A 144179-nucleotide genomic window follows, 5' to 3' on the forward strand; every position below is an offset into this window, starting at 1 on the left:
CCGAGCACACCTTGTATAGGAAGCTTGCTCGAGCAAGGTATATACCTTGCTCGAGGTCTGAAACACTTGTATTAGATTTATCTTTCATTATGTAATGTCTAGGACGTATACATGGAATGTTAGGGTCTATATATAGACATCCTAGGGTACGACTAGGGACGGGGTTTTTGGCACGCATACTGACAATCTTTGCAGACGAATATCAAAAGCCGCTGTCACACAAAACCCTAGACATTCCATTCACTGTATCATTGACGTATCATTTAATATAGCGAATCTTTGTCGTTGAAATAGTCTTTACCGATTATCATTTATTGTTTTGTGTTTGATAATTCTCCACAAGCTTTCATTCTCAATCATTGAATATCCTGATTCCGTCGGGATACTCAATCGGTCTTTGAGTAATTAAGTCGGTGTGTTCTTGTCAAACCTTTGCTAAGGTTGCACCCGATAAACGGTCCTGACAAGTGGTATCAGAGCTTGAGTAAGCTCACTGAAGACCACGGGACTGAAGGTTTGTGAGGAAAAGTGAAGATTAACTGTGCATTGCTATTAATAACATCAGATCTGATAAAATGGAAGATCAAGAAGTTTCAACCAACAAGATTCCAAGATTACTTGGACAAGAGAACTTCATAAAGTGGAAGGTGTTGTTTGAGGCTGCTATGAACTACAACGATCCAGAACTTTGGATGGCTTTTACTGAAGGGAATTACACTCCTTCAGCCGCTCCAAATAACAGTGCTGCGGTAGATCTAAGAATGAAAAAGAGGGATGAAAAAGCACTGTCCATGCTGAAGTTGGGACTTTCATGGGAGATTCTAACCACTGTAAATCATCATAAGAATGCTAAGGATATATATGATGCAGTGATTGAAATGTTTGAAGGTAATACTGAGTTAAGAGACATAAAGAAAGATCGACTGAAGCAGCAGTTGGACAGGTTCAAGTTTAAGGAAGGAGAAAGTCTAAAGTCAGTGTTACAAAGGTTCATGACCATTGTAAATGAAATAAGGACCACTGATTTGCAGATTTCCGACTTTGAGCTTAACAAGAAGCTTTTATCATCTCTATCTGGGAAATGGTATATTGCAAGCAAGTTCATAAAGGAAAAGGCAAGTTTTCCTACCTTCAAACTAGATGATGTGATTGCCTTCCTCAAGGCTGCTGAACATGAAATGATAGAGAATCACATGATTCGAAAGGACAAGCCAAGCTTCCAAATGAACAATGCACCTGTGGCACCCATGGGCAACCTCTCTGTCAAGAATCAACAGCCTATTGTTGAGGAACCATCAGATGCACACTCCTCATGTAACAATCAGTCAAGATTCAATGTGCAACTGATTGAAGATGACCATTCATCTACTGGAAATGGGCAATCAAATTTTGCATATCACAACCAGACTCAAGGAACAGACTATCAGGCCTTGTTCTCAATGTTCACTGAGTCTTATCATGCCTTTGTGGCTAAGAATCTGATAAACACAAGCATCGTGCAAGAAGACTTAGAACAAGCTGATGATTTAGAAGATATGGACATCAAATGGCAAGCGGCCATGTTGGCAGTAAGAAGTAAAAGGTTGTATAACAGAACTGGCAGAAGTAGTTTCAATGGACCAAATGAAAGAATTGGATTTGACAAATCCAAGGCCATCTGTTATAACTGTCAACAACCTGGACACTTTGCAAGAGAGTGCAACATGCCAAGACAGTTTGGAAATCAACTCAATCAAAGTCAGTTCTATCAGAATCAGAACTTTCAACAGCAAAGGACTCAAATGCCCAATCAAAATCCCTATCAAAATCATAATAGAACCCAGCAACAAACATTTCAACCTCAGAGAACTAATCAAATGCAGGTTCATACAAATCAAAGCAGACCATCTCAACATTGGTGTGAACCAGCAAAGAGATCAAGGGAATGTGGCCGTTGCAAGGGTGGCTCAGGATGGAGAGTTTGACTGGAGTAATCATGCTGCTGAGATGGAAAGAGCAAATGTTGCATTCATGGCCAAAATTAATGAGAAGGCTGAATCTTCAAACACTCAGGTACATTCTGATACTTCTATTTCTGATCTTCTTGCTAAAATTGAAGAATTAAATCAGGAGGTTGGAAAATGGAAAACTGAATGTGGTAGGAAGGATGTCTTTCTAAATGTGTATGCTGAAAGTGAGGCTACATATGAAAGTCAAATCAAAGGTTTGGAGGATGATTGCATGGTAGCATATCAAGCTCAATCCAGAATGAGAATTGAGATAGAAGGACTGAAGAAAATGTTTGCTGAAGAGAAACTCAAGAATGCTGATTTGTTTATTGAAATTGAGTTTTTAAAAAACCTAGTCTCTGCTAAAAACATTGTTGGGCATGTTGAAAAGATGACTGAAGAAGAGAAGTACAAGAAGGTTCCACCCCCGTTCTGTGATAGTTACCCATTGAAAGTTGATAAAGAGAACAGAAATGAGTATCTCAAACAGTTCAAAAATGTGTTTGATGATAAGCCAGAATTTATCAAGCAATATGATGATGTGATGGTAGATCAGAATGGAGAATTTGTAATGAAAAAGGCTGACAAGCAAGAAACTGTGGTGGATGAACAGCTTCAAGGAGAGAAAAAGAAGTGGAGTGAATACTCCAGTGAAGAAAGCAATTGTAGCTGTGGAAGCTCTCAGTCATCAAAGAGGAAGAAGAAGAAGAAAGGAGCAAAGAAGAAGAAAGGTGACAAAATTCCTCGTCTGCCACCTATGACATCAAAGGTGAGAGAGCATCATGAGAAAATGAGAAGAGAGCATGTTCCATTTGATATATGTGCTAGATCATCACCAGCCATCAAGAAGAGAACAGAAACACAAAGCAAATTCTCTTATGATCAAAGTCGTCCACCTATCTACCCAGTTTTCTCTAATCATGAATTATTTGATGTGGGTGATGTGGACTATGCTCCAAGAAGAAGATGTTCAAAAGAACAAGAGGAAAGTACTTCACAATTGCCATCTAAGCTGAAGAAGATTGTTTTTGTTAAAGAAAAATGTTCCCAACCAATTGATCTCAGCAAGCCAATCAAGGTGGACTTTTCCAACACTTTGTACTCAAAAACATCTTTAGGGTTTGATTTCCCTAAACCAAGTGTCAAGATCAAGGACAAGAAACTTCTTGAGGATTTGGGAAACTTTGCTAAAGTGTTCTGCACAAAATGTGATGCATTTGGGCATCAAACTGACTCTTGCTGGATTCTTGAGGATAGTTTTGAAATTCCAGATGTGGTTAGTGGCTATGATATGAAAAGCTACAAAGATATGTATGAGAGATACTTGAAGGGAATAAAAAATCCATTTGAAGAGAAGAACTATCAGTCTATGTTGGACCAAAGACTCAAAGCAAATTTGAAGCTTAAAGAAGATGATAGAATCTTGAAAACAGCAGACAAGAACAGAAGATCTCCAAATGAAGAAAAGGCTAAGAAGAGATCAGGTGTTCTTAATGGTGATGAGAAGTTTCTGTTAAAACAAGGATTTGAACCAAGAGGATTTCAGTGGAAAGTAAAGAAGGAAGTAGAAGGTGGGAAGGATAAGGTGATGGAGGAAGTTGTTAGAAGCTCTACAGTGTCTGCAGTGCACATTGGATCAGAATTAGACACTGATGATGAGTGTGAAGTTGTGTATGAAGATCCACCACCAGTTCCAATTCCAACTTCTGATACATCCTCCACTTTCTCTGAATTACAAACTGATGGAGTTTGTAACTCAGAATCAAACTGATTTCTTGTGTGTGTGTGCAGGATCAGTCCATGAGCAAAAATGATTTATGGTATATGGACAGTGGATGTTCAAGGAACATGACATGTGACAAGTCTGCATTAATAGATTATGTGAAGAAGTATGAGGGACCAATTGCATTTGGGAGTGATGAAAATGGAGGAAAAATTGTTGGCAAGGGAACACTCACGAATGGCAAAGTATCATTTGAGAATGTTCTACATGTTGAAGGACTACAGTACAATCTGCTGAGCATTTCTCAAGTTTGTGACAAAGGATATAAGGTTGCCTTTAATGATGAACATTGCCTGATTTTGAAGCCAGAGTTTGTGATACCAACAGAAATGATTATGATGATGGCTCCAAGAAATGGCAATCTCTATGAACTGAGAATGAATACTGCAACTTCAAGAGGTGGTTCATGCTTTGTATCAAAGGCAACTGAGAATGAATCTGTTTTATGGCATAGGAAGATGTGTCATGTAAATTTGAAGAACATGAACAAGCTAGTGAAAGGTGAACATGTTGTTGGTCTCCCCACAAGAGAGTTCAAGCTGGAAGACAAATGCACATCTTACCTTAAAGGAAAACAACACAAATCCTCACACAAGAGCAAACTGCTGAACACAATTGATGAGGTGTTGGAACTACTTCACATGGACTTGTTTGGTCCAGTGAGTGTTCCAAGTGTTGGAAAGAAGAGATACTGCCTAGTAATAACTGATGATTTTTCAAGGTTTACATGGGTCTTTTTCATGGGAAGCAAGGATGAGACTCCAGAGTTACTCAAGGCTTATGTTTTGAAGATGGAAAATCAACTTGAGAAGAGAGTGAAAGTGATTAGAAGTGATAATGGGTTAGAATTCAAGAATGAGACTATGAGTGAATTCTGCACTTCTAAGGGTATTTTCCAGCAGTATAGTGCTCCTAGAACCCCTGAACAAAATGGTGTTGCAGAAAGGAGAAATAGAACTTTAATTGAAGCCGCAAGGACCATGATTGCTGATGCCAACCTGCCTGTTACTTTCTGGGCAGAAGCAATAAACACTGCATGTTATGTGCAGAACAGGGTTCTACTCAACAAGACTCAAAACAAGACACCATATGAAATTCTCTACAAGAGAAAACCTTATGTGAAGTTCTTGAAGCCTTTTGGATGCAAATGCTCACTCTTGAACACAAAGGATTACTTGAATAAATTTCAGTCCAAATCACGGGAATGTTTCCTTGTGGGCTACTCATCTCACTCAAAAGCTTATAGAGTCTATGTGAAAGAGCACATGGTGGTGATTGAATCATCTGGCATTATCTTCAATGAAAACCAGTTCAACAATACTGATGGTCCTAAATGGTTATTTGATATTGAGAAAATGATCAAATCATTTAAAATCTACAGTGAAGACATGCATGATAGTATGTACAGACCCAGCTTTGAAGAAAAAGGAAAAGAAAAGCAAGTTGATCTGGACAAACTATGGACCTCAGTTGCGTCAGAAGCAAATGGATTTACCTTTGGAGGTACTATCCAAGGAGAAGATGATCTAGAGAGAGTTGGACAAGAGGCTGAAGTTGAAATCTCAAATGAAGGTCCAAGTGTTATTGAAAGTGAACCCATCCAAAGTCAACAACCTTTTCAAACTGAAGAAATGTGTCAGTTACAATCCCTGTTTGACTCATTGCAGCTAGGAGGAAATGAGGCATCTACATCAGAACTCAATCTTGTTCAAACTTCTACTGAGACTCAAGTCACATCTGAAGATGAATCTGTTGAGTTAAATTTGTCAAATCTAGAAGCAGAAGTGTGTGTACCTCCAGTTGTACAAAGTACCTCAAAGGAAAGAAATCATCCTGCAGAGAACATTATTGGAGATCTACATGAAAGAGTTACCAGAAGTGCATCTGAAAAAGAAAATATCTGCATGTATGCCTGTTTCCTATCCCAAGTTGAACCAAAGAACATCAATCAAGCTTTGAAGGACAATAGCTGGGTGGAAGCTATGCAGAAGGAATTAGCTCAGTTCAGAGACTTACATGTGTGGGACTTGGTGGACAAGCCCAGAGGAAGGTATGTAATTGGTACAAAATGGGTCTTCAGAAACAAGAAGGATGAAAGGGGGATAGTGATAAAGAACAAAGCTAGATTGGTAGCTCTAGGATGTTTACAAGAAGAAGGAGTAGATTTTGAAGAGGTATTTGCTCCTGTTGCAAGACTAGAGGCTATTAGAATTTTTCTGGCATATGCAGCATCAATGAACATTAAAGTCTATCAGCTTGATGTAAAATCTGCATTTCTGAATGGAAAGATAGATGCAGAAGTGTATGTCACTCAACCTCCTGGATTTGAAGATCCAATTCATCCAAACAAAGTCTACAAGCTTAGCAAGGCATTGTATGGATTACATCAGGCACCAAGAGCCTGGTATGATGAGCTGTCTAACCATATGTTAGAACATGGTTTCTGTAGAGGAGCCATAGACAAGACTTTGTTTTACAAAAGGAGAGGAAAGGATCTGCTGCTGCTGCAAGTATATGTGGATGATATCATTTTTAGGTCAACAAATGAAAAAATGTGCAAAGAATTTGAGCAAGTGATGAAGTCCAAATACCAAATGAGTTCAATGGGAGAAATGAATTTCTTCCTTGGATTGCAAGTGCAACAGAAGCCAGATGGAATTTTCATTAATCAATCAAAATATGTTCAAGAGATTCTCACCAAGTTCAAGTGTCAAGACTTCAAGACAGTGTCAACACCAATGGACACACATGAGAAAATGGTACCTGATGAAACGGGGGAGCCAGTTGATCAGCATGAATATAGGGCCAAGATAGGATCATTGATGTATCTTACAGCATCTAGGCCAGATATTATGTTTGCTGTGTGTGTTTGTGCAAGGTTTCAAGCTAATCCAAAGGTGTCACATATGCTAGCAGTGAAAAGAATATTCAGATACTTGAGAGGAAAACCAGACCTGGGAATTTGGTATCCAAAGAACTCTTCCTTCGATTTGATGGCTTACACTGACAGTGATTATGATGGATGCAACATGAGTCGAAAATCAACCTCAGGAGGATGTCAGTTTCTTGGAAACAGATTGGTGTCATGGCAATGCAAGAAGCAAACCACAGTGTCAATCTCTACTGCTGAAGCGGAGTACATTGCTGCATCTGCCTGCTGTGCACAGGTTCTGTGGATTCAAAACCAACTGCTGGATTATGGTCTGAATTTCTTACTCACACCTATTTTAATTGATAATACGGCTGCTATGTTCATTGTTAAGAATCCAGTTCAACATTCTAAAACTAAGCACATTGAAATTAGACATCATTTCATTAGGGATTGTCAGGAAAAAGGGCTTATAGAAATGAAGAGGGTAGATACATCTGATAATTTGGCTGATTTGTTCACCAAACCTTTAGATAAGACCAGATTTCATTTTCTATTAAAATGTCTAGGAATGATTAATGCTGATGAAGTATGATTTAGGATGTGTGCTTAAGTGAGGTGCTTACTGATGATCCATGTTTCTCACTGTGAATGTTTGCATGATTGATAGTTGTGCTAATCTGAATTTTCTGTTTGCCTTCATCATGTGTGTGACTGTTCTGGGTGTCATAATCATGTTTGTGAATGTGTGTATGTCGAATTTCTGTTAAATCTGATATTTACAGCTGTTAGTACTTTGATCTGTGCTTGCATGATAAATTTTTATGATTCTAAGTACTTTGAACATGAATCTGTGCTCGATGTTATGCTTATTGCTCTTCGAGCACAAGTATAGGCTTAAAGACAATTCTAACTCATTCGAGCACAGATGTCAGTTGCTCGAGCACAGACTTGCTTTGGAAAACTTTTCTAAGTATTCTGAGCATGGTTCTGTACTTATGGTGTGTCTGTTGTTCTGCGAGCACAAACAAACCATATTTCGAGCACAAATGATATGTTTTGATGTTCGAGCATGGACATGTACTATGGAAAACTTTCTAAGTATTCCTAGCACAAGTTTCTTGCTCGAGCACAATGTACAACTCTGTCGAGCACAAACTCTGTAATGATACATCTTAAGGTTGCTATAGACTGTATTGTGTGCTTTGCTGATTGAAAAGTGTGATGTGAGTATTATGTGTGTGACACTTGTGAAGTGTCTGCTTGTCAAATGTGACTACAAGACTATACTATTTTCAGAATCTAACCTTAAAAATGACCTTTCAAATAAATGGTTTTGAAAATGTAACATGTTTTATGATAAGCAACACTGTTTTGGTGATCAAACAAGAGAGATGATAATATTATCCAAGTTCATTTTAAGAAATGAATATTGTTATTCAGGTAGAGATTGAATCCAACTAATGTGGGAAATGATAGTATATTGTCTAATCACCTAACTCATGGATTATAGGCTTAAAAGGTTTCTGTTCAGTAAATTGACAATTTGTGTAGCTTCTTCTCAAGAGTGCAGTGAACTATGTGATACAAATACTATAATCATGCTAAGTTTGATGTGGTGATTCATTTGAAAACTAAGGTATGTTTCTTTGCACATCTCTCCGAATGATAAGCAGAAAGGAAATTATCCAATCAAACACGAGCCTGTTGATGTTTTGGTCTACCAAAAACAGTTTATCAAATTATGAGCAGCTACTAAATAGCTATATATATATATATATATATGAAAGTTCATAAAAAGAAAATGAAGCAAATGAAAAAGAGTGAAAAAGAAAATGAAATATGCTTCAAAAATCATTAATGATAAATAAATATATCATGACCTAAAGGGGCACTAAACGAACTACAAGAGTGGGGCATCCAAATAAGTTCTAAACACTCTGAATGAAAGGCATGTAAGTCCGGATGGCTTGTAAGTCCAACGTTCAACCTTATGGTCTGATAACTAAGTATCTTATTATTCAATAAACTGCTCGAAAAATTAAAATTTTTGACCAACGCATCAGGGGGTCGAAGTCAATTCGGGGTGATTAGGAGAAAGCTAAATAAGCTTTGAGAAGATATAAGGAACAACTAAAGTCTAAAGTGTGACCATTCTAACTCAAGCAACTAATTGAACCTTAAGAATATCACAAAAATTCATAAGAATCATGCTAAGAACCTACACCTAGTGTCAGCCTGACTTAACTCATAATACGGCTGAGAATGAAGTGGTGTGATAGTTATTGGACAATCTGATCCCATGTTGAGATCTTTATAATGAATTGACATAACTTTTGAACTGGATTTTGATCTCTTGTTCACCTCAAACCCAAGCTTGAGCAAACGGAATGATTTCATTAACTTGTAATCGTAATTATTGCAAAGTTTGAGTGTGATTTTTGTCTTAACTTCTAGGCAAATGATTTTGATTTCACCACTGTTATCTGTGTTTGTTCTAAGTATTTTCGAGTATGATCTAGGAATTAGACTGTACTTTGAGCTTGTTTTTTTGATGTGTTTTGTTATCTTTGATCTTCGAGCACGAAGATATACTTTGTTATTTTACTAAGTATCTTCGAGCATGATTGCATGAGTAACTATGATTTCATGTCTACGAGCATGACAACTGAATGATAGGAAACATCTAAGTGTTACGAGCAAGGTCTGTGCTTGGTGTCTTAGTGAGCGTGTAGAGATGATTGAGTTAAAATTTCGAGATGAGTAAAGATGACTTTATTGCTACAAAATTTTCGAGTACACTAGGGTACCAATTTCTGTGTTCGAGTGCGGGATTAGGAAAGATTTTAAGGCTTTCGAGCACACTGTACTTCAAGCACACAGGAATGCATCTCGAGCATAAGAAATTGATATGATATATTTCTAAGTATGCTCGAGCAAGCATTGTACCATGTCCTTGTGTACAGGGGGAGCAAGTTTTTATTTTGGCTATATACTCGAGCAAGGGAGGTACATGTAAAATTGAAATTAAATGACAACTGTCGTGTGCTGGACGACAAACCAAGGTACTGTACCACCAAATCGTTAGGTATAAAAGGGGACTTAGAAAGTTTTCTCACATTACTCTCTAATTAAACCTAAACGAATGCCCTCTTGCTCGTGCTATCTCCCCCTTGCTCGCTATTTAAATTACTTGTTAATTTCACTTCGATTATAGCCATTAGCTCTGTTTCGACTTCGGTAAGACATCGCAGTCTGATAATCGTCGCACCGTTTTTGAAATTAGGGTTTCCAATTGAACAAAATGACTAATTGTTTACTTGTTTTGCAGGTACGCATATTACTACGGAACAGAACTGATGGCATTCAAATTCGAAAAACGGCATAATATGTGTGCTCGATTGGCGATAGACGATGACAACCGTGAGTTGGAGCCAATGATAAAATTTCTGAGAAACTCCAATCTGAGGGTGGCGTTAACTACCGACCCCACAATATACAGAAATCACATATCGGATTTTTGGGGGTCTGCAACACATGTCAATGACATCAATGGGGACAGAATTCAGGCATCGATACTAAATCATGACATTGAGATAACAGAAGCCTCAATCAGAGCTGCTCTGGAACTTAATGACAATCTTGAGGATCAGCCGTCCTACTCCGTCCCAAGGTTACTGAGAGTTTTTCAAGATACTATGGGATATCAAGGAGGAGTAAAGGAGGGACAGTTTCAAAAGGGGAGTTTTCCGTTAATCTACAAATTTTTAATTCATCACGTTATTCAGTCTCTATCTCCACGACGAGGGACCTGGACTCTGTTGAGCAGAGAGCTTGGGACTCTCACTGTCGCCATCCTTTATCAGCAACCCTTCAACATTTCACAACTTATTTTTCAAGGGATGATCTCAAATGCAGAGAAGCATATTACTCAACAATTTTTGATGTATCCAAGGTTTCTCCAAATCTTAATAAACAGAGCCTTACCAGACATTCAAAGGACAGGGCAGATTTTGAAGTTGCAAGACTCAAACATATGCAAACTTATGAAGGATGCTCAGAGTAACTTCATTGAGTCTGATGACTGGGATGTACTCCCTTGGTTACTTGTTCCTGCACTGGGTGCCGTTGATGTACCGAGGACCCCTGGCAACAATGATGAGGAAGTTGATGATGGTGATGATAATGATAATGATGATGATGATGATGATGATGATGGTGCCGATGGAGGAGATGCGATGGTTGTTGATAATGCTGCTGATGCACAGGTTGTAATTGGAGAGACTGTGTATGAAATTGGTCAACAACCTCATGAGCCAACTGATCATGCTGACATTCGTATTTCCCCTGCCACAACTGAGCCAACTGAACAAGACATACCAATCCATCCTTCACCTACTACAGCACCAACTGAACCTACTCTCCCAACCCAAGTCCCAGAACCATACACCGTTCAATCCCCTGAGACCGCAGAATCTGAACCATTTTCGGACCCAGCTCCAAAACCTACTGCTGAAACTCCACAATCAAGTCCAAACCTTTATGATGTGGTGTGTGAAAATGCCAAACTGGAGTTTGAGAACATCATGCTAAGAGAGAAAAATGCCATTTTGGCTACGAAGAACTCAGCTTTGGAAGCTGCACTGAAGGAGGCGTTATTGAAAATTCAAACTCTTGAGGGGCAATATGAGGTTGAGAAGACCTCAGATGCACCAAAACAGGGGGAGAATATCAGTGTTGAAGAGGAGGTTGGACCATCTGATGCTTTAAACATGCTAAACCAAGCATATGATGATGGAGAATCAGAGGATGAGAAGGAAGATAAAGAAGAAGATGAAACTGAAAAAGAAAATCTAAAGAGGAAAGAAAAGGGCAAGGGGGTTGCACTTACAGACGATGACTTACACCCCTGCCTCAACACACAACTCAGTCTGATGACATTTTGTTCAAAGAAAATGTAGTTGATCAAGACATGGCTGAGGCTGAATCTGTGAAAACAGTTATAGAACTGATGAATGAAGAGTTGGAGGCCTTTGAGAGAGAACAAATGATTGAAGAGGAGGAGGAGATTCCTCAGGAAGTCATAGAGGCTTTAATTGATATGAAGGAGAAGGAAGATGAAGAGAACAGGAAATTAACAGAAGCTGATGAAGCTATCAAGGCAACAATTGATGCTCTTAAACAGAATGTAAATGATGATACACAAGAGAATATATCAGCTGAACAACATGTGGTTGAGCCTGAAGTGGCTGAAGAGCCTGCAAGAAAAGAACAACAAACAGATGCAGAGCCAATGATAGTTGAACTGGAAGAGGGTGAAGAAAATCAGAATGAACTGGGAATGGAACCAGTGATTCATGAAGAAGAGGAAGCCATTGAAATCTCTGCAAGCAATTGTTAAATTGATTATAATGAAGGATCTCACAATGAACCTAAATAATCCAGAAAGACATCATCCTGAGATAGTCATGGCAGCAAGGAAGGCTCAAAAAGATTTCATAAATCTGAGCAAAGAAGGAACAGAACCCGAAACTGTTGAACTAACTGAGCCGATTATTCAAGAAGTCACTGATAATTCTGAAGAGATACAGATTGATGATCCTGTTACTGAAAAGTCAGAATCAGTTGATGAGGAGATTATAATGGAGGGGCCAGAAGGTGAAGTAGCTCAACAGAGTTCTCCCACTCAGTCCAAATCAAACGTGAAAAGGAAAGATATATCTGAAATTGAAACACCAAAACACAAAAGACAAAAATCTGTGAAGAAGATGGTGTACAAGTTAAGGATGGAAAAGCTTGAAAAGAAGAGAAGAGCTTAATCCACACAAAATGATGAACCAATGATTGAGGCTCTTCACAATCTTGATGAAGTAGTTGATTTGGATGAAGATGAAGAAATGATGAAGAAAGATGAAATTGAGGTAGAGGTGAAGGAAACTGAAAGGAGTCACAAAGATGGAGGATATTATGAATCATTGAAAGCAAAACACAAAGATATCAAATTTCTTCAACTATATGAATACAACTACAACTTCTTGATAGATCTGTCTCATGGAGAATTGAAAAGAAGAATTGAACAGATCAAAGTCTCTCACAAAGACCAAGAAAGTCGTGAAAGATATGAAAGAGAGCAAAAGTTGAAAATAAGATTACAGAGGGAAAGGGATGAAGCTGAAAGAAAAAATCAAGAATTGAAGAAGTGGTTTGAGGACCCTCAGAGGGTAGACATGTTAAAAAGAATTGTGATGGAGAAAGGAATGACTGAAGAACAATTTCAGAACATGCCTCTTGTTGAACTAATGGAAATATATAACAGAGAGCAGAGGATGTATCTGGAAACACAAAGAAAAATACAGGAAGATAGGAGGAGGGCAGAACAAGAAGTTCATGCAGAAATGATAAATGCCCTCCACAAAAAGGGAGTAAAAATGTCAAGACTGTTAATGCAAACTGAAGATACAATAAAGAGATGGTATGTTGAAGAGGGTCTTGATAAGATTAAGAAAGTTGAAATGGGGGGCTCAAGCATAACCCATAGGTCAGAGAGTGTGAGGCCTGTGCAGCCAAGAAACTTGAATTTGCCCACACATCTCTATTTTGACAGAAGATCGAAGACCTTGAGGGTTGTGACTGAAGATGAAGCAGAACATCTCATCATCTTCAGAGATGATTTGAGAAACTTTACAACAGAACAACTGACCAAGATGGCTGAGCTGACTTTATATGACAATCAAATAAGAAGTCAACCATCTGGTCAACTGAGGAATGATCTCTCAAAGTTTTTAAAGGATCAAGCAGAAAAGGGATTCCCATTTCTGCAGTAAAAGAAGAGAGAGATCAGGAGCCAAGCAGAAAAAGAGAAGAGGAAGAAGAGAATAAGTGAAGTTCACATATCCGAGCTTTCCCTCTCTGAATCAAAGAAACAAAGAACTCTAGCAAGCAGCTCTCATCAGAAAAGGAAGACCTTAAAAGAGTGTTTGGCTACGAGAGAAGTGATGAAGGAACCCAACTCAAGAGTGCAACAATTTGGAAGAATCACATACATAACGTACAATCAAAATGATGATTCGACCACTTTGAGAAATGAGTCAGGGATACCTATTGCAGTCATAAGGGAGGATGGTGATCTGCATTATATGCATCCACAAGATTTACAAGATTTGATTAATGCAAGATTCCAAAGTGATGCCTCTGACTCCTCTGAACTTGACATGCTGAAGCAAAGAGCTGCATATGTGAAGAAACTGAAAGAAAGGGCTGAAGCCAAGAACAGAGGAAGAAGATAACAGAATGGAGCTAATGGATGATTGATTTTTATTTCTGTTTATCTTTGTATTTTGTTTGAGTTGTAAAAATTTAGTTTTTTTTAATGCCCATGTGGCAGAATTCCAATTATGTAATGAAATGACATGTTATTAAATGATTTATCTAGAAATCTGATACATGTGTTACTCTATGCAGGTATGTTTTGGTGCATCTGAGCTTGTTCCAATCTAGGGGGAGATTGTTGGGTCGGATTTCTTAATAAGGAAGATTAGAATCTTCTCAACCTTCTCAGAAACGGCTAAGTATGGCATACGAGAAAGCCCAGACGATCAAGCATGGTTTTTACTACTTCGAGCAAGGTTCTGAATCTTAAATGGTTGATTCTTCTAAGTGTTGAAGGCTTCCAGCAAGCTACACTTCAACGAACAAGGGTATTCTTCTATCGAGCATGGATTGCCAATCGAGCAAACAGCTTGATCATACAAGTTCCAGCCAGGTGTTACGAGCACAGGATGATCGAGCACATGGGGACGAGCATGGATGCAATAAGAGGATGTCACGTGAATCAAAGCAAAGACTTCGAGCACAGTTCAGTTACCGAGCAAGATTTACATCCGAGCATGATAAAGATTGCTGAATAAGAAAAGCTGAAGACATCAAGAAGAATGAGCTTGCTCGATGGACTTATTCGAGCAAAGTTTGAACAAGTCAAGAGGAATGAAGCTTACTCGAAGAGAATATGTATTCTCCGAAAGAGAATATATTCTAAGTAAAATATGCTCGAGGACACTCTCCGAGCACACCTTGTATAGGAAGCTTGCTCGAGCAAGGTATATACCTTGCTCGAGGTCTGAAACACTTGTATTAGATTTATCTTTCATTATGTAATGTCTAGGACGTATACATGGAAGTTAGAGTCTATATATAGACATCCTAGGGTACGACTAGGGACGGGGTTTTTGGCATGCATACTGACAATCTTTGTAGACGAATATCAAAAGCCGCCGTCACACAAAACCCTAGACATTCCATTCACTGTATCATTGACGTATCATTTAATATAGCGAATCTTTGTCGTTGAAATAGTCTTTACCGATTATCATTTATTGTTTTGTGTTTGATAATTCTCCACAAGCTTTCATTCTCAATCATTGAATATCCTGATTCCGCCGGGATACTCAATCGGTCTTTGAGTAATTAAGTCGGTGTGTTCTTGTCAAACCTTTGCTAAGGTTGCACCCGATAGACGGTCCTGACATTTTTCTTTATTATGATATTTTATAAAATTTGAATATAATGTTTACATGAAGAAAATAGATAAATATATATATAAAAAAGAAAAGATCTTAAAACAATATATAAAATGCATAGCTAAAACCTTGTATAATCCGTAGCTAAGTCGTGTGAATTTGTGTAGCTACATTTGTAGCAAAAATTAGTTAAAATTCGTAACTAAATTCATAGCAAAAACCATACCAAATTTTGGTAGCTAGATGGTAGCAATATCTTTAGAAAAAATTCGTAGCCAAAGTTGTAGCTAAAATTCGGTAGCAAACTCTGTTGCTAAAAAAATCGTAGCAAAATTACATAGTTATAAAATCGTAGCAAAATTCTGTAGCTAAAAGTCCGTAGCTAAAAAAACATAGCAAAATTTCGTAACTAATAATTCATAGCTAAAAATTCGTAGCAAAAATTTCTGTAGCAAAATTTGTAGCTAACATAGCTAAAATGACGATGTTTCTTTTGGTAGCTAAGTTCGTAGCAACATTCTGATTCTGTAGCAAAAATACGTAGCAAATAAGTTAGTTATGAGACTTGTAACTACGGACCAAATCCGTAGCAAACACCTGGTTTGCTACGGATTAGCTACAGATTTGGCCGTACCAAATACCTATTTATGTAGTAGTGTCAATGGAGAAATCATATTAATGTGAGAAGTTGGAGAAATCCTTTAAACCAATCAGATTTTTTTTTCTTTCTCATTTATTTAAATACATGGGCATATTACTAAATTTCATAATTTCTTTTATATGGTAGGTATTAATGGTTTTTGAATTTTCAAATTATCATAACAATTATTTTATATCCTATATTTTTGTTACTTTAAAACTTAAATCAAGACCGATTATTGAGTCGATTATGCCTATTTTTGCTTTACGTAACATGCCATGATTCGACAACATAACGAAGACATGATCAGGTTATTTATAGAATCTCAGTTGCAGTTTTGTGTCGCAATAGTTTCATATATTCCCCCTACACTTACCTACACGAGTTCATATTTATACAATACTTGGTAGAAAAACATGCCATGATACTTTTATACCACACACTTTACATATACAAACCCTACACTACACTACACAATAACTTACTAACCACATACATTACCCTACATTGACCTCCACATGTAACATCCGTAGCATACATGGTTGGAAAACACAAGTCACCAGACTTTTTAATTTAGCCTACGCTGACCTACACACCTTCGCACAGATGATATCTTCTCACAAACTGAGACGATTTGTAAGAATCACGTGAATACTTTTGTGGATTTGATAGATTATCTCTTAATTTGGAAGATATCGCACGATAAAGGGTGAACATAATTGATATTACGAATCTTGTGCAAATTTGGAAGATAGAAAGTCAATGAGGGTTTGATTATAACAAGAAAGTTTCCAAACAACTAGCTTAGTTTCTTATTTTGATTGTATCACAAGATTACTATTGTACTCTTTTCATTAAAAAATAAATCTTAAACCTGCATAATTAATTACCAAAACTGTCACAATAAATGTAGGTGTTTGATCAATATATCTAATGGTTAGGATTCACTTCTCCAACTTCTCACTCTAATTTCATTTTTTTACTGAACCATCCCTTATATATATATATTACAAAACATAGAAAGGCTTAACTTAAATAAATTTGTTGATTTAAACTTCTGCCTAAAGGTGATATATTGCATCTAACATATCATTCAAGTCTAAATATAAGCTGTGTTAGTTTAGCCTAACATGATTTAAATGTATCATTTCTGCCCAAAGATGATGTGCTACATTTATATCAACAAAACAAACTCGTTCGTTATTAAAATAGTTGTTTCACTTCTGCCCAAAGGTGATGTGTTACAATTGTTTTGCACATATACTTAATTAAAATTTAATTCTGTCCAAAGGTGATTTATTTTTTATTTAAGTAGAAATTTTAATTAAAGTAATCTATTAGTTTGATGTTAATAATAGACATTTATTATTACAGCTTCATAATTTAAAAATGGTCCTTATCTATGCCTGCCTTAGTTTAATTGATCACTCTAAGTTTCTTCTGGTTTGGTATCTTAATATTCTCGTCTAATTTCAATTAACAGATCCGAATTGTGGAATTATACCATTAACTGGAAATAACTTTGTTGCCTGGAAGGAATCTCGTACGCTTAATCTCTCATTTCTAGATTTCGACTATGCTCTAATCGAGGATGAACCTCCAACAGTAACCGCTGATAGCACTTCTGCTCAGCATTTATTATTCAGAAAATGGAAGAGATGTAACCGCATGTCTCTAATGCTTATGAAAAACTCTATTAGCATGCCAATAACGTGATCCATTCCAGACTCTGAATATGCTAAAATCTATCTAGCTTATGTGGAGGAGCAATTCAAAGGAACGTATAAGGCGCATGCTAGCACTCTCATTCTCAAGCTGGTGACTACTGAGTATGATGAGTGGCATTCGTGGGCACATTATGATGATGAACGACATGGCCCATAAGCTGAAGGGATTAGAAATGGAGATCAGTGATGGTTTTGTGGTGCACTTCATCATGACTTCTTTTCCAGCTGCCTATGAAGCTTTCAAGATCAATTACAACACCCAGAAGGAGAAATGGACTATGAGTGAGCTGATTGCTATGTGCGTGCAAGAGAAAGAGCGCATGAAGATGGATAAACCTGAAGTTGCTTACCTTTCCACCAGTTCCAAGAAGAGGAAGAACATTCATCCAAGAAAGGAGTTTGCTAAAGTTTAGAAGACTAATACAAGTGCTTCATCCAGTTCTCAAAACTCCACTGGAAAGCCTTTCTGCAAGTTCTGTAAGAAGTACATGTTAGAAAATTATAGCAAGAAAAATATATAAATATATTCGGTGGGATCAGCCTCCATCATCTCCCAATATAAAAGTTTTTTCATCAACTAATTGACATCAAGATTAGACCGTTAGTATTTATTTGTTTTTTTATTAAGGGATTCACTTTCCTTTTGTTTTTTTTATTTCCTTGAAATGGTCAAACATCTTTAGTATTTATTTGTCTTCCATTGTACCTTGGTAAGACATACAGAAACACACAGATCACATTCAATAAAAAAAAAAATTCTCTTTGAATATTCATTTGAAACATGGTATCAAAGCGGTGTTCTTGGTTCTAGGACCAACCTGCTCATCATGTACCAATACCCGACCCAACCATTTTATTCCTTGTTCGATTTCCAAACCGAGAGGGCAGCCATGTCCGAGGACGGTAACCCAGGTTCGAATATATCGATCAAACTTGCCAATATATTTAAGAATGACCTTGATTTTCAACCTCAAAATGCAAAACTTTATGCCAACCAAACCAACGAACAAGATACCTGGAAGGTAACTGCCACCGTCGGCGGAACTACTTCCACCATCATTGGCAGCAAGAATCAAACATCGACAAATCCGCCGCCACTGCCGATGGAACAGACAAAGCCGTCGCCGCCAATGGAACAGACAAAGCCGCCGCCGCCGATGGAGCAGACAAAGCCACCGCCGCCGCATTAGACCTAGAAAGTGACACCATAGGCAACAACGTCTTCGACACCGTAGGAAGTAATAACACCATCGACAACAACGATGACCAGATTGGTGGAGGTTTCAGAGGCATTGTCGCCGGAAATCAGGGGAGTATTGCGCCGATAGGTAACAGGTTTGGGGAAAACTCCTCGAACCTTCTGTTAAAGCACCATATTTTTAATTTAGACCTTGAAGAAATAAATGGGTCACAAACTGGTACATTCACTTGTTTTATAAAAGAAATTTTCAATAAGTGCAATACCATCCTTGAACATAATGGAAAGGCAAATATGGCTCGAACTTTTAATGGAAAACAAGATAAGTCATGGATTTTCGATTGCGGTGCAACCGACACCATGACTTACAACTATCGGATCTTATCTCATCATTAAAACCAGCAAAAACTTATATAAAAACAGGCAAATGTCGCGATAATGGATGTGGAAAAAGGGGGCATAATTGAGATTTCATCAACCTTAAAACTCTCAAATTGCCTCTATGTTTCGTCATTGTCACATAAATTATTATCCATTAGCCATGTAACAAAAGAACTAAATTGTACAGTTCTAATGCACCCTACGTTTTGTATTTTACAAGACATCAGGACGGGAGTGATTATTGGACGTAGCACTGAGCGCCAAGGATTGTACTACGTAGATGAAGTGACTCAAGGAGGTACTGTGATGCTGGCTCACGGAACTACTAACAGGGAAGCTTGGTTGTGGCATAGGCGTTTGGGACACCCATCTATCGGTTATTTACATCTTTTATTTCCTAAACTCTATCCTACAAATAAAATGTTTACGTGTGATGTTTGTGCCTTGGCTAAAAGCCATAGACATACTTTTAGCCCAAGTAACACGAAAGTCGATTCACCCTTTTTAATGATCCATTCAGATTTTTGGGGACTCGCAGAGATCATTGGGGGGCAAAACTTTCGTTTCTTTTTGCTCTTTGTTGATGATTGCACACGTATGACATGGATTTACTTCTTAAAACACAAGTCTGAAGTTTTCGATAAATTTAAAATGTTTTATACCTTGATTCAAACTCAATTTCAAAAGAATATCCAGATCTTTCGGTCTGATAATGGGGGTGAATTTGTTAATACTTCAATGAAAGAATTTTGTCAAGAAAAAGGATTAATCCATCAAACTTCATGTTCACATACGCCTGAAAAAAATGGCACTGTCGAGCGGAAAAATCGTATTCTCTAATAAATAACTCGTGCCCTTCTAATTGAATCTCAAGTTCCTACATCTTTTTGGCCTGAAGCCGTTGCTACCAGCTACTTACCTTATTAACCGTTTACCAACCAAAGCCCTTAACCTAAAAACCCCTCTTCAAGCCTTATCTGAATTCACTAAACTACCTACTTCTCTCACCTTACAACCACGGATTTTTGGTTGCTCTATTTTCGTTCACAAACCTAAAACTAATCAAACTAAACTAGAACCATGTGCTGAAAAATGTGTTTTTGTGGGATATGGAATCAATCAGAAAGGCTACAGATGTTACAGTCCAAAAAGGCGTCATATGTATACCACCATGAATTGTGACTTTCTTGAAACCGAATTTTTCTACAACTCTCAACACAGTGGTCAGGGGGAGAAAGAGTATGACCCACTGAATTGGTTACAATGGGTTCCATCATCAAAAGATCAAGTTGATCAAAGTACCTTCCAAGAGTCACCAATCTCACACCAATCTGGTGGACCAAGTGCTACAATCCAAAATCCTCCCGATCTAACATCTAAAGTAAGTAATTCTCAAACATATGAAAATATAACAAATGAAGGATCTCAAGATGCTCATGAAAATACAACAAATGAAGGATCTCAAGATACTCATGAAAATATAACTAACAACCATGAGATAGAATTAGAACAAACAATGCAGGAGGAACAAGGAGAACTACTACAAGAAGAGAATAGGCGAGAATCAATACAAGAAGACATTAGACAACAAGAAACCATCGAGAGATATGTCCTTCCTCCAAGAGTCAACAGGGGTATTCCAGCAAAGCGGTACTCTCCAGAAAAACAACCTAAATCTTCTAGGTATCCTATAGCAAACATTGCCGAAGGGAACCTGTCGAAAGAAGCCAAAGCCTTTAACTCCTCACTTTACACCGAACAAACTCCAAATACCATGGAACAAGCCCTGGAATCAAAGAATTGGAAGGATGCGATGGACACAGAGATGAAAGCATTAATGAAAAACAACACGTGGGAGAAATATGACCTTCCGGTGGAGAAGAAACCAGTGGGTTGTCGCTGGGTCTTTACAATCAAACACAAACCAGATGGAAGTATAAACATTCTCCCCAGTAGCCAAGTTTAACACAATCCGAGTTCTTTTTTCATTGCTGCAAATGAAGGATGGCCTCTTCATCAATTTGATGTTAAGAATGCCTTCCTACACGGAGAATTAGATGAAGAAGTTTACATGGAAGCTCCTCCCGGGTTCACAAAAACCTTCAAAGAAAAAGAAGTCTGTCGATTAAAAAAATCTCTGTACGAGCTTAAACAATCCCCACGGGCATGGTTCGGCAGATTCACTCTAGCAATGAGGACATATGGTTATCAACAAAGCAACTCTGATCATACGTTGTTTCTTAAACGAAGAGGTAAACTCGTTACTTGTTTAATTATATATGTTGATGACATGAATATTACAGGGAATGATGAAGAAGAAATGAAGAAGTTGAAGAAAAACTTGTTCCTGGAATTTGAAATGAAGGATTTGGGAAGGCTTAAATATTTTCTTGGAATTAAGGTACTGAGATCAAAAAGGGGGATCTTTATATGCCAGAAGAAATACATTCTTGATCTGCTAGCCGAAACAGGAATAATTGACTGTAAGCCAGATGACACACCAATGCGGGTGAACCATCAACTCCGTATGGAAGAAGGAGCAGAATTAACAAACAAAGAAAGATATCAACGCTTGGTAGGTAAACTAATATATCTCTCACATACTCGTCCTGATATTGCATATGCAGTTGGAGTGGTTAGCAAATTTATGCACCAACCTCAAGTTACCCACATGGAGGCAGTATTAAGGATTATAAGATATCTCAAAGGAACAGTGGGCCATGGAGTTCTTTTTCAGCAAAACAAGCATTTGAAAGTGCAGCTGTATACTGATGCAGACTGGGCAGGAGATCAAGACGATCGTAGATCTACATCAGGATACTTCACTCTGGTTGGCGGTAACTTGGTAACCTGGAAAAGCAAGAAACAAAAGGTTGTAGCCTTATCCAGTGCTGAAGCCGAATACCGAGGGATTGCATGAGGACTGGCAGAAATTATATGGATCCGTAAACTCCTGACTGAGATAGGGTTCCCTCCAACCAAAGCAAGCAAGATTATGTGTGATAATAAAGCAGCTATACAAATATCAGAGAATCCCATTCAACATGATCGTACAAAGCACATAGAAGTCGACCGAAATATCATCAAAGAAAAGCTCGAAGCGGAATTATAGAACTACCATTTGTACGATCCGAAGATCAATTAGCAGATATACTAACAAAGGCAGTTAATGGTAAAATATTTAGCTATTGTCTTGGCAAGTTGAGCATTGGAAATCCCACTACTCAACTTGAGGGGGAGTGTTAGAAAATTACAGCAAGAAAAATATATAAATATATTCGGTGGGATCAGCCTCCATCATCTCCCAATATAAAAGTTTTTTCATCAACCAATTGACATCAAGATTGGACCGTTAGAGCTGCAATTAAGGGATTCACTTTCCTTTTGTTTTTTTATTTCCTTGTAATGGTCAAACATCTTTAGTATTTATTTGTCTTCCATTGTACCTTGGTAAGATATACAGAAACACACAGATCACATTTAATAAAAAAATTCTCTTTGAATATCCATTTGAAACAGTACATTCAAAAGCAGAAAGACTGCCTAGACTTTAAGGAGTGGCTGGTTAAGAAAAGTAATGACCTCTTTATGATACTTGAATCCGATAATTTAATTGTTCCTGCTAATGCATGGTGGTTTGATTCTGGTTCTATGGTTCATATGACCAATTCTACTCAGGGATTCATTTCAATCCGGAAGCTGGAAAGAAACCAAAGAACACTAAAACTACCCGTTTATTTAATTAAACCCTTTGATTTTGATCTCCTCTATAACTACCTGTTGAATCATCCGTACCTCTCTTAATGTTCTTTGAGCTTACTCGCCTATGAATACAGTATCGCTTATAATTTACAAAAACCGCATTTTGTCTTTGACTCCTAATTTAGGATAATAATAGTTGGGATGATAGTGTTGAAGCCCACATAATATAAGTATAATGATTACAAAGGACGGGGAAAGTGTGTTTATTTTATGGCAAAGCTTTTGCACATCTCATCATGTCCTATGCAATACAATGCCTAGAGAAAAAGTGAAAGTGAGTTAAATCACACGTCAAATTAACTCCTGTTCTTGTTCTTTTCTTTTGGTAGTGGGGGGATGACCGGGGACATCAACCTCTCTTCAATCTTTTTCTTGTGGTGGCCCAAATATTCTCTTTATTTCTAAAGTGATTTTAAGTGCGATAATACAACAGGAAGTGGGTTTCAGTTGGGGTAATTGTTTTTGCCTTTTGTTTTGTTTTTGTTTTTGTTTCTGTTTTTGTTAATTCACTTTTTATATTAATCTTTTATTTGATTACAAAAACACATTCACCCCATCACAATTTCGATCCTGTAATGGATAAAAGGTTAAAAAAGGATTCCGTTACATGCATTTGATATATCTTTCCACTCTTCATTAAAAAAATAAATAAATAAATAAAAAATCCTAAAAGTTGGGATAAAATAGACGATATCTCAAAAGTTGGGACTAAATATGAAAATTTTGCTTCCCATATAGACCACTATTGTAATTTACTCTAATTAAATAAGTTTTTATTATTATGACTTCTCAACGACTATGCACTTGTATTAAGGCAATCTCTAATATTCTAAGCACACTAAGAGTAAAATATAGTTGTCGATGCTCTTTAATACCTAGCATCACAAGACTTGATCTTATCTTTAATACCAGTAAGGTCTTTTAGTTTATATATTAGCCTACTACTAAGCAGAGGGACACTAAAACGAATTCTCCAATACATCAGAGGAACACCATCATAGGGTCACCAATCACCATCACATGGCATTATTTATACGACAGGTATCTCATCTTTCAGTAGTTCTAAGCTTCATTCACATTATTAGTTTACGGGGATGTAACAAGTATAAATAAGTCATGCTCATGTTTAGATCTATAAAACTTTAAGATTTCCATGTGTCTTAAAACCATGCAACATTGACTATACATATAATGTTCTTAAAAAAATTAAATATACATTTTGACACAAAATGTTATCTAAAATAGGCATAGAAATTTTACTTCTAACTAATAAATGAAAAAAAAAATTGACCAATTACATTAAGACATGTAAGTTGGTTAGGTTTTATTAGGCATCACTTGCACCGTTACTGAAAAATATGGAAAAAAAATAGGATAGAGTGCTTAGGCTTTATAGGTGCCTGAGTATCAGCATCTAGACTCAAAGAATGTCAAACGCGTCTTTTAGGTTGAATATGGTAGTGTGTTTATGCTCCACATATACCTAATCATCAGTGCCTTGACTCAATTCTAGCTTAAGCAAAGTTGGCTCAAGCCTAGCCCTATTATTTCCTTTAAGCTTCTATGTGGCATGTTTGGAACACATGTTAAAAAAAAGATTCAAACACGCTAGCTTTTTATTGTTTCTAGTGCCACCCCAATTTGTGTTTAATGAACCCAAACCATCTTATGTGTGTTAACGTGACTGGCTTCTTTTCTTCATCGACTAGTTTTGAAAAGTAAAATTTTCACACCTATTTCAAAACTTTTTTAGTCCACACGTATATATTATTAGAAATTTCCTCTCCTTTTAGTACAATGCGTATTTAGCATGCATTATAGGTTTGTCTTTTTTGAAAGGCCAAATTTAAATAAAACCAAGAAAGGCAATCTTACAAGTAGCTAGAAGAAATAAAACAAAAACCAAGGAACAAAACAATACAAAACTACAACAAGAAGTTCACGATTTTAAATTTGCATCAAGACTCCCAATCTAATCTCGCTATTTTTTATTGTGGTTTTGATCCAAATGATCGAGAATGCTTTAACATCATTCATAAAGTGATAAACAACTATATTTCATAAATCAGAAGGGTGGTTATATACAAACACCAACTCCATGGTGTGTTAATAAAGCTATACGGCTTGTATAGGTCTCACTTATTGACATGCGTACGGAGGTAACAGTGTGACAGCTTTTTACAATCTATACGAGCCGTATAGAAACTATACGACTCATATAGACAGCATGTCAGCCTGTACTTTGACCAGAGATTTATAATTATTTCATGGTCTATACGAGCCATATAGATGGTATACGACCCGTACAACCTAGGTATCAGCTTTTCTTGCTCAAACCGTGTAAGATTTGTATGTTGCTTTATAATTCGTCACCCAACAACTTCTATTTCATTCATAAATCTATAAGGCATTGAACTAATATAATTTTATAAAGGCTATATTTCAAAAGTTGAGTTAACACGAGTCAAAACATCTATATTAACAAAAGAAATTATTTTTATAGCAATTATATTCCAAAAGCTTGGATAACTCATATGGGTGTCAACCAAAATGGATTGCATGACCACATCTAAAAAGTCGTTACCCAGAAACGCTCATGTTGTTCGTAAGTTGTTGTGTATGATGCAAAATATTTTCTTTTAAATTACGTGTTTCTATTTTATAACCAACTCGGATATTATTTTTAATATTTTGTAATTAAAAAAAATATATATCTATATAAGTCATATAGACCCTATACGATTCGTATAGCTATCCTCGTGTTTGAGAAGGAGTATTTATAACCAAGCTATTCAGAAATGCAAATTGATTTTATAACCTCACAAAAAAAAAACACAAACCCTTGCGTCATTTTAAAAGAATGTCTCAATAGCCGGTATGCGAGATCTGATCACGGCGCACTTGAAATTTCAAACCAACAGCCACTATATCTTCAATCGTCAGTGCCTCTCACTTTGAAACCCTAATTCGAGTTCAAGATAAACAAGGAGGCTGCTCTTCCCGATTGGTACTTGCTTTATTTTCTATGTTATTATCTATCCCCTGTAGACTGTGTCACTTCTGTTTTATTGTGGATGATGAAGCTTCCACCATATCTATTGAGATAAGAAACTTGTTAGCATTATAATACCATATTGTCTGGATCAGTTTATGATGAATATATTTAAGTATTGAAAATATTACAGCATTATTTAATTTAATAGTTTAATATCAGATTTAGGCAGAACATAAAGTCCCTCTCCTTGATCCGTTAGATCCCTAACTGAAAGTTGTTTAACTTGATTTTAAAAGTTAAACTTCTAGATTAGGCTCTTTATATATATTATACAGATCATAAGTTGTTTATGCTCTTAGCATAAAGAAGTACATCTTCGTTTGTTCGTTTTGTATTTCTTCTCGATTTTTGTTATCTTATAAGTTTCATATATCATATAATATTCTCTCTTGATTACCGAATGGGTTTACATTATGTCTCTATTTAGAGAACCACACATAGATACCTTCTAGATACGATAAGTCGATAACTACATATAGCTAGGTACATTCTTCATCACAGAGGGATAAAAACCTGCCAAACTTTAATGTCAGAATCCAAACCACCACTGTAGATAAGATAAGAAGTTGATGCATTAGATGAACGGCTGTGATCGGTTTCTGAAGTCAAACACTTTACCGGACCACTGTGACCCTCCAGTACCGCTAAACAAAAATAACATTTCTCAACTCCTTTCCAAATTCTTATGGTTTCATCTGCAGAACCACTACATAACAAATCCAATACAACACTCAAACACAATATGGACTTAACATGCCCCCTGAGAGCACCCACTCCTGCCATGTCATCCTCATCACTCTTCTCCCAAGCCATGATCAACCTATCACTCCCTCCAGAATACAAAACATTCTCATTGGTACTTAATGCTAATGCATTGATACCGGATTTATGTTTCTTTAATGTAGCACTTAACAAGTGTTTCTCACCTTCTGGTGATTTTAACTTCCTCCAAATTTTTATTGTTTTATCAGTGGATCCGGTATAAACATCACCATTGCATGATACCACTACTGCGTTGATTGCGTCATCGTGTGCATTACAAACCGATTCTAAACATTTGAAGTCGGTTGCATGCCAAATCTTGAGTGTTCTGTCCCACGAGACCGAGTAAATGACTAAACCGTCCCTGGACACAGCTAGTGCTGATACTGTATCATTATGATGGACCCGTGTGGACCTCTTGTGTCTCGACACTTGTACATGATTCTTTGGTAATAGAACATTAAGGGTCCGGTCAATAAACGTTGGGAGCGTGGCTAAGTGTGTTAACTTATGCTGTTGCAACTCGTTTTCATCAACTCTCCATACACGGATTTTGTGATCTTGATGCGCGCTGAATATTTTGTCAGTAGAAACCACTAGTGACTTTACTGCACCATTTCCTGTGAGTAAAACTGAGTTAACGAAGCCGAAGCGATATAACCGAACCTAATCAAAACTGACGGGTCTTTTTTTGTTGAAAATCGAAATTAGTGGTTCGGTTTTGGTTATCTGTACTTCCATAACCGACAAAAATGACCTGAACCGAGTTTTAGTAAATCCACGGTTAACGAATAGATATAATCGAATGATACAAATGTCAAATGGTAAAACTCAAACTATTCAAGCTCAAATGTGTAACAATAATTTAGTGGTTAAAAAATCTCAAGCACAGTTACACTATTTTGGGCCATTTTAGTCAAACCCAAACATTTCAAGACCAAATCTAATTCACAGTTACAGGACCAGCCTGTAAAACCGATTAACCATAACTGACTTAACCGCAAGTTTGGTTATGGCTACGGTGTTGAGCCAAATCCGACCCATGCACACCCCTACCTGTGATTATCATGCAGTCACTCAGTTTTTCATGATCAAATTCTGCTTGTAAGCTGTCACGTTTCAACACTCGTATCACTTTATTAGAAGAGCCTGTGTATAGAAACTTCCTACCAATGACGAGAGACGAGATGTATGTGTTATCGCCTTTGATCGTAGAGATGCACTGATGAGTAGCGGGTAGGTGGTAATTACAAGACTGCCAATGTGAGTCAGAAATTTGAAGATGTGACATCTTTTAGTGTGAACTGAGTTTGAAGATGATTAAGTGATAGTTTGGAAAGAAGTGTTCCCAGGTTCTAAGGTATTTAACTTAAAAAATATGAACACAGTTTTCAACATATGTAACATCGATGGGCCAGGATGTACTTTAATATTAATCGGAGGATTGATTGTCCATACAAATTTATGTCTCTTTAGGTTTCTGTTTTAGTTGACCCTATTATAGACTGCCTAACTTATCCCTTTTTTTAAAGGCATACCGCATATATTTATGTATACCATTGAATCTAATTCTCGTGCTACTTTACGAAGTTACCATGTAGATACTTAAAAGATGTTTCAACATTCGAGTATGGGATTTAGAGGTGGTAATGGGTCAAATGGGCCTGAAGTCGGTCAAAGTGTGGCTGCACATATTTTTTATGTATAAGAATTCTATGTTATTTTCTTCACATATGAAGTACCGTTAGGCACCATGTCATACATGCTTTGTTGAGTCGGAGTCATTGGCCTAACTGATTGACTTTATTGGTTTTTTGAAGTCTATTTAGTTTAAAATATGGAAACATTACCTTTATGCCAACCCTATTTGAGTTACAAATTTAGAAATCTGATCTGTTTCTAGATCCAAAGCAATACCATGGCCAAACAATTTGGTGTTTGAATTTTATACCTAACTCTTATTATATTAATCCAAATACTTTATTTCTTTTGCCTATGCCATGTTGTATAAAAGTGCACCTGAGGCATTTGTGTGCATTTGTAGTCTTCTTTCTGTGCATGTTTTGGATATTTGCTGGCCTATCTAACATATTACACTTAGTGCTGCATGACTGCACTTACACACATTATGTGTTTGGAGGTTGGTTAGTGTGTTGATATTGGAGGTTCCATTTCTGTAAAGAAACACCATCAGTGCCTAAAGCTCTTTTAATGATTTATAGTGTTTTCTTTTTCTTGGAGTACAATTAGGCGGTGTAAGTGGGGTGCTTGATTAATGTTGACCCAACACTAAAAAGCAAACAAGAAGGTCTGTTATACATTAATAACTATAAGAGTTGTAGGGTAGTGCTTGTAATCTTTAATCTTCCCTTCCTGATATAGTGATGTTAATTTCAAAGTGGCCTAGATGATTTAGACACATGATATGTGCAACTTGTTAAGCTAGGCTATTAGACATTGAAATCAGGTAATTGCGTCAATGGGCCAGGATAGACTGAGATTAGTTTGAGTACTATCCACTTGAGTTCATCTTTCTTTAGGTTTCTGTTTAAGATAAGCCTACTTTACATGTCCTATATGGTCCTTTTTCTTTTAAAAAAGGCATACATGAGTGCCTTTGATCTTTTGGGCTTCTCAGCCATTGAATATAGTTCTGTATTATTTGATGAAGTTACTGTAAAGATACTTGAAACTCGTTTCGTGTATGAGCTTCATTAGAGGTGAATCATTTACTTATGAATGAGTTCTTAGGGTTGTGTTTTATCCCTGTATCTCTAGAGGGTCAAATGGGCAAGGTCAAAATAATTAGCTTAAAAGGAAACGGGTCGAAAGTTCCTCCATGAGTATTTTCTATGCTTAAGACATTCAAATAATATATATTTATGTCATGGTATATGTCCCGCTAGTTATTTCAAGAAAAATTTGGAAAAGAAGTGAATCACACCAGTCCAACCAGACCCAACTCAACTCGTTTCCACCCGAACCCATTTAAACATGTTAGTGCACCTTTCACCTGGTGAGTTCACAATCATGGTGAAGCTGTTATGCAGTACTGTAAGTAATGCAAAAATAGAAATTTAGAAACTGAACAAAAACATCACCATAGCCTAAAAGTTTGGTGTTTATACCTAACTCTGTTATGATAACTAGTGGGAGTCCTGATTCTATGTTGTATCCACTGGTTTGCATTTTAATGCTTGATATATGACATTTGGTAATAATGACTTGTTTTCATGTCAGATTACTAGGTGATTATGATTTCTCACTTACATTTGCCCTGTCTTTTCTTCCATTTTATTTGAACAGTTAACATGCACCTCTAATCTACTCTAAATATATACATTTGTCCGCCATGGGACTTGAACTCTCAACCACATAGGGTGGGACATTGGACAAAGAATGAATGCAAACAGAGGAACTAATTTCCTTGTTCATGTTGTTCGTTAAGAAAATAATCATGCACGTGTTCATTTATGTCCCTTCAATAATATTCTAAACATAATCAGCATCAATGCGGAAAAGATCTTGGGAGTAATTAAAGCTAAACAACAATATCGGTCGAACTCAGCGATGGTTTTGAAATGGGCTAGACTTTCACAGAGTAAATAACGAACATGATGTGTGTTCATGTTTGTTCGTTTGATTAAACAAACATCTTTTTTGTTTATGTTCGTTTATTAAATAAAAGAACATAAACGTTCAGTAAAGGCTGTTGATGATTACATGTAAACAACAATTAAGTGATCCAAGTAGGATGGTTGGTTATTATCTTGACCCAGCATGATACCCACCTGTTTAGATTTTAGACCCATATATATTCCTCGCAACAATACGGTAGCTAGCAACGGTACCTGGCAAAATGACAGGTCAGGCTGGACGGGGGTAATGTGTAAGAACGAGTTTGGGTCAAGGTGGGCTGCTTTAAAAAATGTTCATTTTCATTCATGTCAGAATGGGTTCGTGATGAAGTGAATGATCATTGTGTTGGCATTCTGTTAACCATGATTGTAGCTGATATTGTTGCCAAAGTTCTTAAGAAGGCTAGTGAAAAAGAAGATGATGTTATGTCAGTAGATGGTGATGATTATGATAGTGGTGATGGTGATGATGGCGGAGATAGAGAAGACAAAGATGATGATAATGAAAAATGCTGACAAAGAGACAACTGATGATGTTGATGATATGTCTAAAGCTTTGGTTTGGATCAGGACGGGCCACTTTAAAAAACGGTTATTTTAGCTCAGACTGGTTTATTCCAACTTGGCTGCCAATGTTTTAGAGCAGCATATTCATTCCCACACAATTAACAGCAGTGGTTCTGAAGGTGCTAACAGCGATTATCATTCATATACTCATCAGTATAGACAAGATGCCAAGATGCACCAATTTTTGAACACTTATAACCGACAGCAGCTAATCACATGTGTATAGACCTCCAAGATTAGAACACATAAAGATATCGCACAATTTGACACAAAAGAAATTGGCCAACAGCACATAAGCAGCCCTGATGATCAACTAGCATATACAGGCCATTATTATCTACTCTTTGAAATTTGTTGACCTCTACATCATCCAATACAGACGTAGCTGTACAACTGCAGCCCTGATTATCCTACCCAATTTTGTGTCTTGCCATATACAACGGCACCAATGTATAAGCTTTGTCCTTCTGCAAGGATTTCATCAGTTGAAGATTGTGAGGCCCAAGGCTTCTGTAGTTCTCACATCTAGTTTGTGGTGCTTCAACTATTTGTATATCATGAGCTTTAATGACTTGTAAGCTATCTATATTTTTTAATTATATTATTTTGGATTTAGTCTGGCCATTCTTACCCACTTTTTCAGCCTACGCATGTTGTGGGTGTTAAACTCACCAGCATCAAAGCCACATCATCACCTTTAGGCGCCAAATACCAAAAACGAGCATGTTAAGGTTGGGCATCAAAATGGGAGGCACTAACCCATTAACGCCCGTAAGAAACCAATGTGATGGGGTTCACGTACCTCAAATCAACCAAAAACACTTATTTTTTAATTTAGTGTTTAGTTAAACCACCACATAATATTTAAAAGACGGATTAGTTAAAGTCTATTGCCTACGTGACAAGACGTTGCGCACTTTGTATTTAACCCATAAAACCGAGTTGCAATATTTGTTTTGGCCCAAAAAAGTCCTAAGCTGTCATTTTAAAAGACCCATGGTGACCCAAAAGCCAAAATGAGAAAATTGATTTATTTTCAAAGTCTAGTTAGAAATTAAAATTTTCAAAGATGTATAGATTTAATGTAATGAAGCATCTAGAAGCAACAGGTATAGGTGAACCAAACCATTTTCTAGTCAATTTTAACTCGTAATTGATTAGGTGAGCTATCACGAACTTATTATTAACGTAATATAAATATGTTCCAGAAGCATGTTATTCGTCCGTCAAATCAAATAAGTTGGCCTGTCACGCAGCGAAAGTTGAAATTCAACATCATATTTACATATATATATAAACAGCCAATCTGTGACATAACATAATATTATTGTTGGATCAAAATGGATGAAAATTACAGAAGGAACTACGTGTGGGCGGATGAGTCTGATGCGAAGCAGGTGCACGTGTATCCAGCAGAGGTCAACCGAAGCAAGTTTCAAGATGGGTTGGACAAGACCAAAGCAGTGGCTGCAACTGGTTTCAGGAAGGTCAAACAGGGGTCAACGGCAGGATTCAATTGGATCAAAAACAAGTACCAGAAAACTACCCACAAACAATCTTTTTATTGATACTACGATGAGTGAATAAATGATGATTGATATTTTGTATAAATCTAACAGTTTGGATATGTTATTTGTTGATAAAAATATATAATTTAAGATATATTTGATAAATCTTTTTGTTCTTGTATGTTACCCAATGAGTTAGTTATGTAAGAATTAAAAACACTTCTGGGGGTGTAGCTCATATGGTAGAGCGCTCGCTTCGCATGCGAGAGGCACGGGGTTCGATTTGTTGTACATTTTTAAGTTTCTACGTTGAGGCTTCCATGTGGGCTTCTCTGCGTTTTAGTGGACTGGACTCATTTAAATCACTTAATGGGTGGAGACTCGTCTACATGACTACAGAGATGGATTTTGCAAAGGCCCAATGTGCTTAACTAACAAACGCATGTTCTGGCTGTAGACTTTTTTTTATGTGGAACGCCATGTTTTCCATATTATCGGTACTCTATTGGTATGGTACCGGTACCCGTTTACAAAAAAATATTGTATATTTGTACTTTATGTCATCGATGTTGTACCGGTACCGAAAATGCTGATATCGGATTTCCGGAAAAGTGGGAAACCCGAAATAATTTTTTTTTTGAACAAGCCAAAACTTTTATTCCAAACCAAACAAGACACCAAAACAGAGCCCAGCAAGGGGCCGAGTCCCAACACCAAATAGAGTAACAAAGAAATAAAAGCAACAGACTACAACTCTAACTCTACATCATGATCACTACCCAAAAGAAACTCTATCCACTTTCTTCATTCTTCAGTAGTGATTAATGAGCATGCTCAAAGACCAAATGAATCACTTCCCTTTACAACAAAGACATGACAATATTTATCGTGAATATAATGCACATGGACCCCACGAAAATAACAATTTAGGAGACAATATATAGAGAATTATACCTAGATATAACATTATGTAGCTCATGCATGTATTGTTTAATTTGTGTGATGTTTACTTAATGCAAGTTTTTCATTTGAGTTTATGCAACGTTTAGTTTTTTAATTAATAGGATGTTTTAACAAAACTAAAAAGTTATATTATACTAAATGGTTTATGGTAAAGAAAATAAATATAAAAAGTAGTAGTTATGTTCAATATAAGAATGTAATATCGAAGAGAAAATTAGTATTTATAAAAGTTAAGTGAAAATGAAAACGTTATGTGGCAGGTGCATGTTTATAGTGATTAATAATATTGTGGTTGGTCTTTGGTCTATTAGAAATTTAGAATTTGTGATTGTTTCAAACCCAAGCAATGCTAGAAATTTAATAGTCTATGTTTATCTTTTAGTTTATGTGTTCGGTCATCACCAATATAAATTAATATCAGATTAATATCATAAGTACAATTTTGTTACGGAATAAATTAATTATCTATATATAATAAAAGAAACTTTTGGTGCCACAACATTGAAATAGGTTCCAGAAGTTACATATATGTTAGAGATTTGTGTAAGTAAAACAACTAAATTTCTGGTCCATTGGCTTTGGTTATGGTGTGAAATTCGGTTTCCTTGATGTTGTCCCGCGTTCAAGTTTTGGCTTAAGAGGGCAAATAATTTCTATAGTTTCTTTTTTCATTATATATTATATAGATAAAAATTGCATTATTCAGTTGATGCTCACACAAAGATCTAGGGTGAGCAAGTTAAGGGTCAGACCCTTGAAACCCTTTTATCTGACTCGTAAAACCCTTAATTAGACCCGAATATATAATATGAGCCTGGTAAAAGGTATTTAAATTTCCCCTTAAAGGGTAAAAAGGTTTCAAGGGTCCGACCCTTTTTCAAACCCTTGACCCGTTTACTAGTTTCTAGATAGATATACATCAGATTCGCGATTAATCTGAAATGTAGGAGAAGTTTGTATTTTATATATGATTCATCGTAAATTTCTCAACTACTAGAAAAATAAAAGAAAAGGCCATACTACTTATTGGAAACAGATATATGAAAATCACCGAATTGTTCTCTACATATAATTTGTGAATGTGAATATTATTTGCATCAGTTCAAATGGTTGATAAAATTTCGAAGTTAGAGTTGACTTTGTTATTAAATGAAAGTATAATTGTTTTAGGATTCATATATTAAAGTCATATATGAGATATGCAACTAGTAAATGCAGAAAATGAGTTGTGATTACTGTTTTAAAGGGTAAAGGGTTGGACCCTTTTGTTGTTTAGAGGATAGGGTCTCGGGTCCACATTTCTTCCTAAAATGGTAAAGGGTCTGGGCAGGGTATTAGGTAAAATGGTAGAGTCTTACCCTTTGAACAGTCCTACAAAGATCTATATGTGGCTTGATGGCTTGTGTTGTGACTCTTTAATCTTGATTTCTTTTTGTGTGTATGTTCAAATCTCGTCTCGTAATATGCCCATTTTTATTTGCTTTCATTTCTCATGGGTCCAGTTTTACTTTTAGGCCGTTCTCAAGAATTTTTTTGGAATATTGTAATAAATTTTATTTCTCTTTTGTTGCTTTTAATATGTAACTTTTTTAGTTATAGTACCATAACGAATGTAACCAAAACCGATTGAATTCGCCATGCCCAAGTTTTACATACCGAATAAACGTAGTTTGAAATGTGTTGTAATTGAGACCGATTGAATTGAATTCGTGTTTAGCTACCACCGCGCCGCAACGCTCAGGTTTTACCGACCGAATAAACTTCGTTTGAAATGTGTGATAACCAAGACCAACCGAATTCATGTCCAGTCGCCACCGCAACTTCTAGGTTTTACCGACCGTATAAATGCCATTTTAAACATATTATTTTTTGTATCATAAGCTAGAGTTTTTAAGTTCTGGTACTGTGATGAACATAACCGAAACCGACCAAATTCGCGATGGATACATAACCAAATCCCAGTTGCCCCGGCGCGTTAACTAGTTCATAGTAAATGTGCATAGACTTTTTAACGCTAGTAAGATAAGGCCATGGGCTATACTTAACCGTTAACCCCAACATAAATTAAGATGACATGCAACTTTAAATATATATTAAACTACTCCCAACTAATGTTATATTTGTTAAAAATGAGCCATGGATTATGTTTTTCACGGGTTAAAAAACAAAGAACAATATATTAAATTAATAATTAATAGGGGTGAAATGGAGTTAAAATGGTTAAACCATTTTCTTTATGTGAGATGGAGTGCAAGAAAAAAAAATGAGTGATGTCATGTTAATGTGGAGTTAAGAAAGTTTAGAATATACCCCATGACCTAAGCAAAGGTATTAAAACTAGAACATTATGTTGGATGTGACATTTGATAAATTTGAATCAAGGCCTAAATTTGAATTTACCATCTGGAACATTCGTGTAGTTAATGCTTAATTAATATTATTAGTTTTACACTTTTACCTATCGTTGACTGTGAAGTTCTCTTGACGTCAATAACAAAAACGTATGAATCATATTGATAATGGTTTAGAATAGTGAAGACCGAGGAATGAAGTATACGGGTGTTGTAAAAATCCCGATTGTGCGTCGATTAATCGTTAGTCTCCACTTCACTGATTAATTTTGGGCTAATCGGCCAGTTAATCGGTCAATGGTCAAATCCAGCTAAAATCAGGATTAATCATACTTAATCAACTTTTTCTGTTAAGGTTCTAGCCAAAATCGGCGGTTTTCGGCGATCTTTTAATCAAAATCAGCGGTTTCCAGCGAGATTCCAGCCAGTTTTTGGCCAAAATGTGTTTGTGTATGCATAAAAACTGAAAATTATACATAAAAATATGTGTGTGTATATATAATCCGATCAAAGTTTTATCTAATTTACTATAAAACGATTACAATAAAGTGGCAGGCAAGTAATCGCTAGTTCCCATCTATCACCCGGCATTTTTACACCACCGTGTATACCGAATAACGTTAAGATCATTAAAAAAAAAGGTTTTACTCAAGTTACCGTCATTCCTCCCAAGATATATTTTAGAGGCACATAAAAGATATGGTGGGCTGGGAACGATCCTTGTAATTAAGGTTTCCCCTGAATTAGCAGACCAATTTGGTGAGCTGGTAGCTGATCCTGATACAAACGAATTGCTGCATTATACTGAGAAACCTGAAACGTTTGTATGTGCCTGAAGCTTGAATAAAGTCAATTATTAACCATGTTATACATATTTAAGTCATTACTTTCATCAAATTATTTATCTTTTGGTCTAAAATATTGTCTGGTACTCTGGTCTACAGGTTAGTGACCGAATTAATTGTGGTGTTTATGTATTTACACCAGAGATTTTTACCGCTATTCAAGGTGTTTCTGCACAGCGAAAAGACAGAGGTTAGTTATATGTTTTATCTTCAAGTTGTAATTTGCACAGGTACTGTCCTTTCTTTATATAACTATATTACAAGTTACATTCATGTAACTTGTTTAACTGATTCTGGAAAAAAAAACATTTTTTTTAGGTGTCATTTCATAATTGTGGTATTATGCAACCTTAAAATCGGTCTTCTTTGATTCTCGTGCAGCTAATCTAAGACGCTTATCCAGCTTTGAAGCCCAAAGATCAGAGTCAGCAACAAGGTACCAATGTAGTGACTTAAACTTCCCTATTTATGGGTTAATGACATAACTGAGTATATAAAACTTATGTTTCTAAAAATTAATAACAATAAATGTTCCAACATTGACAGGAGTATTCCTGCAGATCTTGTAAGATTGGATCAAGATATATTATCACCATTTGCAGGAAAGAAACAGTTGTACACATAAGAAACTATGGATTTTTGGGAACAAATAAAAACACCTGGGTAAGCAAATTTATGCAGAATGTCCTTAAAATGCTCTGGCTTGTATCTTTCTCTATTTCGGTACACCTCACCACATCTTTTGACCCAAGGGGACGGTACAAAAAGTGCCACCATAATTGGTGATGTTTATATTCACCTGTCTGCAAAAGTTCATCCAACTGCAAAGGTAAGCGGCCCTCCCCTTTACGGGTTCGTTTATGCTATTGTTTAAATATGTTAAATCGTCTCAATTTGCACATATTGGTCCTAACGTCTCCATATCTGCCAATGCACGTTTAGGAGCTGGTGCACGGTTGATTAATTGTATTATTCTTGATGATGTTGAAATTAAGGTACATGATTCTAGTCAAAATAATATTTCAGCATTTTTTATTAATATTATCATTATGTGGTTTCAGGAAAATGCAATGGTTATTCATTCAATTGTTGGTTGGAAATGTTCAATCAGGTGGTGGTCACGTGTTCAGGCTGAAGGAGATCACAAGGCAAAACTTGGAGTCACAATTCTTGGTAAGCGATAGTTTGAACCGTTTCATTTGTCCCTCATTTTCTGCATGTGACCCATTGTCGATAAAATACTTATTTGGATTGTCTTGTTTCTTAAATACAGGTGAAGCGGTTAATGTTGAAGATGAAGTGGTGGTAATTAATTGCACTGTTCTTCCTAACAAGACTCTTAATGTTAGTGTTCAACAAGAAATTATCTTATAAAAACGAAAGATTCGACACCATTTATAATGCCAAAACGTTAACCGCGCTCGTGCTTTCATCCATTCATCTTCTTCAAACAAATAATGTATTGGCTCCAGCGTCCCGTTAAGTTAGCGATTGTAATAGCATAATGAAGTTAATATGGTTGTTTTATTCTTTATAGAGTGTGTAAGTTTGATAATAAAATGAGCATTTGTATAAGTTCTTTTCTTGTGTATTCTTTGAAATGCGTGGTGAATTGGCGTCACTCGATAGCTAGATGAGTATGTTACACATGAAATACGAGTATCTGATACTAGATAACTCAAAAAAATCATTAAATGTCACTAGGTCTGCTATTCTGACCAATGTCTTTTTGCTTTCACGAGGCCGTTTAACCGTTCACTAAAAACACCATTCCAATTTCCAACAGAACAATCAAGATTGGGCAAGAAAATAATGTATGTTAAGGTAGATGATTATGTATATACATATATATTTAACGAAGATGAAAACAACAATAATAACATGCTTTTTAAATGTTATATTGCAAATTATAATGATGAGTGTCAACTGTCATAGACTCATAGTATCCCACGCCTGAGCCCAATCGTCTTCGATTCATTGGGCCTCAGCCCACAGTATACTTGGCCCATTGGTGGGAGTGTTAATAAATTACAAAGTAAGTTTAAGGGCGCTTATGCTATCCTATCTTTCTTAAAAGTCTGACTTCTTATATATTAAATTAAAATACTCTAAGATACACTTTTAAAGGCTCTTGTGTCCTTAAATTGTTTTTTTATTGCTAGTTTTAGCTTTAAAAAGGTTCTTTATGCTAAGCAAGGGCCATCGTGATAAGTAGACTTGTTTAGTTTTTCATATGCAATAAAATATTTGACAAAAGTCAATACATCTTTACTTCATATATTAACATTGTATCTTACTCTTGATTTTAGTCTCCGGAAACAATATATAAAAAGTAATCGTATCTCTCATTGATGTTTGAAATCTTAATGTTCTAAATTATTTGACCTTGACAATGTGTTTAATATAATTGTTCATGATTCAGGTTTTGTATATCATCTTGTGTTCTTGTAGGATCTTTTAATGGACGAAAGAAAGGATGAATATATATATTGTGCCACCAAAAGGTCAATGGATTTAATATGATACTTAACCATATCATAAATTACTAAAGTTTTAATACAAGGCTTTGACCACATCACATACTACTAACTGTAGACATTCTGTCATATTGTGCATAAATGCATTAGGATCTATACTTTATATTGTTTTTTTTTTTACCTAAACCAAACTGAAAATGTTTTTTAAATTAACTTGCTTTGATTCAAATCCAATATGACTCTCATCCGACCTACCTTGTCTATTTCACCAGGAGTATAAGAATATTAGGATTACCGATACTTCCTTTCCATAACCAATACCGGGACCAAAATCAAAGACTAGTTTTCTTAATATTTTTATATTTTTTGTTTTGGTTGCACAACCAATAAATTCATTAGTATGCCAAAGTAATGATTTCGATTTCACTAAATTCGACTCTTCGAATAATTTAGCATTATAATAGAAAACGTTACAATCATTTCTGCATAAGGGTTTATTTTTTTAGGAAAGCCTAAATTTCTATCATAAATTTTATAAAAGTATTTATTTTTATTAATACAAACTCCAGCAAAGACATCTTTAAAAACACAGGAACACATGTCATGTGGTATGTCTCACTTGTCACAACACACTAAAACCAAGCAACATAAATAGACCCAATCAACCTTCACCATCAATCAAAATAATATACAAGTTGAAAAGGAACAAGCAATGCAATCCAATAACTTTGATGTTTGCATGTTTATCACAATTAAATGGCTATAATTTATATGTATAAAGTGATTATTTCTTTATGTATAGATTTTAGAGAAGAAATGATGAAAAGAAGTCCAAATTTGGTCAATAGACGATAGTGAAACTTATAAATGCCAAAATAGCGTTAGCGGAAAACACTACATGAGTGTAAACTCGCCTTTTTGGCCTAATAAATTTCTAAATAGAAGGAAGGGTCGACCGTTCATCGTTAACTTTCCCAACAAAAAACCGCATGTGTTTATCTTAGAGGGGACGGTCAGAGGAAAAGAAGATAGGGTGAGATTTTGGAGAAGTTGTAAATTGGAATTAGGGTAGGTTAAAAAAACGAAAAGTTATGAGTGTAGTGTGTGCAAATACATGATATGTGGTGAGATAGATTTAAAGAAAAGCGAAACTGCAAGCGAATATTCAAAATGAATACAGAAGTAAGCGTTTGAAAACGAGAAGTGGTTGTTCTTTAATAATTATAAGTGTTTATTATACTAAGTGTTTTCATTATTTCAAGAAACCTAAGAGCACATGGCAAAAACGTGTATGTTAAGTCCAACATAGCCAACCTCAAACATATAGATCAATCATAATAAAAAGTAACTTTAAGCCATGCTTCAAACTTTTTAAATTGATATTTGATTGAACTCTAGTCATGTTTTGAGCTTCAAGTTTTAAGGTTGCTTAAAACTCGTGCTTGGCTTTATAACGACTCAACTCAGCCTCATTATGTCTTACCCCAATGTCATACAAGATTTAAGAAATCACCCCCAAGCTTTTTATTTGATCTCAAAAAGTATTGATAGATAAAGAAAGAGGATCCTCCCAATATAGTATAGGAGGCTGATTAGGAATTTGTGGGTAACGTGTTTGTTCCCACCACACGTAAAAGAATAAATCAATAAATGAATAAATAAATAGAAAGCATGATATCACTCGTAGGATCTCAAATCACTACCCAGTTACATTCCTTCTAACCCACGCATTATAATTTTATATATCTCCTTTATTTTGTGGTCACTAAATATTATAAAATAATAGCAAGATTGCTTAAATGATAAATAGAAATTAGTATTAGTTCAAATTTTAAATTAACTGATAAATGTTTGATGGCTTAACTCACGTACATATCAAACATGTTGTAACATTAGATTTCCAATACCATATCGGTTATGTCAGTTACTTTAATCTAGTGGAAGTTCACGTATCTGATTTTTGTTGTCGATTTGATTTTTCAGTGTACAAACCATGTTTATTTCTCATACATGTTTCGAATTGGATCAACAAAAGCCATAAACGGCTTTACCTGAAGTGGTTTTGGTTCCAAACCAGTTTCCAAGTTAAAGGGGATCGGTTCCAGTTTTTACCGTCTTTTTACTATTTTGTTTTAGTTTTACCATGTCCCAAACCGGTTTCAATGGAGGAATTGTCAACCCGATTACAAATCGACGATTTCAATTTAATTCTTAACTAGTTTTTGCCAAACCAGTTTCAATACCAATTCCGGATTTTTCCTATTTTCAAACCAGTTTTTTTTACACCTCTAGATTGATATTTATAGAATGCCACTCAATTTGGATTTACTTCCATCAAAAACAATCTGAATAAAATAATAAAATTTGTAGCATCTCCAGAGTTTTGTGAGGATTTTATTTGGTAATCAGGTGTACCGTACGATCTCAATATCAACCCAACTTCGGTGATTGAATCTTTCTTGGCCAGTGGACCCCTCCACCGCCACCGTATCTTTGATTTTATAAATATTTTAATGAGATTTCGTAAGATTAAATTAGTCCTAGTTGGTGTAATTCGTCTTTTAGTAAGATAAGAATATCATTACATTGTCATATTTTAATTGTTCGTTGTTTTAAGGTGTTTAGTTTAGGCGTAGGTTACGTACACACCCATTGACTTATTCAAACACCTTTTGACTTCGTACGATCGTATAGACCTTATACTATCGTATAAGGTTCAGAATTTTGTCAGATTTTGTCGACTGTCGACTGCACAGGGACTGGTGATATTATATTCCATACGATAGTATAGAATCCATACGATCGTATGGGTTTTTTTTACTTCATTTTATGGGTAATAGGTTTACGATTGTATAGCTTCCCCCCCCCCCCCCCCAAATCTCCCTACTTCAGTCTCGTTTCTATTTTTTTACGCGAATAAGTTTCAACTATTTTTTGTTAAGATTGCAATTTTTTGTGGAAATTACGATCCTAGTTGTCAAAAAAACTAGACTTTTTAATTTTTATGATTTCTTTCTAACATTTTTTATAAGAATTTATAATACGATAAGTAATTATGGAATTCGTTATTATAGACTTGATCGATTGAAAACACTGATATATTATTATATAATTTGTTATCGACATCGCTCATGTTGTTTTAGTAATTAACGAATGAGAAAAAAAAACTTTTGTTGATGTTTGTATAATATATTCGGTAGAGTCTTGTGTCGAATCAAATAATTGACAGAATTTTATATTGTGTCAAATAATACACATAATATTATATCGCATCCGGAATATGGTATCACGTCATTGCTTAAACCGAGGGAAAGGATGAACAAGTGAGAATATGTTTTTTTAAATTCTAGACTTTATAAGATCGTATAGAGGTCATACTGGCATATTCCATATGATCGTATAGCATTCATACTATCGTATGACTTCTAGTCAAATTCGTACAGACTGCCTAGTGTCAAATGCTTTTGTACTAGCATTCCATACGATCATATAGGTCTTATACGATCATATAAGAGGTGCGTGAATTATTGTAGTGGGTGTATTAATATCATATCCCTTAGTTTAAAGGAGTACGGTTATGTATGTTTTTATCTTTTATGTTATTCGTTTTATAATATAAAAGAAAACTCGTGACAAGATATAAATAGCTTGTTTTTTGTTTTCTAATGTTCATAATACTGAAAATAATTAAATATTACTATTGTTAGGGACATGGGTCTTATCCGAAGAGAAAATCAATACCTAAGTCACATCATCCTCCCGCATCCCATCCGGGAGGGTGAGATGGAATTCCCGCATCATATCATATCATCCTCCCGCTTATTTATAACCCTTGTAGAATCATGTATCAATAGGCACATTGTTGTATGATGTGTTTCGGGCATTTCAAACTAATAACATCTTGTAGTATGTAGCTCCAGGAAGCCGATATGAAGGAGAGAGACCAAGCATGCCGTTTCCAAAGTAGTCTTTGGAGGAGATAAGGAGTTTATGTGAGAGAGATACAAAGGTCTCTCACTTGTTGAATAAATGGTTTTTTTAAACAGCGGTGAAAATACAGTAGAAACTCTATAAAATAATACACTTGGGACCACCAAAATTTATTAATTAAAAGAGTTATTAATTAATTGATAAATTAATAATTATTAATTTATATATTAATTAATATTTTATTAATTTATAGTAGAATGTTCCGACTCACCTAGAAGAAAATGTAGTTGCACAGTTGTTGACTGATGAAGAAATCATTGAAAGCGTTATTGGAATTAATAAAGATGATATCGATGAAGAAGATGATGAAAGTTCTACAATGGAGCCCCCTTCGCGAAACGAAGCTATTAAAGCGGCAATCACATTGAACAATTTCTTGTTGAGCTATGAGAAAACAACACCAGAAGTTCTTACCATGCTAAGGAAAATTAGAAACGAGATTCAAGAGGAAATTGATTTCAACAAAAAACAAAAGACAATTGAGTCATTTTTCAAGAAACCTTCATAAATCATTCATGTAATATGTTATATATAAGGAATTATTAATTTATATTTTATATGGGGTCTAAAGAAATTATCAAAAATGTATTATCTTATAATTTTAGCAAATTATTAATTTAGCACCCTATCCTCGAGTCGGGACCGGCAAAAAATATTATCTTAGAGAGTTTATAAAATAATTGAGTATTAATTTATCGAGTTTCTACTGTACTCTCAATACATGAGTGATTTTTTCTAAGATGAGATATGATGTGAACCGTATATACTGCATTTGACGACTCCAGGCCTGACTCACCCAGAAACATCATCAATGAGAAAACTCATCACTGCGTGAAAACCCCATTAAGTCAGGTTTTGAACCTGTGACCTACTGACCTAAGATCCCAATATTAGCCATCGCCCCCATGCAATTGGACGAGGAGGATACCAAACAAATCTACAACCCTAACAGCCTTACAACCGAGTGACATGCAGGCCGACTAATCAAGTTAGTTGACTCGGTTGGTTGTGAGTGAAAGAGAGTGACAAATTTTGTCGCATGAAAATTAATTTTTGCTTCTTAATTTTTTTTATCGTTTTCTTGTAAGTGTTTTTATAGTTTCATAAAGAAAATAGAATAAGGTATGTTAAATAAATAAAAAGTAATTTCTGAAGTAACATAAAGTGGCCGTTGGTGGTTGTTGGGAGGCAATTGAGTGAATAAATGCGTGCATACGAAATAGTAGCATATCTTTCACCAGAGACGGAGGGAAAAGTCACCGTTGCCATTGTTGACGTTGGCGTTGTATGGTATGAGAAGGCTGGCGGTGGCATATTTAATTTCCAAGGCGTGAAAAGGTAGCCAGTCAACTCAATGTTATTTACCTCTTCCACCCCATAAATGGCTTTCATATCCATAATATAAAACTCATTAACCTTATAGTAATAGAATGAATTTGGGAAGGATATTGGTTACATGACTATCGTTTTCATTTCTTGTTATGAAGTGAATTTTTTTATCCAGCCGACCAACCTTGCATATGTTTGGTAGTTATACGTCGTGTATTTGGTATACTTGTTAGTTTGTTTATAATTATTTGTTGGGATTTATACGTATATTTTACTATTAAAATTTATATATACTTTAATTACTCAAGTAAATTGGGAATATAAAAACTAAATGTTAACAAATTAGTAGATTATTGTATTATAAACAGGTATGTGTATCTTGGGTAATTGGATCGATTATCATCTAATATCATGCGCATCTTATACGTGAGAAAAACTATATAATTAAGCCAATACCCAGTCCTGAAATTTTCAAGTTTGCATGTTGAGTTATGGTTCGTTTGCCCTAGAAGTTTTCAAGTTTGCATGTTGAGTTATGGTTCGTTTGCGCTACTTACCAGTCACGCTTTTGGTATTGCAATCATTCTTTCTATAGCGCTAGCCTATTGTTATGTTATATATTACTTCATAATTAATTGGGAGTAAGCCTTGTAAAATTGGTGTGTTGGTTTGGATCTTGTAACGGTCAAAACGATTTTGGGTTAAAGTATGTGACCAATGAGTTTAGGTAGAAATGGTTTTAAGAGAATATCAACTGACGCAAGTCAAAACTAGTTTTTGACCAACTTGATTACCTTGAAGTTGGTCGTTTTAGAAAGAACAAAAATACCAAAATAGTTTACATGTTGTATTTGCGTTTACGAGGGGTAGTGGCGACACATGGTAATGTTGTTGGATATGATAATCGCGTCGAAGTAGCAGCTAAGGCTGTGGAGGTGATGGCTGTGGGTAGTGGGTACAGTGGCAACGAAGACAGTGAAAGATGAGGTTAAAGTGTGGTATGGGGTGGTGGAGGTAGAAACGTGCAACAATCTTTTGCAAGTTTGCAAGCTACATATGCTTGGTATCAAATTAATTTATCTGTTGAAAAATTCGTCACCACCCTCCACGCATAACCAACCGAGTCAACTAACTCGACCGGTCAACCTGTAATGTCACTTGGGTGTGAGGCTATTAGGGTCTTAGATTTGAAAGTTACTGTTGACTATTTATAATTTTATAATATTTTTTAAAATGATTATTAGTAGAGAAAAGAGAAAAAATAAGATAAATGTATAAAAAAATATCATCTAATTGAAAAAAAAGAGATAACATATAGTGTTTTTTAGTGTAATTTTGAATTTTGAGATAGGGGAAGGGATACGAACGCTCTTATGTCAAATTAGCTATGAACTAACTAGTATACTCAAGTCAATATGAACTAATAAACTAGTAGTAAATAGCGAGAATATATGAGCAAGAATAAATAAATCAAAATGCTGCATTAACAAGAACCCGGAGAAAATCTTTGAAGACATAAACACAAGTTGGTTACTTGAAAGAATTAGTGAACTTTGATTTTCGGGTGTAAATATGTACTCTTATAATATATTTGTTTGCAGTTCAAAGAAAAATAACAATTGAATGCATATTGTTTTTCACCGGACTATGAATGTTATGTATTAGTTCATATGACGGTGTATGCATGAGTGATGCTAGCAATAAATTTAATTATTTTAATTTTGTGTTTAATATGAAATCAATTACACACTAACTTACCTAACTTAGTTTCCAATCAAAATAATCTTTTTAGTTGAACAACTTTTGCAAGTGTGGTATGGGGGTGGTGGAATTAGAAACGTGTAACGATCTTTTGCAAGTTTGCAACCCGCATATGCTTGGTATCAAATTAATTTATCCGTCGAAAAAATTCGTCACCGTCCACGCACAACCAACCGAGTCAACTAACTTGATCGGTCAACCCACAATGTCGCTTGGGTGTGAGGCTATTAGGGTCGTAGATTTGAAAAGTTAATGTTGACCCTTTATAATTTTATAATATTTTTTAAAGTGGTTATTAGTGGAGGAAAGAGAAAAAAATAGTAATAAATATATAAAAGAATATCATTTAAAGAGAGAAAATATAGTTTTTTTAGTGTAATTTTAGATTTTGAGATAGGGCAAGGGTTACAAATACTCTTATGTCAAATTAACAATGAGATAACTAGTATACTCAAGTCAATATGAACTAATAAACTAGTGGCAAATAGCGAGAATATATGAGCAATAATATATAAATCAAAATGCTACATTCACTATGACTCAAAAAAAATATTTGAAGACATAAACACAAGTTAGTTACTTGGAAGAATTGGTGTACTTTGATTTTCAGGTTTAAATATGTACTCTTGTAGTATATTTGCTTGCCGCTCAAAGAAAATAACAATTGAATGCATATTGTTTTTCACCGAACCATGAATATTATTGTATTAGTTCATATGAATCAAGCTACCAATAATATCACGGGCATGAGTAATGCTAGCAATAAATTTAATTATTAATATTGTATTTAATATGAAATTGATTACACTAACTTAACTTAGTTTCTAATCAAAATAATCTTTTTAGTTGAACATCTAAATTTGTAAATCTAAAACCAAGTATACAATAATTTTGCATAAAAACAAATACATGTGTATAGTTTAGGAAAGAACATGAATGAATGGTGGTTCCCTTGATGGCAGGGAGGTTCCATGTTTGAAGATTTTGGTGGGTCAGAGGAACAAGATCTTATTTAAATAATGATGAGATTCTGAAAACTCTTTCATATCTCCTGTCCCAATCAGTATTCCGATCAGGTTTAAACATGTGGTAGTATTAATATATTCACAAAAAATATTATAATAAAAAGAGAAAATCATAACAAGTGGTGTTTATATAATAAGTGATCTATGTGAATAAACTTTTACGTATTTTATGTATCACCACTAAAACATATTATTTTGGGTCTTTTATATACCTTTTAAGAAATAAAGTAAACATGAAATAAATAAAACAGTTATAAAATTTCATGTATATATTTGTAAGCTTTTTGAAATGATGCATAAACATAAAACAACCATGAAATAAATATTTTCCCGCCGTTCTAAGAATTACAGGGGCAAAATATTATCAAACAAAACATTATTTAAATATATACTATAAAATTATTATTGTTGTGATTTGTTTGGTCATTTCGTTTTGATTTATGATGTATTTGGATACGATAAAGTAAATAATTAAATAAAAAGGGGATATATCTTCCAAAAGAAAGAAGAATCATACTCGTTTGTCTCTTTGATTTGTTGTATTGACTTATGGACCACACAAAATTATTTAAATGCACCTTTTGACTTTGAATTTCTGATCGTTGCATTGTTTTTTCAACATCACGCCAAAAGTTACCGATGTAAAAACTAAAAAGTAACATTAAATATATATACTATTTTCTTCCTTTTCTGTTTTTTTTATAAATAAATATTATATAAAGTAAGGTGTTTCATGTTTGTGTCAAAATACAAACCACAAAATAATTAAGAATAATATTATTCATGTTTCAGTATTAATATAAAAACTATCGCTATTTAGCTTAGTTTTCCAGGATCCAGTGCCATGCACCCATTTAAAAGCAAGGAAACTTCTTTCAATTCCACCCTTGACTATTAAGGAGGGCACGAGAGTTCATATCCTGATATAGGTTAATACGAGTAAATGATGCATCATCTGTCGTTTAAATTTTTTTTTTAAATAATATTTTTAATCTACTCACTTCATTTCACGATAGTTTTTAAAACTATGATTTATATCTTCAATATATTAGTCATAAATACTACTTACCGGGTGGAGTGTGTGTATGGGGGGGCTGTTTTACTACTAATGTGTTTGAAGTTTAAAATAGTTTAGCTTGAACCTTTTTTAAAATGTTCGGGGTTTAAAAGGTTGTCTTCTCTTTAGTCGAATATGTTAGTCTTTGTAGTTTCAGTGGAGGAAGTCAGGTTGTTAGGTCATATGGTTCTCATAAATCCTTGAGGACAAATGGGTTTGCTTTTGGGTTAGTTAAGAAGTATTGGAAGTTCTTTCTTTTCTACTTCAGCATTTCCTAAAGGTTGTAATTTCCAAACTCATAGTTTGTTGTTGATTTTTGAAGAGATTCTAAGTTTGCTAATCTTATTACATGGAAGGTATCTGAATGGATGGTAAACATGCTTTCTGTTGGGGGAAGGTACACATTATTAAAATATGGTCTCGATGCTTTGGGTATATATTATATCTTTGCTGGGTATATTCTCTAAATTATTGGAAGAACAACAATAACAAAAGTGATGAAGGAATAACACGTTAAAAATAAACAAAATTAACTCAAGAAAACAATATGTATACATAAATGTAATAAGACAATCAAACGTAAAGTCATATAAAGTGTAGGAAAATTTAATTCTCTAGAACATGTACGTATTATCTCTTAAAAGTTGTTAACTTTAATCTTACGTTTCTACGAACTCATATGTTGAACAAAAAGTATATATTTTAGTCTATAAGTAGTAAATTAGAGTAACCTCAAACGAGGTAATTTAACGTATTTATATAAAAGGGTGTTGCTAGACGTATCTCTCTCTGCTTGTACTAAACGTATAACCTCCTTAAAGGTTTACATTAATACGATTTGAATATTTTTTGTTTTTTCTTTACCATTTTGTTATCTTTTATTATCATTATTATTTAAAAATAATTTTTTTATACTTTAAAGAGTTTTTCTTTTCCTTTTTCATATTATAAAACAATTTTTTTGTTATTAAAAATAAACAAAATACTCCTTCAGTCCCGATCAAAGTGTCTTAGTTTGAAAAACACAAAGTTAATGGATTGAATGATTACCTTTTTTGATAACAAAATGACAATAATGCCCTTGAAAAATGGGTCCACAATATTTTTTATTAATGCTAGTTGTGTGTGCTTAAGTGTAAACTTGGAAATTGACTAATAAATTTTGAAAGTGACATTTGTAATGGGACAAATAAAAAAAGAAATATGGACACTTTTAATGGGACGGAGGGAGCAATTGTTTTTGCAAAAAAAAAAACGTTTCTTTAATTAAAAAGATATTTTTCTTTATGTGTTTTGGTACTTTTAGAGTTTTTAAAAAATAATTTTTAGAGATAGCTTACCTTTTTTTTAAATAAAAAATCACATTTTTAATCAATAAACGAGATTAAACAACATACGAATTAATCAGTAAGTTGATTCTTTTCACATGTTATGTGACATTTATCTTATGCACCCAAACCTAACAAAATTCAAATGATTTTTTTTGTCCGTGAAACACATATGATAAGATAAAAACATACAAAACATTTTATTGATTTTATAAAGACGTTATATCATTATTCTTTAAATGCATTTTCTAATGCATTTAATAATAAATATTATTATTATGATAAAGAATAATAAACATAAAAAGAGAGAAAATGAAAAAAGATAAAATAAAATGTAAGGATTTTTATTTGATATTTTAAAGGGAGACTTGAAATGAAAAAAAATATTAGAGGGTAGCAATATGTCAAATAAAATTGCAAAATAAATTGAAAGTCTAGGGGAGGGGTATGAAGTACACAAAGGGATGCGTTTAGCCTACCCCTTATATAAAACTGATTGCGGTTTCGTATGTATTTAGTGGTGTAAAAATTTGACCAGTGTATTTGATTACAACAGACTAGGTCAACAACGCTTGAAATATGCACTTTATGATTAAAGTGATCTGTGGTTTCAAAAAAAATATTTAAAATTTTACTGAGAGTGCATAACGGTTATGATACAAAGTATAAAAACGATAATGCGGAGAGGGCACGACCTTTTCAATCAAAATTACAATAAAATAATTTATAGTGAAAAATGAAAGAAAGACTTGTTTATCCGACAAAAACTATCTTGGTTAAGTTATTATTTTTCTATAAAGATTTGAATATAATCAAATGTGTTTATTACGTAAAAGATGTTCAAGATAAGATATGGCGTCGTAGTCTTTAAAGTTTAAAGTAAATTATGCATTTCATTGTAGTTCTGATGCGTTGACTTACATTTAATAAGCTTAATAAAGTTAAAAAAATATATGTATTCACTTAAAAAATGGCAATGACATTAAAAGTTTGCTACATTTACCCTTCTCAAGTGAATCGGGCTTTGGGTAATAAAGTTTCAAAGTTTGGATGCTTTTTACCATAGACAAAGTAACTTTGGGATCCTTTTTTGTAAAAATTTCCGACTTTTCATGGGCCAATTTTAGTTATGGTGTTTCACCTTTTACTATTGCATTTGCATCAAATACATCAACATGATGAAATAGATTCCCAGGTTTTCAAGAGAAAAGTTGTCAAATTCTAACTAGTGGCTCGCACTACGTGTCCCAGTCAAAACTCAAAAATATGTCCATCAGATCTTAACGAACTTAATCATATAAACTATTTTTTTAAACAACGATTAAAGTTATAACAATAATAATAATAACAATTAGCAAAACCATGGTATTAGAATGAACTTATCATGACAATTGACTTATAAGTTCAAGTATTCAAGAAATATATATCTAAGAATATGCGTTGGGCAAGCGAGCGACCGGCTTCAGCGAGTGGCGCGAGCCACGTCGGCCACGAACACCACAATACCCTCACTTCGCCGCGAGCGGCGTGCTCACTTGGGCTAAATGAAGAAAATTGGTGGGCTGGCTCGCGAATGGTTGAATTCAACGGGCGCAAACGACAATAGGGTGAATTCACCGGTGGCGCGACCGACAAGGGTTGAAAGGTTGTGTCCAGTCAACGCTACGTGTAACAATATGATTGGATGAATTCACATGCCGGCTTTAACGATAACACGTAGTCCAATATCAAGAATTTTTAAACGTTTGTCCAACCAGACACCCACATTGCCCCCCTTGTGACCGACCGCCTCTAGCGGCTGACTTTGTTATAAAAGATGCTATAAAAGTCTAGCTGTGCTATACCGTATGTTTTACCTTAAAATGCATAACCGTTAAAAAAGAGTGATATACAATATTTTCGAATTTATTATTATTATTTAATGAGTTGAATAATAAATTTAAAAAAGATGTGGAGTGAATAGGAATAGGGCGGTGGGTCAGAGGCTGACAAAGGAGACATGTGTGATTATGCCATCCAGATTTCTCAAGATCTCACAGTCTCCTCACGATCTTCTTCCTCTCTCCACTCATATATATTCATTCATTCACATTTACTTACCCTTCAACATATTCATTCAATCTCATCAAAATGGAGACCATCAATGCTTCTTCCTGCTGCGATCAAATCCCATCCTCCAAATCCAAAGAGCTTCACGTTCTCGCCGTTGATGACAGCAACATCGACCGCAAAGTCATCGAACGCCTCCTCAAAGTCTCATCCTTCAAAGTTACCGTTGTTGATAGTGGAAGCAGAGCCTTAGAATATTTAGGCTTAGAGGATGACGCCAATACGACTCATTTCGATGTAAGTTATAATATTATGCTCTGATTACAATATATAAAGATAAATGATAGATTGTTTTTGTTTGTGATGCCAGGATTTGAAGGTGAACTTGATCATCACCGATTATTCAATGCCTGGGATGACAGGATTTGAGCTTTTGAAGAAAATTAAGGTTTGTAATAATATCTATCTTTGTTTTGAAGTATTTCAATTATATGTAATTTTTGTGTTTAAATTTCATAATTTGCACATAAATTTGTTTGCTAATAGCGGTATGGTTTTTAATCATTTGCAGAATTCTTCAACATTGAAGCAGATTCCTGTTGTCATCATGTCTTCTGAGAACATTGTTACTCGCATCGATCGGTAAGATATAAGATTAAGAATCCTTGTACCGTAATTACATTTAGACATACTAGTTCCACTCCACACATAGAATTATTAATATTAGGGCCAACTAATTCAAGAATCAATTTATGTAACTAAACACTAAAACACACATAATATGACTTAAAAACTTGTCTCTAGTGATAAAGCCTTAATCCGGTACCATCTATTTATAATGTTAACTTTGACTTAGGTGACAAATTTACCAACCCATTTTAATTATTGGGCTTGGTATTTTTCTCGGGCCAAACAGCAATTGAGCCAAGAGTAATTTCTTGTGAATAAACACTCATCATTATTTTATTATCTATTTATTGATTGTCTCAAAATGCTGATCTTGTATTATATTTGTATGTGATGAAAACAGATGTTTAGAGGAAGGGGCTGAGGACTACCTTCTGAAACCGGTAAAGCTATCAGACGTCACACGCTTGAAAGATTCGATTTTCAAAACCGAAAAAACGGGAATCAATCAATCGCAGTCCAACCAGAGAAAGAGAAAGAGAAACGATGACAAGCTGCCATCGACACTTTCCGTATCTCCACCATCTTCACCGAAGGTTGCTAAATTGTAGACGTATGTAGCCGATCATTCTTTTGCCCGCCACTTCTTTTATTAACAAGTGGAAAAATGAATTCGTCGGTTTTCATGCCCTATATGTCCCGGCAACTTTTGGCATCAGACGACACTTGCTTTTGTGGATGAACATGAACCACCATGGGTGGCCATTGCAGTTAGGGCTGGTCTGTTTGACCCTCCGATGAAATTTCTGATCAAAATTTGTACTGGTAGAGGTGTTCAAAGAGTCGTTTTTTGACCTCTAGTCGGTATGTTTTTTGAAGCGAATGTAAAAATGAATTATATTGTGACACATTGGTAAATTATAATGATTGTTGTGATTACAAATTTTAATGGCAATGTAACTTTGGCGCGTGCCTCTACCAAATTGGCTAGACCTATATTGGCATTGTGATTGCAATACCTTTCATGTTTATGCTTGTTAATCAGGTTTTATTTTGTCGAAGCTATTTGATTCCGTTTGTTTTTGATAAAAATTATGGGTCGGATTATTAGTTATTGTTTTAGAAAACAACGATTCAAAGCAACCGGGTTTGGTGGGTCAGCTGTACCAGCTGAATTTTACAGCTTCGCGGTTTAAACTAGATTATTTTTACTGTTCTTTTTTTCAAATTCATTAGTTTGCGTAAAGGTGATAAATAGGCACACAGTGACCTTTTTTTAGGGAGGTTGTCGGTTCGAGCGTTGTCTGTAACAAAAAATTGTTATGTGCATGAGCCAGGGGTTTTATCACAGTGGATTTTGGGCGGTGGGTTTCCTAGGGAATTTGGTGGCGAGCTGGTTCGCTAGTACTTTCTGCGATTGACGACGTGGCCGCGTAGGCGACCTTTTACCAATAGGTGTAGCCGGGTGGCTGTAGTTTGTTGGTCGTTTGAAAAAATGTTGGTGGAAAATTTAATAAAATTAAACAGCAGGTAGTTTATGCGGCTGGTTTTAAAGTTTGAAACGGTTAGTTAAACCATATAAAGTGACATAAACTAACTTGTTTAAGTTTAGAGCCTTTGCATGATTTTCGACAAACACCTATAGTTTAAACTGTGTACTTTTAATAAAGTTATTATAAAAAAGATTAGATGCCATGAATTCTCTTTTGTAAGCAGAGATTTTAAATTCTATAAAATCATACACCAAATCAAATATGCTTTTCATAAGTGTATAATATTAACTTACTGAAACAGACATAAAGACTAGAGTTGGGTGTTGCGTCGAAGAATCCTAGGCTAGAAATCAAATGGACCCCTCGTATCGTATCATATCTCGTTGATGTATATGTTTGGAAGTTAAGTGGAAGTAACGTGGGATTATTTTAAAAGCAGTCAAGGTCAGTATCCCTCAAAAGTCAACAAATGTCCACACCCCTTGTCAATGTTCAAAGTCATACAATGGATTTGAAGTTAAATCAATTTGACAAAGTCACAAGATATTTCATGTTACCAAATAAATGTTTGTTTTAAAGATAATAAATGAATATGCAAATCGAGCTTGAAAAAACAAATTATAATCCAAGTGAATTTAAGTTTCTTCGAGTTGGCTTAGAGTCACATTTGCATTTAGAATTCGTTATTATTGAAATCGAGTTACATGTTTGTAAGTTTTGAACCAAATGAGTGCCCTAATTTTAAATAAATACATTTTATTTTTTATGTGTACAAGTTGGTTATTTGTTCGACTCTATACGTGCATGGACGCACTAAAATCGATTTTTCTAGTTTAAAAAATTCTATAGCAGGAAACTGATTCGAACTAAAAGCAAATTTGACGAATACTCCCTAGTTATAGTTAAAAGATGGAATGAAAAACTTTTTCTTATTGAACGGGCAAATTTATACTATAGGAGACTTAAACTCAAGACATCTAGGGTTGTTCATGAGACAGCCAAGTGCGAGTCGAGCTAGGGTGGGTTCGACATCGAGCTAGAAATTAAATGAGGCAGCCCGGCTCGGCTTGAGCTCGAATTTGAAGTTGAACGAGGAGCCTACGATCGAGCCAACGAGCCGAGCCTTGGACATGAAAACACTATAATGTGACTGAACATAAAACGTGTATTTCATGTCATTAGACTTTGGTAATAATGGTAAGTAGGACTCCTGGACTCTAGTTTAACAAATAGTACGAGAGAGTGGTCGGTCTCAAAAGAGGCCTAAAGCGAGTGATTTCTGTGATTGAGGCTTTAAAACTTTTACCAACATTACTCGATGTTAAATTCACGTTTCTAACCTTTTTTTTTCATTCAAATCTTTAATAAAAAAGTTACAACTCATTTCTAAATTGTTAAAAGGCTAGCCAATTATCCCTTAAAGACTTGGGCTCTCTAGTGGAAACCCAAGTTCGATCCACATTTGTGTCACTTTGAGTGGATATTGACAATAATGAATTTGAGCTGGGCCTTGTACAAGGTTGTCAGATCGGATTCCGAGCCCACCCGGGTTTTCGTCCCACCGTGTGTTATGACAGAGAGTTCTGCTCTTGTGGCGGCACGACTGTCTAGTGGCAGCCGACGTTATGGTTTCCTAAAGGAACGCCCAAGCCAAACTCTGAAGCCAACGTGAGTCCGTTAACACAACATAATCTAACCAAAGTGGGGCATCAAGACCCTCTAAATTTTGAAAATTCGTAGTCTAAATACAAGAAATTCGTTAAAAACAATGCTAGCCATTTATATTTCTGGTAACATTGTTGACTCTTCTTAAACTCTTTAATAAAAAAATTATTACTCAATTTAATATTTCGTTAAAAGTTAACGTTATAAGAATGAAATATTAATTTATATCCAGCATACAATTTTAATATTCCACGGAAGCAAACCCTACACACTTTATTGATGATAATAATTGGACTTTCATTCGAAGTACCTATTATTAGTCATAGAGGTAACGGAATAGTTAAGATGAATATTTGGATGATTTCATGCGTAACGCGTGGTAGGCTTAAAATTTGTGTCGTACATAATAAAACTTGAGTCACAATGTTTTTTATTGCCCCACGGTCCACGCTAGTAGATGAAACTCTACTTTTGATATGTTGTATTGTAAATAAGAGCTATTAAACGTGATTTGGGAAATGAGGTTCTAATCCGTATAGGTTCACATTATATAAATATAAAGATTAAAGAAAGATTACTTACTTATTTGAAATATTTCAATACGAGGTTGTCAATCGTTTTTTTTTCCAGTTTATGAATATTAATGCGGTTTTTCGTAAGTTGAATTTATTTTATTTTTCTAACAGCTACACACACTTATATATTTCTAATCCTAAATGGCTAAATTACTAAAAAGATAAAATATATATATGCGAAGCTTTAAACCCTGGTCTTCACTCTCAAAGAAAAAAAGGCCTTTATCATCAAGGCTTGGAAGGCTTCTTAATAAATATGACTTTTATTAGAGCATTATGACAACTTCAATTCAATAATAGAAAACTAGGGGTAAGTATCGGGAGACGAAAAGAAAGCAATTATGTTGATGCGTTTTGTTCTTATCTTAGACCACTTTGTGTTATTAAGTTTAATAATGCATGCACACGATGGATAAAAATTTATAGACGTGGTCAAAGGGGCAATAGATTCATTCATATTTATGTACCACACTACAAGTTTAAATGGTTTTTCTTTTAAGTGATGGCAACAGTTTCTTAAGTGAGATGATTTTCTTGATCATATGATGGAATTAAACACGTTTGAGAAGATGATAGAATTACAAAAATACCTTAAAGATGGCTGAAAACCGGAAAAAAAAAAGTGACGGTTTGAATCATAGAACAATAGTAGAAACATAATTTGATTTGAGGTTACCATTTGTACTATTATTTATTTTCAACACTCTAAACATGATTAATAAGATTCTTGTAATCATATTTTATTTAAGATAATTTGGTCACTGTAAAGTCGACTTTTAGTGCATGTTAAAGAGTTTTGGGCTCGAATAGAACTTATTAGTCACCCATCAATCATCATCATTGAAGCAAATTGCAAACAAATTGGATGCGAAAGTTACAAGAAGAAATAAAGCTAAACAACGATTTAGTTAACCATGACGAAAACGATATATAGTTATATACTTCGAGTGCTTTTAATTTAATCATTTTTGTTTTGTCCTAAACATTTTTGAAAAGTTAAGGAAATTCTCCGCAGCTAGAGACATAATATGATCAAACCAGCTCTTTTGTCTCTCTTAAATAAAGTTTGGAAATTACGATGTTTTCTTAGGAAAAAGAAGATACAATGCTTTTAATGTGTAACCACCTCAATTTCTACTTTCTAGTACAAATACATGAAATTCGAATATATTTTCAGTTACTTGTACAAGTAAAATGAAAGTCTGTTTGACAAAAAACGATCAATACATTAATAAAATTCAAAAACATATAGGCTGACACCCTTCCACATAGATGACAAAAACCCATGCTAGGGTGTTCAACACAATTCCGAAGTTATGCAATCAAACATGCCAGAAACATTCGTACTTAGAGCATTCATTCTCTAAAATTATGTGAGGAGGATTTGTAAATTATATTGTATGATTATAAGTGGTTGTGAGTAGAGGGGAGAGAAAATTTATATAGGAAATTTAAATTTAAGGTTTTATTGTAGATATTGTATAATTTTTTAATATTTTTATAAAATGGTTGTGAGTAAAATAGAGAGAAAATATGATACAAAATATAGTTGAATAGCTATACGATTACCGAACTTTCTTATGTATCATGTAAAATATATTGCTAAACTCAAAATATAAAGACAACTACAAAATAAACAAAACTCGACATAAAGGGACACCCATGTACGCTAATCTAATACATGACATTTTTTTAAGTGGACTGATAATATCATAAACATATGATATTTTTTTCAGATGACGTGGAAGAGAGAGAAATGGGATTAATGGATTATGTCTTATGTATCATTCTATAACTACAGTTAAGTAATTGATACGTATTGTTTTTCAAGGTAGCATCCTGAACATCCCACCTAGAGGTGGGCAATTAAACCGGTTAACCGAACTGACCTGAAAACTTAACCGAAACCGAACCGGTTTGAAACCGATTTTATAGAAACCGGTTTGGAACCGATTGAAACCGTAGGTTCGGAACTGGTTTGTAGTTTTCTCCACCAAAACTGGTTCCAAACCGGTTAACCGAACCGAAACCGGCCAAAACCGACCAAAAATCGGCCAAAACCTGAACCGAAACCGATCAAAACCCAAACCGGTCATAAACCGGTTTTGACTTTTGTTGACCAAACCGAACCGGTTTTAACCCAAACCGGTTTTGACTTTTGTTGACCAAACCGAACCGGTTTTAACCTAAACCGGTTTTGAGTTTTAAACTGGTTTGTGCACCTCTAATCCCACCACGTCAATATATACAAAACTAGTTCAATGCGTAAAAAAAGATGAAAGCATGGGGTACATAATATGAAAACCCACAGTACAAGTCATAAAAGGTTTTAGAGTTCCAACTTTCAATCCAGATCAGAAAACCAACAAAACAAGACCAACCGGACTGACCGAACCAAAACCATCTATTGTCTTAACATATATCAAAATAGCAGTTCAGTCAGCTTTCTTCACATGGCTGGCTGTTATTCACTACTCGGTCCTTTAACCAAGCATGGCACATGATTAGCTGCACAACTGCCCAACACTTGGTATTCTATTTGCAAGACCATACGAGTTCTAGCTGATCTAAATGCTTTTTCTTAACGGGTAAACTACATACTTGCATTCAACAACAAAATCAAGAAAAAGTAAGCATATAACACTTAGCAAAGTGTACAAACTACAAACCAAGTCCTACTCTGTACTCCAAAATTCATTATGTTCCGTTAAACTACCAACTGATGCAGTTAGAGCCCAATGCAACAGATATGGCTGATAAGAGTATATTAAGTTAATAACATGTTAACAATGGGTTCCAACACTATCTAAGAGATGATACATGCATATGATAGCATGCCTTATAAGTCATATCCAACTGCACCAGATCAGGAAACTACAAATTTAAACCAAATATGGCGAACAAAATTGCCGTTATTAAACGTGTTCATTCCTGATGACAAATAAACAAAAAAGACATAATTTGCATTCGATTCGAAAAGGATGTATTCAATTTCTATACCACCTTATGTATTCACATACCAACTAGCCCTCTACAAAAGTATATTGCTATATATTAAGCTCATAAGAGAACCATCATAACTCCCAAACACTAAAGTAGTAATACCGTCTATATTGACAAACCTAGCACTAGTGCCGGTGTCTAAGACTAACCACCAAAACAAGAAACACAGTGAAAGAAAAAGAAGACACACCATGAACCATACCATCAACAAACCATTGACTACTTTCTAATGCCTTGGGTTCGCACTGTAACAACGAGCCAGCTTGAAAGGTGCTGCTTTGTGGTCAATCTGGTCAATCTTCTCCATCTGGCCATACTGCTTCCTGCAACCAGGGCACCGACCGTTCTCTTCAAGAATCCTCTTGTGGCAAAACAGACACAGCCGGTAACCACACGGGCACGGAAGAAAACTTGAATCCGTCATGTCTAAATCCTCACAACATATAGGACAAGACGAAGGAGTCATACTAGCAAACCTGACACCATGGTGCAACCCTGATTGCATCGGAAAACTGTTCTGTTTTAGCAAATTCGGCAGACTTTGAGGACGAGAAGCGTCATCGGGCCTCCACGCCCGATGAGCCCCTTGACCCGTCCTCTTGGTTAGTACCGAGTCCGGCTCCGGTGCAGGTACATGCACCGGTGACTCCACGCTAGGTTCGTCATTATCATTCTTTAGAATGTCATCGGCTGCTAAAGCATCGGCCATCGTTTCCCAGTCATCCAAACAATCATCATCAACATCATCGTTATGATTATCATTACCGTTATTATCATTATCATCATGATCACCATCATCTTCATCCGTCACACTTATTGAAAAACAACCGCCACCGCTGCTAGTGCTGCTTCTGCTACTGCTGCTACCGGTGAAATTGGTAGGACTGTTGGAAGGCGATTCCGAATCACTGTAATGATTCTCCTCACCACCAACACTAACTTCCAATTTCACCATAGAAAGATCCTTCTCATCCACTGCATGTGTCTCCACGGCACCCAATTTCACTTTTGCTTCTTCCTTAAACCCTAATCCCCTGTTCTTCACTGTAAACCAACCAATTATACAGCCAAAATTAAAAACTGAAACATGCAGACAAATAATAATACAATAATGATGTAAGAATTACCTTGAGAAAGCCACTGTTCTCGACGAACATCAAGCTTGCTCTGCTTCAGTTTAGCAGTCCTGTTCACCTTCACACCAAACATAACAAAACCCACAAATTCAATATCAATAGAAGTTTAATCAATCAATCTTTAATTAAAGAAAGAAAGATAAGAAATTGACACATACCCTCTTCTTCTTCTTCCCAAAGTCTTTGGTGTTGGACGCAGCGGTAGGGATCGAAGCGTTAACTGAATCGTAAACCATGGCTGCTGACAGAACCCTAATCGGATTGAATCGGAAGGATGGATTGATTAGAATGGTTTGGTGAATAGATAGATAAAACTCATAGGAAGAATGTGGAATGACTCATGTGCCCTTGGTTTCGGGATTAATTTCGGGGGTTGCCACTGCTGTAGATTGCTGATTAACTAACAGTTGGAAGCTAGGTGTCAAGATAAGGTAAATGCGTATATAAGTTGAATATTATAACTAGACTAATTATGTCTGTCACATAAATGCCTAATTGCGTATTTAACTAGAAAATAATAACTACATAGCTTAGAGGTGGCAATTGTGTCTATTCTTCAAATTTATTTTCCACATTATTTTTTAGATTTTTTTTGTATAACTAATGAATAGGGCTGGCATATCATGTATACCCGTACACGATAAGACACGAACACGAAATGTGTATACCTGTACACGACACGAAAACTTATCGTGTACCTGTTTCCCAAACACGAACACGAACCTGTTAATACCTGGTATACACGATAAGACGATAAGTGCTGAAATCGATCCTACGATAGTCAAATTATTCGTATTAACCTAATTATGAATGTCGTGAGAATGTGACGGCTGAGAAAAAGTGAGAATGTTTTAGGAATTTAGGGTTTAGGATAACTTATAAATATATATATATATGTGTGTGTGTGTGTGTGTATAATTATAAAAAATCAAATCAGGTACTTAACATGTACTTAACAGGTAAACGGGTATTTTACCTGTTTAGACACGAAAATTAACAGGTGAATTCGTGTCTACCTGTTTAGTACACGAAACCTGTTAAGGCCTTACCCGGTACTTGTTAAAGTCGTGTAGATACGTGTCGTGTATTCGTGTATCGGGTATAAATTGCCAACCCTAATAATGAACATACACACCATGACCAAATTTATATATTTTTTAAAGAGTCTATTTTGATCTAAACCAATTTTAACTCAAGTTTGTTTTTAACCTCTCAACCTAACCGGCCAAGTTTAACATGCTTAAGTTATTGTAATATACCGCTTTTTATAATAGCAAGCGAACACATGATAATCTCATAATCTCACTCGTACAGGTAGTTATTTGTAGGATCTAAAGAGGGTGTGATAGGCGCAAACATTATTTCTATCTTAAGGAATAAACATGTTATTCCCGTTGGAACCCCCGACTCCAAAACCTTTTTTTACGTGTATATATACAGTACAGTATATCACAATAGAATAGCATAGCAAAATAGCTAATAGCTAAGAGAACCATAACATGCGGTTAACTAGAGAGAATGATGGAAGTTGTAAATTACAGCAAACATATGGTGATAAAAGATTATCATTGTATGTTACTTTTTAGTTATAATAGGAAGGGTTGGTTTAAGTCACTCATGTTCTAGTTATATACTTGGTTTCTCCTACAAGATGGCCAGATGGGACAGCCCACAACCAACTTTTGTCGTCACAGCCACTATCGTTGTTGCCACCATTGTTGTAATTGCCACCGTACCACTAGCCATTATAAAAACAAATATAGTTGGTGAACCTAATTTGAACTTCGGGTATACATATATATTTTTTTTATTAAACAACTCGTTTCAACCCAATCCTATATTGGCCAGAACCATTTCGATCCCAAGTTATTCCCAACTTAATTGATACAAACAACCTCTTTTGATCTGATAGTCAAAAGTCCTTTTGACTTTCATTATACATATCCTGTCAAACTCATCATCTGTGATCTGTGGATGGTAAAACTCCACATCGATGTAACTGTCATGATTGTGTGTCATCTAATAAGTTGTCAACTAGAACATACTCTCATAAACCTCAACTATAACTCCCTCATAGCTGAAATGTGCATGTTTGCAGTTCACTCCAGCATGAAAGTTGTTTTTGTTTGAACATTATAACCTCTTCTTCACATCCAGCATGCAAATTGCAACATAAAAGTTTTACAATAAAGGCTTGTAATCCAACAGAAAAGTTCGTAAGAAGAAACTTACATTCTGTGTCGTTTTCAAAAGCAACAATAAAAAGAATGCATAAAATTTACAATGGTTTGAATCATGTTCTTTGGCATCTGGTTACAGCTTGACTGTAACATAAATCCTAAGATTGTGAAATTTTTCTAAAAGTTAAGAAGAAACTTGGTTTAGCTTCATCTCATTTTGATGGTATAAAAGCTTCATCTATGCCAGCTGCTACCTAGATGTCAACATAAGAACCTTACATAAGTGGCAAATTTATCTTTTTCCATAAACATGCAAGGTAAATAAACAAGCCTTTATGGATTCATCAAGCATCACAAACGGTCATATCTAATCCGATCTTCCTCATTTTGGTATAAACATACAACAATATTGTGTAATGGTACATTTCTAAGGGGTAAATGAGCTAATACGTGCACAATTTGAAGAGGAAAATGAGCTACACAACACTTATTTTGATTTGCTAAAATGTTGATAATATGAAACAAATATAACAAAATAACAAATTAAAAGAGTATAGATGGTAGTTTATTATATCCTCTTGAGCCTTAATGTATATCCTTCTTGAAGGGACCATAAAATGGTAAAAGAAGCTCATATAATTTGGGACAAAGGTCTTGTTGAAAAGCTTACTCAAATCAGATGGCAATAATATATTTGAAATATGGGTATTCAAGAGATCACCAGGGTTTCCACGTGAAACCATCAACACCTCTCAGACTGAACGCTATGGGGCGCGGAGGGGGGGAGGAGGGGCACGGTGGGCTTCAAACGTCGCCGGGGGGCGCGGAGGGGGGAGCGGTGGAGGGGAAGCTAGGCGCGGAAGGGGGTGAGGTGGGGGGGCCCACCACCAATGGCTATAATACCGTTTAAAAAAAAATTGATAATATAAAATACATACATATATATATATAACCATTCACCCAATCTCTCCAAACATCCCATTCTCCTATTTAAACTTTATAAAACTTTCTCCCCAAATATGTCTTCTGACTCATCTTTCACATCCGACTTCCAGCCGATATCGACGATATTTTCAATTCGGATTCAGAGGATGAAGTGATATTTAGTGCCGTTCTACAGGCTGCCCAACTCGAAGTCCAACATTGTGAAAGCTCACAACCACTAAAAAGACGGCTTCATCTTCAACGGGATCGCGTAGGTGCGCATGACCGGTTGATGAAAGATTATTTTTTCGCCGGACGCGACTTTTGATTCGGAACGATTTCGGCGCCGTTTTCGGATGAGTCGCCAACTATTTTTACGAATAGTTGGTGATTTAGAAAGCGTTTATGCATTCTTCCAACAACGGGCGGACGCGAGAGGTAAACTGGGATATTCAACAATGCAAAAATGCACGGCGGCAATTCGACAACTAGCGTACAGGACTGCGAGCGACGCCATGGAAGAGTACTTACAGATGTCGGAGACAGTGGCTCGTGAAGCGCTTCACACATTCTGCGAATGTGAGTATTAATATTCTAATTATTTATTTCAAAATCGTAACATTTTAAGCATGAATTTCATAAAATTTGTTAAACTTAGGTATTCCACAACTATATCATAAAAAATATTTGAGGAAGCGGACTCAAAGCGACGTACAAAAAATATACGAGGTGCATCATCAAAGTTACGGTTTTCCCGGGATGCTTGGTAGCCTCGATTGCATGCATTGGGAATGGGAAGCCTGTCTTGTTGCTTGGCAAGGTCAATATCATCGGGGTGATCATGATGGCCCAATAGTTATTCTTGAGGCGGCTGCATCATTTGATCTTTGGATTTGGCATGCGTTTTTTGGGATGCCCGGTGCAAACAATGATGTAGCTGTGATTAATGCGTCTCCTATTTTTGACCGCCTCACAGATGGAGTCTCACCCGACATCTCATTTTCCACGAACGATGTCAACTACAAATACGGATATTATCTAGTCGATGGTATTTATCCGGAGTTGGCCACGTTGATTCTTAGCTTTGTGTGCCCGACTGACGAAAAACGTCAGTATTTCAAAAAAAAACACGAGTCGGCAAGAAAAGACATCGAAAAGGCATTCGGTGTATTAAAGAAACGTTGGTCTATCATTAGACAACCGACTCGTTTTCTACAAATGGATAAGTTAAGAAACATAATGTACACTTACATTATCTTGCATAATATGATATTGGAGGACTTGGGTAGAGCAATTTGCCAAGGCGAGTACAACGATGAGCCAGAGACGATCTGTACACTAAACGAAGATGAGAAACTTGCTAATTTATTAAAAACACGAAAAAAGGAAACGAATTTCAGCATTCGATCTGATTTGGTTGAACATCTTTGGAGTAATAAGCAAGATGACGGCGAGGACGACGACTAAAAATAGCTTTAATTTTTTTATATGTTTTTTATTTAATTTTTTTTGTATTATAGTATTATTTATTATTGTATTGGTTTTTTGTTTTATAAATAAAAAAAAAGGTTGGGCTTCGATGCCCCCAGTGCCCACGTGACGCTGACGTGGCACTGTGAATGAGCTTTGAAGCCCCCACCATAGCATAGCACGCAGCCTCAAAGGCTCAAAGGTAACACAATCTCTACATGAGTTATGTTGTACACTTACTTGAGATGGCCTCGTATCATGCCTTTATTGGTTTGATGTGTTATGTACACATACTAGGATGGGAAGCACAAGCACTAACTACTTTGTTTTTTTTAGATAAAAAAACTATATTGGTATCATTGTGGTTTTGGTATTTTAATTTTATTAAAATAAAGGATAATATTAATATATGTTTTATTATATATATATATATATATATATAATTTAAAAGAGGGAACTATATTTAATATTTAATAATAATAAAAGAGAGAAGCCGGAGAAAATGATAAGAAGAGATATAAAGTAAATACATGGCATGAGAGATCCTATTTTATAAAAGGACATAGGTGGATTGCATGAACAGTTAATTGGTTAATTAATGCATCTTATATGCGTGATATTGTCTATTATTATATACTATATAAAAACTGATAGTCGGTATTGTCACATACGAATTGGATTCATTTGCAAAATGGGATGTTGGTAAGTTGAAGTGTGATTTGGATTAAATGTTTACTTTGCAACTAAATTTGAAAACAAATTAACTCGCTATTATGTAAATTAAAGGACCGAATTGCTAAAATTATTGGTATAAAATCAACGAGAAGAATTTGATGTGTGCATTCTGCAACATAGAATTTGACAATTTGTGTACTGTGCCAGTCCAGAAAAGAAGAAAAATCAAATGAGCCAACTCTTATGCAATTGGGCTTGGGCTTGGGCTTTGACTTGGGAAAACGTAAAAGAAAAACAGAAGAAAACGTGAAAGTGTGAGACTGCGACTTTGTGACTTGTGAGGCCTTAATTGAAACTTAAAACACTTTAAAAGGGGAAGTTGGCCGGAACTTTGTAACGTACTAACGTGTTAGTTATTCGGTTTTGATTATAGAGTCACAGTATGATATTACAAGTAATTTTGGTGTTAAATTACATGGTTAGTACTTTTTTGGGCCTAATGGTCTTATCAACTGTTAGTGAGTGAGTTGTTTTAGGCTACACAAAGTGACATTAGATTATAATAATTATTTTTGGTGTTAAAAGGCATTTACATATATCACAAACAAACCACAAATATTTTTTGTGCTATATTTTTCATTTACACATACTCGACGTAAAATGCAAATGCTCTTGACAAAACTCACTAACGTGTATGGTAATTACTTCATATCTAGACTAGGGGTGTGAATTTCATACACTACATGAACCTAATACGAAATTCACGGGTTTGAGTTTGGTATAAAGGTTAGTGTTAGTTTCGGGTTGAAACAATGAACCCGTTTAACTAAACGGGTCGAGTTCGGGTCAACTCGACGGTTTTTACGGGTTGACCTGTTTAACCCATTTATTTTTTATTTTAATTTGTAATGTGTATTTTATGTAATAAATTAGATTGGTTGGGTATTTTATGTAAAAGATTTAAACCAAAAAAAATAGAAATTAACATAATATTTATAAATAAAATTCAGTTGTTTTATATAAATTTGAATTTTTTTGTTGTAAAAATGAAATTTAATGTATTAATATGTGAAAAAAATAAATAATTTTCAGGTTAATCGGTCGTGTTCAGGTCAACCTGTGAATATGCGGGTCATGTTCGGGTTCATGTGTCTTAAACGATTTTTGGGTTCGGGTTAAATTGTGGGGTTCGGGTCGTTGAAACTGCCAACCCGTGAACACTACCCATTTAACACCCCTAATATACACCGATATACCCACTCATGACCATGCAAGTAAAATATGTCTATAAGACCATGACAATGTAATCTTGAAAACGTGACTGACACATTACCATGTCCGTTTCTTTGCGTGTGGACATCTTTTGGACACATAGGTAGTCTAGACCCAGATTACATTTGATCGATCTTAATTCGTAGACCATCAATACCATAATACTAATTCCCACTAAATAACCAAAGACAAAAGAGTCAAAGAGGATGTATACATGTGACAAACATGGAGGTTTGCAACGTCAAATTAAATCAGTTGTAGTTAAAGATTTTAAATGGAAACGAATATCCCATTTTTTCTGTTTGGATTGGTTGGCGACCATTATAAAAACGTTTGTAAGATTTTATTGCAAATTATAGGCATATTAATGACGGATTACAAACGATTATGCATGTTGCCATCTATTCTCACCGAAAAACAGTCGAAAAGTCTAGGTATTAATTATCTTATCTTTAGTACGACCGACGATACAGCCGCCACAACCTTGTATAATATGCAAATGATAAAAAGGCCTTGGTGAAAATCCTACCCTAAGTATCACCGACGATAACCAATGGATAATACGTCACTAAGCAGTTTCCACGATAACAACCAAATTTGGATTGATTTACGTCTATGACCCGTCTGTAATATGAAAGTTATGGTATTTGTTGATGATTATAAGATTACTTTCTTTTTCAATTTTCCGTTTTTAGGGTTTTTTGTTGTGATTCTCAATTGAGTGCCGACATTCTCATGCGTAGATGAAAGACTCGACTTTCAAGTAGCCTCGTAACCATACTAAACCGAAATAACTCAATCATAAACGCATGCCTTATCTCCTTTGTGGCAACCAAATGTCGTTTCTCCTTTAATAAGCTCTAAAATAATAAAAGTATATTCTAGTCGAAAACAGCAAACAAAAATTACGTTTGCTTCAATACATTTGGTTGAACAATCTTCTAAATAAGCTTTTATATAAGTGATTTACTTTTTTTTTTAAATAAGCTTTATATAAGTTATTTACTTTTTTTTAAACTAAGCGGTTGTTGAACAATCTTATGCTGAGTCATTAAGATGTATGAATAATTAAAAGGGAGCTTCTGAATCATACAACATGTCTCTCAAATTTAATTATTAAGAGGTTTCATTAAATCATTATTAACCATTAAATTTAATTATTAAGAGGTTTCATTAAATCATTATTAACCATTAATAGGTGTCTGTTTAGTAAATCAAACATACTCAATCTTTTATTAATAGGTCTCTTGTTTAGAGAGTTTTTGAAGATTAAAAGATTGTAAAGAACGTTTGTTCTTGAACCTTTCGGTTCGTTTCTAACCTTTCGATTAGATGAAGTCTATGAATTAATCAATTGTGTTTGAGCCAATAATTAATTGTTATTTCTTTGGTTATTATGATGGAATAAATCAAATACGGAATTTCCAAGAAGAAAATTAATTGAGCCGACAATCAAGGGAGCTGCATGTTGATTCATCTTTTTCAAAATTCAGATTTTAAAATAAATTATACTAATAGGTTGGTTATTATAGAGTGGAATTTTAAATTGACCGTTGAATCAAGATTTGTTCTCAGTAAGAGCAGTAACTCCTTTAACTCACGTGTTCCTTCTCCTTAATAACACAACTACAACTGTAGATACAAAACCGTTCCTTCTTCCTCAATTGGATTCTACAAAACCGTTGATATGAACGACAACACAATCTGAGCCCCCCTGATTTGATTTCGCTTACTTCACACAAACCTTCAATTCAATCAAGCAATCCTTCTACAGTTGTTGATCGGTATTTTAAATTTGTAGCCATGGTATGTTCAATTTCTGTTTCATATTCAGTTTTATATCCATAATTTACTCGATTTTTAGTTGATAATTGGAACCATAGCGACGTTATTGGTTTAATCGAGGATTTTTGTGTTTCGGTACTATTAGTGTTAGGTTATGTATAGACTTATTATAAGAATTAAATTAGTAATTTTGCGAGTGTTTGATTTTATGCTTCAATGAGACCTACCAAGTTTAATGGTAAATCAAGTATTTGTTTTTGGGATATAAGTAGTTTTGCAGACTTAGGGATATTGCTTTTGGATATTCGTTTGGTATTATGGGAAATTAGTAAATTTTGTTAGGGATATTTGTTTGATGTTATGGGAAATTAGTAATTTTGTAAATTTTGGTTATGAGAATTTAAGTATTTGTTTTTGGGATATTAGTGATTATATGTTTGTTGAGTAATGAGAACAAAATAACCAACTGTTGTAAAATAGGTGTCTAGGGGATGGGCTTTGTATTTAAGTTGTAAAATAATCATCTTTATCATGCTTAGTGCTTAATGGTTTTTTATTACTAGTTTATAGTAGTAATACAAGTCAGCTCGTTGATAAACCTAATGCTTAGAACTCTAAATCATTTTTCATGAAAACTTTGTTGTGTGTCGTCTACTTAAACAACTCACTACTGATAAACATATTTGGATGCAGGTTTATCGTTGCCCAACGAGTTGACCACCTCAAAATGTTCTTCATAAATTTCCCAGCTGTTGTTGTATTCAAATTGTAGGTGACGCTTTACCTATTATCCTACTTTTATTGTTCATAATTATGCTAATTTTTCATTCTAATTGCTTTATATATATTTGTGTATGGTAGGTTCTTCTTCCTAGATTGCATTAGCGGGATTGGAATCATATATCTTTGGGAGGTAAATGTTGTTTTATTATTTATTTTTTACATTTTGAAGAATTTTTGTTTTGTGTAATAAGTTTATTTTTGTAAATAGTTTTATCAGTGGCCCCATGGTTGGAGGACATGCAGGATTTACCAATTCTGCCCCTACTTTCACAAGTAAAGGAGAGCAACATGGGCTGGGTTAGGAAACGAATCAGACGTGCATGGGTCAAAATGGGTTGCTTGACTTTCATCAAATTTGCAGGTCAAACCACCTTGCTCATTCACTAAAGAAGAAACCAAATACTTGACAAAACGCACTCAAGATGGTTTGACTGAAGTTGTTAAGGTGAGGCAGATTACTTGTCTTTAGAGATGACAAAATGGGCTGGTTGGGAAATAGGTCAAAATAGGTATCCTCTTTTGCATAGAGTGGACCGGTTGACCGAAATTACTTGTCTCATATTTACTTGCTTTTTTAAGAAATATTGAACACCACTGATGTACGATACAGACACCAATGTACATAGGGAAAACGTAGTCACGGGTTGCTTAGATAGTCATGCGGGCGTATGATAGAGAGAAAAATGGTTATATGGGTCGTATGAGGGCCAATTCACACGGCTGGTATGATTTGCCGACTGAAAAAGAAATGACTATGTGACCATACACAAAGCCATATGGGTCGTGTGACCTTTTTCTCGCAAATCATGCGCGCCATATGGCATACTTTGGCTCGTAGGATGGGACAAAAAAATATCAATAAGGTCTGTAGCTAGTGCACATTTTTGGTGGTGTATTGGTGGTAGCAGGACACTAAATATATATCATGCCATATAGAGTTATAAAAGCTATATTTGTTCAACAATAAACCCGCTAAATAAAATGGTTAAGAAAACTTGGCAATATTGTTTTTTTAATCTGCATTTGAGCATACTTGATTAATCTTGTGTTCTTTTTATCATATGTATAAATAGCCAAACGTCTTTGTTCTGAACTAGGGCAATGGCAGATCTGAAAAGAGGTTATTGTCACCTTAGATAGTTTCTGGATGTTTTATTCGTATTGATGAGAAATAAAATTTTTCGAAGATGCTGTTGAGGATCTTGAGGTTCGGCTTGCCATGAGAGATGGTCGATTTGAAGGTTATGTACATGTTGAATTTGCCACCCCTGGTGCAACTCGGAAGGTTTGGCATAATTCTATTAATTGTAGGCTCTCAAACTCAATGGAGATTTATTACTCGCTCGTCCTGCAAGACTTGATTTAGCTTTAGAAAAGGGTGCATACACTCTGAGTTACGGGTAAATGATTGTTTCCTGGTAAGTTTTAACACTCTGGTTTGTTTAATTTTGTTGTTGTCTTCTACATTTAAAAAGTTAGATGGAGAATATACATTTAAATTGTGTTATAGGTGTACAGTAGGGTGATAGTTTGTTGATTTTGGTATGTTGGTCAACTAATTTGAGATAGTATAGTTTTTAAATTTGTCATAAGTTATTTATGGGTATGTACAAGAATTTAATCAATATTCCCTGCAAATGTAATTTCTCTATTGGTTGTCACAGATGCTAACGATATGTGGTACTAACTTCTATCTAACTTTGTATGCAGTGTTACCATGAAGGTGTCTTCGAAAGTATCTTCCTATGTTGATCAGGGTATATATTATATGTACATCCATCTAATGCTTAGACACTTGGGGCATGGAACACTTAAACCACAGTATGTCGTACTTTTAACCACTTTGCAATGTTTTTTTAATTTTTTTTTGGTATTAGATCTAATTTTAGAGTTAGACCTCTAGGTCTCAGGGTAATTTTGTATTTCAATGTTTTTACACACTTGGATAATTAGCATAACAGTAGTTAAGAGATTTATCATGGGTTCATCGGGTTCTAAAAAGAACTCAATTGGTGCATTTTTAAAATATAAAATTAATGCTCACAAGGTGTGTGTATATATATATATGTATGTATATATATATATATATATATATATATATATGTTATATGTAATTTTGTGGGGAATGATATGAACTAGCAGCATTATATCAATGTATTTGATCATGTTGGTTTTTGAGATGGATCTGGCCCATATGGTTTTGATCAATACATGTTGGAAGAACAATTGATAACAAAACAAAGAACACAGAATTTTGGTGGACAAAGAAGTCCTTTTCTGATTTTATTAAAACTGAATGTATGATACTTAAAAAACAATAAATTTAATTGCCTTATTTATAGGCTGCTAATACTTGGAGAACAAGTATCCTAATTTAACTCGAACTCAAATTAAACCTGTGACTCAAACTCTAATTACCAGCTATCTTAATCTAAACAGACTCTATTATAATAAAACATACTTTAATAAAAGACAATTATACCCCTTCAAATTAAACCATCAATCCATAAACAAATCTGGATTAATTCTTCATTCACCCCCTTAATCCTAATTTTCTCCTCCAAGATCCACCATTCCGAGCAACTCTCTCATCTCAGCGAACTTTATTCTCGGTAAGGCTTTCGTTAAAATATCAGCCCACTGCACTTTTCCACTGATGTGTTCCACTTTAACTTCTCCTTCTTCAATGCACTCTCGAATGAAAAGGAAACGAGTACTTATATGTTTGCTCCTTTTGTTAAAAACTGGATTTTTCAACAACGCGATAGCTGACACGTTATCTACTCATAGTAGCACTTCTTTCGGTTCCTGACCTGTTGTCTCGCTTAACAAACTTCTCAACCATAAAGCATGTTGAGCTGCAGCTGCGGCTGCCATAAACTCAGATTCACACGAGGAAAGTGCAACCCTACATTGTTTTTGTGAATACCAAGACACAATGGCTTTACCGTAGTAGAACGCCATCCCGGTTGTACTTCTGCCATCACACTGATTAGTACCATGGCTGCTATCACTATAGGCAGTCAATTCTTTCTTCCCATTTCTGCCATAAGTTAACCCGTAATTGATCGTACTCTTCACATAGCGCAGAATCTGTTTCACCACAAGCATATGACTTTGTTTCGATTCCTGCATAAACCAACTAGCCACACCGACTGAGTAGCTCAAATCTGGTCTTATGTGAACTAGATACCTAAGACTCCCGATAAGTCGTCAGTATTCAATCTGGTCAACAGCCTCACCATCTTCATCTTTAGTGAGGTGTAGTCTATCCTCCATAGGAACTTTTGCAAGATTGCAGTTTATCATTCTAGCATTCTCCAAAATCTTTTGAGCATACCCGCTTTGTTTTATCGAGATCCCATCTTTGTGCTGGTCTACCTTGATACCGAGATAGTAGGACAGTGGTCCTAGATCACTCATCTCGAACTCTTGTTTCATTTGAGCCTTGAACTTATCTATTATTGCTAAACTTGTCCCGGTGACTATTAAGTCATCGACATATACTCCCACTATTGTCACCGAGTTTTTTTCAGTTCTTGTGTAAACAACTTGTTCACTAGGACATCTTTTGAACTTCAATCGTTTAAGTGTTGCATTTAGTCGTTCATTCCAAGCTCGAGGAGCTTGGCGAAGGCCATATAAAGCCTTGTATAAACGATACACTTTATCTTCTTTTCCAGGTACAATAAATCCCTCGGGTTGTTGTACGTATACCTCTTCTTTTAGCTCTCCATGAAAGAAAGCCGTCTTCACATCCATATGATGGATACTCCACTCTTCTCGTGCTGCTAAGGCAAATAAAAGTCTGATGGTTTCAAGTCGGGCCACCGGAGCGAACACTTCTTCAAAATCAATGCCCGGCATTTGAACATACCCTTTCGCCACCAATCTTGCTTTATATTTTATTATATTCCCATCAGCATCACGTTTTACTTTGAAAATCCATTTTAACCCAATTGACTTATGACCCTTTGGTAAATCAACAAGCTTCCAGGTTCGGTTTCGCTCGATTGAAGCAATCTCACTTTTCATGGCAGCTTCCCATTCTTTAATTCCAATTGCTTCTGAATGGTTTCTTGGTTCTTCATCAATTAACAAAACCTCTTCGATTGCTAGCTGCTCAATTGGGGCTGATTCGGTGTAAACAGCCCCGATCGGTTTGAACCCACGTGATGGGGTATCATCAAACGTATCATGATCGGGCTGTGATGGACCAGCCAAGTTGTCATCCGGGTTTGGTTCTGGGTAAATAAAATTCTGACTAGATTCGTTCTTTCCACGGACTCGAGGTCTTCTATCAATAGCGGTCGGGTTTGGTGAGTCAATGTCAGTCTCATCAAACTGATCAGAATCTGCATTCTGATTTGGGTCAACATTCGGGCTTGGCATATCATCCTGATCTGGATCAGAAATTGTATTCTGGTCGTCTTCTTGCTGCACTCAGAAATTAACCCACTCTGGTTCGGATTCTAAGTCAACATCTTTCATATAATCAGCCCAATTATACCCTTTAGCCTCATCGAATTCTACATCTCTGCTTACATTGACCCGATTTTGATCTGGATCATAAAGTCAATAAGCTTTGCTGCCCGGTTCTGTGCCGAGATAAACTACTTGCTTGCTTCGATCATCTAACTTTTTCAGATTCACCGGAGGTGTTTTCATGTAACCCTGACACCCGAAAACGCGAAGATGACTGAGGTTTGGTGTGTAACCCTTCCAAGTCTCATATGGTGTCCTGTTTTTCAATGGTTTCGTCGGGACTCGATTTAGAATAAACATAGCATGCCTAAGATCCTCACCCCACAAATCTTGTGGTACGTTCATTGCTTTTAGCATGCTACGTGTAGTGTTTAAGATTGACCGGTTTCGCCTCTCGACAACACCGTTCTGTTGCGGTGTGTAAGGGGCCGAGAACATTCATTTTATGCCCGTTTGATCACAATAGGCTGTAAATAAATTGTTCAAAAACTCTCCACCCCTATCATTTCTTAGGGTTTTCACTTTTAACTCACGTTCTCGTTCAACCTCTTCTTTAAAATTTTTAAACACATTTAAGGCATCTGTTTTAGTTTTAATAGCATACACCCACATGAAACGGGTGTGGTCATCTACCAGCAACATGAAATACCGATTTCCACCTTGGGTCGGTGGTGAGATTGGTCCACACAGATATGTGTGGATCAATTCTAGTGGTTTACTAGCTCGAAATTTGGTTTTCTTGGGAAAGGGTAAACGGCGTTGCTTTCCCAACATGCATGAATTGCAAACCTTTGAAATTTTTGAAATCTTTGGTACACCACGTACCAGGTTCGAGCTAGTCATGTGATTTATTGACTGAAAATTTAAATGACCTAGCCTCGCATGCCATAACCATGCTTGGTCGGTTATAGAGGTTAGGAGACATACCGGTTTGCCAATCTTTAAGTCTTTCTTGTATAGACGATTCTTAGAACGTGGAACTTTCATAAGAAGACGTCCACCCTCGACCTCGTTCTCGTATAACCATAAATATTCATCAACCATTACCACCTTGCACCCGACTTCTGTTAGTTGACCAAGGCTTAGGATGTTACTACACAACTTTGGAATGTAGTAAACATCGTTGAACACGCGTTGTTCTCCATTCTTGCAATCAAAAACAATTGATCCTTTACCTTCGATCTTTATTGTGGACCCGTCCCCGAACTTCACAAGACCGTTAATGTTTGAATCGATCTCGGTGAAGTGGGTCTTGTCACCCGTCATGTGGTTAGACGCTCCATTGTCCAAATACCATGTCTCACCTGTTTTATGGTCATTAGCATAAAGAACCGGGTGTACCTTATCTTCATTTAAAAGGATTTTGTCTGTTTTGGATATGGCCGAAACCATCATTAGTGTACCACCCTCCTTTGATTTGGTCAAATTCGCTTGCTGTTCTTTAGGTTGGTCTTTCAGCTTCGGGCACTCCCACACAAAGTGACCGTGTTCGTTACAGTTGTAACAACGAACTTTACTTTTATCACGAGTTTGGCTGTCATCTCTCCGGTTGTCATTGCCTCTTCCTCTGCCTCAACCTTGTCCACGGCCCCGACCTCTTCCACGGGAACCAGAATTCGAAGAACCTCGTCCATGCTGATTTCGGTAATTATTAAAGCCTTTGTTGCCATTTGTCTTTGAATATAATAGCTTACCGTCCTGATCAGATTGGTTCATGGTATATAATTTGACCCGATCTTCAAACGCTTTCAACCTACCGATAGCATCTTCGAAAGGCATATTATCCAAATCTTCCGATTGTTCAATTGATGCTACAATCGGAAGGTATCTAATCGGTAACGAGTTGAAGAGTTTTCTCACCTGCACTTCTGGTTCAAGAGTTGAACCGAGACTTTTAAACTTGCCTTCTATTGCACTGATCTTGGCCGCGAAGTCATCGATCGACTCGGTTTCTTTCATCTTCAAAGATTCCAGTTCTGATCTAAGAACATGTAACCGGGCCTTTTGAACACGGTCTGCGCCCAAGAAACGTACTCGTATTGCTTCCCAAACTTCATGAGCCCTAGCATACTTTGAAACTTGATTTAAAATATCCTCTGGCAGCGATTGGAACAACAAAGCCAAAGTGGTTCGGTTCCTTCGATCATCTTGTGCCTCCCGTTACTGGATCAATCGCACCTGCTAAGTCGTAAGCGCCCAAAACAGCTCGGACCACAACAGACCAAGACGTGTAGTTTGTTGTGGTTAATTTTGGACATTGTAGGTTAATATTCTGATGATCTCTACCCTGTGGTTGTTGGTCAGCCATTGTCTTCCTCAAATCAAGAGATAAAACTTACCAGATATTAAACTTGATCCCCAAGTTGTCGGTTCTGGTTTTGATCAGTTAGACTCCCTGATCAGTTTCCGGTTCTTGATTCTGGTCGTCAGCAGCTACAACTTCCTGGTTCCAATTGGTTTTGACACCCCAACTGAAACTGCCCCTTTGATCTTCTCGAGCTGAAGCTCTGATACCAATTGTTGGAAGAACAATTGATAACAAAAAAAAGAACACGGAATTTTGGTGGACAAAGAAGTCCTTTTCTAATTTTATTAAAACTGAATGTATGATACTTAAAAAACAATAAATCTAATTGCCTTATTTATAGGCTGCTAATATTTGGAGAACAAGTATCCTAATTTAACTCAAACTCAGATTAAACCTGTGACTCAAACTCTAATTACCAGCTATCTTAATCTAAACAGACTCTATTATAATAAAACATACTTTAATAAAAGACAATTATACCCCTTCAAATTAAACCATCCATAAACAAATCTGGATTAATTCTTCAATACGAGTGGTTTATTTGTTTAAAATGTATCAATTTCTTGGGTCGCTTAATGGACTGGTGAAATTGTAGAGAACGTGATATGTAGAGCCAATAACTACATGAATTTTGTACTGGCAGTATTGCTACCATGCATTAAGATGCTCTATAATTACTAAAATGCCATATTAGCTTATTAATGACAAGATGAGTTGAGAGATGCACTTCTACTGGTGCTTGCTAGCAAAAAAGATCTTCCAAATGCAATGAATGCAGCTGAGATCACTAATAAACCTGGTGTCCACTCTCTTAGACAGTGCCACTGATAATTAAATATAAGAGCCTTAATCCAATTAAATAGTCGCATTATTATTATACTTTCAATCGACCAATATACAAACTCACTTATTCTTTTGCTCAGGTACATCCAAAGCACTTGTGCTCCCTCAGGCAAGGGATTTTATGAAGGTTTGGACTCGCTTTCCCTTAACATTGCAAACAAGGGAAGTGAAACAATTTTCACATGATTTATAGTTAATAAAATAACAAAACAAAGTGTGCATATAGGCTACAATTGTGAGTAATAAGCAATATTTGTCAATTAATTTACAGGCATGAGGCAATGCGAGAGGAGGTTGGCAGTTTGTGGTATCGGTTTTGGAAGTTGTTATTTGCAGGGGTAATTTGCTTTTAATATACATTGTTCTTTTGGATTAAAAGTATGTGTTTGGTGGGTTGGTTATTATTCTTTTGATATGAAATTGTTATGTTCTCGTGGTGGATAGATTTACCATGTAGTTTGTTGGTATGCTATTATATGATATGGCAAATTCACCAACTCAACAAATGCTTCATGCTATCCAATAGGTGTTATTTTCCCTATATAAACTTGGTTATGGACCGGACATGTGAATCACTAAAAATTAACAATTATTTATAAAAGGAGGCCATCAAACCTTCCAATACAAACTTATCAGAATTTATCTTTTAACCTTTTCTTTCCTATAACTAAAATGTAAACTGCAATTTTTGGTAGTCAAAAATTAAAGGTTTCAAAAGAAAATCTGGAAAAGAAACCTAGGCGGGAGTGTGATCGTTATAGAATTGTAAACCTGAAATATTTGGGTACTGTATTCAAACATGAGAGATTGAGAGCAAATAAGCAAATCACCAATTGCAATAATACTTTACAATGCTTTTTAGTGGCAATTCACCCACACTCTCTTTTATTCTTAGTCATGTGTATATATATATATATATGTTTAATTTCAGGAAAAAAATGAAATTACTGTGAGAAATGTGAGAAATGAATACGGACAACTAGTTTTATTTTAGGTTTTAAATGTTTTAAAATAAATGAAAAAAATGTAAATGCAACAATAAATGCATTCTCTCTCTTCAATTAATACAACTAATATAACCATAATAAATTTCTCTATAATTAATATACCTAATTAATTTAACTATAATAATTAAAAAGGTAAAAATACTAATTTAGTTTTATATATAAGTTATTTACCCCCTTCTAATTTATCCAACAAAAATATAATTTATTCATATAATACTATTTCTTTTTATTAAAAAAACAATTTATTTCCACTCAATTTAGCTAATATATCAACACGTAATTTTTAATAATAAATATCAAAACATAATATTTTTTTTCAACTGATATACTTAGAAAAATTATTGTGATAAATAAAAAAAAATATCATACAAATGTGCCCATTAAATATAAACAATAAATATACAACCTACACAAAATTATATAACCTACACTTGTTAATATATGAATAAATTGTATTTGTGTAGGATAAAATTTTTGAGTGTAGGTTATATGTTTTTCGTGTGTAAGTTATACGTTTTCGTGTGTGTGTGTGTAGTTTATTGATGCTGAATTTTGTGTGTCGGTTATATGTTTTTTTTGTAGGTTATATGTTTTCTTATTCTTAGAACAAGTGTAGGTTATATGTTTTTGTGTAGGTTGTGTATTTTTTGTTGATATTTAATGCAAACACTTGTAAGATGGTTTTTATACTATTCATCACAATGTAACTACGTGTTGATGGATATTAATATATTGAGTTGAAACAAATTGGTTTTGGATATAAATAAATTTTAATGTATGAATACATTATACTTGTGTAGGATAAAATTTCAAGATAAAAAAAATAAGTTATAAAAATAAATGAATTTCTTAATATTTTCCAATTATAATAATTTGATTAGTTATATTTGTAACATTTCGGATTTTCCAAACCTGTATTCGCTTACGAACGAAACATTTTTAGACCTTTATTATTATTGAAAATTAAGTTTTTATAAATAATAAGTTTATAATGTTCACTTTAGGCCCCTTATACTTTATATGTTGTTCAAATCTTAAACTATGCATAAAAAGTTCGTTAAATGACCTAAATCCAAACTATAGGGACTAAAGTTGACAAATGATGATATTTTCTTCCTTTTGGCCGGAACACCACATGGTGGGGTGGCCTAGGCCCACCATGCGGTGCTATGGGCTACCTGCACAGCTCGTTTCGTTTATTATTGTTTCCTAGTTCGTTTTTGGCCCGAAATCGCTTATTTTAGGACATAATCGAGTGTTTTGAGACCCAAGAAGACTAATATAGCTTAGATACATATCCACACTCATTAACCCTTGATCAAGAACGAAATTTACTGGTTATAATGTTGATTTGATCATTAAAGGCCCATCTAGTTCTAAAACAAGTAAGTTACCATATTTAGTTCGATTTAGTGTATCCTATATAAAATATCATTATTTCTCTACCAAAAATCATCCCTAAACCCTAATTCACAATTCCTAGCCGTCACCAACCTCCAACCTTCATCATCTTCTTCGGTTTTTGCATTATTGTTGAAGATACACTCATAAACGGTTGACTTTGCTTATGCACCGACCTTTGACTTCCGTTTCTCATCGATCCTTTCACTTTCCGGGTAAGTTGTAGGAAACATTCATATATATTCCCTAGTGAATAACCTTCAATCAATTTTGGTGGTTGAAGGGTATTTACTGGTCAATTCGTTTAAAACTCGTTAAAGGGCAAAATAGTCAACAAGTTTGACTATCCGTTTTCTCATACTTCTGGTCGGATTCAACGTTCGGTCCAGAAGACTTTTATTCTTGTAACGTGATTTTAAGGCTACTGACCAAAATCCGACTTCCGACTCGCTGTTCAGATTCTGGTCAGTACCAGCTCGCTTAAACGTTTAATTCAACATAACTAGAGTTCTACTCATCCGTTTGGATTGATTCCAGCGGCATTAAGTTTTTTTTTATTTATAGTTTCATATCACAAAGTTTCAGGTTCTGATCAGTTATCTCGTTTGATGCGTATTGGACGACTCGCTTATCCGTTGACTCGTTTATTCTTAATTGTACCCGCTTGCCTTTAATCTAAGGTGAGTTTTATCATTCCCCTTTTTATACACTGTTTTCTAACTTTTTGGGGACATATGCGTACTTAATCATATTTTCTATTCTATATATAAATACTCAAAATCGCAAACATAATCATTGTGTGAATATCAGTGGAATGCTATTTGCTAATTGCTACATGTTTAATTGTTTACTTGATAACGTTTCGGAGAGGTCCAACATATCCCCTTTTGTATAGGGTTCTCATTAGTGTGATCATACGACCGTCTTAGTAACCGGAGCCCGATTCGCTTGGCAAAGGTAAACCGATAATTTAGTTATTGTAATCAATGCCCGATTCGCTTGGCAACGATTCATTGGCACACGGATATACTTGATTTTGATTTGTTAAAGTTTGATTGATTATTACCACATAGATTGGTTTGCGCATTTATCAGTATCATTTATCAATTATCTATATTATATATATTCTTATTGTTGATTCAAAATTGGTGATCATCTCACTCAACATATTTGTTGACAAAACTCCATTTTCTGCGCATATGCAGGATGTTTGAAGTTGAAGTATGAACGCTTAGAAAGACCTTAGGGTTATAATGAAGACAAACTTGGAATTAAACTTGTTATATTTATTTATTTGGATTGTTTGGTTGTATTTGATTATTGTGTGTATTATTAGAACAAAATAATTAATTAGATATTGTCATTTATACTTATGATAGTATCTTCGAGCTGTGAGCAATCGGATCACGCCCCGGCATTTCCGCCATAGGTTGGGGTGTGACAATATTAATTGAATAGATAACTATTATATTTATTAGTTATATTAATTGAAGAGAGAGCATGCATTAATACTTTCCTCATTTATCTTTAAGCATTTAAAACCTAAAATAAAATTAGTGGTCCATATTCATTTATCACATTTCTTATAATAATTTCATTTCTCTCTTGAACCATCCCATATATATATATATATATATATATATATATATATATATATATATATATATATATATATATATATATTACCATGTGACATGAACCTTCACTCCTTGCCTTCTTGGAAAGACAAAGGTTTATCCAACTTTGTGGTGGTACTGTTAGACCAAAAACCTTTGGTAACCACATAACATTGTTTAAGGGTATATCTGATACTAGGACTGAGACTCTTAAACCCTATAAGTTATAAAGGACATGGTTTTTGAATTACCAGTTTCATATATGGGCATGTTATTGGAAATACCAAAACCCCTCTGTTATTTAATTTGAAACTGTGACAGATACATTAATGCGGGAATGCGAAGACTACATTAATTCAATAACATGAATGACCGGTGCAGGTCTGGATGAAGCAAGTTACATCTCTACGATGCCTTATGCTCATTTATGTTACTGGATTAATGTAGTCAATCACATTTTAGCGTTGATGTACCCGTCCACCAGACGGGTAAAGTACTAGTTATATTGTGTTACCAAATTTATCATATCCTACCAAAGTGGCAAGGTTTGCCAATTAATAAGTTATACCTTTGGACTAACGAATTGCATTCGGGCCATCTATTTTGGCTGGGCTTCTATTACTCGGACTTTCCACTAATGGATTTTGTATGTATTGAGGTTTGGGTTTGCATGCACATTTTAAATTGACAAATCACGGTTTCAAGGTTTGTGAGCGCGGTTGATTTTTACAAGACTCGAGGTCGAGTCTCTTTTATGAGGGGGAGTATGATGCACGAGCATCCAGGCCATTAAGTCGGCCCGGCCCGGCCCAAATGTTTATTTATTATTATCTATAAATATGGTTGCTAGGTCTCCTATTTAGAGAGTTTTTGAAGATTAAAAGATTGTAAAGAACGTTTGTTCTTGAACCTTTCGGTTCGTTTCTAACCTTTCGGTTAGATGATGAATTAATCAATTGTGTTTGAGCCATTTGAGTAAAGCCGTGGAATCGGCATCAACATCTTTCTTATTATCCATTATTCATCTGCATGTGAGAATTATTAGTGTCAAGTATCAATAAGTTAACTTAAATTGTGTATTGTTAGTTTTTAATATATATATTTTCTGTAAGGTTCTACAACTCATGTTTAAAAAGACAAAAACCGTTGTTATCCATTAATCATTGTATCCTTAGTATCTTGCGTGTTCATATGCCATCTTAGTGATAATAGAAAAATCTAAACCTGGCGTAAAATTTGAATTGAAAATACGTATAACAAGTAGAAATGAGTATTCGGATATAAGACCCGGTCTGAGATTGGTTATAAGAAAGTATTGGGTATTGGCCGAGTATGGCTTAGATGATGCCAACCTGGTTCGTAACCCGAAAGCGATTGATTGATTACATGGTTGTCTACACGCATCGAAACCTGATATATTACTATATTGCTTAATATTAAAAATTATAAAAATAAGGATCTTGAAACTATTAAATACTTGAAATTATTAACAGTATATGATTGTTAGAAATATAATCAAGTGTTTAGTATTTCAAGTTGATTTTTAAAGTGAGTTTAAGATCGGATTATGGGTTTGGAATTCGGATCGTAAACTTTAAAGTTTTAGCATATAAGATCGTAATCGATAGGTATGATGTCTAATGGAAAATTTGTAGCTTAATGGATAAAGAGTAACGGGTACCCAATAACTATTGGCTAGATATGAGACGCTTTTTACAATTAATTTATAAATTATTTTTTTAAATATTTTTTCTATTTTAAAATTCCTTAATTGTTACGTTTACAAATAATTAAACTCACCATCTCATTTTTATAAAAGGGGAAACTATACTTCTATCTATAAAAATAGACCATGGGTTTAAATCATAGGTTAACATATCCCTGACAATTCATTACATACAATATAAAGCTTTTAATTTTCTTTAAAAGTAATGACAATTTAAACCAAAAAAAGGAAAAAGAAAAAAGGTTTGAGCTTTTAATTCTCTTTAAAAGTAATCACCATTTAGGAAAAAGAAAATTGAAAATATAAAATATAAGGATTGGAAGACTGTCCCAATAATGTGGTATTATTTTAATATGCCGCCCATGTTACTTTTTGGTTGGTATAAAGAATCAACCACAACCCCAGTGGAATGTTTTTTTTGTTGAAGGGGGGTATGTAGAGCAAAACGCCATCATATAATTTGATTGTAAGCCATGACCACTACCCATGCACGTGTCTTTTTCTGCCATCCATGTTATGTGTTTACCATCCTTCGTGAAATTGCACATGGTTTGTAATTATATAGCCTGAATCTCTCCCTCTTTTGACTTTGTTGCTTATCAACTCCTTAGTCTCTTTTAGACCTTCCACAAACAAGGTCCTTAGTATCAAGGATAATAATGAATACAATCTTAAGATAACACTTAAGATTATATTCATTATTATCTTTGATAAAAATTAACGTTTTGAATATATTATGAAATCACGATTATATGAAGAATATGAACAACCACAATATTAGAAGAAGAATAGAATTAAATACATTTTGTCTATTACAATAAGACATTTATATATATACAAAAATTGAAAGCTAATTCTAAAAATATATTTAATTACAATTATATGTAAGGCATAACTAATGAAGAGAATATCTCCATCTTTAACTAGCCATGATTCTTAAGATTGTATTCATTATTATCCTTGATACTTAGAACATTTAAAAACATCCTTGCTAATTTTGGGTAGGTCAGACCTGAAGTATCAAAAATAATATAGAGGTTGACATCCTATTTTAAGAAAATTCACTTGAGTATTAAAGATAGTTTCAAACACTGTTAAAAGAAAAAAAAAATCTACTAAACCATCACATAAAAAAAAAAAAAACTCTATTCTCTAAAACTCACCCGATAAAAAAAAACCCAAAAGCATCATTACATCATCAACCCAACTTTCTTTTTTTAACCACTCTTAATCTTTTATCTCTCTCTATATAAAGCATGGTGGACTCTACCCCAATCCGGGTTTTCTATTTCTTTGCCAAGAACATTGCGCTTCAAAACTGGGTGCAAAGTCAGACAAAAAAAACATTATGTTTTAAAGTTGTAAGAAGAAATTTAAAAAAAAACAAAACAAAACTTTAAAGTCGCTTTAACGATCTAAACGTTTGTGCGTCGATAACTTGTGCATATCATGCACAACTTAGTTTTGAATAAATTTTCACAGAAACGTAGATATAAATAAGCATATTGCAACGGTATATTCGGATTTTTATTAAACATTGTATTTTAGACATTAATTATATGAGGAACATCAAAGAGTCTTTAGCCTAGTAGAGCCTATGTATTAGACTATCTTTTGTCTTTTAAATGGTGAGGATTAGAATTCCATTGTTGCTAGAGTGGTGTGAATCTATGAGTAGGGGTTTAAACAAAATGAGCCGAGCCCGAGCTCTACTAGGCTCGAGCTCGGCTCGTTTCGAGCTCTATTTTCAAAGCTCGAGCTCGGCTCGGCTTGTTTACTATTTATCAATTGTTTTTTATATAACTATAATTAATTTTATATAATTTTTTTCTATTATATTTTTATGTATAAATAATATATATTATTTAGTTATTTTTATTTATTTATTCATAACATTTTATATATATATATATATATTAATTAATAATTATTAAACATATATTTTAAAAACTTATATAAATGACAGGCTCATTTAAGTTCGCGAGTCAGATCGAGCTCAAAGTGAAGCTCAGGCTCGGACTCGTTTATTAAACGAGCTTACTTTTAGACTTGGGCTTGATTAAGCTTGGCTCGATTGAACTTTTTAACGAACCGATCTCGAGTGGCTCTCAAGCAGCTCGGCTCATTTGCACAATCAGACCCCATCTCAAATGATTATAGGAGTTTGAGTGGATATTAAAAAAATGAGAAATTGAAAAAAGTATAAGTGAGCCACATATCAAATTTTGGTCGGGTAAAGAAAGATAAAAAGAGGAAAATGACCAAATTGTCTATTTTGATCCATCTCATTTTGAATTTGTCTATGAAAATCCCACCAGTTTAATCATGTCCACTTCAAAACCCATGGTCTGTCCATTTATTCTACACCAATAACCAAACACATGTGTACAAAGCTTACAAGAATGTTTCCCGATGGCCACCTGTGTTGGGCTATAGTTTGTGGTTTATGCTTTGTAGTTTTGGGCTTAGTTGGGCCATATTATGTAAACCGAAATCTTTAGATTTCGGTGGGCTTTAGTATGCTTTGGGCCTAGGTTGGTAGTCTATATATATGATGTATGTATCTCATTGTAGGTTGTTTAAGTTGGTCGATCACTCATGTAAATTTGTTCAAGGGCTTAAGTATAACATTCGGAAAAACCCATATTTATTTTAGGCCAAATTTGTCAACTTTGAAAGTTGAAGGATTAAAATTATTTTCAAGATAAGTCATGGAAAGAAAAATTGGATAAGAAAAATAAACATTTCATGTTAAGGAAGTAAAAATTCCATCTCACGTGGAAAAATGAAAGAAAATAAAAGAATTCTCTATGGGTATAAATAAGGAATGGAACTTTCATCCCATATGGAAACAAGAAAATAAATGGAAGCTCTTTATAAGGAAGCAAATTTCCATAGAAATGTTTTAATGTGACTAATCATTCTCCATAGTCCTAGCGGAGGGTGCAAAGCTCCCGACGCGCATGAACTCGTGCGATGGGCGTAATGTGGCGTTTTGATGGCGCACTTCGCACGCTCGCATCGTCGCGAGCCGCAAAAGGGCCGATTTAGTATTTTTGGATAGTACGAGAACTGGAAATGAAAAATATAAAATTCATCCTTCGCGCAACGCGAAGGATCAGACTTCAGAATCTTCGCGCTACGCGAAAGACAAAATAGTTAAACCAGCATAGAACGGCTTTGCGCGACGCGAAGTAGCATTCTGCATGCGTGACATGTGGGGACACATGGAGACACATGGCAGCACAAAGTGACACGTGGCAGGACGCCTGATGACTCAGCGAAATGTGGACGGTTCGCGCGACGCGAACGAACCTTCCCGCGACGTGAAGTTGCAGGATTTCAACTATAAATAGGAGGATCCATGGCATTTCACAACTCACACCGAAATATTCCACTTTCACACGTTTGCCTCGATAAGCGTGCCGATCTCGTAGAACGTGCCAAGCTCTGAAGCTCTGACAATCTGAGTGCTAGAACGCGATATAAAGTAAAAGTGCCGCCCGATCAGTCTTAGACAACTAACTCCGAATACCCGCGTGAGGTAGGGGTTCTGATTAAGTTGTTATTTTATTATTATTATTATTATTAATATTATTATTATTATTATAGCTTAGACCATAGTTGGGGGGTATAGCCCTAACCTTGATCACTGTTAAACATAATATAGTTTTTCATAAGCAAAGGTTATAATCAAAATATTGTTTCTTAATAATTAAGAAACATAATCATTCACATGCAAAAGGTATAGTTAAATAGTATTTCTTAATGAATAAGAAATATACTATTCATTCACACAAGTTATAGTTAAAGTAATGTTTATTCTTGAAGAAGAAACCTGGTATACATGTTTCTTCCTGAAGAAGAAACCTGACATATAATTGATTATTAAACAAAAGGACTAAAGGTCCAAATGTTTTATATAAACAAATGATTTGTCAAGGTTAAAGTTATACAGAACAGACTACGAGGTCTGAATCCAGATCATTAATCTAGATATTTATACAAATGTTATTCTCGAACTATAGGTTCGAGATAACAATCAATCAATCAACCAATCAATCAGAAAGCTGAAAACAAAAATAGGAATCAGTAACAGAAACTGATTACATACGGGGGTCAGTAACCGAAACTGATCTATAAATAGGAATCAGTGTCAGAAACTGATTACAATCATATAAGGTGAATACGCCCTAAAACTTTTACAACTCTTTTAGAGTCTGAACTGTTTACATAGGATTTACGAATCCTTAAACTTTGTGTTGCAATAATAAGAAACGGGTATACTCATATTAAGAGTATACATGTGTCTGGATCCATACATACATGGTGACTCGGAGTTCCCCGAGGCCATGCATATCATCAAACATGCCTCTAGAAGTCTACGGGACTGTTCAGATAAATGATATTGTGTATATGATTAATTGTACATGTACTTAGGGTTTTTTTATCCCAATTTAGTTGGGTGCCTAATGAGTGTTGTCACAAAGGTATTATTGTTGACTACACAATGGTATTGATACTAAGTCAGCGTCATTCATCGGCTGTGTGCTGACGTATTTTTCCTCCACATTTCAGGAAAACTGTAAAGAATAGAACTGACAGGCAAGAGTGATAGAAGATTGGTGACATAGTCATTAGAGGTGATCTGATGACTCAAATGTTTTATTCAGAATATTATTAAAAGAATTATATTTTCAAAAGACAGATATTTGAAATATCAATAGGTATTATAACCCGACATCTTATAAATGAATATTATTATACGATAAAGACTTCCGCTAAAACAAACACGCAACTCTGATATATTTTCAAAACTGATACCAACTAACGGGTGTCGCACCCAGGCCCTAAGTCTGGGTGTGACATTAGGCACCCGACGTAATAATATACGTGTGCTTTGAAGCTTGTTCATTGTGTTCATCGTTGTTATTTGATTGTTATAGAATCGACTAGTTGATTAGTTTCCGCCTAATCAACGAGTTAATTGATATCATATTGAAAAATCCTCCCATGGGACTTACAACCTGGTTTTCTGGCATCTGACATAAATGTTCCTAATGGCCACTTTGTTTTTCAAATCTCGGCGGCGCTTTGATTTTTTGAAATGTTCCCGACGCGTTGTTTATAATTTTATTTTTCAAAGATGATATCTTGAATGTCAAAAGCTTTGGCTTTTGATGGAAGATCACTTGTTCTTAATAAAGAAGGAAGGATTGAGAACAATTAAGGGTCTCTGTCAATGAAAGGGATGTTGTTTGGAGCTCAAAAGGATTAGAGAAAAGGGTCTTGGAGCCAGCTAGGGTTAAGGCTTGTTTGTTTCCTTGGTGGTTTGAAAAGGTTAGCCACCCACATCATGACATCAATGATGATGATATTGGTGGAAGAGTGGTGGTTTTGGCAGTAGGTTTTTGGGTTATGTGTGAAACTGAAAAACCCATTTGAGATGGGGTCTAATTGTGAAGAAGGAGGCATTTTATTAAGATTTGATGATTTCTAAATGAAGAAACGTGGATCGACTCACTGGTAGACGATCTAATTTCCTCGGGTGTGATTATGCTATTTCACCGATGGTTCTCTGGGATCTGGGTTCTTCCACCTACAAAATGAACAGCACCGTAAACTTACCCCTCAGAAAGGGACAGAGGGGTCCTCTTTGGGGTAACCCTCCGGTGTGAGAATAAGTGTTTGTGGGAGAAGATAATAATATGAGAGTAAGGAAAATGGAGTGTATTGCTTAATATAGCTGAATACTCTGTAATTGTGTGTGTTTGGATGATCCTCTCCTTGTGGAGTTGATGTGGTATTTATAGTGCTAGGGTTTCCCATGATTGGGCTCAGACCCAATTAGGGCCTTGTTGGCCTCCTCCAATTGCTTTGCGCCACGTGTCCTCTGGGACACCTGGTGCTTTTTCATTGGTTATAATCACGTGGTAGCACATGGGTTTTGCTGAGTTGTCCACCTTTCATTGGCAGCTGTCAACATCAGCATATTCTTATTCCTTAAAAAGATACCTTATGGAAGGTTGTCTGACGTGCACAATCAAGGTTGCCCTAATCCTGATTTGGATAAGGACAAGGTTGATTATGTGCATGTATGATACGCGCCTATCCTGAGGATGCGCGGGGTCTTCTCTTTATTCTCACGCGCAGATGTTTCATGCGCAGATGTGATATGCACAAGCATGTGATATGCGCCACGCGGGGATGCGCCACGCGCAGATGTGATATGCGTGAGCATATGTGATGCGTGAGCATCTGTGATGCTTGAGCATGTGATGCTTGAGCATGTGATGCATGAGCATATGTGATATGCGTGAGCATATGTGATATGCGCCGCCACGCGCGGATGCGCCACGCGCAGATGTGATATGCGTGAGCATATGTGATGCCTGAGCATCTGTGATGCCTGAGCATGTGATGCCTGAGCATGTGATGCGTGAGCATATGTGATATGCGTGAGCATATGTGATATGCGCCATGCGCATAGGTTTTGGCTTTGTGCCTTTATAATGTCTTGATTTCAAGCCTCTTGTCTATATCTTGTGGGTTGACCCGCCTCGCTCGGTGTTGAGGCGGGTACATACCTCTTCACTAAACATTTCAAAAAGACGCTGTCGAGATTTTGTAAATAAACTTGAGTAGTGGGTTTTGGAGTGGACATGATCGAACAAATAAGATTTTCATAGACAATTTTAGAATAAAATTGGTCAAAATGAACAATTTGGTTATTTTCCATTTAAAAAATGAAAACGTACGGGATCTAAATGGTAAATCAACTTAATATTGAGAGACCATATTGTAAAATCATGAGCCGACATAACGCAGTTAACAAGAAAATGTTTTAATGTGAAAATAATATTTTATTGTTTTTCTGTGAAAAAGAAAATAATGTGAAAATAATATTTTATTAATTTGAAAAAGAAAGAAGACAATGAATTATTTGTATTTCAATGTAAGGAAACCTTTAAAATAAAAAAAAGGGTAAAATATTAATATTTATATTTATTAATCTATTTTTAACATGATTTCTCATTAAACTTAAAATGATTTTAATAAAGTGACAAATCAATGGGCAACAAGTTGTGTCGCAACCTCCTTTTAAAAAGCAAAGCCAATCCTACTAAAAACAAAGCTTTGGGACTTAGGAGCCAAAAAATGCCATGCGTGACACCCTAGAGCACCCTAGAGTGGCAATGAGGAGTGGGAGATGGGTGGTGCCGTATCAAAAAAGAACAGCCTGAAGCGCCTAGAGCGGCGTGGTTGTCCCGTTCAACTTGAAGATCATCGAAGGCACGGGATGTTTAATTTTGGGTTGATGAAATGATTTTGGGATGAGAGAAGTGGGAACACGGTCCCACCCATCTAGGTACCGAGGAAGGATGAGTAGGGTGGTGGGATGACTCCGTCCACCCTAATGTCTAAAGGTCTAGTGCTGAACTTTGCCTTTCTTTTATGTTGTCTCGTACTTACGGTTTTTGGAGCTAGATATCTCTCTAGAATCAACTCTCTATTATTTGGAATATAGGTACGGTCTATCTACATCCCACTTTCACAGACTTTGCTTATAACTTTGCTATTTGTGGGATTTCACATGATATGATTGTTGTTGTATCATGTAAGCTTGGTTTAATTCAAGATTTTGCTAACACACGTATATGAGTTTGAATCAATAAATCACTAATTTATTTTGAACGGGTAATTAACGAAAAACGAATATAAGATCATGCTGTTATTGGCCTTATTATCATGCTTATTGTTTATTCTCAAACTTTAAAAACGAAGCAACCAAAACTATCTGAGCTATACTTGTCTTAATTACCAAATCTAACAATATAGATGTGACGCATGGCCATTAATTATGATAATTATAGTTTTTTTAGAAAGACTCAAAATACAACATAAAAGTTTCTTAATTTGGGCGATTTATTTTTAATAACAAAGCTGGACACTTGGAAAAATCCCAGCTCAACCTGAAACAAAAAGTAAACCAAATAGTTTTTATAGTTTTTTTATTTAACATATCAAAGAAAGACTCTTAAGTGAAAAAAAATGTTTTCGAGGACTAATATAAAAGTAATAAAAGAAAAATACTAATTTTAATGAAAAGTTAATAACAGCTAGCAACACCAATAAAAAAGGAAAAATCTTAATATGAGCCGAAAACTAGATGGGTAAAAAACTAAAAATAATAAAATCAAATCATACCAAGATATATGAAAAGCCTTTAATTATTAAAATCCGCTTAACTTATTAAGATAGACGACCGAGAAAGAAATGCTCCGCGTTCTTCAAGTGATGGTCTCAGCTTATTGTGCTAGCCCAAAAGGTCCTATAACATAATTTTTAAAATAATCATATTATTTTAATGTTAAGTCAAAGTTGGGTGAGATCTTTCTTCAACCTCGTGCTTGGCTTCAACTCCGCCTATGCTTTCAACACAAGGAATGATAATTACCACGTCTTCAAATAATGCTAAAACACCTTGTGACTATAAGGTCAATTCTTAAAAGGCCCTTGGAACGAAATCTTTGATTATAAGCAAATATGGGTTGCTTCCAAGTTCACCAATGCTGATCATTGCCCTTCACCTTCGATCTTTTGAAACACAAAGCACAAGGCTAACACTTGTCACTAACATGCGCTTGAAGAAGGATGCTACAATTATTGTTATAATCATTTAGAAGTATTATTATGATAATATTATAAGACGGTATCATTTTTTATGATTATTTTTTTAACATACACTACATTATTTGGCGTAAAAAGAGTAGATTCCTAAAATATGCTTACATAGAAAATGTATGTACCCAAATTTTATATTTTTTTGGTTTATAGGATTTAAATTTTATATTTTGTTGGTTCATAGAATTTGAATAATGAATTAGAAAATTAGTAAATTCAATTTTGTTTATGAGAAATAATTTCAATATTTTTTCAAACTACGAAGGAATTCAATCAAAGGAATTGAAATCTTTGACAATACACAATTAAAATATTATCATTGCACTCGCCATGAACATGTATCATATGAAGATAGGAGGTCAAGTGACCAATGACTTTTGAAATTTATATAAAGCGTCTAGTATGAGAATTTTGATTGACCCCAATTCTTTTCTACCGGTGACCCTGAATATTAGCTGCACTACAAAAATAATAAGAATGATATTTGATCGGAAGGCTGAATGTTGCTTACCTTGAATCAATTTGGCAGGGTTCAAGTATTTTTACTCTCGTTTATTTTATTTTATTTTATTTTAAATCATTCTCGGCGTTGGACTTTTTGCTTACAACCCAACATATTAGCTGGCATTTTGCACCCTTCTTCTCATCTTTTCAAATTACACATCTCTAGACTAAATGTTTTTATTTATTCAAACGGTATGTTTAAACGAATATCAAACCATGTCAATCTATTTCTCGTCGTCTGTCTGAATTGATGACATGCATAAATCACCCTATTATCAGTTTTTTTGTTGATCCATGGGTGTATAATTGAGTTTAAGTCTTGGATGCTTGCCTCAACAAGTGATGCTCTAATGACTTTTTTTTCTCTACTCACCATTTCTACAACTCTACTGTAATATATTATATAACATTAAATTTTTAGTTTGCTAATTCTCATTAATTACTCTTAGCTCTATATGTCATAAAATCAATGGATTTTTTTTAGTTGGCTAACTCTCATTATTCTTAGCTCTATAAGTCATAAAATCAATTCAACACATAAAAACTCAATGTTCCCGTTACCCGCTCGTCCTATAAATTATGACATAGGTTCGAAATCAGATTATTTATTTATTTTTTTGCACTGCCACCAACCCTCACCACATTAATACGTATTTAGTATTTGACATATGCGATGAGAGCTGATGATTTAAAAGCAATTTCAGTTAAACAAATAAACATAAAAATTAATCACATATTCAAATGCAACAATTTTCTACGATTCTTATATTTCCTGTTTAAAATAGGTTTATACATTAAAGTCATATCAAGATAGACGTTGTATTATCAACTAGAAAATAGTCTATAGTAAATAGTATTTTACTAAATACATATATTAACGAGCTTATGATCCAATGGTATCTAGGGGTGTGATAAATTATCTCTTTCTTAATTAACGATGGCTCAAATCCAATTGTGAGAATAAGTGGATTTAGATGTATAACCTTCAGCCAAACGATTATTGGTTTTAGTCTCACTGAGACATGCTTGTAAATTAATGTGAAAAAAAGTTAGCAGTTAAAAAAAACCTGTTAAAAAGGAAATAAAAACTAAATGAGATTACTCTATAAAATAGTAACCTAAACTTGTTTTAATCAGGTCACTTATAAAATATTTTGTTCAAATTAGGTCACTAAAGTTTCTTTTGTGTTATAATCATAGATATTTTACATGGATAGTAGGTTATGTAATTTTTTTTAATTTTTAAATAGTTTGACATTGCAAAATTTTTTTAAAAAAAATTGAGAAAAATAATTCTTAAATTGCAAAAAATTGAAAAAAAAAGCTGAAAAATTGCAAAAAATAAAATTAAAAATAAAAAAAGTAAGAAACCACCCCTTTTGAAGTTACGGTTTTTTATAAGAAACCACCATTTTTTTGGAAAAATTCCAAAAATATAGTTAGGTGATATTAAAATATTTAATTGTAGAATTATTAATTGTTTCCATATAAAAAAATAAAAACAATAGGAACACATTAATTATATTGTAGTTTGTCGCAAATTTTTTAGATTTTTTTTTGCAATTTTTTAGGTTTGTGATTTAAATATTATTTTTCTCAATTTTTACTAATTTTTTAGTTTTTAAAAAATATTTTGTAATGCCAAATATTTAAAAATAAAAAAAACTATATTAAACCGCTATTTAGATAAAATATCTCAAACTGAAACACAAATGAAACTTTAATAATCATAATAGGAAAAAATATTTTATAAGTAAGCTGATTTGAAATTTTCAAAACATTGTTACAATTATATAAACCAAATACATATTATTATTGGCCTTGAGATATTAATGAGAAGAGGTGGTCAAATATTATTATTAGAGCACTCTTAGCCCGTTCTCTAAAAATATGTGAGAAGGATTTATAAATTATATGGTATGATTATAAGTGGTTGTGAGTAGAGGAGAAAGAAAATGTTATAGGGGAAAGTTAAATTTAGGGTTTCACTGCTCATACCTAACGTATAATTTTTTAATATTTTTTAAAAGTGGTTGTGAGTGAAGGAAAGAGAAAAAATAATTAAACAGGAAAGACAAAAAACAATGATTTTTAATGTAATCTATACAATTTAATAAATAAAACTTTACTTGTTACACGTGTCCTCTAATTAGCCACCTCTTTCTCTCAAAATCCCGCCTCTCACCACACTCCTTTCATAACCCTAATCTACAACCACAATCACTCCCAAACCTCTCCTGTGCCAATCTATATCTTCTCTTCAGAAAATCTTTCGTAATGTTTCAATCCATCAAATCCCATTCTCAAAATCACGGGCGACCGAAACTTCCAATTTCATCTCCATCGCTGCTGTCAAACTACAGCTTCCACGCCGTCGATGACTTTTCAAACGAAATCAAACCCTAATCGATCTGTAATCAGTATATCTAAATCCTCTCAATGCCAACAACCCTCATCAAAACTTAGGGCGGAGTCACCAACAATTGATTTCTCTCACATGGTACCTCTCTTTCTGTTAGTTTTTTATGTCTTTTGAAATTTCATTTAATTCAACTACTTTGTGAATTAGGGATTCGATTTTTATATGTTTCTGTTATATGATATCTGCAGTTCCAAATATGATGCATTTTAACTCTAAACCTGATGTGAACAGGGGATACAAGGTACTCAGCCATCTTGATTAGTGTGATTACAGTGGTACATTATTGTTCACAGATATGCATTTCTTCTTTTTATTACATTAGTGCTTTGAATCTTAACAGTATTTTATGATTTCATAATACTTTGATTACAACAATATGGTTTACATAACAATAACAATAAAGTTTTTGTCTTTCATAAAAGTTTTCTTATGAAAGCCCATTATAAGCATTGATTGTTAAAAACTTATAATATTCAATTTGATTTCTATCGTCTCATTTTTATTTGAGTATATATTTAACAAATCTACAGATTTATTTTGATTATTTCAATACACTTCACACAATAAACGAATTTGTGGTTATTGCAGAGGATAGTAGTGTTTCTAATGCTTACGGTTTCTATCGGTTGTTTATATATTCGCTGATCAATGAAATTGTTATATTAAGAAGAGGTATGTTATTATTCAACTTCAAGTCGTTACCATATAACATTTCATTTATGAATGTCTTACGTATACTTTTTTTTTGAATTATTTAAAGTTACTTAATCAACATAAGCGATAATATTTATTCACACCAGATTTCTAGAGAAAAGTATTGGTGAAGCAACATCCTCTCATCGGTTCGTTGGTATATCTAGGGTCTCGTCACTTGAAGAAGAATTTCTTAATGAAATTGATTTCGTCAACATTCGTGTAATTAATGAAATAAGAAAGGTATGTTCTATTATTTTGAATTAATGTTTTTATATTCAACTAAACATGTTTATTAACATACCATTAATGATATATGTGAAATCCCTTATTATTGCTGGTAAGATCAAAGATGTATGCATTAAAGAATCATGGTATTATCTTGGATGTGATTTATGTAAAAACGGAATATGAACTAATTTAGTCACTATTCAAAAGAGAGAAGATCCAGGTGATTTTGATCTCAACAAGGAGTACCCCGTGTCAATGACAAATGCACTTAAACTACAGTATCATATGTTATTCCTAAGTTTTAAATATTTTCCTACTTATCTACAATGCAACTTTTTCATATTCATTCCCTAGGTGGTATACTCATAAAATTGGTATGCTTTATTATTTAAAGTTATTACAAGTATTATTTTTTTAGAAACAAGATCCCCATAAGAGTCCAGGATTGCACGGGGACTGTGACTCTTGCTATGCTTGAACGGGAGGTTTATGAGCTTTTAGGACAAACTGTTATACAAGCCTTGAAAAACAAGAAAAGGTATATGATTGTCGTTTTCAACCGTTTATAATAACTTTACTATACTTTATAATGTTTTCAGTAAATATATTTAGTGTTTTCCACAGTCGGCTGAATTTGCAAAGCTTCCTACTCATTTCAATATCTTACTAGAAAGAAAGATCGCTTTTAGAATCGAGATCAAGAACAATAATATTGATAAAGATGTCGATTTTTTTCAATTTCTAAAATGACTGAAGATCCAAAAACTATTTCCGGACTTGAAAAAACTCCATATCAAACATCATTATAATATTTCTTCATTTATATAATAAACCAGCCGTATGTGTGCAAGTAAAACATACTACCTTTTATGTCAAATGCAGGCTGACGAATCTGATTATGAGAATCTAACTAATTCATAATTGCTACTAAAAACTGATGTTACTTTGAAGGATATTAATTTTTTAAAATATTTGTTTTCTTTATTTTTTTTTATGTAGGATTCTATTTTCTTTACTGCTAACAATGAACCCTAGCTTTTCAATAATGATGATAATATGGGCAAGACCGCAAGACTACCGATGTTGATTTAAAGAGAAGATTGACGCAAAGGGTGTGCCCGATGCAACTTCAATAGCAGACTGATGATTCCAAAAACTGAGAAGTAGATGTTGATTTTTTTATCGTTACAAATAAATTCCTTTTTTGTTATCTATTTTTCAATGTTGGCTCATTTACGTTTCTTTACAATTTGTTTTCTTGGGTTTTTGTTGATGTTTTCCTTTTATCAGATGTCTGGTTTTAAAGAGGCTGTTTTTTATTTGATGAAACGGTGTCTCTTTTAGAAATTTATGTTGTTTAAAATCTTTTAAGTTATATAAGATTTGATGTTGTATGATCATGAAATATTATGTTTGAAATAGTTAGGTACCAACAAATGATATGGTTCTCGAAGACACTATTAAACATATGATTTATGTTTGTAAATATAAGTTCTTTGAATTTTGTTAATATCATTATAGAACTAACATTATGCGCTTACTATATTGGCAATACTCTTAAAACCTTTTATATTTAATGTTAAACTCATAATTTATGGTATTATGGTTTCATGTTGTATGATATGAAATAATATCATAGCACCAACATTATGTTGTATGCACTTACTATATAATAACATTTTATAAAATTAATTTGTTAAACCCGTGTAATACACGGGTACATAACCTAGTTATATGATATATATGGATATAGAGTGGAATGGGCTGGTAATTAATGAAAAGAGGTGGTAAAAGAAAAACGACAGCATTTACCATTTCACCAGATCAAAATATAAACCGAAAATTATCAGTAGTATTTCACCCTGCTATCTTGTCGTATTAAACGCACTCCCTCTTTATATAAACCAACTACACTTCTCGGATAAACCGTGTCACTCATAACCCAACCCAACCCAACACTGATCAACCACCATCCACCACCGGCGATGCAGCCGGAGAATCCAGACACACCACCACCTCCATAACAATCTCACAATGCCACCACCACCTTCCACCACCAACCAATCTTCCACCCGCGAATTCAAAACCCGGGTCCTCACATGCCTCTACAAGCTTTCCGACCGCGACACTCACTCCGCCGCCGCATTAGAACTCGAATCCATCGCCAAAACCCTAGACCACCACCTCATCTCACCCTTCCTATCCTCCATCTCCGCCACCGACTCCTCCGACAAGTCACCCGTCCGTAAACAATGCGTCCGCTTAATCTCCACACTATCCCAATCCCACGGCAACACATTATCTCCCCACTTATCCAAACTCATCTCCGCCGTCATCCGCCGCCTCCGTGATCCCGACACCGCCGTCCGATCCGCCTGTATCGCAGCCACCGCCTCAATTGCGTCACACGTCACCAAACCACCGTTCACTTCTGTTGCCAAACCGTTAGTTGATGCTTTAACAACCGAACAGGACTTGAATTCTCAGATCGGCGCGGCTCTGTGTTTAGCCGCGGCTGTGGTCGGCGCGCCGGATCCAGAGGTGGGTTATTTGAGGAGAGTGATATTAAGGATTGAGAAGTTATTGAAGTGTGAAAGTTTTAAGGCGAAGGCGGCTTTGTTGTCGGTTTTAGGGAGCGTGATTGGCGTTGGTGCGGCGGATAGTCCGGTTGTTGTGAGGAGTTTGGTGGGTGTGTTGGTTGAGTTTGTGGTGAAGAGTGAGGATTGGAGTGCGAGGAGATCGGCTGCCGAGGCGTTAGAGAAGTTGGCGATTGTGGAGAGCGGTTTGTTGTTGGAGTTTAAGGCGTCATGTTTGAAGACGTTTGAGGCGAAGAAGTTTGATAAGGTAGGGCTGTTTTCCCCAAACTGAATGTATTGTGATTATTTGGTATTAATATTAATTGAATTTGATATAATGCAGGTGAAAATTGTAAGGGAGACGATGAATCGGATGATAGAAGCTTGGAAGGCGATTCCGGATGTGCAGGAGGAGGGATTAACGCTGTCGGAAACGCAGTCCGATTCTAAAGGTATTAGATCTTGAATTATTATTAATGCTGGATTAGAGATCTATAGCAATTAAAAAAAATTTAATGTGTGATCTGGTAGTTAAAGTTACTAGCGACGGAAATCAACCAAGAACTGCGCATATGACTAATAAGAGAACTGGGACGAGCCGAATTGCACTGGAAAACGCTAACAAGAAAGCTGGTCCAGCGATGTTTAGGAAGCTGGATCGAAAGAAGCCAGCCGCGACTGCTGCTATTCGTCCTGCTAGTCCACCGTCTGTGAATGATAATCATATCAATAACAGGTTTGCAAAACCAGAAACAAAACACGAGATTGTTGAAGAAGAAGTGTATGACTATGAATCCGAATGTCACAGTGCAAGCCGGAGTGCCACTGTTGTCGAGAGCAATGTTGTTCACAAAAGCCAGAGAGATTCTGAGGAATTAGCTTTGATTCGTAATCACCTTGTTCAGATTGAGACCCGACAGTCTAATCTGCTTGATATGCTTCAGGTAATTTTGCCCCTTTCGGTAGGTTAATTGTTGTTGTACTTATATGATTTATGTGTGTCCTTGAATAGTTGAATAATGTTATTGTTTAAATTATAGAAATTTACAAGAAGCTCAGAGACAGGGATGCGAGCACTGGAGACGCGAGTGCACGGTCTAGAGTTGACACTTGATGAGATCTCATTTGACTTGGCCAGATCAACTGGAAGGTTGTCACATCCTGAAGCCATGCAACCCGGGTGCTGCAAGCTACCTGGTGCGGGCTTTTTGACTTCTAAGCTCTGGACAAAAACAGAAACTCAGCATTTAAACACTATAAGCCAGATGAGTGGCAGGAACATGAATCTCGAATCATGTAACCGAGAGAACAGGGGGTTTAGGCGTCAAGGGTTAATCAAGAATCCATTGGCTGTTGTTCACCATGGGGTTTCTGAGATTTAACTCACAACAAGTATATTTCGTGCCTTGCTATGTTACAATATCTTTTGCCGGATTTATTTTGATATTGGATTTGTTCCACGTATTAGTGTTACCGCAAGCGTTTAGGCTCGGGAGAGTGTGAATTTTGAGAAGCTTTGATTGTGAATATATGTTGATATTACAAATTTACAATTATCATGAGTTTTTATGATGTTGGATCGGATTGGTTTCTACATTAAAAGGTTAAATGAAACTTGTAAAATGACATATTGATGCGTTTGTATTTTAAGAAAATGAAGAATTAAAGCAATGAATATGCATACCCTTTAAGGATCCTGCTTTTTAAGTCATGTCCTGCAAGAAAAAACTACTGGTTATTTCAAAACCAAACACATGATTTGCCATCAACATACTGGTAGCATGCCAAGCTCAGTCACGAGCCCCTACTCAGTCATGAGCCCCTACTCGAGTGCGCTTTCACTTGGGGGAATACATGTGATCATTCTTAAATGGACATAAATGTACACTAAAGTTAATGATTAGACTTGCTTTTTATGTATAACCAAACATTTGTCGGGCGATCAATGTAACCAAGAACACAATCTTGAAAAGGATGGATTTGAGTTGATTATTACTTGCTAGTTTTCTTAGTTCATCTATGTCTAGCAAAACGAACAGGTCAAAACAGGTTCGAGAAGTGTCTGCTTCGAAAACTATTTTTCAGGAATTTTACTAATATTCGGTGCTTGGATGTCTATCACTCGATTATACTTTTTTTGGAATGGACCGAGTCAGATCTGATAATAAAAATATAATATACAAAATCATCATAAAGCAAATAATAAAATAGTGACGATATGCGAGGCTAGTTTTTTCTCTTGGCGTTTTGGGTTAATGTAATTGCTCTCATGTTAACCAATTTTATGTCATGTTCTTTACATATATAAATAAGATGCTTCTAATCTAAACTCTTGGAGTTGTTGCAAAATTAGTCAATAAGGTTACATTCAACAAATCTTATAATTTCAAATTTGGGTAATTCAAGTTGCAAGTAAAACACAAAACCATATAATTTCAACTTTAACTTAGTCTCCTAGTAATACTGTTACCTGCTTCTTGTGCAAATTGTTTCATTTTGTTCTAAAATCTGTAATAATTCCAAGTAAATTCCAATTGTTAAAGAGCTTTCTGATTCAACCTAATATTAGAAGATAATCTTTGGTTCAATAAATTTTGTAAAGAGCAATCGAAAAACTTAATCGAAGTTGATGTTCATACTTTTGCTTATTACTTTGTATTCAAAGAAAACATGCATCTACTATTATTGATCTTGTCTTAGCAAATCTTTAAATTTATAATTAAATTGTAGTGCAAACTATTAATATCGCTCACATGACGAATGCGTCTACTTTTTTATTCCAACTGCTAAAACCTTCTTTAACAAATGCATCTTTGTGATTTGCAAATTATTCCTTAAAACAACCAGCAATACAAGTAAAATGGTCTATCAGTTTATATACCATATTCAATTTCCATCACTGTTAAACCATGCATGACAAAAACGTCTTGCTCTACCACCAAACACTTGTTGTGGAAAACCTTGGCCCTTGGTTGACATGGACATCTGATCACCTATGCCCTTCTAATTTTATCACTTTGATTAGGGTGATAAAAGGAAATTGGGTTCCGTTCAAAAGGATCCGCGGTAGAAACCTTCAAAATCAATTCTCGTAAGTATTATTTGAAGTAAATTCAAGGTTTGAAAATTTTAATTTTAAAATATCTTTTCATATTCCCTAAAATGAAATGTCAAATTCGAATCAAACTGACATACAAACTCTCAAACAAGTATAAAATTAAAATTCAAAATTCTAGCAAAATGCATAGCGGCATTAATATGTGTTGAAAATGTCTCTCTCTCTATGAGGTTGAGGTTCAAGCCATGTGATGGACAAAAATGTATAGATTCTAAATAAAAAAAATGAGTGTGTTAACAACCATTGTGAAGTAGCGAAACTAAAAATTTAATAATCATATTAGCATTCTAAATTCAAACAAATAATCAAATTCACGTAAAATAACAACTAGCAACCGTTAAGCTATTACGACATTATGTAAAGTAACAATTTTTAGAAAGAGAGAAAAAATCAAGATGAGGGTCTTGGAGGGTACGGCCAAAGATGTAGTAGACTTTGATTCAGTATTTGGGCTTAATTTAAGTGAGTTTAATTTGAGCTGATTAAGTTTCATATCAGGCTTAATTTAGGTGGGCTTTAATGGGATGTTTTGTTTATTTTTTAACAACGTTGAACTATCCCAAATTCCCAATGAGTGGGTCTTCTTGTGACGAGATTTCAACCGTTCATACTGGTTTTCATTTTCCAGGCGTGACCGAGGCTGTTGCCTGTTAGTTCGGTTCTTATCGTGTTTAACAGGTTAGAAACGACATGCTTAACACAAGTATCAAGCATGAACACGACTCGGTAAACTACTTTATATGTCATGGTTATAAAACAGTTTTAAGTTTAATGTACCAATAAAAAGAAATGATGGAGACTAGCCTACTTATTTCAATTATTTGAAAACGTAAAAGAAAAATCACTTAGCGCACTTTTTTGATTAAGATGTCTTATCATGTTTTAGACAACTGCCCAATTGACTGCCATTTACTCATTCATGAACATACAACAAAAATAAGCAAGTGCATTGTCTATAGAGGTGCATAAAACAACCGGTTATGGACTCGATCCAACAGTTCCTACCCGGTACCCTACCCTACCCGCGGGTATGAACCGGGCTTTGGGTTTCCCTCTGAAACTGTACTAGGAACCGGAACCGACCCGGACACGATGGAACCGGTTCCTCCAATACCCGGTCAAACCCGACCCTACCCTAAACCCGAAAAAAATCCGACGGAACAGGTCAAAACCCGGTCAAATACCCGACTATACCCAGGATCGGTTCCTACCCGGACCCGGTTTTGACTTTTGTTGACTATACCCGGTTCCGGTTCCTACCTAGTTCCGGTTCCTGAGAATATCCGGTTTTTACACCTCTAATTGTCTATATGTTTTTTCTTAATCGGAAATGGGCCAGATAATTAAAAAAGAAAAAAAAACCATAATACTAACTCTTCTCTCTTTTTTTATACCGGCATTTTAGTTTATAGTAATGTAAAATAATGTTTTCAATTCACGTAAAACGAGCCTTTGTAACCTACTAGTAATTGGTTTACTAAAAGCTTAAAATGAAATTCGAGTTATGAATCCACACTTTTGTATAACCAACGTGACTATAATAAATCTTTACACAAAATAACACGTCAATGCTATATTGACGCTTAAACAAATATGAAAGAATACTTATACAAAAATGGAACCCGATTTTTAATAAAATTTCTAAGGCTTAATAAATCTCTTGGTATCACCACAACCCATGATAGATGTGGGAAGTCTTGACACTTTCTCAATACCTTCTTCAAACACTGCTCCCATACCCATGTAAAAATGTGACTCAATATGACAATGAAACGCCCATACACCCGGGTTATCCGCTACAAACCTCAAAGCTGTCCACCCGTAAGGATGAACCGGCACTGTATTCTTCATAATCGGGTTCACTAAGTTATACCTCTTTGGATCCTCCGAAGCATTAAACTTTCCATCACCGTACCCGACAACCCAAAAGTCATGCCCGTGTAAATGCCACGGGTGCGTCTCACTGTTATTAGGATTTAACATGTTTGCGTTTTGAAGAATAATATCTACCGTCGTATTAAACTTTAGTCTATACAAAGAGTTGCTAGTAGTCGTAGTATTATTAGGAGGGGGGATGCTAATGTCATAAGCTTCATACCCGTTGATAGTATCGGGTGGTGGGGTTTGTTCAAACGTGTGAAGTAAGTTATGTTTAAGCGATATGAGATACGGGGTGTGTGGAAGGGTAAACGAGATGTTATTAATCGACCATTTGACACTCCCGTTGATCTGGTTTTGAGTGTTTAAAAGAATAATAACTCTGTCAGATGTCTTAGGCACCGGGTGTATGTAGTCAGGATGGGATCTAATAGCAAGGCTTTGGTTAACCCTTGATTCAACATCGTTCCACCGGGGCCCACTTGGTGGAATAGTTGGTGGGGACCTGCTGGGATGGTTTGGGTAGTAATTAAATATACCCAAAGCATTAGGGGTTGTGTTGTTACGGCTCACCATTTTTGACACGACCCAGTAATTTCTTGTTGGGTCTTGATTCGCGGTCACTAAAACCGAGTAAGTTTCACCCGAGTAAATATAGAGATTATTTACCACGAACGGTTCCACGTAGTGACCGTCGGCTTCAACAACCGTCATATTATGGCCCTCTATTTCAAAACTGAGGGAAGCCAAAGCCGTTAAGCTTCCAATCCTAAGCCGGTACGTTTTCCCGGGAACGACCGTGAAAACGTACGGCGAGCATTCGGGATTTGTGGTGTTACATTGATTCGCCGCAACCCCGGGTCTACTGCAGTTGAATCTTCCTTTTCCTTGAATCAACAATGACTGAAAGGAAAATCATAAAATATAAGTTTTTATGAAATTTAAAGTAATATCATAAAATATATTAGAAAAAAGACAGATCTGTGTTGGATTCTTAGTGTATCATGAGTTGTCACAAAAGTAAGATATCATGTAGAATTTTATTTTTATAATAAGTTGTGATTGTAAAGTTGAAGTGTAGATAAGTCATTGGATTCCTGTAAATGGACTACTAATGAAAGAAATTTGTAGTATTCATAAAAGATGTTTTAATGATACAACTTTTAGTCAAGTTGTTTATAAAAAATGTTCTTTTAGTCAAAGGTGTTTCATGGCTAACAAAAGTATAGATTTAATGCTAGACTAAACAAGGGTGTGTGAGTTAGTAGGTCTAAAATAATTAAATTACCTCAGGATCATTGACCCATTGAAATGGGACGGAAGAAAGTCCGGCAGCCTGCTCATACGTGCTTTTATGATACCAATCATTAAGAATGATGCTTCTATCATAATGATAAAAGAACGGTTCCACTTGTCCGGCTGGCAAAGCCACCCGAATCGATCCATATAACCCCGCCTCTCGTTGCATCCCATAATGCGCATGGTACAAGTATGTCCCCGCCTGCATGTTGCATAAATAATAATGTTATGACCCCAGAATCTATAAACATAAAAGATGGCTTTGAAACATAATTCGGTGAATAACTTAATTACTTACCCTATCAACAACAAACTTATATCTAAAAGTGTCACCAGGTAAAATAGGACATTGAGTAACCCCTTCAGTTCCATCAGCCCATGGAGTTCCAATCTACAAAACAATCACAATTTACAAATCCATTAACACCTCAAACCCCTAATCACACACCAACTTAAATCTATCGGGTAATTACCTGTCGGATACCGTGCCAATGAATGGCAACATTTTCGGTCAACAAACTGTTCTTGAGATCAACAACAATAGTGTCCCCTTGCTGAGCTAATATTGTGGGACCAGGGCTTCTTCCATTAATAGTTATGACTAGCTTCCGGTAGCAATCAGGTGATTTAAACTCGTACTTAACTTCCCATCTATAATGTCGAATCCTGGCTTCCACTATAGAGTTTAGACTTAAAATAAGTAGCAATGAAGCACATATTAATAATAGGTTCTTCATGTCTAAGTGAATGGGCTTGAAATCAGTTGGTTTTAGGTTGTAAGATCTATTAGAAGAGTATATATATATATATATATATAGACAAGGGTGGTGGCTGATGGAAATTGCTTAGGTGTTTCCAGTAAAATTCTATTATAACGCGTGTAGGTATTATTATATAAATTTGAAAGTCATACTTTTACTTTTGTGCACCAGGTATGACTTTGAATATATAGGAAGAGTCAGTCGACTAGTTCACAAATGGTGAAAACAAAAAAAAAATTTACGTGTTATTGAACAGGTTGTTTTATAAGTTATACATAAAACTTTTATGTATAACTAGTCGGATCGGTTTCAAAAACTTAGTAACTCTGTAATAAGTTATATAATTAAATGTTTATTCGAATTTGAAACGTAAGCAAAATAAATAAAACTGAAATAGAAAATGAGATCTTTGTAATAACTTACACTAAATAAGTATTAGAAACTCGGTCGAACAATTGATTTGGTTAATGGATCTAACCGGTTGTGTCATAACTGACGAACCCAAATGAGATTGTTTAATAGTATTTAATCGGACATATTTCCGTCATATTATTTAAAGTAATTAAATAAAAAGAAGGAAAGAGATTTGATTGATCCATTGTCCCAAAACGCTATTGTGGGAAAAACGTGTTGGTCAAAAAATGATAAAAAAACGCCCTATGCATAGCGTAGTGATGTTTTTTTTTTTTGGGAGGGGGGGGGGGGGGGGGGGAGGATAACATTAGTGAAACCTCTCTACGAATGCCCTTTAACAAACACTTACATTCTTATATCTTCCAAATAAAACGTAAATGTTTTATTTAAGTATTTTTGATGTTGGTTTGCATAAAAATAACCGGTTTTATATCATGAGATTGATATTTGTCCAATGCAGAAATTTCCGATTAGAACTGAGCATGGTTCGGTTTTTAGGTGAAACCGAAACCGAAAAGTCGGTTTTTCGGTTTTTTCGGTTTCGGTTCGATTATAATCGGTTTTTTTTACGTGTGTAGAAATTGCAAAAGAATTCCAAGATAATGAAAATACATATTAGATTCAAAACACAAAAATAGACATTTGTTACATGGAACCAAACGAACACAAACTTGCAAGTTCTTAATCAAAAAAATACTAAAAGTTTAGTTTCAAACTTCATTCTTCATCTTATTCATCTTCAAAGTTTACTCCCAATCTTTATCATCTTCATAGTCTTCATCACCATCAACGGTAGATCCTTTTGGTGTTTTGTTTCCGGTCATAACATCTAAAAAAACACATACAATTGTATTAATATTTAAGTAAAAACACAAATCGGTTCGGTTCGGTTTTTTAAAAATGGAAAACCGAACCAAAACCAAAATTTCGGTTTCTCAAAACAAAAAAAAAATTAACCGTCGGTTAATACTTCGGTTCGGTTTTTTCGGTTAATTCGGTTTCCTGCTCACCCCTATTTTCAATAAATCCATTTTCTAACACGTCTCTACTCTCTGACTAAAACTCAGAATAGGTTACTTCACAAACATTAAAAAAATATATTTATGAATTTATATGAATGGTTCTATCGTTGATCACTTCCAAGTTTTGCATCGGTCAACTTTCGATAGTTTCTAAGAAAGATACTATTATAATAATGTTTTCTTAATCTTGACTAACCAATATCATGAATTTGGTATCATTCAAAGATTTCTTATTAAGCTTGCTTAAAGTTATTTAAAAGGAAATTGTATTATGATGCTAATAGTTACATATTGCCAAATAGATTACTGAATATGCGGGACACATGGACTCGAAACTTGTAGAAAAATAACTTAGATAAAACTCATTCAAAAATAGCTTGTATTAATTCAATCCCAGCTCATCCAACTCCTGTAAATTTCACGTTCAGTTCGAACGAAGATGGCTAAGTTTATATTTGAGCGAAGTTCGAAATCAAGTTTTCAGTTCGGTTTAGTGTTTGGAATCAAGTTGGCTTGAATACTTTCATCTTCCGAGCTCGAAGTGACCCTAGCTCGACTCGAGCTCAATTCCTATACATCGACTACCATTAACACGTAATAACTTTGTTATAAAATGGATAAGATATTTATAAACTATTTAAAGGTTAAATTTTCTTTTATCAAGGTCACAAGTGTGATAAAAAAAAGGTAAAATTGAATTTTAATAATCTCAGCTAACTGTTATTGATCAATAATAATCTTAACTTAGTTTATTTCCACTGATGGTCCCAAATTTTTAAAAAAATGGCTTTCAATGGTCCCTCGTTATAAAAAACTTAATGACGTTGAGTTTTTTCTGAATTTCAAACTGATTTTTTAGGACTTTTGTCACACCCCGACCATGACGGAAACGTCGGGGCGCAACCGATTGTTCATCGCACACGACACTATAAAGTGACAATATTTAATCAACTCATTTAAATTCATAAAAACACAAAGAGTCACATAACTTGTTCATACAATAACCGAATTCAAATCATAGTAAATAATATATTGTTCGTTTTGCTAATATCCTAATAGTCTCGATAACGTTTTTTCTTCAAGTCCTCGAGTCAACCTAAAGTCAAACCTGTAACATTGCATAAATAGATTTTGTCAACACAAAGGTTGGTGAGCAAGTTCATAGTTTTTGAACAATAGATATATAATATGAAATTCCACAACTTGTATACAAAACAATAAATAATAGCAACAATTTAGATAAACGAAATCGTTAATAAGAATACATTAACGACACCTTTCTATAAGGGGATGCCAAATATACTCGGATTTTGTATGAAATCGTTAATAAGAATACATTAACGACACCTTTCTATAAGGGGATGCCAGATATACTCGGATTTATGAATCAACAATCCAAAAGCGGTAAACACATTAGCACTTAAGCATATAAGCATAAAATCACCAAATCGAGAATTTATTTAAGTAAAGTATACAATAAAGTTTGTGGTTTAAGACTCAAGTATAAATCATTTGGATTTGAATAAGTTTGTAATGTCACCCCCAAAATATAAAAGAGTGAAAACGGGGGATGAAAGTACTCACGTTCAAGTAATAAACTTGAAAGATTTGATGATTTGAAGATTAACCGGAACGATGAGTTTAAAGAACGAAGCCTAAAGGAGAAGAAGTCTTGTATTAGAAAAGTTGTCTTGGAAGTCTTTAAATGAAAATAAATGATAAGAAATGTAAACAATTTAAAGTTTAAGGTTTAAAATGTAAATATTTAAGAAATTATAATAATAGTCCTTTAAAAATGTAAGTTTGCTCGAAACCGGGTTAAAGTATCTAGCCCTTAATTTTACTCAACCTATGTTAAGTAATAAGGTGGGTAAAAATGCAAGAAAGCAAGTCCCTTTATAATATAGATACTAAAATGGGTTTTAACGAGTGTTCGGGTGGTCGGTTCGGGTCTTGGTGACTTGACCAAACCCAAAGTCAACTTTCCCAAAATAATAAATGTATGAGATAACTCAATAAATCTTAAAGAGACTTAACCAAGTATGTAGTTCTTATTGTTTTAGAACTAACAACGTTCGTTAAGCGAGTGTTCGGTTTAATCGGTCCAAACTTTGTTATAAGATCAAGTTGGACTCAACATTCCGAGTACTTTGTGAAAATAATTAAAATCAGTTTATAAAGTATTTTTAAAGAAATATATAAGCTTTAATGGTTAAAAACACACCTCTGTGTCTTAAGCGAGTAAACTTGGTTTAGTTCGGTTTGGTTCGGTTTTTATCTTGGAATAAGGCCAAGAATGGTTACCACATGTCCAAACATCATAGAACTTGTAAAATAATTTATAAATAATAATACCAAAGTTTTACATACAAAAAGTCAACAACACAGTCTTTAAACGAAAGTTCAGTTTCCGATTCGGATCTTGTTTCGGGATAAGACCGAGGTTAGATTCTACAAACCCATAACCATGGAACTAATTAAAATGGTTTTTAGAAACTCAAATCTTACATAAAACATGTTTATACAACTATTTAAACAAACTAGTAAACAAGAGTTCTGCTTCCGGTTTGGAGCTATTTACGGAATAACCGAGGCTAGTCTCTACAAACCCATAACCATGGAACTCAAATTGTAAAATAGAACTAAGATGAGCAGAAGTTAAACAAATATAACAAGTTTGATGGTTAGATGTGAAAAATATATATAATCAAGGACTACTACGAGTCCTTCATGTAGCTTTGTCTTATGGGCCGGACACTTAACCGACCGAGACCGGAGAAATGCCCACCGAAGGTACAAAGGGTGCTATTATATATATGTTGTATAACAATCTTCAAGTATAAATAAGTGTTAACAAGTTGATTATAATGTAAGACTATGGTTAGTTTGACTTTGGAAAGTCAAACTGCCAAAAAATATGAAGAACACCTTTGAATGCTTGAGAATTGGAAGAGAAAGAGATGAATGAGCAGGGATTAATGAAGGGGATATGGGTGTATATATAGGGTGGGTTGAAAGGGTCAAGCATGGGGTGTGATATCAAGGTTTGCATGCAAGAGGGGTCAAGACAAGTCACAAAAAAAAAAAAAAAAAAAAGATGGGGCTGCTGGTCTGCACGTCGGTTCGCGTCCGGAAGTTCGTTTTTGATGTATCTTGAGCGTTTTAAGTCCGTTTTCGAATCCGTAAAAGGGGTTTTTCAAATTAGACAAGCGGGAATGTTTTAGTAACATGAAATCCAATATTTTATATATTTGAAATGTTCGGGATATAAATCGGGTTGGTTTACAACATAAAAATAAATACAAAATAAATACAATTTGACCCGAAATCGAGGGATGTCACAACTTTTGATTAAAAGGAAAATACGAGTCGATTGATGTAAAGCTTAGCTCGAAAAAATGCTCCAAACAACTTAAGTTTTGTTAATTTGAAGGTCAAACACCCGATTTGTAGTGCTAATCAAACTGTTTGGGGCATAGTTTCAACCGTTTAGAGCATCAATCGACTCGTATCATCATTCCGATCAAAAGTCTCCAAAAATCAGTTTGAAATTCGGAAAAACTTAACGATGTTAAGTTTTTTTTTAACGGGGGACAATTGAAAATTAATTTTAAATTTGAGACCACCAGTGATAATAAATTAAGTTGTGATTATTATCGACCAACAACCGTTGATATTATTAAAATTCAATTTGATAGGCTGTCTAAGTTCGCGTACACGATTTTATCCATATCATTTTCTGCTTCAAAACATTTTCATACAACGAAAAAATTGATGTAGAATACTCATTTGTTTTTTATATCTTTATAATATTACGGTATATATAGATAAAGTTAGATACATAGTAACTTATAAAATAGATATTACTATATATGTGTAACATCCCGAAATTTCAAAGTGATATTAATTATATTACTTACTAATAGAGGGAAGTTTACTCGGGTTGTCAGGAAATAAATAATAGAGTAGGAGTTGGTATGAGTCGGGCTAGTGTTGGATTAATGGAGACGGGTTAAATGAGAATGGGCCTTAGGTCCATGGGATTTCAGGGATATAAATACCCTAGCACCCCAAAATATCTTCATTTCTATCATTATCCAAACACACACATACACCACAACTTCGCCGGCGGCCAGAACCGGGCAGATCCGAGGAGAGGAACGGGCAGATCCGAGAGAGAGAGAGCGATTAGTTGTGTTAACAAGTTAAACGAGATCCAAACAAGCTCAAAAATGTATGATTCTTGATCTTTGAAGTTTAAAGATCCAAGCTTTTTAGTGTATAAGCGACCGAAAATGGTCGGGAAGCGTAGTGGGTGATATTGAACCATAGCAAGGGTGTTAAAATCGCTCAAAATGCTGGAAAGAAACCGAACAGCGACTGTCTGGGCAACTTCGCCTGCATCTGGACAACTTCGCCTTCAAAGCGATGAACTTTGCCTGCAAGCTAAGTTCGCCTGATGAACTTCGCCTGCAAGCTAAGTTCGCCTGATGGCAACTTCGCTGTAAAGTTAAGTTCGCCTAACTGGTAACTTCGCCTGAGGCCAAGTTCGCCTGATGACAACTTCGCTGTAAAGCTAAGTTCGCCTAAGGTTTAACTTCGCCTAAAGCCAAGTTCGCCTGAGGTTTAACTTCGCCTAAAGTCAAGTTCGCCTGAGGTTTAACTTCGCCTAAAGCCAAGTTCGATTAGAAAATAAATTAAAAGCGATAAGTTAAAGTAAGCTAATACTAGGCCACCAGATTAGATCAGGCGAGTATTGATACGTGTAACTTGTACAGTCAGCCGAGCTCAGTTAAAGAAGGGATTTACATATATAAGAGGAAGAAGCAGAGTCCAGGTGAGTTTCTAGCCCCATTTCCTTGTTATGTTTTCGGGGCTGTGTGCATACTCGATGTGAAGTGTGAATACACTTACCTTAAGTGGTAAGTGTATGCTATAGATGTTATACGAGGTATATATTTTATAATGCTTGTCGGAACGTGAACGGTCTTCGGATATTGCACGCATCGCCAAGGATAGTGATTGCCAAGTGGTTGATAGTGTGTATGAATGTTATGATGTGACTTGTTTATTACGTAAATACTGAACTGATATGAAGTGTGATATAGGCAGGTAGAGGTAGAGTGTGTTAGAAGTGGCAAGAGTCTAGTAAGGGTGTTAGTGGCATAACTTGAGCGTGTGATAGGGAAAGCCTGTACGTGCCATCGTTATTATGTGTGTATGATTGTTGATGTGACTTGCTTATTATGTAAATGATATGAAGCGTGTTGTAGACAAGTAGAGGTAGAGCGTGTTAGAAGTGGCAAGAGTCTAGTAAGAGTGTTAGTGGCATAACGATAGTACGTGGTAGGGTAAGCCTATACGTGCCTTCGTTATTAAAGTGGAAAAGTGGCATAACGTTTTACGTTATTAAAGTGGCAAAGTGGCATAACGTTATACGTTATTTAAGTGGCAAAGTGGCATAACGTTATACGTTATTAAAGTGGCATAACGATATTCGTTATTAAAGTGGCATCAAGTGGCATAAAGTGGCATAAGTGGCTAAGCTGTAGGGGTAATTAAGAGGCTAAGCTATAGGGGTAATTAAGTGGTTAAGCAGTAGCAAGTTAGATAGTGGACTACGTGTCTTCGGATACGCATATGATGCATGTAGTGGTTGTATGATGAGTTGCTTGATTAACTAGAACTCACTCAGCGTAGCTGACTTTTAGTATGCACGCAGGTGAGCTGATTATAGAGTTAGCATGAGGATGGCACATGGCATGGATTGAACAGCTGGCATCTGAAGAAGAAGAAAGGATGTTTTAAATATAAGTTTTGTGTTATGCTATCAAAGAAAAGATTTAATGTTTTGTAACAAATTATTGATGTTTTATATTCCGCGAAAAGTTTTAATAAACTTTGATTTGAAGAACTGTGTTTATGAGTAAATCCGACGCTAAAGTAGGGTCACCGGGTTCGGGGCCTTACAATATGACTATTTGAGCATATTATATATCTATATATATATTAAAAAAAATACATTCTATCCTCTTTCTATTGGTTTATTTTTCTATTTTCATAAATAACAAGCCATTATAGAATTTTTTTATCAATAAAATAATTCAGTAATAAAATAAATATTTAACATTAAATTTAATGCATTTTTAGTAATGCTTTAATTACATGTTTTTACACCTACATTGAATACATTGAAATATGTTGTGTAACCCTAATTATTTTCAAGAGATTGTCATACTTGTACCTTTGTTGTTTTAAATTTTATATGTTTATTGGATGATTTCTATATTTCCACCAGTTACCGCCACAGTTCAATTTAATTCACTTTCAAAATTCATATTCTGGCCAATTTTGCAAATCTAGATATTATCAAACAATGAAAGGTATCGAAATCAGAATGGATAACATTATGCCATATCCAACACATTTCATATTAACCTATTATCGATCAAATAAGTAATAATTTTTTATTCTATTTTTGAGTGTTTGCGTTTATTTGATTTTAACATAGTCTTAACAATAATGTATATTTTCATATATTTTATATTTTTCTCATCATTCCGTCCATCCCAAAGAATCTATGTATTCCAAGTATTTATCCTCTTTACATCAAGGTTTGTAATTTCATATTTTATTATTTTTTAAGTTACCCTCACTATAAGTTGTTTATAGCATCATCTGAATACCATTTATGCATTATCAACCTAACACACTTGTTATTATGAAGAGGCCAAAAGTCAAATTAAGGTTAGCGGGTCCGCCGAACCTATTCTTTAAACGAATGTAATATTCTAGCATCTCTTGTGGTGTTGATTTTACTATGCTCTATAGTGATTGTGAAACATTTTTGTAAAGAAAAGAATGATACAACAATTAGAGACGTACAAATATAATTATATATGATTTTTCATGATAAAAAAAATATTTTAATTTATGATTCTCTCTCTCTCTGTATATATATATATATATATATATATATATTATTTACTAATCATAATCTATTATTTTACAGTTGAACAAATTTTATAAGAGCATCGCTCTTCATTTTAAGGCTGTGTCATCCTAAGGTACTGCTAAATTGATGCATCAACTATCTGTTTTAGGTTAAGCAAGACATGGATGCATCAACATTGTCTATAATAAAATATTTGGTGGTTTATGAAGTTTAAGTTACAAAGTTTTAAATTTTTTTTGTAAACATTCTACTATGTAACTTCATTTTTTGTGAGCTCATGTTTTGCAATACTTTCTTTCTGTATAAATATCAATTGCAGTTTTATATCATAGTGACATCTCAAAAAACATATTAAAAAATATCTTGTCGTTTAAAATAATATGTGTGTACTTGACAACTTCTATATTTCCACCCGTGTCGTACACAGGTCAATAACCTAGTATATATTAAAAAGCAAAAGTTGGTTAACTCACAAAAGTTACTATTCATGAGTATTAACCATTACCTTTTATACATGTGTGTATAGAAGTTATCTTTTCACATTGGTAGTTAAAACTTAAAATTTCAATAGATTTTATACATATTAGTCCCTTCAAATATTTTTTTTTGTGTACATGTATATCATTGTTCATTGTATGTGTGTTTTTGTTTGTTTGTACCATGTGATGATGGTTAGCAACTTCTATTAATTTCTACTTCTCTAGGAAACGACGGTGACCAACCGTTTCCTATCAACCAACATGATAGCATCATCTAGCGGTTCGCCGGCGACAATGAACAACACCAGTTGCGTAACTCCTTACCAAGTGATTAATTCCTTTTTTATCCCTTTGCATCGCCTTCAAACTTGCTTATCTTCTACGAGGCCCCGATACTGATTGCCGTGTGTTGTTTGGGGGTTTATACCATTGTTTTTCTAAGTTATTGATTGACATATACAACTCTCAACAATTTGGGTTAGAGTTCATGTATGTTGTTCAGGGATTCTAAGTTACGTATATAGTAGCTACAATTACATTAACCATTCAACACAGTAACAAAAAAACAAATTTTCTCTTCGACTGCTATTGTATACATGATTTTTATAATTCAAAGGCCTGTAAGTATCATATTAGATTTCATCATTGTTTAGAGCATTAAATTATCAATGTATACGAACACAATTCTGGAAATACAAAATGACGAGAGTTATTTTATGTTGCCTTCAGGTATTATGAAAGTGTCATTGCTTTACTAAAAAAACATAACATCATTCAGGTGTTTATTACATGTTAAATTTTCTACGCATTCGAACTCATAATGCAAACTCGACCCCTTTTACGATTTAACGCGCCCGCTGTAACGCGCGGGCAATAATACTAGTATAACATTAATACTAGACATTATCTCAACATGAATTCGACTTAAAATAAAACAGTCCTTTTTTTTATTACACGGTTTAGACCGACCGGTCAGATGGGCCCAGTAACACAGTTCAAAAAAACAAAAGAGAGATGGACCCAGTAATGACTTTTTGCTCATTTCACATTTAATAGATAGTTAAACGTGACATATATGTTTTTAATGAAAAATGAGAGTAAAATGATTAATGATTAATTAAAAGCATATTATGAAGTAAAGTTATTATTTAGGATGAGAATGCAACTTTTTTTCTGGAAAAGAAAAAGTGAACCAGATAAAAAAATAAATAAATTTAGGGAGTGGATATAACGCGTATTGTGTTGGAAAATCATATTATATTCTTTATTCATTTTAAAGCAACCATAATGTGTGAAAGGCTTAGGTTATTCATACACCAACGAGGTTATTCACACATCAGGAGGGCCTATACGAGTCGTATAGGCCATATACGACTCGTATAGGTGTAGTGTCAAGTCATTTTCGGTCAAGAGTGTCAGTTTTCATTTATTTGCATCGTATAGCATCTATACGAGCCGTATAGGGCTATACGACTCGTATAGAGTCTGTTTGACTTGTATATTAATTTTTTAGATTTTTTTAAAATTACAAAATATTAAAAATAACATCCGAGTTGTTTACAAAATAGAAACACATAATTTAAAAGTAAATATTTTGCTATATGCATAAAAACATACGAATAACATGAGCGTTTTTGGATAACGACTTTTTATATGTGGTCATGCAATTCATTTTGGCTGACACTCATGTAAGTTATCTAAGCTTTTGAAATATAAATGTCATAAAAATAATTACGTTTGGAGCAAGAAAAACTGATACCTGGCCTGTACGGGTCGTATACCATCTATATGGCTCGTATAGACCATAAAATAATTATAAATATCTGGCCAAAGTATAGTTGGCATGCGGTCTATATGAGTCGTGTAGACCCTACGGCTCGTATAGGTCTATACGGCTCGTATAGGGTCTATACGAACAAGAATATATATACGACTCATATAGGGTCTATACGGCTCGCATAGACTGCAAAAAGCTGCCACAGTATCACCTCCGTACGCATGTTAATAAGTTAGTCCTATAGGACTCATATAGACCTTAAGCCCGCCCTATACGAGCCGTATAACCTTATTCACACACCATAGGGATGGTGTTTGTATATAACAACCCTGTGTGAAATGGCAACATTCTTTATTGATAATTAAATTGTTAAGTTAACTTTATATTGAGGATTTCTTTTTAAAACAACCTTATTATTATTGTATAAGCATTTTTTAATATGTAGACAAATGACCTGGATTAAAATATGCCCACGCGATTTGTTTTATTATTCTAAAACAACCAGTGAAGGTGTTGAGGACTTGAGGTTTACCGTTTTCATTTGAGAGACGATATATGATAATATGGGTGGTATTTTTTTTTTTTTGAAACTTAATATGGGTGATATTTAGTTTTGTATTTGAGATATATGATATATGAAAATAGTTGATTGATTGAACATCGATAATTATTTTTTTAATTGTTTTTGTCTTTGGTTTGTGATTACACGTGTACAAATAATTAAATTAATTAAACTGATATTGTAGCCAGCTTTGTCTTATTAATAATGCGTTATATTGATCTAATATTGTCCGTCGCTTAACCACTGATAATTGGATCTCAATAGAATTTGATCCTTTTGGTTTTCTTGTGAAAGATTTTAAGACTTGGATCCCTATCCTTCGATGCAACAGCAGCGGTGATCTTTATCCTCTGCTTCCACCGGAGTCTACTCAATACACTTCACCATCCACTTTCGCAGCAATTTCTCATCAACTTTGGCATCAACGACTCGGTCACCTCGGGCCGGATTTATTACAATCGTTGAAACGCTCTAATGTTATTTATTTTAATAAATTGCATAAGACTATTTGTCAATCTTGGATCTCAATTAAATTACCATTTATGTCTTCTAATACTTACACTTCTCAACCTTTTGATATTATTCATAGTGATGTTTGGACCTCACCGATTGTAAGCGTGGGTGGTCATCGGTATTATATTTTATTTTTAGATGACTTAACGAATTTTTTGTGGACCTACCCCCCTAGCCAAAAAGTCGCAAGTGTTCTCTATTTTTAACACATTTGCTAAACAATTCACACACAATTTGAAAGGAATATTAAAAATTTTCAATGTGATAACGATACAGAATATGTAAACTCCTCTTTTAAACAATTCTGTGATGATAATGGCATGATCTTTCGATTATCTTGCCCCCACACATCTTCCCAAAATGGGAAAGCGGAACGTAAAATCCGCTCAATTAATAATATCATTCGAACCCTTCTCGCTCATGCTTCTCTCCCTTCAATCTATTGGCATCATGCCCTAGAAATGGCCACATATCTTCACAACATTCTTCCAAGCAAACTACAAAATTTCAAAACACCTACCGAACTCCTTTACCATCGTCACCCCGCTTACGAACATCTCCGTGTTTTTGGCTCCCTATGCTACCCCTTCTTCCCTCCACTCTTCAACACAAGCTTGCCTACCGCTCTAATCCTTGCGTGTTTCTTGGTTACCCGACTAATCATCGCGGGTACAAATGTCTCGATCTAAAAAGTCATCAAATCACCATCTCCCGACATGTTGTGTTTGACGAGACTATCTTCCCATTTTCTTATCAAATGTTTACACCTACCACCTCTACTCCAAATTATGATTTTTTATCTACGCCTCCTCACCCTCACTTGTGGCAATCTGTGGACCCACAACCCACAAGCCAAACAACCTCTATGTTGGCCAAGAACCCAACGGCCACAACACCCACCACCCATGATTTAACACACTCACTAAACACCCCTACCCATTCCTCTACAGATCCTACGGCCCAATCAAATCATTCCCCACCCCACTCTTCACCTTCAGCCTCCCAAACCAATTCCATCTCCTCTTCTGACCAACCTACTTCGTCACATTCCCTTCCAAATTCACAAACAAATCTGCCTCCCATTACAAATATTTCATCACCACCTACTACTCGTACCATGCGCACACGTGCTATGGACGGGATAATTAAACCCAAAAATATCTTTAATCTATCCACCACATCCCCTATACCCTTACCCAAGAATCCCGCTTTTGCCTTGTCCATTCCGGAGTGGCACAACGCCATGAACACCGAGTATCATACCCTTATTAAAAATGACACTTGGGAGCTAGTCCCTCGCCACCCGCAAATGAATATAATTCGTAGTATGTGGTTATTTAAACATAAATTTAATGCGGATGGCACACTTGAGCGATACAAAAGCCCGTTTAGTTTGTGACGGTCGCTCTCAACAGGTTGGTATTGATTGTGGAGAAACATTTAGTCCGGTTGTAAAACCGGCTACGATTCGAACTGTCTTATCGATTGCTTTATCGCGGTTATGGCCAGTCCACCAGTTGGATGTCACCAATGCATTCTTACATGGCGCTTTGAATGAGACGGTATATATGTATCAACCGATGGGTTTTCGTGATAAAAACAACCCAAACCATGTATGTCTCTTGAAAAAATCGTTGTACGGACTGAAACAAGCTCCTAGGGCGTGGTATCAACGGTTCACCGATTATATTTTAAAGCTGGGATTTCGACAAAGCGAGTGTGACAACTCATTATTTATTCTTCATAAAGGCAATGATTCTGCATATCTTCTTTTGTACGTTGATGATATTCTTCTTACAACTTCATCAGATGCTCTACGTAAAGATTTACTTTTACACTTAGCCACCGAATTTGCCATGAAAGATCTTGGTTCACTTAGTTACTTTCTAGGTATTTCGGTTACAAGAACAGGTGACACTATGTTCTTAACTCAGAGCTCATATGCACAAGACATCATAAAACAGGCTGGAATGCAATCATGTAAACCCGTTGCTACCCCGGTTGACACAAATGGTAAATTAGGCTCTACCTCTGGTACACCCTTTGATGATCCCACTCTTTACCGGAGTATGGCCGGGGCACTACAGTATTTAACATTTACGCGCCTCGAAATCAGTTATGCGGTACAACAAATTTGCATGCACATGCATGCTCCTATGTCGACACATTGGGACGCTTTGAAACGCATCATTCGTTATATTAAAGGTACCGCTCATCTTGGTATCACTTTGGGGAAATCTTCCAACCCGTCCCTCCTTGCCTACACAGATGCCGATTGGGCAGGTTGTCCGGACACCCATCGTTCTACCTCGGGGTATTGTGTTTACTACGGTTCCAACCTTATTTCTTGGTCATCCAAGTGGCAACCAACGGTTTCTAGATCAAGTGCAGAAGCTGAATATCGGGGAGTGACCAACGTTGTAGCCGAAATCTGTTGGCTTCGTAACCTTCTCCTAGAACTTCATCGACCACTCTCAGGCTACTCTTGTGTATTGTGACAACGTCAGTGCCATCTATCTTTTAGGTAACCCAGTACAACATCAGCGGACAAAGCACATCGAACTTGACATTCACTTTGTTCGTGAGCAGGTTCGGCGAGGTCAAGTTCATATACTTCATGTTCATTCCCCATATCAGATTGCTGATATTTTTACTAAGGGTCTACCGCGGGCATTATTTGAATATTTTCGCTCCAGTCTCAGCATCCATTCACCTCCCTCTTCGACTGCGGGGGGTGTAATAGAATTATATTTAGCATATATCTCCTACCTTGTTATTAACATTTATAGTTGAATATGTATCTTGTATAATAAGTTTGGTATCTTGTATATATATCATACGTGAATGAAAAGTAAGGGCAAGGAGCCAATTACCAAATACTATATTCTAACACATTACATAAGCCCTAAACCTAGCTGTGAATCATTGCAATGCAATGACCCGAGCTGAGCCTGACCTTGACTCGTTTAACTTACACAGACCTCAAAGCTCAACTCGTTTACCTTATTAATTGATGTTTATAAAATTATATATATATATGTATATATATATAATAAATATCTTAAAAATATATAAACGAAATCTTTAAAAGCTCTTTGGTTGCTTCCTACATTATCTTAAGCCACAAGAGTGTTTTATTTGTAAATTGAGGCTTCTCATGCATTTAACCCGATTCACGGGTATGTGTCTCATCAAGCCTAGCTAGCCCTTAAACGGGTTATAACATCTCATTAAATTAAAAATTAATCCCATCGCCAAATATTTGATATGAAAATCCTATAAAATAGGGATATACTACGAATTAATATCCATTTTTAAAAAAAGATATTATTTATAATTAAGAAAACAATTTTATAGTAAAAAAAATAAGCGGGTCATGGGTCTCACCAAAACCAAATAGCTTTTAAACTGGATTATAGCATCTCATTTATTTGTGAAATCATTCCATCATCAAATTATAAGTATATTATTAACTTCTTTACAATAAATAAAATTAAAATCCAAAAAATATATAAATATTATAAAAAAATAATGTAAAACAATTTTGTAATGCATGGGATAAAAACTAGTGTGTGTATCTATGTGTGCGTGCTGCAAAAGTTACATAAATGAAATACTCAATTTAGGCTCGTAAGCCAACTCGAGCTCGATAAGTGAAGTTCGGGATCAATCTCATTTATTTGTTTTTTTGAACGACCAATTTGGATCACTAAAGGGTCATTGACCCATCCATTCATCTCCATTCCACCCTCATGAAACCCCCTGACCCAACTTGAGCCACTTATTTTTTGTCTCAAATGGGACTTGAAGCCAAGACACCCCCCCCCCCCCCCCAATTCTTTATTAAATTGAAGGCTTTGTGCCTCACCATTGTTTTGGTTAAAAATCAGATTAAGGATCAATGAACCAAATTCGTATGTGAGGATTGGTGCTTGTATGAACAAAATAATCAAAGTAACAATTGTAAACGATGAACACAGAGATTTATACGAGGAAAAGCCCTTGGATCCCGCCGGCACAAAAACCTCGGGTAGTGAAAACTATCACTACCAAGTATATTAAACTCAAAAGAATTACAAGTGATGGAATCGAGGCTGATCGTGATTACAGTGAGTTTTTGCTAAGATTTCTAAGTGTGTTCGTGTGTTCTATGTGATCATCCAAGGTTCAATATATAAATACAAAAATAATAACGTAAACTAACTAATTCCTACAAATTCGGCCACGATTATTTACTTTTTCTTCATGACTGGTCACGAACATGGACGAGCTGGATGGACCTGGTAAAATATGCTCTCCGTAAAAGTAGGAATTCCAGTAAGCACGTGTTTTATCTGCAAAAAATAGATTAGAATATAACTCAAATAGACCGTTGAGGATCCTTGAACCACAGAGGATCCTTATTCCTGCTAACAGTTGCCAATGATACTTGATTTTCGAGGATCAAAGATCCTGGCCCCAACAATTGCCCCCAAACATGATAGGTGTGAATGGGGTACAGCTGTCATGTTTATCCCAATGCACATTTGAATCGGACCGTTAGCGATAATATGACGCGACCGTCGCCTGTAAACGCATCATTATCCCTAATAAATAGGTTTCCAACCCTTATAACTTATCCTTTATCATATCCAACCTCGTATTTCGGCAATAATTATCCTCAGGTATTCCTCTTTATTTCTCTTGCTTTCCTCATCCTTTCATCACAATGCCCAAAAGGAATCAGAAAGCTTCCTTTAGTTCGAATCCTAAGGACATAGATTCCGTAATTCAAAGCCAACAGCTTCTTAAAGATCCGGTTTCCAAGATTTGCAAATTCACCGCTGAAGAAATCCAGGGAATCTCCAAATGTTTCCCCGAAGGAACAGTGTTCAGAGCGTACGACTCTTGATTAAAGAGCGACTGCGTCTCTTCTGACTGGGTCTGCTTTCCCGCACTCCCATTCCTTCTTAGATTCTCATATCCGTTTCCTAACCTTACATCTACTTTCTTCTCTTTCACCGGCCTCAGCTATATCCAAGCCATGCCGATGATGTGGAGGACTTTGCATACGCTTGAGAGATTGATTGGAGAACAGGATTTAGACTTTAATCTTCCAGCCCTTTCTCACCTTTACAGCCTCGTTACCCATGGTTCCAGCAGGTTTCTCTTCAAAAGCAAACCCTTTCAGCCTTTACCAATCAACGAGACCTCACACAACGATCAAAGCTGGAAGAACCAGTTCTTTTTCGTTTTAAGATATAGTATTCCAAACAGGAATTTATTACCAATTCGCTGGATCCTGAAGGGTAGGGTAGTGGATCCTGAGGATAGAGGATCCTGAAATTATCAGTTAACTAACTATGGGTTTGTTGTTTCTTGCGCAGTGTCCAATTTCTCAAATCTTGCCACGGACCCGGACGGTATTGAGAGGGCAAAGGTGTTCCTGTCGCTGGATCCTTTTGACAGGATCTTCAAGACAGTTATCGAAGAGGTAAGAGATTCGGACGAGAAGACAGCCAGTTCCTCAGAGACGATGTCAAGTAAGTTAGAATCCATCCCTCAATTGTAATTTTAGTAAATAAGAAAAAATAACAGATAATAAATTACTTATCTTTTCTCGGGCAGGTGCACAGAAGTCCTCATCCAAGCCTTCCAAGAGTTTGTTAGGTTAGTTCCAGCTGGAAGATGTCGACAGTCTCATTTCCTCCCATTCCTTCGAGAAGAAACCCATGAAAAGTTCCAGCCTCGCACCGCCGAAGACCATGACTACCCGTTCCAAGGCCAGTATGAAAAGAAAAAGAGATCCTGACGTGGAGATCCACAGTGCCCAGCATGTCTTTGATCAGCTCTTAGAGGTAAGGATCCTTTATCCTTAGTCATAAACTTTTCAGTTGTATTTTTTAACTTGTAACTTTTCCGCAGGCTGTGGCCAGTTTCAAGACTTTGTATGACGAAAACATAGCCAGCACAGAGAAGGAAATCTCCAAGTATCGTGCCGGGATATCCTTAAAGGACAAGTTCATCATGGAGTTGCAGACTGAAAATAGCACCTTGGAGGATAAGTTGGCCCTTGCTGACATCCGGGTTCAGGAGCAAGTGGTCGAAGTCACCGAACAAGCCAAAGTGTGGGCTAGCAAAGTAGTGTTAATGGCTAGGATCAAGATCGCTGAGGAGGCCGAGGATACTACTTTTGACAGGTCTAACTGGAATGTAGCTTTGGGGAGGAAGACACTGGTTGGGTTTGGTGATGAAGGTGAGGATGCTGGAGGCGATAAAGGAGATGAGGATGCTGGTGTGACATCTGCCCTGATCCGACCCGACCCAGGTACCCGTTTCTCTGACCCGATCTCTTTCTTTTATGATTTGATATTTATTTATACTTATATTTTACTTTTAATAATAATATATAATTTCCTTCCCGCCTCTTTCTCTCTCTTTCTTTCCGCCGTCCCGTCCCTCTCCTTCTCTCTTTCCGCCTTCTTTTCCCTCTTGTCGCCGTCCCGCCCTTAAGCCTTGAACCTCTGTCCTTTGTTCCTTCCCGCCTAAGGTTGTCTGCGCAGCTCCACGCGCCAGACTCTTTACAAGGAAGCCTGCGTGAAGACCACCTGTTACTGCGATACGCGAGACGAACTGTCCCCGCAGCGCGCTAAGGATTTTAGTTCTTCCCGCGGCGCGCTATGGATACTGTTCTTCCCGCGACGCGCTAAGGAATATAGTTCTTCTCGCGACGCGCTTAGAAATATAATTCTTCCCGCGACGCGTTAAGGTTGGTTCTGTCTGCCTTCGCGCTCGCGCACTTTTGCCTTCGCGCTCGATGCCTTCTCACGTTTAACCCTTTGAGTTTTCTTCTGTTTAATCTAGCCGTTTGCTTTTGTGTTGTCTTATCTTTTGTGCTGTTGACCTAATCTGCTTTATGTCTGAAAAGTTACTTTCGGCGCAGCATGCGCACCAACCCCATTGGTTGACAGAAAAAGTGACTGACATTATCTTTTGAGATCTGCTTTTTCCATGCTTGACCAGTACCTTTATCTGAACCGCCCATGCCTTTTTACTGTTCCCTGTCAGCTTTATCTTGCCCCCTGCAGCTGCCATATCTTTTGATATCTTTTGCTTTTGGAATCTTTTACTTTTTGAGATCTTTTCCCCTTTTTCTAGGGATTGTGTTCCCTAGGGTTTCTCTATAAATAATAATATTATTTTTCCTAACCCATCACACACAAACACTTAATTTAACCTCCTCCTTGCTCTCTCTGCCGCCTTCCTCTCTGCCTCCGTCTTCCTTTCTATTCTGCCCTGCTTTCCGGTAATATATATATTATATATAATAATTTACTTATGCAAACTTATAATCAAGACTTAAAACAAATCATTAAAACAATAATCTTATTTATAGGTTAACTTGTGCTTGTTTAAAGTTGGTTCTTGCTTTATCTTACACCGCATCGTTTATCAAGTGAGTAATCTCGTACCTAATCCCTTTTTGCTTTTAATGTTTTGGGATGTTCATGTGTTCATACAAACTTAGAGTCTTAAAACTGTTTATGAACTTTAGTCGCGCAGTATCCCATGTGTTGAGGACGTAGACTTGGCTGTTTATTTGTATGTGTGGATCATTAACCGTCTTGTCGGTCTATTCCGCAGTTCTCATGGTACCATTAGATGAACACGGGAGAACTATCGTTTATGATTTTCTCTTTTGTTTACACATGCACAGTTTGTCTTGTTTGTGAGCTCAATTGTGAGCACTGGCAGTCTATGAATCTTAGAGTTGGTCCCGATCAGATTACACCCTTGTTGAAAACCAGACATACACATGTTGCGCGCAGATTTATTGTTATCTATGTATTGTATTAAACTTGATTTCTCACCAACACGCAAGTGTTTGACGTTTATTTTAACACATGTTCAGGTTTGCAGTAGCTGTTTTGGAGCTTGTGGACACGTAGGACGTTTTTACTTTTGGACCTAGATTAAAATGTATCAAGACAAGTTATTGCTGTTCGGATATTATGATTTATAATATATTGATTTTTAATGATCTATGTTTACCCTGCGCGTGCGCGAATGAATGTATTTATTAAATATTGACACCCAATAGTGTCACGAGTAATGAAACAATATGTGGCGCCCCGATGTATAATCCGCCTTTGGTCGGGGTGTTACAGATTGGTATCAGAGCTCGTTGACTTTAGGATAGGTGGTTAGACGTAACGGCCTAGAATACCTAAGAGTCCCCTCTCGCGCATGAGAGAAATCTCATGTTTGCGCGCTTATTGTTAATTACTCGTTATTTATGAATATGCTCGCGCTTGCGCAGTATATGATTTTATGTTTTATTTCGCGATATTTCGATTTTTGTTGAATTTCGATTTTTATTGATTTTTCTTACATATTCGTTTGTTGGGTTTGAAAATCCGAAAAGTCATGGTGATACATGAATAGTTGATTTTCAATTTCCATTTACGATTATGTTCTGAGATTGGAGACTTGAAAAGTCATGGTGATACATGAATTGTCAACCTCCAATACTCGTTTTCTTGTATATTTTATATTGAAGATTGAAAAGTCATGGTGATACATGAATCGTCAATCTCCAATACTCGTTTGCTCGTATATTTTAAATTGGGAATTCGGAAAGTCATGGTGATACATGAATTGTCGATTCTTGATTCGAATTTGTTACCTTTATTAAGTCTGCATTTAAAGTCATTTAATCTACTTTAACTTTTGATAGTATCTAACCCTGCGAAACCAAGCTTTATAAAGTTATACTTTGTGCTAAAACCAAGATATTAACTAAAATTAAAATTTTTATAGAATGCCTCCGCTATCTCGCCGATTTCAGAGAAGAGAAGCCTCGCGCATGCGTAGACAGCAACGTTCCCAGGAAATGGCCGCCGCAATAGCCCAAGCTTTGAGCCAAAACAATACCAACACCTCTGGTTACAACATTAAGTCCTTTAACGCGGGTAACCCTCCAAAGTTCACAGGTCTTGAAGGAGCCACCGTGATGCTCCAATGGCTCGAAAAGATTGAAAACACTTTCCTCCATACCCAATGCCCTCATGACAAACGAACCCTATATGCTTCCAGTGTCCTGGAATCCAGAGCGCTTACATGGTGGAATGGAGTAGCTCATGCGCGTGGCGCAGAGGCTGCTTCTAGCATGACATGGGAGGAATTCAAGGAAATTCTTACGCGAGAATTCTGCCCTCCCAACGAAGTTAAGCGCCTGGAGGAGGAATTTTGGAATCTTAAGCAGTACAGTGGTGAAGCGCGCGAGTACGCGACGCGCTTCCATGAACTAAGCCTGCTTGTCCCTCACCTTGTTACCCCTTCCCGCCGAGCCATAGAGAAATTCCTTGGGGGTCTCCCCATGGAAATTCAAGATTCTGTATGGGCCAGAAACCCAGTTACCCTCTCTGACGCCATCGAGTTGGCCGCTGTGCTCAGCGACAACCATGTCAGAGCAGGAACCCTGTTCCTGCGGGGATCTGAGAAGACCAAACTCACCAAGACTGCCCCTGGACCAACAGAAACCAAACCTGAACCCTCAAACCATAACCAGAAACGTAGGCGCAGACAAGCTTACGCGCTTACCAGCCCACCCATAGTCCAGCAACCCGCATACCAACCTCCAGTTTATGCGCCTAACCCACTGTCAGCCTACCCAACTCCCCCTATAGTCCACAACTATGCCTTAACCAATCCAGCACTCCCTGCCCCGCCAACTAAGAAACCTTACACAGGAAACCACCCCTTTTGCCCAACCTGTAGACTCCACCACCCACCTCAAGTCCCATGTCGACTTTGTACCCGATGTGGCCGCGCTGGTCACCTTGCAGAAAACTGTAGAGTCCTTCCCGCCAATCCAATTGTGCCAACACCACCAGTCTACCCGCAGAACCCACAACCAACCTACCAAAACCCACGACCCAGATCGTGCTTTAACTGCGGTGATCCCAGTCATTTCCGGAACGCGTGCCCGAGACTACAAGTGCAAATCACACAAGCGAATCCGGTGAACCAAATTTCAAACCAAGTGACGCGTGGACGAGCTTTTAATATAACCGCGCACCAAGCGCAAGCGAATAATGACGTAGTTAATGGTACATTTTTACTTAACGGAAATTATGCTTCTATACTTTTTGATACTGGCGCCGATCGAAGTTTTATCTCTCGCGCCTTTGAGCAGAAGCTTGCGCGACCGCGCGATAACTTAAAAGAAGATTTTTCAGTTGAATTGGCTAATGGTGAAACTATTTTAATAAACTCTGTGATCAAGGATTGTACGCTTAACCTTAACGAAAACGATTTTTTGATCGACCTCATCCCTATGCCTCTTGGAAGCTTTGATGTTATCATTGGTATGGACTGGCTCTCGAAGAATCGCGCCAAAGTTATTTGCGCCAAGAAGTTGATTCGCATACCTCGAGAAAATGGTGATCTTCATATCTACGGCGAAAAACCCTCCAGTGGTCTTAAGCTTATGTCTTGCGCCGAAGCCCGAAGACTCATGCGGAAGAAGTGTATTGCATTTTTAGCCCATGTGGTTAAACCTGCTGAAGAAAAGAAGCTTCGCGATATCCCTGTTGTGCGTGATTTCCCTGAAGTTTTTCCTGATGATCTTCCTGGTATCCCTCCCGCTCGTGAAGTCGAGTTCCGTATTGATCTTGTCCCTGGTGCTTCCCCCGTAGCTAAATCTCCTTACCGTCTTGCGCCCGCTGAGATGCAAGAATTGGCAAGCCAACTTCAAGAGTTGACTGCTAAAGGATTCATCCGCCCTAGCTCTTCGCCCTGGGGTGCTCCGGTGTTGTTCGTTAAAAAGAAAGATGGATCGTTTCGCATGTGTATTGATTACCGCGAGTTGAACAAACTCACTATTAAAAACCGGTATCCCTTACCGCGTATTGACGACCTCTTCGATCAACTCCAAGGTGCCTCTTGTTTCTCCAAGATTGATCTCCGCTCTGGTTATCACCAGTTGCGCATCCGCGATGAAGATGTTCCGAAGACTGCTTTTCGAACTCGTTATGGCCATTTTGAATTCTTGGTCATGTCCTTCGGTTTAACCAACGCACCCGCCGTTTTCATGGATCTAATGAATCGGGTGTGTAGACCTTTCTTGGACCGTTTCGTGATTGTGTTTATCGATGATGTTCTGGTGTATTCTAAGACCAAGGCCGAGCATGAGCAACATCTCCGGTTGGTGTTGCAAAAGCTTCGAACCGAGCAGCTCTATGCTAAGCTTTCCAAGTGTGAATTTTGGTCTGATGAAGTACAGTTTCTTGGCCATGTTGTGAACAAGATGGGTATTCATGTCGACCCATCCAAAATTGAAGCAATCAAGAACTGGATTACGCCGTCCACTCCTACCGAAATCCGTTCCTTTCTGGGCTTAGCTGGTTATTACCGGCGCTTCATTTCGAACTTCTCAAAGATCGCATTGCCTTTAACAGCTCTAACGCACAAAGGTAAACCGTATATTTGGGGCTCGAAGCAAGAAGAAGCCTTTCTGACGCTCAAGCGTTTGTTGTGTGAAGCTCCTGTTCTTGCGCTACCTGAGGGTAATGAAGATTTTGTCGTGTATTGCGATGCATCCAACCAAGGTCTCGGTTGTGTTCTTATGCAACGAGGCAAGGTTATCGCTTACGCATCAAGGCAACTTAAGGTTCATGAAAAGAATTATACAACTCACGACCTCGAACTAGGTGCAGTTGTTTTTGCCTTGAAGATCTGGAGACACTACCTTTATGGTACTAAGTGTATCCTCTACACTGACCATAAAAGCCTTCAGCATATCTTTGATCAAAAGGAACTCAACATGAGGCAACGCCGATGGAACGAACTCATCAGCGATTACGATTGTGAGATCCGGTATCATCCTGGTAAGGCTAATGTGGTAGCCGATGCGCTCAGCCGAAAACCCTGCCAGCTTAACTGTATTTTGCCGCGCACGCATCTTCACTTTGCGCCGATTCAAAGCAACCTTGAATCACGTATTCGTGACGCGCAGCGCGCATTCATCGGTAATGGTAACCTTCGCGCCGAGTTAGCGTGTGGCGCGGAAGCGCATTTTGTGCCCAATCTGAGTGGAATTCTCTGCTATCTCAATCGCATCTGGATTCCCTTTGATGAGAATCTTCGCGCTGATATCCTGAGTGAAGCGCACAAATCTCGGTATTCTATTCATCCTGGCGCTGATAAGATGTACAAGGATTTGCGCATTACTTATTGGTGGCCCGGTATGAAAAAGGATATTGCTGTGTTCGTAGCTAAATGCCTGATTTGTTCTAAAGTGAAAGCTGAACACCAACGCCCATCTGGTTTGCTCGAACAACCTGAAATTCCTACGTGGAAATGGGAATGTGTAGCGATGGACTTCATTACCAAGTTACCTTTGACAGCAAGCAAACATGATAGCATTTGGGTAATAGTGGATCGTTTGACTAAGTCTGCTCACTTTCTGCCCATTCGTGAAAACTACCGTGTTGAGCAACTCGCGCAGCTTTATGTCAAGGAAATTGTCTGCCGCCATGGTACTCCTTTGAGCATCATATCCGATCGCGATGGCCGTTTTATATCTCGCTTTTGGAAATCTCTCCAATCTGCGTTAGGAACTCGCTTGGACATGAGTACGGCATATCATCCTCAGACTGACGGTCAGTCTGAGCGAACTATTCAAACTCTTGAGGATATGCTCCGATCGAGTGTTCTTGATTTTGGAGGTAATTGGGATTCACACCTGCCTTTGATTGAGTTCTCTTATAATAACAGCTATCATTCCAGTATCGGTATGGCCCCATTTGAAGCACTTTACGGTCGTAAGTGCCGCTCCCCGATTTGTTGGAGCGAAGTGGGTGAAACTCAAATCACAGGACCCGAACTTGTTCAAGAGACAACCGATAAAATCGCCAAGATCCGTGATCATCTGCTGACTGCCAGAAGCCGACAGAAGAGTTACGCAGATCGTAGGCGGAAGCCTCTCGAATTTCAAGTTGGTGATCTTGTTCTCCTCAAAGTGTCGCCCTGGAAGGGTGTTGTCCGCTTTGGGAAGAAAGGTAAGCTTGCTCCCCGATATGTTGGACCATTTAAGATTCTCGCGCGTGTGGGAAAAGTTGCCTACAGACTTGACCTGCCGCCCGCGCTCAGTAATGTGCATCCAACGTTCCATGTATCCAATCTCAAGAAATGTTTAGCTGACGAGAACCTTCACATACCACTTGATGAAGTTCAAGTTGATGAATCCATGCATTTCGTTGAGAAGCCTGTTGAGATTTTGGATCGCGAGGTAAAGCAAACCAAGCGCAGTCGTATCCCTATTGTTAAAATTCGATGGGAGTCCAAGCGCGGAGCCGAGTTTACATGGGAAAGGGAAGATCAAATGAAGATCAAGTACCCGCACCTGTTCTCTGCGCCACCTACTTCGAGATAAATTTCGGGACGAAATTTCTTAAAGTAGGGGAGACTGTGACATCTGCCCTGATCCGACCCGACCCAGGTACCCGTTTCTCTGACCCGATCTCTTTCTTTTATGATTTGATATTTATTTATACTTATATTTTACTTTTAATAATAATATATAATTTCCTTCCCGCCTCTTTCTCTCTCTTTCTTTCCGCCGTCCCGTCCCTCTCCTTCTCTCTTTCCGCCTTCTTTTCCCTCTTGTCGCCGTCCCGCCCTTAAGCCTTGAACCTCTGTCCTTTGTTCCTTCCCGCCTAAGGTTGTCTGCGCAGCTCCACGCGCCAGACTCTTTACAAGGAAGCCTGCGTGAAGACCACCTGTTACTGCGATACGCGAGACGAACTGTCCCCGCAGCGCGCTAAGGATTTTAGTTCTTCCCGCGGCGCGCTATGGATACTGTTCTTCCCGCGACGCGCTAAGGAATATAGTTCTTCTCGCGACGCGCTTAGAAATATAATTCTTCCCGCGACGCGTTAAGGTTGGTTCTGTCTGCCTTCGCGCTCGCGCACTTTTGCCTTCGCGCTCGATGCCTTCTCACGTTTAACCCTTTGAGTTTTCTTCTGTTTAATCTAGCCGTTTGCTTTTGTGTTGTCTTATCTTTTGTGCTGTTGACCTAATCTGCTTTATGTCTGAAAAGTTACTTTCGGCGCAGCATGCGCACCAACCCCATTGGTTGACAGAAAAAGTGACTGACATTATCTTTTGAGATCTGCTTTTTCCATGCTTGACCAGTACCTTTATCTGAACCGCCCATGCCTTTTTACTGTTCCCTGTCAGCTTTATCTTGCCCCCTGCAGCTGCCATATCTTTTGATATCTTTTGCTTTTGGAATCTTTTACTTTTTGAGATCTTTTCCCCTTTTTCTAGGGATTGTGTTCCCTAGGGTTTCTCTATAAATAATAATATTATTTTTCCTAACCCATCACACACAAACACTTAATTTAACCTCCTCCTTGCTCTCTCTGCCGCCTTCCTCTCTGCCTCCGTCTTCCTTTCTATTCTGCCCTGCTTTCCGGTAATATATATATTATATATAATAATTTACTTATGCAAACTTATAATCAAGACTTAAAACAAATCATTAAAACAATAATCTTATTTATAGGTTAACTTGTGCTTGTTTAAAGTTGGTTCTTGCTTTATCTTACACCGCATCGTTTATCAAGTGAGTAATCTCGTACCTAATCCCTTTTTGCTTTTAATGTTTTGGGATGTTCATGTGTTCATACAAACTTAGAGTCTTAAAACTGTTTATGAACTTTAGTCGCGCAGTATCCCATGTGTTGAGGACGTAGACTTGGCTGTTTATTTGTATGTGTGGATCATTAACCGTCTTGTCGGTCTATTCCGCAGTTCTCATGGTACCATTAGATGAACACGGGAGAACTATCGTTTATGATTTTCTCTTTTGTTTACACATGCACAGTTTGTCTTGTTTGTGAGCTCAATTGTGAGCACTGGCAGTCTATGAATCTTAGAGTTGGTCCCGATCAGATTACACCCTTGTTGAAAACCAGACATACACATGTTGCGCGCAGATTTATTGTTATCTATGTATTGTATTAAACTTGATTTCTCACCAACACGCAAGTGTTTGACGTTTATTTTAACACATGTTCAGGTTTGCAGTAGCTGTTTTGGAGCTTGTGGACACGTAGGACGTTTTTACTTTTGGACCTAGATTAAAATGTATCAAGACAAGTTATTGCTGTTCGGATATTATGATTTATAATATATTGATTTTTAATGATCTATGTTTACCCTGCGCGTGCGCGAATGAATGTATTTATTAAATATTGACACCCAATAGTGTCACGAGTAATGAAACAATATGTGGCGCCCCGATGTATAATCCGCCTTTGGTCGGGGTGTTACAGCTGGGACTAGTGGGACAAAAGAGAATGCTCCGGAGGACAAGGGTGCTGGTGAAGGTGATGGTGACGTGGTTAAGGAGTGAATGTGCAAATGGGCGATGAAGGATATAAAGACAAGGCCGGAGCCCATTTTTTATGAAGTTTAAATGGTTTTTCTTTTTGTTGGTGTTTTTATGTGGACAATAGTAGCTGTAATCCTCATGATCAATGATCCTTAAGACAATTCTGAAAGGTGGTTAAGGTGGAGGGATCCTCTGTTTTGGGGATGAAACCTTAATCGCATTTCTTTTCTTTTGTTTCCGTATGGACATATGTTAAGTTTCATGTAACCTGATCTGGGAGGATGGTCCACATTTTGCTAGTGAAGCCCGGATCACCTTTTTATGTCGCCTATGATAATATAACTCTTTTGATTCCTGCCTTATAACTCGTGTCATTAGGATCAAGAATTTTCAATCCTTGGAACTTTTTTCTTTAAGATATTTTCCTGTCAAAACAAATCATCAAAAGAGGATATAATAGTTAGAAAAGTTGGATCAAATTCCAACTATCTTGGGGACAAGCCCAACAAATCATGGGGATGAGCCCAATAAATCGTGGGGACAAGCCCAATAAATACGTGGGGACAAGCCCAAAATGTGGGGACAAGCCCAATAAATACGAGCGACGAGCCGATCCTTGGTGTTGGCCCAATTGTACGCGGTGACGAGCCTAACCCGGCGTTGACCTTAACTTGTGTATATGATACGTCTACCATTTAATTCGTAGGATCCAAGATATAATTTTTATCCATGAAATTGTCAGCCACGTATAGTGCACTGGTCCCACAGCCTCCAATTATACCCGGATAATCGTGCGCTACAGGCGAGGGTGTAGAAACCCTAATTCGGGAGATAAGGTGAAGACATTATAAACCTGGCGACAAGGCCGATTAAACTTAGGAGAGAGTTGGCCAACCCGTTTTTTCCACTTGAGGGCCCTATTGCTCAGCATCTCTGTAACTTGACATTTTTGACAAAACAAGAGTATAATGTGAAAATATAAACATAAAGAAAAATTTTACCAAGTATCGGACTGAAGCAATCGAATAGGATCTAGGATCCTGTTCAACAAAAATACTTTTTTAGATGGATTGCATTCCAAGCCCTTGGGAGCATGTCACATTCCATATTCATTAAACAATATGCCTCCTTTCCTGCTTCGGCTTCAATTAGATAAGGACCCTCCCATCTGGGTGCCAACTTTCCGTCAATAGGATTAGTTGTGTTTTGGAACGCCTTTCAAAGTACTAAGTCTCTAACTTCAAATCTTCTAATTCTGATATTCTTGTTGTATGCGCCTGCCATCTTTTGTTGGTAGGCTGCCATCCTGAATCTTGCTTGATCTATGAGTTCTTCCACAGTATCTAGATCTTGGACAAGATTCTCGTCATTTGTCTGAGGGTCACGGATGCTTGTTCTGGCTGTTGGGTACACCATTTCAGTGGGGATCACTGCCTCAGCTCCAAAGACTAGAGAACGGCGTCTGCCCTGTGGCATTCTTTGGAGTTGTCCTATCTGCCCAGAGCACATAGGGTAGTTCCTTAGCCCATTTGCCTTTCTTTGCTCCAAGCTTTTTCTTCAGGTTGTTGATGATGACTTTGTTGCTTGATTTTGCTTGGCCATTTGCTTGTGGATGGACTGGTGTTGAAGTGATCATTTTGATTCCCCAGCTGTCACAAAAGTTAGTAGTTCTTTTCCCAATAAATTGGGAACCGTTATCACAAATAATTTCAGAAGGAATTCCAAATCTAGTTATAATGTTACGTTTGATAAAGGATATAACTTCCTTTTCCCTAACTTGAGGGAAGGCCTCAGCTTCAATCCATTTAGAGAAATAGTCTGTCATTGCTAACATGAAGGCTTTTCCTCCTGGAGCTGTGGGGAGTTTACCCACTATGTCCATTCCCCATTTCATGAAAGGCCATGGAGAGACAATAGGATATAAGGGTTCTGCCGGTTGATGCAGAATGTTGTCGTGCCTCTGACAAACATCACACTTCCTAGAATATTCCATAGCATCCTTCTTCATTGTAGGCCAGAAGTATCGGGTTCTTAGAATCCTTGAGAATACTGCTCTGCCCCCCTGTATGGTTGCCACAATCTCCTTCATGGAAATCCTTCAGTACTTCTTAGATCTCGGATCCTTCGATGCACCTCAAATATGGACCTGCAAGGGATTTCTTATATAGCATATTATGTACAATAGTGTATTGTGATACCTTGGCCCTAAAAGCTTTGGGGTTCTCTTCTTTTGGGATTTCTCCATCTTGAATATACTTCATTATCGGAAGGATCGAGGATGAATGATCGAGTGAACGATCCTTAGGATTCGTGTCCTGGCTCCCATCTATTTCCATTGCTTGGCATTCCTCACTTGCAAGGGATAGGACGTGGATGATAGGAATTTTTATGTTTTCTGGGAGCTTCAAAACTGAAGCCAGGTTTGCTAAGGCGTCGGCCCCAGCATTTTCTTCTCTTGGTACCTGCGCAATTGTACAATAATCGAAGGATCCTGCAAGATCCTTTACTATATCTAAATATTTAATTAATCTCTCACCTTTGACTGCATATGATCCATTAAAGTGATTAGCAATTAATAAAGAGTCTACAAAAATTTGAAGATACCTGATTTTCATACCTTTGGCTAGTTGTATACCTGCGATAAGTACCTCATATTCTGCCTTGTTGTCAGTGGCTTGGAATTCACAAGCTATCGAATGGGGTAGTATGTCCCCTTGTGGCGATTTCAGTAGTATTCCCAATCCTGTTCCTTTGACATTTGAGGCTCCATCAGTTTAGAGTGTCCAAGGATCCTTGGTTTCTTCAAACTGTTGAACTTCAAGATTGGCTTGCTCTTCTAAATCGCTACTGAAATCAGCCACAAAGTTCGCTAGTGCCTGTGACTTAATTGCATTCCTAGGCTCATATTTAATATCATATGCACTCAATTTTACAGCCCATTTGGCCATTCTACCCGACATTTCCGGTTTTCTAAGGACATTTTTTATGGGATAATTAGTTTTTACAACGATGGTATGAGTTTTGAAATAATGTCTTAACTTAATTGAAGCCATAATTAGAGCAAGAATAAGTTTTCTAGGTGAGAGTACCTGGATTCGGCATCGAGGAGACTTTTACTTACATGGTAGATTGGATGTTGATTACCTTCGTGATCTTTTACCAAGACCGCGCTCAAGGCAGTGAGGGAGACGGCTAGATAGAGGGTCAATGATTCTCCATTTACAGGTTTCATCAAAGCGGGGGCTGAGGATAAATAATCCTTCAGAGCGGTGAGAGCAGCTTCATGTTTCTCCGTCCACTCGAATTTCTTGTTTTTCCTCAGGATGTCATAAAAATCTTTACATCTTTCCAAGGATTTCGATATGAACCTGTTAAGTGCTACCACCCTTCCTGTTAATCTTTGTACCTCTTTGACGTTTGTTGGAGATTTGAGGTTTAAGATGGCTTTGATTTGCTCTGGACTCACCTCTATCCCCCTTTTGGTTACCAAATATCCTAAGAATTTTCCGACTTTGACACCAAATACACATTTAGCAGGGTTTAGCTTCATGCTGTAATGGTCGAGGATGTCAAATGCTACTTCCAGATCCTTGAGGTGATCCTCTGCCTTCTTTGATTTCACCACCATGTCATTGATGTAGACTTCCATGGTATCTCCCAATTGTTCCTTGAATATCATATTGACTAGTCTTTGATATGTAGCACCTGCATTTCTAAGACCAAATGGCATAGCAATATAACAATATATGCCCGTAGGGGTTATAAACGCTGTATCCTCTTGATCAGATGGTTCCATCTGGATTTGTTGAAATCCTAAGGAAGCATCCATAAAGGTCAACATTTCATGCCCTGCGGTAGCATCCACCATGGAGTCAATGTGGGGAAGAGGGAAAGGATCCTTGGGACATGCCTTATTTAAGTCAGTAAAATCGACACATACCCTCCACTTTCTGTTTTTCTTTTAAACTACAACCACATTGGCTAACCATTTTGGATATTTTACTTCTCTATCATACCTGCCTTTAGTAGTTTTTGTACCTCCTCTTGGATGATCGCATTTCTTTCTGGGGCAAATTTCCTTCTTTTGAAAGAAGGATCAATTCCAAGTTTATGAGTTATAATATCTTTAGAAATACCTGTCATATCTTCGTGCTTCCACGCAAAGGTTGACTTTCTTCGTTGTAAGAAGGATATTAGATCCTTCTCAATGGACTCTTGTATTTCAACACCTATTAAGACTTTGCCGTCAGGATCCTCAGGGTGCAAGACCACTTCCTTAGAGTCTTGTTCCTTAGTCTCCATGACATTCCTCCTTGTTTTCTGTAATTGCTATGCTTCCCTCAACTTTTTTGTAGACTTCATTGAGGAAGTGTAGCAATCCTTAGCGTCTTGCTGATCACTTTCGATCTTCGCTATTCCCTATGGGGTAGGTAGCTTCACGCATTGATGGTAAGTGGAGGGATCGCTTTCATCTCATGTATCCATGGCCTGCCAAGAATAACATTGCAACAAGACAAAGAATCGATAACACAAAATTTTTTAATAGAATTTACTCCCTCTATATATATGGGTAGTTTGATGTCCCCCAATGTATTCTTCGTTTCCCCACTGAATCCTACAAGGACTGAGGATCGTGGGACAATTTCCGCCTCAAGGATATTCATCCTTCGAAGGACTTCTAGTTGGATGATGTTAACTGAACTTCCTCCATCAATAAGTATCCTGCGTACATAATGGTTAGAAATAAACAAAGTAATGACTAAACTGTCATGATGAGGATCCTGGACATTGACACGATCGTCCTTATTGAAGGAGATAACTTTTTGCCCGGCTGTTGTAGAGGTCCTAATTGGCCTTTCACCACTCTCCACTTTGCATTCTTTGGCGTACTTCTTTGCAGCCGAGTAGGAAGTTCCGCATATATAGGATCCTCCAGAGATCATATTGATAACTTGAGCGTCTGGGGGAGGTGGAGCAGCCTTTTCCTGAACTAGTTCAGGATCCTGATTCCTGGGCTTTTTTCTTCCGAATAGTTCCTTAAGGTGACCCTTGCTGAGGAGGTAGCTTATCTCCCTTCTCAAGGCTATGCAATCTTCTGTCATATGGCCGAAGTCTTCGTGAAAGGCACACCATTTCGATTTGTCTTTGGGGAGCGGTGCCTTCTCATTTTTTTCTTGGCCATCTTGCTTTGTCGCCCAAGTTCCTAACAGCAAGCATCACTCCTCCCATATCTACGGAGAAGCAATAATCAGATATTCTTGGACAATCTTCATCGTCCTCTTCCTCTTCTATAGTATTGATCTTCTGTAACATCCTAAAATTTATAATGTTGAATAAAGGAAGTTATGTTTAGTGATTTCGCGTAATTAATTAAGGTCGGGTAAGGAGCGGACCATGAACTTGGATTAATTGAGATGGGTTAAATGAGAATGGGATTTAAGGGATATAAATACCCCCTAAACCCAAAATATCTTCATTTCCATCTTATCCTTTCACACTTCCAAAACACACACACACCACACACTACAACCGCCGGCCGGCCGGAAGAGAGAAAGGCGGCAGATCCGAGGGAGAGAGAGAGAGATTAGTTGTGATAACGAGTAAACAAGACCCAAACAAGCTCAAAAAGGTATGATTCTTGATCTTTGAAGTTTAAAGATCCGAGCTTTTAGTGTATAAACGACCGAAAATGGTCGGGAAGCGTAGTGGGTGATGTTGGACCGTAATAAGGGTGTTAAAATCGCTCGAAATGTTGGACAGAAACCGAAACAGCGGCTATCTGGGCAACTTCGCCCTCATCTGGGCAACTTCGCCTTCAAAGCGATGAACTTCGCCTGCAAGCCAAGTTCTCCTGATGAACTTCGCCTGCAAGCTAAGTTCGCCTGATGGCAACTTCGCTGTAAAGCTAAATTCGCCTAACTGGCAACTTCGCCTGAAGCTAAGTTCGCCTGATGGCAACTTCGCTGTAAAGCTAAGTTCGCCTGATAACTTCGTCTAGAGCTAAGTTCGCCTGAGGTTTAACTTCGCCTAAAGCCAAGTTCGCCTGATAACTTCGCCTAAAGCTAAGTTCGCCTAAGGTTTAACTTCGCTTAAAGTCAAGTTCGATTAGAAAATAAATTAAAAATCTAATGAAAAATGTGTTAAGACAGTTAATGGAAATAAAATTTTTAGCCCCATTTATGTGTTACGTTTTCGGGGCTGTGTGCATACTCAATATGTTTGTTAATACACTTATCCTAAGAGATAAGTGTATGCCTTATGTGGATAATGTGAAATGTATGAATGATTGCTTGATGGTACGTGAACGATATTCGGATATTGCACGTACTGTCAGGTTGTAGCGCTATGTATAAGGTAAGTATGTTATGTATGTTTATGTGTATGAACATGATAGAGATAATAGAAGAAAGAAATGATAATGTATGGTTGTATGGTTACGAAAAGGGTACCGAGCCCTAATAATACTCGAGGTATGATGTATGGTTGTATGGTTATGAAAAGGGTACCGAACCCTACTAATATTCGAGAACTAGGGAACCGAACCCTACTAATATTCGAGGAAAGAGGGTACCGAGCCCTAATAATACTCGAGGAAAGAGGGTACCGAGCCCTAATAATACTCGAGGAAAGAGGGTACCGAGCCCTAATAATACTCGAGGAAAGAGGGTACCGAGCCCTAATAATACTCGAGGAAAGAGGGTACCGAGCCCTAATAATACTCGAGGAATGTAGGGCGTAATGCTCTTTATAACGTAAGATATGAAAGTAAGTTAATACAAAAGAAAGTAAGAAAGTATGAAAGTAAGAAAGTATGAGAGTATGAAAGTATAAAAGTATGAATGAAAGGATATAATTTTATGTGTATGGTATGATTATGTGATTAACTAGAACTCACTCAGCGTAGCTGACTTTTAGTAGACACGCAGGTGAGTAGATTGAGGCAGCTTGCTTGAGGAGACACGTGGCACTGAACAAGAGTCTGGCATCTGAAGACTTATGATGTTTTAATTTTAATGTTTTAATGTGAAAGACAAAGGATGTTTTGAGACAAGTTATGAAATATTGTAATGTTTTATGAAAGTTTTATATTCTGCGTAAATGTTTTAATTAACTCTGATATTTAGAACTGTGTTTATGAGTAAATCCAACACGAAAGTAGGGTTACCGGTAACGGGGCCTTACATCTTCTGGCCATTTGGTCTATTGTATGGCTTAGAGTTGCTGTTCCTAAAGTAGGGTGCTTGCTTCTTGTCTTGAGACTCCTTTTTCACCGGAGTGCTTAGTTGATCTTGTATTCTTTGATCCTCCTCCAACCTGATGAATCTTAAAGCTTTGTTTCACATTTCATCTAAATTCCTGCAAGGGGTCATCACAAGATTTGATAAAATAGAGAGTCATTTTGTAACCCCATTTTGAATGCCTCAACAGTTGTTGGGACATCCAAATTTGGAATTTCCAAAGCTCTCTTCCAAACCTTGTAAGGAACTGCCTAATAGGTTCCTCACGAGGTTGGACAACTCTATATAAATCACTAGTTAATTTTTCGAAAGATCTACTGCATGAAAATTGACTATTAAATAGATTAATTAATGAGAGAACGAAGTAATAGAATAAGGAGGAAGATTTAGCAACCATTTAAGGGCAGATCCAGTGAGGGTCGAGCCAAAGTCTTTACACAAGCAGGCTTCCTTCAATCTATCTAGGATTGGATTAATTTCCATCCTTTCGCTATATAAGGCTACATGTTCCTTAGGATTCGTGGATCCGTCATATAGTTTCATACTGGGAGCAATGAAGCGTTTTGGTATCTCGGCATTGCAAATTGGTGGAGCAAACCTGGATATGTTGTGGCTTCCTGCAGGTACTTTGGGAATAGGTTTGATGACTCCAGGCACACTCGAAATCATATCCTTGAGCTTCTGTAGCTCACGGGCTATGGTTTGGTTGATCCCAGTATCATGTATACTAGCATGGTTAGTGCCAAAAGAAGGATTATCATAAAGGTTACCTTTTACGTGATCAAAAGATCTAGCTCCATAGCTGCGTCCGGGATATATTGTTTCGGCATCAGCAGTTGGTCCAGTAGGAGCAGTAGTTTGCATGGGTATGAAATCGCCTTCATGGACCTCCAATGGCCTGGATCGGGGTTATTTAAGGGGCTCTTTTCCATAAGGATAGTCGGATTCTGGACGCTGATGGATGATGGATTCTGTTTGGAAACCCAAGGATCCTTGTTGAAAGACTGAGGATCCTTGAAGTTGTTGGTTGGAGGATCCTTGACGGAATCCTAAGGGTTCGGGTTGGCATGCTGAGGATCCTTGCAAATGGTGATTGAAGGGTCTTAAAGGTTGACCCAAAGATCCTTGTTGAAGAATGGAGGATCCTTGCGAATATTGATCAGAGAATTTTCTTTGGGAGAGGTCCGAGGATCCTTGCTGAGGATACGTGGATGCTGGGCACCTTTGGTTTGGGAAATCCGGAGTGCTGAAATCAAGCATCCTCGGCATAATGGGGCTTGTGTTTTCAGCGGCCTTCTTTGTCCTCTTGATTTCCTCGATCTCGTAGAGGATCCTCTGATTAGTCTTGTTCTGCTGCTCTATATAGCTCCTCATTTGAGCCGAGACACTTGAAGCAACGGTTATAGGAATAGCTTTTCCTTGAGAGACCATTGAGTGAGTGATAACAAAGGATTGAATAAAGGTAAGGATTTTTTTTTATTAAAGCACCAAGTGCCCCACGGTGGGCGCCAAATTGTTTTGGTTAAAAATCAGATTAAGGATCAATGAACCAAATTCGTATGTGAGGATTGGTGCTTGTATAAACAAAATAATCAAAGTAACAATTGTAAACGATGAACACAGAGATTTATACGAGGAAAAGCCCTTGGTAACTAGTATCCCGCCGGGACAAAAACCTCGGGTAGTGAAAACTATCACTACCAAGTATATTAAACTCAAAAGAATTACAAGTGATGGAATCGAGGCTGATCGTGATTACAGTGAGTTTTTGCTAAGAGTTCTAAGTGTGTTCTATATGATCAGCCAAGGTTCAATATATAAATACAAAAATAATAACGTAAACTAACTAATTCCTACAAATCCGGCCACGTTTATTTACTTTTTCTTCATGACCGTTCACGAACATGGACGAGCTGGATGGACCTGGTAAAATATGCTCTCCGTAAAAGTAGGAATTCCAGTAAGCACGTGTTTTATCTGCAAAAAATAGATTAGAATATAACTTAAATAGACCGTTGAGGATCCTTGAACCACAAAGGATCCTTAGTCCTGCTAATAGTTGCCAATGATACTTGATTTTCGAGGATCAAAGATCCTGGTCCCAACAACCATAATAATCACTTAGACTATAGATTATTGGCTTATTTTTAGGCTCATGCCCGGGCTAACGCTCGTTTAAGCTTCGCTTGATCGTTTTTTATGAGTAGCTCTCGAGTAGCTCATAAGTGGCTCGCCTCGTCTACCCCCTAGTACTAGTGATCACGTTTGATTTTGGCACACCCATACTCATGAGGGACACTGAGACGCCGTGATTTTAAGAAACAACTGATTGAATTTGAAGTTAGAATTCTTTCACTCTGATTTCTTTCTTCTTGTTCGTTCTCTAGTCTCTAAGGTTAGTTATGTTCGAAAACCATGAGAAAATCCTTTTGAAGTCGTTTAAAACTATGCAAAACTGCCAAATGGAAGTATGATATGACATTAGGCATATCATACACTAGGCATCCATCATTCGTACGCTGCAATCTTTTGTCAAGTGGCATATACGTTCAAGTATGGTTTTAAAACGAACATATGCAGATTATAACAAGATCAATTAGGGCTTGCAGTCTCCATAAAAATCGTCAGGAAAAGTAGACATACTAGACAAAAAATCGACAGAAAACGAAACCCGATGTTTGGACATTACTGCGATCCAACGATCCAATGCCGGAAGAATGGAAGTCGTCGATGTTCGTAAGTTACTGAGCGATGGAATGCGGGATGAATGAAAGCCAATGCTGTTGCTTCTGTCAGATGTTTGGTTTTTTCATTAAGGTATTGTGAATTGAAAGGGGTCAAAGGGTAATTGCCTATAAGAAGGGAAAATATGTAAATACATGTTTAGTTTTGAGGATATATGTAATAATGAAAGTGAGAAGGAGATATATGTAAAAATCTCTATTTTAATATGCAATTGTAGTTAAAAACATATTATCACCATGAATGCGTAAATTTAATGAAAAATCAAAAGAAAATATTTAGCCCACGAATGTGTGAAGTAAGCGAATATAAAAAAGGAAAGTATTTAACCCATTTCTTTTGTACGCCCTAGGACTCTACGAGTATATAAAAACTAAATTTTGGCCACTAAAATATTTTTTTCTCCCCATAAAACGAGTAAATAAAATAATACCACTTTCTATAGTCAATTAACTTGGAAGTGGAACGCATATGTAGGGGAATCATCAGTTACAAAGCATGTGGTCGATGACATTTTCCTTTTGGGAATTTGAGCGACTTTATGGGTATGTTTGGCAAAACTAGCTGGTGACTATTAGCTGGAAACTGGTAGTTGTTAGCTGGAAGCTGGTAGCTGTAGCTTTTTAGATATATATTTAGGTGTTTGGTAGAATAGCTGGAGCTTTTTAGATATATTTAGGTATTTGACAATAAAACTAATTGGGTGTCAGCACGGTGCAGCGGAGCGCGCGCGCAACCTGACATCAACCGCAGAATCAGTGTCGGTACGCGATTCACTTGATAATAGTGCACGCATAACTCGAATGCAGACGTGTACTTCATGCAAAGGCAATAAGCGTGTAATCGGTGGTGAAAATCAAGAAACAAAGCTAAAATATATAATAATTTCAAATAGATAATTTTTTAAACAAACCTCTTTTGATCTGAAACCCTTTCCGACCCGACACCGTTTTTATCTGAAACATGTTCTGACCTGGCCCCTTTCGACTCAAAACCGTACCGACATGAACCGAACTAAATTAACCCTTTTTTATCGACTCATTCCGACCCTAATTTGGTCTTACACATGACCCAAGCTCGTCTGACTCGACTTGTTGTCAATAATAACCGGTAAAAAAGTATAGCAATATCATACTCAAATTAAAGAGAATAAAATGCTCTTTTTTATGATGTAATTTGTTTAAAAAAATATTAAGGTGTGAAAAAGTTATGGATTTTTAAAGAGTCATGGGGGTAGTTAGTTTTGAATAAGGGTAAAATATGTAATTATTATATACATTATCAAAAGTTTATGAAAGTTAAATTACCAAACTTATAAATTCAATTGTAAAAGCTTCTAGCTTGTTTTCAAACACTAGTAGTGGTAGTGGCCGTTTAAAAAGGAGCTTTTTCTCCAAACTTAAAGCTTGAAGCTTCTTAACCAAACAAATCTTTTTATTGAACATGAGTTTTTTCTTAAAAGTTTGAAGCTCCTAAAAACTCCTAAAAGCTCTTTACCAAACATACCCATATATAGATATTCATATATGCAAGGGGGGTGTCGGTACATATCGTTTTGATATAGATTGAAGTTTAATATAACAGCTTATACAATTCAGATACCGTTAAATAATCTTACTTTATTGTGTTAAAACAATATAATTAATTGTTTCACCCAATTTAATTATGGGTCTTGTACAGTTGTGTGAACAATTACAAAGATAGGTTGAGGCTTTCTCCTTTGTAAATATTATTGGTGTGATTACGTCAGAGTTAAAATCTTTCTATGAAATATATTATTGGTATAATTTAGAAGTAAGAGTAAATGGCTAATAGGCTACGTGAGTTGCTATTAAAAGATAAAACAAATAAATTCATTTTCAGACATCATGTTTTGGGCTTCAAACGGGGCTTTAAAGTCCTTATACACCGTCCCGGCTTTGTTGGGGGGCTTCATGTGAGAGGCGGTATTCTGTTACCGTGGCATCAAAGGGTGGGGCCACGGTTGCTCTCTTTCTGTCTGTCCCCCCACCCCCCCCCCCCTCTCTCTCTCTCTCTCTCTCTCTCTCTCACTCTCTCTCTCATATACATTATAAAAATGATAAAAGGGACATTAAACCACAACATTTTATGGAGAAGGGTTTTAAAGACTTCATTTTTTACATGGCGATTACGTGGAGGGGTGGTAAATCACACAACCTTTTCAATTCCAAATGACGTGGAGTGGCTTTGACGTGGAGTGGCTTTACCTTCATGAGAGGGAAGGTATGGAGATGGGCTTCAAAATTTTACCTAGGCATTACGTATGGAGTGGTGGGGCCATGATGCGTTTTACTCTCTCTCTCTCTCTCTCTCTCACACACACACACACATATAGAGGTGCACAAACTGGGTTTTTCTAATACC

At 36.1% G+C, this 144179-nt stretch overlaps 7 protein-coding genes and 1 pseudogene across 8 annotated transcripts; 4 read left to right on the forward strand and 4 right to left on the reverse strand.

Moving 5' to 3' along the window:
* Window positions 1-26414: 26414 nt before the first annotated feature.
* On the reverse strand, window positions 26415-28248 carry LOC143619678 (protein JINGUBANG-like). Its single transcript, XM_077091554.1, has 2 exons — window positions 27738-28248; window positions 26415-27301 (listed from the first exon to the last, which is right to left on the reverse strand). The coding sequence occupies exons 1-2, from the start codon at window positions 27970-27972 to the stop codon at window positions 26415-26417; spliced, it is 1122 nt and encodes a 373-aa protein (XP_076947669.1). The 5' UTR covers window positions 27973-28248.
* A 3978-nt stretch (window positions 28249-32226) lies between these two features.
* Window positions 32227-38130, forward strand: LOC143619518 (uncharacterized; annotated as a pseudogene). The gene is made up of 8 exons (XR_013151197.1): window positions 32227-32373; window positions 36350-36532; window positions 36653-36743; window positions 36935-36989; window positions 37100-37382; window positions 37456-37548; window positions 37615-37726; window positions 37827-38130. The product of XR_013151197.1 is annotated as an uncharacterized LOC143619518 (transcript).
* A 13520-nt stretch (window positions 38131-51650) lies between these two features.
* On the forward strand, window positions 51651-53146 carry LOC143619682 (two-component response regulator ORR5-like). Its single transcript, XM_077091558.1, has 4 exons — window positions 51651-51866; window positions 51940-52017; window positions 52141-52211; window positions 52600-53146. The coding sequence occupies exons 1-4, from the start codon at window positions 51651-51653 to the stop codon at window positions 52805-52807; spliced, it is 573 nt and encodes a 190-aa protein (XP_076947673.1). The 3' UTR covers window positions 52808-53146.
* Window positions 53147-58851: 5705 nt separating this feature from the next.
* Window positions 58852-60342, reverse strand: LOC143619680 (uncharacterized). The gene is made up of 2 exons (XM_077091556.1): window positions 60060-60342; window positions 58852-59976 (listed from the first exon to the last, which is right to left on the reverse strand). The coding sequence occupies exons 1-2, from the start codon at window positions 60139-60141 to the stop codon at window positions 59159-59161; spliced, it is 900 nt and encodes a 299-aa protein (XP_076947671.1). The 5' UTR covers window positions 60142-60342; the 3' UTR covers window positions 58852-59158.
* Window positions 60343-63630: 3288 nt separating this feature from the next.
* LOC143619519 (uncharacterized) lies at window positions 63631-64639 on the forward strand. The gene is made up of 3 exons (XM_077091427.1): window positions 63631-63751; window positions 63831-64339; window positions 64451-64639. Exons 1-3 carry the CDS (start codon window positions 63631-63633, stop codon window positions 64637-64639), a joined length of 819 nt encoding a protein of 272 aa, XP_076947542.1.
* Window positions 64640-71941: 7302 nt separating this feature from the next.
* LOC143619520 (uncharacterized) lies at window positions 71942-75950 on the reverse strand. The gene is made up of 6 exons (XM_077091428.1): window positions 75821-75950; window positions 75374-75738; window positions 75160-75300; window positions 74570-75109; window positions 72392-73594; window positions 71942-72286 (listed from the first exon to the last, which is right to left on the reverse strand). Exons 1-6 carry the CDS (start codon window positions 75948-75950, stop codon window positions 71942-71944), a joined length of 2724 nt encoding a protein of 907 aa, XP_076947543.1.
* A 21085-nt stretch (window positions 75951-97035) lies between these two features.
* LOC143619674 (TORTIFOLIA1-like protein 3) lies at window positions 97036-99216 on the forward strand. Its single transcript, XM_077091551.1, has 4 exons — window positions 97036-97922; window positions 97998-98106; window positions 98186-98598; window positions 98695-99216. Exons 1-4 carry the CDS (start codon window positions 97113-97115, stop codon window positions 99034-99036), a joined length of 1674 nt encoding a protein of 557 aa, XP_076947666.1. The 5' UTR covers window positions 97036-97112; the 3' UTR covers window positions 99037-99216.
* A 3197-nt stretch (window positions 99217-102413) lies between these two features.
* Window positions 102414-104686, reverse strand: LOC143619673 (L-ascorbate oxidase-like). Its single transcript, XM_077091550.1, has 4 exons — window positions 104423-104686; window positions 104248-104340; window positions 103939-104151; window positions 102414-103553 (listed from the first exon to the last, which is right to left on the reverse strand). The coding sequence occupies exons 1-4, from the start codon at window positions 104684-104686 to the stop codon at window positions 102414-102416; spliced, it is 1710 nt and encodes a 569-aa protein (XP_076947665.1).
* Window positions 104687-144179: the final 39493 nt, after the last annotated feature.

The sequence above is a fragment of the Bidens hawaiensis genome, unplaced genomic scaffold (genome assembly GCF_021521415.1).
Source record: "Bidens hawaiensis isolate Kalapana, Puna unplaced genomic scaffold, B.hawaiensis_p1.1 tig00002477_1, whole genome shotgun sequence".
Taxonomy (NCBI): domain Eukaryota; kingdom Viridiplantae; phylum Streptophyta; class Magnoliopsida; order Asterales; family Asteraceae; genus Bidens; species Bidens hawaiensis.

Excerpts from the sequence above, each read along its gene's own strand:
- LOC143619678 (XM_077091554.1), bottom strand. The coding sequence starts at position 27,972 with ATGTCACATCTTCAAATTTCTGACTCACATTGGCAGTCTTGTAATTAC. Across the intron at positions 27,302-27,737 it reads TGACTGCATGATAATCACAG|GAAATGGTGCAGTAAAGTCA; the intron begins GTAGGGGTGTGC and ends TTTTACTCACAG.
- LOC143619682 (XM_077091558.1), top strand. The coding sequence starts at position 51,651 with ATGGAGACCATCAATGCTTCTTCCTGCTGCGATCAAATCCCATCCTCC. Across the intron at positions 51,867-51,939 it reads CCAATACGACTCATTTCGAT|GATTTGAAGGTGAACTTGAT; the intron begins GTAAGTTATAAT and ends TTGTGATGCCAG. Across the intron at positions 52,212-52,599 it reads ATTGTTACTCGCATCGATCG|ATGTTTAGAGGAAGGGGCTG; the intron begins GTAAGATATAAG and ends TGATGAAAACAG.
- LOC143619680 (XM_077091556.1), bottom strand. The coding sequence starts at position 60,141 with ATGTTTGGTGTGAAGGTGAACAGGACTGCTAAACTGAAGCAGAGCAAG. Across the intron at positions 59,977-60,059 it reads AGAACAGTGGCTTTCTCAAG|TGAAGAACAGGGGATTAGGG; the intron begins GTAATTCTTACA and ends GTTGGTTTACAG.
- LOC143619519 (XM_077091427.1), top strand. The coding sequence starts at position 63,631 with ATGCAAAAATGCACGGCGGCAATTCGACAACTAGCGTACAGGACTGCG. Across the intron at positions 63,752-63,830 it reads GCTTCACACATTCTGCGAAT|GTATTCCACAACTATATCAT; the intron begins GTGAGTATTAAT and ends TGTTAAACTTAG. Across the intron at positions 64,340-64,450 it reads ACATCGAAAAGGCATTCGGT|GACTTGGGTAGAGCAATTTG; the intron begins GTATTAAAGAAA and ends ATGATATTGGAG.
- LOC143619520 (XM_077091428.1), bottom strand. The coding sequence starts at position 75,950 with ATGGCTGACCAACAACCACAGGGTAGAGATCATCAGAATATTAACCTA. Across the intron at positions 75,739-75,820 it reads GGGCGCTTACGACTTAGCAG|AGGATATTTTAAATCAAGTT; the intron begins GTGCGATTGATC and ends AATCGCTGCCAG. Across the intron at positions 75,301-75,373 it reads TGAAAGCGTTTGAAGATCGG|GCTTTAATAATTACCGAAAT; the intron begins GTCAAATTATAT and ends ATGGCAACAAAG.
- LOC143619674 (XM_077091551.1), top strand. The coding sequence starts at position 97,113 with ATGCCACCACCACCTTCCACCACCAACCAATCTTCCACCCGCGAATTC. Across the intron at positions 97,923-97,997 it reads AGGCGAAGAAGTTTGATAAG|GTGAAAATTGTAAGGGAGAC; the intron begins GTAGGGCTGTTT and ends GATATAATGCAG. Across the intron at positions 98,599-98,694 it reads ATCTGCTTGATATGCTTCAG|AAATTTACAAGAAGCTCAGA; the intron begins GTAATTTTGCCC and ends TTTAAATTATAG.
- LOC143619673 (XM_077091550.1), bottom strand. The coding sequence starts at position 104,686 with ATGAAGAACCTATTATTAATATGTGCTTCATTGCTACTTATTTTAAGT. Across the intron at positions 104,341-104,422 it reads ATTGGCACGGTATCCGACAG|ATTGGAACTCCATGGGCTGA; the intron begins GTAATTACCCGA and ends ATTGTTTTGTAG. Across the intron at positions 104,152-104,247 it reads ATAAGTTTGTTGTTGATAGG|GCGGGGACATACTTGTACCA; the intron begins GTAAGTAATTAA and ends TGCAACATGCAG.